This window comes from Schistocerca gregaria, chromosome 8 (assembly GCF_023897955.1).
Source record: "Schistocerca gregaria isolate iqSchGreg1 chromosome 8, iqSchGreg1.2, whole genome shotgun sequence".
Lineage (NCBI taxonomy): Eukaryota > Metazoa > Arthropoda > Insecta > Orthoptera > Acrididae > Schistocerca > Schistocerca gregaria.
In genome coordinates, this window is record NC_064927.1 from 330,842,225 (window position 1) to 330,964,120 (window position 121,896).

At 39.8% G+C, this 121,896-nt stretch overlaps 1 protein-coding gene, 1 non-coding gene and 1 pseudogene across 2 annotated transcripts; 1 reads left to right on the forward strand and 2 right to left on the reverse strand.

Moving 5' to 3' along the window:
- Positions 1-45,776: 45,776 nt before the first annotated feature.
- Positions 45,777-45,851, reverse strand: Trnas-cga (transfer RNA serine (anticodon CGA)). The gene has a single exon. It is a non-coding gene; the product is annotated as a tRNA-Ser (tRNA).
- Positions 45,852-56,543: 10,692 nt separating this feature from the next.
- LOC126284098 (NADH-ubiquinone oxidoreductase 49 kDa subunit-like) lies at positions 56,544-115,240 on the forward strand. The gene is made up of 10 exons (XM_049982748.1): positions 56,544-56,762; positions 57,184-57,409; positions 78,102-78,303; positions 83,568-83,755; positions 84,020-84,183; positions 84,286-84,405; positions 98,892-99,021; positions 99,124-99,220; positions 113,622-113,762; positions 114,927-115,240. Exons 1-10 carry the CDS (start codon positions 56,662-56,664, stop codon positions 114,962-114,964), a joined length of 1,407 nt encoding a protein of 468 aa, XP_049838705.1. The 5' UTR covers positions 56,544-56,661; the 3' UTR covers positions 114,965-115,240.
- On the reverse strand, positions 71,487-71,605 carry LOC126285557 (5S ribosomal RNA; annotated as a pseudogene).
- Positions 115,241-121,896: the final 6,656 nt, after the last annotated feature.

Below are 121,896 nucleotides of genomic sequence, written 5' to 3' on the forward strand. Positions count from 1 at the left end.
GCAAAAACAGCAAGAACTGAGATTTGTCCGGCACCAGAGATTCGGAACGATCTTACTGGATATTTTCATGAGTACCATGATAATACAGAAGCTTCAAGGTGTAAAATTCCTAGTTCTAAGAATAAAACTCATGTATTTTGTGAGAAATGTAATGTATGTTTTGTCAAAGGAAGGAATTGTTTCAAAATGTTCCACAATGCAGGATGTAACAACCGTTGATACTCTATGTCCATTACAATGGACATTCTGTAAAATGTAAATAAAAATGTTTTCAGTGATTTTGTTGGATTTATTATGTTTCTAATAATTTGGGTCTGAAAGGATTAAAAATTTTAAATCTTAACAAAACAAATAACGAAATGAAATGAAACGAAAAAATTTATAACAGATAACAAAAATAACGAACAACAAACTGATATCAGTCATGAATACCGCGACAAAACGAATATGGAGATGTGTGCATAGCCATATGTTGGGTGGAAATGTGCTTGGTGGTCATGTGATCAACAATGGATGGATGATGTCAACTGATAAAATGTTCTTCCTAAAAAACCTTGACAGTGCCATGACATGACGGGACTGTACGGGATGGCCAATGTGGATGCTATTTCAAATCCACTGTAGAATGTCCCATAAGATTTCACACACATTTGACCATTTTTTTGTTAATCGGGAAATTCCAGACTCGCTTTGTGTCTTTATCTTTCTCAAGAGGCCACCCCATGATTGTCTGTGTGCAACAACGTCCCAAAACAAGCAGAAGGAGGTTTGCATCTCTCCTGAGAATACAATGTTCCTATTGACTAATGCTGGAGACAAAGGGAGAGCTGATACAACTCCGATATCAAAAGCAGAGTGAAATAAGCCATTTGCACTAACCTTTCAGATTAATTATTTTATTATTTACAGCAGTCAAATAGATCGCTTAAAATACTCGCCTCCACCTTACGATGTTCCTTCTTTATAATGAAACATATTTTCAACATTTGAGTATGACACAAAAACATTACGTAAATCAAGTAATGAAATTTACCCCACAAATACAACGGGAGCTAAGTATATTGGAGAGCATAATAAACCTCCTACACTACAACGTCCCAGTAAACATATCTCATGAAACACAAAAGAAGTCCTACCGATCACACAAACTAGCGATCTTGAGACGGGCGTTGTCGCTGTCTGCAGCGTAGCCTGCGTCTACACCGGCTGGAAGAGCGATGCACACCTGAATGTATTCATGCATTCAATACAACTGTCGGAAGTTGATCAATCGGGACTTTTATGTCGCTATTGGGTTTTTAAAAGTACTATAGGATTCCTACATTGGTTCTCTCCACAACATTCGCAAGGTGGGGGGAAGGTGCGTGATACAATAGAGACAACAGCAAAATCACTGCAAGGCTGAGCCCAATGCGATGTATTGAGAAGCACTATACACGATACTCTTAAACCACAATCCAGTCCGTAGAAATAAACTGTCATGGCTCGATGTCGGAGACAGCTAAAAACACTCCTGCATTCCGCGCACTCACTCCCCAGGCCACTTGCAACGCGCCCGTCCGTGTGGTACACCACCAGCACCGACGAAAGAAGTCAGCGAAAATTTCCGCCGCGGCCGCAGCCGCAGTCGTGGACGCTCGTGTATACCAGAGTGCACCACTCCCGCCCACGGAGGACATCCGGGGATGATTGGAGCGGATGGAATTCGGATGTTATCAATACATCCAGCGCAAACGTCCATCATTTTGAATCTTCTATCCCGCAACACACACACACACATCTGTTCCTGCCGCACTCACAGTGGTCACTTCGCCAGCTCTCACTGCTGCGGACAAGATCAGACAGGTAGGCGCATTCTTTGTACACGTAAAAGGTAGAGATAATCCGTTACTTCCTGTTGCTGACTTCCAGTGACTGCCCATGCAGGCAGCCATGGTGCACAATAGAACAAGCAGCTGCTTGGGCGCATACAGTAGCTCTGAAATCCAAACAATTCTGCCCCGTCATAGGCCCACCAGTTTAAAAAACAATCTACTTTGCCCAATACGAGGCAATCATGCTGTTGGACCATACACCTCGAACTACTCTCGCGAAATATACATTTCTCCCATATATATGAGATATTTTCGAAGATAGAGGAAATCGGTTCAAATGGCTCTGAGCACTATGGGACTTAACATTTTTGGTCATCAGTCCCCTATAACTTAGAACTACTTAAACCTAACTAACCTAAGGACATCACACACATCCATGCCCGAGGCAGGATTCGAACCTGCGACTGTAGCAATCGAGAGGAAATCGGAAAATACACGCATTTTCAAGTCGCTAAGTGTCGTTACTTTCGTGAATATCCTGTTCAGGAGTATGGCATAGAGTGTATTCCCTCTGAGTATTCTTTCATCAAGTAGAAACATATCTTTCCTTATCTATCAAGTCCTGCATCACAGGAGTAGAATTAAACACATTATTTGCTAAGATCTACCACTGTCACAAGACACCTCCTCACTTTCGAACCCTCTCTTAAGGCCCGTCCACACGCAACGATCTGTCTGCGCAAATGTCTGCGCATATCACATCTGCGCAGACAGATCGTTGCGTGTGGACAGAAGATTTGCACCAACGTGAGGTGTGTGCAAACCTGGAAGTTGGAGTTGGAGGTTTGAGCGAAACCTCTCAAATCTGTGGGTTCAAACCACATCTGCGCAGACAAGTTGGAGCGTGTGGACAGGAGATCGCCGCAAATCTGGCGCGAAGCAGCTGTTTGCTCAGTCTAGTGTTTGTATTTGTGCGCACAGGGCATTAAAATGGCTGATACTCGTCAGTGTTCTCGAGAGTTTGTAAGTGAATTCATTGAAATATATAGAAACCACCCATGTTTGTGGAAGATTAAAAGTAAAGAATATAGTGACCGAGACAAAAAGACAGCAGCATACAATGCTGTAATTGAAAAATTACGGGCAGTTGACGACTCGGCAAACAGAGAAACAGTAATAATGAATAAAAAAAATCCTTGCGAACTGTTTACCGAAAGGAGTTATCCAAAGTTCAGAAATCTAGAAGATCTGGTGTAGGAGTAGATCAAGTATACCAGCCAACGTTATGGTATTTTGATCTGCTTGGCTCAGGTTCATCCTGCAACTCTCGCAGTAAATAACGTGAGAAAACTGCTTTCACTTTAGCAGCCACTGTCTACACCTTTTTGATCGCTTTCTCTGTTTCCTGCGGTTGGTCTGAATTTTTTTTGCAACACAAGTTGCGAATACAGACCACAACAGAACTTCCTCCATTTCTATATTTCAAAATAACTGAATTAAATTTTTGACGTTTACGGGGAGCGTAGTCGCTTGCCACTGATATTTCTTTTCTACACCGACAGATGGCGGGCGAGTAGTAGATTGGGATTTGTGTTGTGTGAACACACCACATTTGCAGCGATCTTTTGCATGTACATACATCTGCGCCGTTGTCTGCGAAGACAGATCGTTGCGTGTGGACCGGGCTTTAAGGTAACCAAATGTCTCACCAAATATGAAATATCTTAGGGTAACAGTACAAAAAAGTTGTAAATAGAAGTATTATACTACGAATCACTTTAAAAATGCGGAAACACATCTGATCTTATTACGATGGTTGTCTCTCACTGTATTGGTGGATGACTGAAATATCGTTGAAAGATATCGCCGCGACGAAAAAAACACCAGTGAAGAATCATATCCATGGTGCCCTAGCCATCATCTGCACCAGCCATGCGGCGTCTCACTGATATCAAATTGATTGGCTAATTAATTAAATTAATCATGGAAGTCAATTTGCATGGCGAGTAAGTTTTCTTTTTCAGTAACCGAGTTACACTCACCAGGTAGTTCAAATGAGAATCCCTGGAGACAAAACGATGTTCTTTCCGAGACAGACTATGGAGAACCGACATTTGAATTGGCCACAGAAGGATTCTACTGCCAGGAACATACATTATGAATAAAGATCACGTTATAGATAACAGGATCACAACAACTATGTTACCGTCACCTTGCATAAAAACGGGGCTTGGTTCTACAGACACACACATGAGTCGCTGATAGTGTAACGCTTTCTGGTAGAAATGCTGTCTGCGATTTGAAATCAAGTCTCTCCATGCAGTCACATACTTGCGTTGGATCCTTTGGAGACGTCTTCTAATTATTACAGCCACTGATGAATAATATTCCTGCCACTCTCATGTCTCAAAATGAGTCACCTTCTTCGAACCTATCTGCTATAGGAAAGCTCCAACGTGGTTTTAGACAATTCCTCTATATCTTGTAACTCTCCCTCAGTCTCTAACTCGGCCTTCCTGCAACATCGTCCATGTGACCGCCTCATTTAACTCGGAACTGAATGGGAATCAGATAGCGCTATATCCACCACCTTCTGCAACTCGTGTAGAATCAGGTTGAGATGGGTTAATGCAACTGGACCATCTTTTGACGACACGGTGTAAATGGGAATATGTTTTCGTAGCTCTGCCAAGGAAGTTAACCACGGAAGCTTTAAAGCGCGGCGGATCCACAACACGTCACAACCGAGGACTTCCATCTCAAGTGTGAGGGTTAAACATATCCACCCTGTTTTGACACATCCCTCTAGACGAACGACGATCTATGCGCTTGCTGCATCTTGGGTGTAAAATTGAGTCTTCAGTATTATAACTACAGTGATTCTAGGCTAGCAAAGGTATTTGTGTGATACTGCGATCCCGTGTATACACTAGCTTGACAGATGTCCTATTAACGGAGTTAGTGGGGGCGTGACTGTAATTTCGCATGTTAAACACTGCTGTTAAGCGTTTGTCTCTTTCTCTGTAAGAGGCATTCTCCATTACTAACGATCATGTTACTTGTAGGACTGATACGAGCATAATATAATTTCTGGCTCGTGATCGGATGTGGACAGGGCGTTATACACCTCTGGAAAGCCGTATTGTGCATGTATCACAAAGCATCGATGTTTTAAGGACATAGTTTTTTCACTTTACAGTTTGTCACCAATGTTTATTGTAGAGAAACCTGCAAAGAGAATGTGTGTCACGCACTGCAGATATATTTCTTACATTAAAATAGTAACAGCAGTGCAGTCCACATGTCTAACAGGTCAGAAATGGCAACGATCTAACATTATAGCGTATTTTAAGTGCAGAGCCATGTAGCATTAGGAGTGCATGTGTTTATTTTCTCTCTTACCAGTACCTTCTTGATACTGACTCCAGGCATTACAACAATGCTTTAGAATTGATAGAGCAGTTGATTACGTAAAATACTTCAAACTCCGTCCATATGGAGCTCTTCATGCATAAAGACCACCCGTTTTCTGTTCTTAACCGTCTATTATATCATCACAACACTTACATATCTACAATCACTGACAAGGGGTGCTAACCCCCTCGACATTCACACATCTGGAGAAATGTTGTGCTCTTGGATAGGTGCAGAACAGTAGTTATGGACTCAGTTTTCTCTGTTCCTTCACGAAGCATAGAATATCGTGGTCTACTTCTGCTCAGCTGAGATTAAATCGGTGACAGTGTTGCAGAGAGGGTTGGTCAAAGACAATGCGAGGAGATCTTTCAGTCTCTAATTTTATCCTAAGAGTGCCAGAATCCTCTGTGTCACCCATCCGCATAGGGAAAGATGGGCAATCGTAATCGTAAATTACGTTCTATGATCGGAGTGCAAGAAATATGTAGATCGGTGTCTGATATACTTTGGAATATATGTTCAAGAACTGACAATGAATAGATGCACTACACAGACAACTATTTACATTCGCAATGGCACTTGCAAAGTAGAGGAGGGCAGTTTGACGATGATACAGGAATGGGGAATCATGCTGCCGTCTCACTGGTCAGCGTTGTAAGAAATTGGTAAAATTACTCAAATTGATTGCACTATTAACCGTGATTCTTATTACTGTACATCAGTGGTGTCTCTTCTGTCCCATCCATCCACTGGTATGCTATTGATTACTACATAATTATTGACTGACATTTCTTGTTTGAGACAGAGAAAGAATATTGGTGAAGGGTAACATATTCCAGGCGTGGCTAGCACAGAATCAGTGATAGCTTACATGGCTGCAATATGAGGAACAGAACACCAGGCCATCAGCTATTCCATCACTGTGTGAGGTGGCCGTATAATTTTGCCTTTTAACATACTGTTTTAAATATAGAAACGTAATCTACTCATCAAGCTGAGGAGTCTGATACTATGTATGCCCTACTTCACGTAAAGTGATACTAATATGCACAGTACGAAGAGTACTTATTCATACATGGCCGACATGTACTCGATACAAACAAGCATTCCCTACTTTTCATGTTAACAGTCACATAGTATCACAATCACTTTGAACTGAAATGGATGTAGGGTGTTCCTAGCCATCGAGAACAGTAGAACAAGGAACACATTTCCAGAGGGACCATAAAACAGCCGACCCTTCACAGCGGAAGACAGATACCATTAGCTCACAATAAGCCATTAAGCGAGCTTTTCTTACTCCACCTGCGTGGAACGAAAGAAACATCTTAGCATAGCAGGGACCCACGTGGCCACTCTTAGATGACCAATACATGGAATTCGCATTTACAGAAAATGTAAAGTCGCACAAAATAAAATAAACAGTGGGGCAGAGACGATGGGACAGAACACACATAAAAAAGACCACACCCAATGCCTGGGAAACCTTCCCAGAAAGGATTGCTTTCAGAATCACAACAGGAGTCTTTGACAAGGCGCTGTGGTTCTTTTTTTTTCTTTTTTTCAAAACAGAAAACCGGCTAAGGTGGAAACCACCGTTATTTTTTTAACAAATACGCGTATATCACATGATGAAGGCGTGGAGAACACGCGGGTGCACGTGGACGACTCATGTATGGTCAGAATTTGAGAGTATAGGAGCGAAACATGAATGCTATAGGCCAGAAGAAAAATAGTTATCGCCCCAATAAGCTTCTCAGCCTTCATAGGGCCAAGAAAAGACACAAGTCGTACCACAATCAGCATTGGCCACTACAAATTGTAGTTGGGGATGAACACAAGCTACAGTGGCGGGAAAAGAAAAAGATATACAGACTGGGTCCATGGTAGAAGGAAGAGATCTCTTCAGGCGAGGATCATGTTTAGACAGAACACTTACTGTTTTGCCTGCCTAGAAGAACTTTTTAGTGAACACTTGCGTTCGCAGTGTTCGAAAATCTCGTAACATCTCTGGAGTGGAGATTACGATTTTGATCCAGTTTAGTGTCTTTCTGCCGAACAGTTACAGAGGGCAGAAGTGTACACATCGCTAAGCCAGAGCGAGTGGACACTGCCAATAGTTTATCTAGGAAAAGACTCAGTTTTTCGCCTCACGAAAACACAGGGCAGTTTCCGACTGCTGATACAGTCAAGGCCAGAATGGTTTTGAGGTTTATTGTTGTTGTTGTTGTGGTCTTCAGTCCTGAGACTGGTTTGCTGCAGATTTCCATGCTACTCTATCCTGTGCAAGTTTCTTCATCTCCCAGGACCTACTGCAACCTACATCCTTCTGAATCTGCTTAGTGTATTCATCTCTTGGTCTCCCTCTATGACTTTTACCCTCCACACTAACCTCCAATACTAAATTGGTGATCCCTTTATGCCTCAGAACATGTCCTACCAACCGATTCCTTCTTCTAGTCAAGTTGTGCCACAAGCTTCTCTTCTCCCCAATCCTATTCAACACCTCCTCATTAGTTATGTTATCTACCCATCTAATCTTCAGCATTCTTCTGTAGCACCACATTTCAAAAGCTTCTATTCGCTTCCTGTCTAAACTATTTATCGTCCATGTTTCACTTCCATACATGGCTACATTCCATATAAATACTTTCAGAAACGACTTCCTGGCGCTTTAATCTATACTCGATGTTAAGAAAAAGTTCTCTTCTTCAAAAACGCTTTCCTTGCCATTGCCAGTCTACATTTTATATCCTCTCTACTTCGACCATCATCAGTTATTTTGCTCCCCAAATAGCAAAACTTCTTTACTACATTAAGTGTCTCATTTCCTCATCTAATACCCTCAACACCACCTGACTTAATTCGACTATATTCCATTATCCTCGGTTTGCTTTTGTTGGTGTTCATCTCATATCCTCCTTTCAAGACACTATCCATTCCGTTCAACTGCTCTTCCAAGTCTTTTGCTGTCTCTGAAATTCACCGATGACATTGTAATTCTATGAAAGTTTTTATTTCTTCTCCATGGATTTTAATACCTACTCCGAATTTTTCTTTTGTTTCCTTCACTGCTTGCTCAATATACAGACTGAATAACATCAGGGAGAGGCTACAACCCTGTCTCACTCCCTTCCCAACTACTGCTTCCCTTTCATGCCCCTCAACTCTTACAACTGCCATTTGGTTTCTATACAAATTGTAAATAGCCTTTCGCTCCCTATATTTTACTCCTGCCACCTTCAGAATTTGAAAGAGAGTATTCCAGTCAACATTTCATTCATTTCCTCCTCATTAGTTATGTGACCTACCTATCTAATCTTCAGCATTCTTCTGTAGCATGACATTTCGAAAGCTTCTATTCTCTTCAAGTCCAAACTATTTATCGTCCATATTTCACTTCCATACATGGCTACACTCCATACAAATACTTTCAGAAACGACTTCTTGACACTTAAATCTATACTCGATGTTAACAAATTTCTCTTCTTCAGAAATACTTTCCTTTAGATTGCCAGTCTGCCTTTTATATCCTCTCTACTTCGACCATCATCAGTTATTTTGCTCTCCAAATAACAAAACTCATTTACTACTTTAAGCATCCCATTTCCTAATCTAATACTCTCAGCATCGCCCGATTTAATTCGACTACATTCCATTATCCTCGTTTTGCTTTTGTTGATGTTCATCTTATACCCTCCTTTCAAGACACTGTCGATTCTGTTCAACTGCTCTTCCAAGTCCTTTGCTGTCTCTTACGCAATTACAATGTCATCGGCGAACCTCAAAGTTTTTATTTCTTCTCCATGGATTTTAATACCTACTCCGAACTTTTCTTTTGTTTCCTTTACTGGTTGCTCAATATACAGATAGAATAGCATCGGCGAGAGGCTACAACGCTGTATCACTCCCTCCCCAACCACTGCTTCCCTTTCATGTCCCTCGACTCTTATAGCTACCATCTGCTTTCTGTACAAATTGCAAATAGCGTTTCGCTCCCTGTATTTTACCCCTGCCACCTTTAGAATTTCAAAGAGAGTATTCCAGTCAACATTGTCAAAAGCTTTCTCTAAGTCTACAAATACTAGAAACGTAGGTTTGTCTTTCCTTAATCGAGCTTCTAAGATAAGTCGTAGGGTCAGTATTGCCTCACGTGTTCCAACATTTCTACGGAATCCAAAGTGATCTTCCCTGAGATCGGCTTCTACCAGTTTCGCGTTAGTACTTTGCACCTGTGACTTATTAAACTGATTGTTCGGTAATTTTCACATCTGTCAGCACCTGCTTTCTTTGGGATTGGAAGTATTATATTCTTCTTGAAGTCGGAGGGAATTTCGCCTGTCTCATAAATCTTGCTCACCAGATGGTAGAGTTTTGTCAGGACTGGCTCTCCGTAGGCTATCAGTAGTTCTAATGGAATGTTGTCTACTCCTGGGGCCTTGTTTCGACTCAGGTCTTTCAGTGCTCTGTCGAACTCTTCACGCAGTATCGTATCTCCCATTTCATGATGAAATTCACATGACGGTGATGCAAGGTATGATGCTGGATGAGAACAAATATGTATGCAAGACTAGACAGTCAATGTGTGGTTTAAAGCAGGCTTTCTGTTGTTGGAATCAAACTTTTGTAAGTTCGATTTCAAAGTCAGCGACACAGATAAATGTACAGTAAAGTGCCACAGAAATTGGTATAGGCATGTGTATTGACATACAGAGGTATGTAAACAGGCAGAATACGGCGCTGCCGTCGGCAAAGCCTACTTAAGCCCACAACTGTATGGTGCAGTTGTTAGATAAGTTCCTGCTGATGCAGTGGCAGGTTATCAAGATTGAAGTGAGATTGAACGTGGTGTTATAGACGGTGCACGGGCGATGGGACACAGCATCTCCGAGGTAGCGATGAAGTGGGATTTTCCCGTACGACCATTCCACGAGCATATTGTGAATGTCAGAAATCCGGTAAAACATCAAATATCCGACATTGCTGTGGCCGGAAAAGGATCCTACAAGAATAGGACCAATGACGACTGAAGAGAATCGTTCAACGTGATCGAAGTGCAGCTCTTCCGCAAATTCATTTTCAAAGCTGGACCATCAACAAGTGTCAGCCTGCGAATCATTCAACGAAACGTCATCGATATGGGGTTTCAGAGCTGAAGGCCCATTCGTGTACCCTTTAAGACTGCACAACACAAAGCTTTACGCCTCACTTGGGCCTGTCAATACCTACAATCGACTGTTGATGACTGGAAACATGTTTCCTGGAGATTAGATTAGATTAGATTAAATTAATACTTGTTCCATAGATCATGAATACGACACTTCGTAATGATGTGGAACGTGTCAGGTTAATGAAAGATGTCTGCACAAGAGATTACATACACAAAATATTGCATGACACTAATGTTTGAGTTGTTTTTTTTCCTTAATTTATATCTAAAAATTCAGCCAATGAGTAGAAGGAGTTGTCATCTAGAAATTCTTTTAATTTGTTTTTAAATGTTAGTTGGCTATCTGTCAGGCTTTTGATGCTGTTTGGTAGGTGACCAAAGACTTCTGTGGCAGCATAATTTACCCCTTTCTGTGCCAAAGCCAGAAATACCACAGGCTACAAGAGTCCAAGATTATGGCAGCCCAGACCACAAGGTCTGTGATAGGGCTAGTGTGTCTTGGACGAAGGCACTCTACAAGACAGTGATCACCAGGTCTATGCCATATATACAATCGATCATCACTTTCATGCAAGCGAATTTACTTTTATCGCTGTAGACTGCAGAGCGCTATTCCATCTTCCAAGAGATCCTCTGACGGCACCAGTCGAAATGTGCATGTCGACGCTTTGGCGTGAGTGGAAGACGGGCTAGAAGTGTGCATGCCCACAGTCCCATTGCTAATAACCGGTTTTGCAACAGTTGGTTTTGACATTCTGCGCTTATTAGCATTCTTACCTGTGCTGTGGTAGTTTACGATCTGCCCATAAAATACGACGACCCTGTCGGGCGCCTGTGCTGCGTGGACGTACAGAACCTTGTCTGTTGGTCTGAGAATGTTCATGGGACCGCTGATACCATCATCGTTGCACAACTGACGCAGTTGTTTCAAAGAACCATTCTGCAAAGTCCGAACGTCACAATTTGACCTCTTTCAAACTCGCTCAGTTGACTGAAGGAAGCCAGAAGTGCATCTCTGTGGCATGCTTTCCTGCCTCCTTCGCACATTTGCACCTCACTGAGTCTTCTGGCAGTGAGCATTCCATATCAAGGTGCACGCAAAGATGGTGCTCTGGTAGCTATAACACTACACTATCTGTGGGCAGACGATGTTGAAACCGTTATCAGTACATCTACTATCCCCCAGGTAGCATGCGTAATAGGGCAAGGGGTGAGGGGGCATCACTCCACACTGCACATTGCCTACATCTTGGGAAAGCATACATTCAGAGGTAAACCTATTGTCCTCTTTTTATTGACAGGTAATTAATCTATTCCAGAATGAGATTTTCACTTTGCAGTGGAGTGTGCACTGATATGAGTCTTCCTGGCAGATTAAAACTGTGTGCCGGACTGAGACTCAAACTCAGGGCCTTTGCATTTCGTGAGCAAGTGCTCTATCAACTGAGCTACCCAAGCATGGCTTGCGATCTGTCCTCAAAGTTTCAGTTCTGCCAGTACCTTGTCTCCTACCTTCCAAACTTCACAGAAGCTCTTCTGCGAAAATCTCATTCTGGAAACATGCTCCAGGCTGTGGCTAAACCATGTCTCCGCAATATCCTTCCTTCCAGGAATGCTAGTTATGCTAGATTCGCAAAAGAGCTTCTATGAAGTTTGGAAGGTAGTAATGCTTGGGTAGCTCAGTCGGTTGAGCAATTTCCTGCGAAAGGAAAGGTCCTGAGTTCGAGCATCTGTCCGGTCCACAGTTTTAATCTGCCAGGAAGTTTCAATTAGCCTATTGTTCTGCCAAGACGTTTAAGTCCCCTGGGGATAATCCGTCCTTTTAATTGACAAGTCCTTAACCTATTGTTCCCTCACCCCTTCCTCCTTCTCCCCCATCCCTCAGGGAGCTCCAATCACCAATATGAGCACACTTCCAATATCAATTTCATTGACTAATTAATTAAATCGATCAATTAATTAAATCCTTCCTCTGAGAAACCCCACAGCCCTCCTCTCCCCTCCCCTTGCAGAAATTGGTAGGAAAAAGACTCTGTTGATTAGTCATTTGGGGGGTGGAACCGATTGCAGTGTTTGTTTAAACAATTTAGACAGTGTGTGGAGTATTGTTTATTTAAACAATTTATGCAATTCAAGGCAGCACTGGAATATAGTTTATTTACTTAGTTAAATAATTTATCAGGAAATAGACTGGGGTGTATGGTATATTGTTTAAACAATATAGAAAATGTGTGGAATATTGTTAATGTAAACAATTGACGCGAAACAATTACATATCTAAAAGTTCATGACATGCTTCGAAACCCACCGTCACTTTCTGTAGATGCACCAATTTCTAGAATATCAGTGGCAAACTATTTTGTACAGGTCGAGAAACATATAGGAGTTAAACCCTCAAAAGTAGTCATCAGATCATGAGTGGAATGAAGTGCCGTATAGTAGCCGCCGTATGGGGTCTCACAGGCGTGTCTCTATCGTTAGGGCACCGCAACGAAGGACAAAACCGACCTATCTCCTAATTACAGATCACGTTACTAAATACCAAAGACCATGGACCACATATAGGCATCCCTTGATCTCGCGGCCCCCAAACAAAGCATCAATTGGCGGCACTCTGTAGAATTCCAGACTCTCTTCTTATCTCTGTCTTTCTCAAGAGGTGACTCCCTGATTGTCTGTGTGAACCAGCATCCCAAAACATGCAGCCAGAGGTTTGCGTCTATTCTGAGAATATAGTGCTCGTATTGGCTGATGTAGGCGACAAAGGGTGAGCTGATATGATTCCGATATCAAAAATAGAGTGAAGTAAGGCACTTGCATTACCCTTTCAAATAGACTGTTTAACAATTTACAGCAGCTAAATAGATCGCTTAAAACACTCACCTCCACCTTACGATAATCCTTCTTCATAATAAAACATATTTTCAACGTTTGAGTATTACAAAAAACCTTCGTGTAAATCAAGTAATGAAATTTACTTCACAAATAGATCGTAGTGCCAAATATATCTGAGAGCACAAACGACCTCCTCCACCACAACATTCGACGAAACATATCTGATGAAGAAAAAAGCCTATCGACCACACAAACTACTGTCTACAGCGTAGCCCATGGCTGGGAGATCCACACCTGAACGTATGCATGCACACAATACAAATATCGGAAATTGATCAATCGGGAATATGATGTCGTTAGTGGGTTTTTAAAAGTACTTTAGGATTCCTAAATTGTTGCTCTGCGCTACATTGGGAAAGAGGGAAGAAGGTACGTGATACATTACAGACAACAGCAAATATCGCTGCAAGACCGAGCCCAATGCGATGTATTGAGAAGCACTATACACGACACACTTAAGCCACGATCAAGTCCAGGGCAGTAAGTTACCATGGTAAGCGTCAGATATCTTCATCACTCGGAAATCTGATGTCGCAACTGGGTTTTTTCAAGCACAATAGAATTCCTAAACTGGCTCTCTCCGCTGCGTTTGGAAGGTGGGAGGAATGTTCTATTGCGTGATACGAGACGTGTTTTTTTAATAAGTACCGTTTTGCGACACCGCGGCCGCAGCGCTGTGGTCGACATTCTGCGCATGCGCACTGGGTACCTACATCTGTTGTCTACCCAGTGACGCCATTACAGTCTGATCGTTCTTCGTTTACGTTCTGAACTGAGTGTTTAAGATGCGTCCGATAATCGTGAGTCCCGTCGACTGTGAAGTACGAGCTGTTATAAGATTTCCTAGTGAGAGAAAACACGATCACAATGACTACGTTATTCAAAATGTTCAAATTTGTGTGAATTCCTAAGGGACCAAACTGTTGAGGTCATCGGTCCCTAGACTTACGCACTACTTAAACTAATTTAAACTAACGTATGCTAAGAACAACACACACACCCATGCCAGAGGGAGGAGTCGAACCTCCAGCGGGAGTGGCTGCGCAATCCGTTATGGGGAGCTTAAAACTGCTCGGCCACTCCGCACGGTGACTACGTTATTCTCATCCTGCATAAAAAAGTGTTATGTTCCAAATTCACTCACAAGAATCGCTGATAGTGTTACGCTTTCTAGTGGAGATGCTGTATGCAATTTGGAATCATGTCTTTCCATTTAACTGCGTTCGTGCATTGGATCCTTTGAAAACGTCCCTTAGTGATTACAACCACTGGTAAATAATATTTGTGCCACTACAGCAAAGCCCCTCTGCATCTTGTAACTGTTCCTCAGTCTCTACCCGGGCCTTTATTCAAGTGATCGTCCCAATTTAAGTCAGGACTGGACAGAAATCGGAGAGCACTATATCTACCACCTTCTGCAACCCATGTAGAACAGGGTAAGCTGAGTTGATTCGATAGGTCTGTGTTTTGCCCACTCAATGGAAATGGGAACATGTTGTCATAGCTCTGCCATCAATGTACTATGCGTAAAAGTTCAGTGCCAAACGAAGCTTTCTTCTGCAACACGAGGTAGTATGAAAGATAACACGAACAGTCATGGTTTTGTTCATGTCGAGAAAATTAGGAAGACTCCAAAGCATACAGGAACTCGAAGAAGGATGAGGATTTTGCTACTGCATTGCGATGTGTTTCCAAACTACATACAGGTACTACAGTCCGAAGAAGATCTGTGTCCTGCAAGGTGCTTTCACGTCTGCCACCCAAACATCTGTCACTGTTATTTTGTGCCATCCAACAGAGAAAAACTACGAACTCTAAAAGTTCCGCTAACTTCATCCGTCAGTGAACTCAGCAAGATTTTTACCACAACACACTCTTCTGATACACCGAAAACAAATACCATCTTCGAGCCGGCATCGAGCATATGTGTTGATCCTATTAGATATACAGGTATTGGCCCATTGAAGCAGTTGACCAGCGATTGAAGTGGCTTGCACGGATCAGTGCAAAGTTTCATCGCCTGTACTTTAGGAGGATCATATCCCGCAGGCTATTTGTCGAGTGAGAGAGTGCCCATTTAATTGTTTGATACATTGTTTTTTCTGCTGTAATACGTTTTGTACACCGCCATATATATTTTTTTGTTTTTAGCCAGGACTTTGAGGTCTCTGTCAGGCTCTAAACCAACATTAACTCCTTTTGACCCACTGGATCTCACAGACAACTGGACATCACATAGTTTAAATCATGTTGCAGCTGCTCCCATTGCACACACACTGGATGATTCAAATAAAAGACAGTCACAACATGAGGAAACTGGAAGAGTGGGAGAAGCTGCAACATGATTTACACTATGCGATGAAATGAAATGAAATGTCGTGTGGCTAGGGCCTCCCGTCGGGTGGACCGTTCGCCTGGTGCAAGTCTTTCGAGTTAACGCCGATTTGGCTACCTGCGCGTCGATGGGGATGAAATGATGATGATTGGGACAACACAACACCCAGTCTCTGAGCAGAGAAAATCTACGACCCAGCCGGGAATCGAACACAGGAACTTAGGATTGACATTCTGTCCGGCCCCGGTAGCTGAATGGTCAGCATGACGGAATTTCAATCCTAAGGTCCCGGGTTCGATTCCCGGCTGGGTCAGAGATTTTCTCCGCTCAGGGACTGGGTGTTGTGTTGTCCTTATCATCATCATTTCATCCTCATCGACACGCAGGTCGCCAAAATGGCGTCACATCGAAAGACCTGCACCAGGTGAACGGTGTACCTGACGGGAAGCCCTAGCCACACGACATTTCATTTCATTTCATCGCATAGTCTAAATCATGTTGCAGCTGCTCCCAATGCACACACACTGGATGATTGAAATAAAAGACAGTCACAACATGAAGAAACTGGAAGAGTTTTGCGGCATTGTGGAGCGTTTACAAACTGCTGTTCGAATGTGATTAAAGACCTCTACATTTAAACTCATCTTTCAAAGTACTAAAGCACTCCCCCAGTTGTTATGACCTGTCCTTACCACTTCCCACACATGGAGGTACCTGACAGCGCTAAAGTGCCTATGAAGCCAGGCCCTGCAAGTTAAGGAGATCCAGGATGAAGTCACGAATACACATCATACATGCCCTAAAACATTTCAATGAGGAAGGGTAGTCTCTACTCTAAAACACAGAAAGAACTGCTACCTGTACTAAATCGTTTTATTACTGAATAACCGTACACATTGGGTTCAAGTGTGTAGTTGCTGACACTGGAAAATCCTCCATAATTAGGAAGAACCTGAGAAGTAATTCACAAATAATATGAAATTAATTGTGATAAACATGAACAAATAGCAACCTCTCAAAAGCATTCGTACATGAGAAAAGAATCCCTAGCGTAACTTACAATACAATAATCACAAAACAATTCACCCTCCAAAATATTACACTCACCACACTTCAATATTCCCTATTGCCTATGCTATTTTAGCTGCACAATTACGTATATTTACCGATAGCTTCCTCGACTTTTGAGCCTTATCAACAAACGCGTGATACGTGGCTAGCATGGACAAAAGGGAATGATAAGAAAATAGAAAACACAACTCCAATCTCTAATAGAACTGAAGTGCACACACAAGTTAATGACTCCCTTGCTGAGTGCTTGAGAAACACGATATATACAGTGCTTTGTTGGCGGCTGCTGTGCTTGCCAGTGGCGTATGAACATGGCGGTGCGTCGAAGGTGTGTGGACTTATAAACCTCGTTATCAGGAGAAAGAAAACTGGCGTTCTACGGATCGGAGCGAGGAATGTCAGATCCATTAATCGGGTAGGTAGGTTAGAAAATTTAAAAAGGGAAATGGATAGGTTAAAGTTAGATACAGTGGGAATTAGTGAAGTTCGGTGTCAGGAGGAACAAGACTTCTGGTCAGGCGAATACAGGGTTATAAATACAAAGTCAAATAGGGATAATGCAGGAGTAGGTTTAATAATGAATAAAAAATAGGAATGTGGGAAAGCTACTACAAACAGCATAGTGAACGCATTATTGTGGCCAAGATAGGCACGAAGCCCACGCCTACTACAGTAGTACAAGTTTATATGCCAACTAGCTCTGCAGATGACAAAGAAATTGAAGAAATGTATGATGAAATAAAAGAAATTAATAAGATAGTGAAGAGAGACGAAAATTTAATAGTCATGGGTGACTGGAATTCGGTAGTAGGAAAAGGGAGAAAAGGAAACATAGTAGGTGAATATGGATTGGGGGGAAGAAATGAAAGAGGAAGCCGCCTGGTAGAATTTTGCACAGAGCACAACTTAATCATTGCTAACACTTGGTTCAAGAATCATAAAAGAAGGTTGTATACATGAAAGAAGCCTGGAGATACCGGCAGATTTCAGACAGATTATATAATGGTAAGACAGAGATTTAGGAACCAAATTTAAAATTGTAAGACATTTCCAGGGGCAGATGTGGAATCTGATCACAATCTATTGGTTATGAACTGTAGATTGAAACTGAAGAAACTGCCAAAAAGGTGGGAATTTAAGGAGATGGGACCTGGATAAACTGCCTAAACCAGAGGTTGTAGAGAGTTTCAGGGAGAGCATAAGGGAACAAATGGCAGGAATGGGGGAAAGAAATACAGTAGAAGAAGAATGGGTAGCTTTGAGGGATGAAGTAGTGAAGGCAGCCGAGGATTAAGTAGGTAAAAAGACGAGGGATAGTAGAAATCCTTGGGTAACAGAAGAAATATTGAATTTAATTGATGAAAGAAGAAAATACAAAAATGCAGTAAATGAAGCAGGCAAAAAGGAATACAAAACGTCTCAAAAATGAGATTGAAAAGAAGTGCAAAATGGCTAAGCAGTGATGGCTAGAGGATAAATGTAAGGATGTAGAGGCTTATCTCACTAGTGGTAAGATAGATACTGCCTACAGGAAAATTAAAGAGACATTTGGAGAAAAGAGAAACACCTGTATAATATCAAGAGCTCAGATGGAATCCCAGTTCTAAGCAAAGAAGGGAAAGCAGAAAGGTGGAAGGAGTATATAGAGGGTCTATACAAGGGCGATGTACCGGAGGACAATATTATGGAAATGGAAGACGATGTAGATGAAGGTGAAATGGGAGATATGATAATGTGTGAAGAGTTTGACAGAGCATCAAAAGACCTGAGTCGAAACAAGGCCCCAGGAGTAGACAACATTCCATTAGAAATACTGACGGCCTTGGGAGAGCCAGTCCTGACAAAACTCTACCATCTGGTGAGCAAGATGTATGAGACAGGCGAAGTACCCTCAGACTTCAAGAAGAATATAATAATTCCAATCCCAAAGAAAGCAGGTGTTGACAAATGTGAAAATTACCGAACTATCAGTTTATTAAGTCACAGCTGCAAAATACTAACACGAAATCATTGCAGAGAAATGGAAAAACCGGTAGAAGCCGACCTCAGGGAAGATCAGTTTGGATTCCGTAGAAATATTGGAACACATGAGGCAATACTGACCCTACGGCTTATCTTATAAGCTAGATTAAAGAAAGGCAAACCTACGTTTCTAGCATTTGTAGACTTAGAGAAAGCTTTTGACAATGTTGACTGGAATACTCTCTTTCAAATTCTGAAGGTGGCAGGGGTAAAATATAGGGAGCGAAAGGCTATTTACAATTTGTATAGAAACCAAATGGCAGTTGTAAGAGTTGAGGGGCATGAAAGGGAAGCAGTAGTTGAGAAGGGAGCGAGACAGGATTGTAGCCTCTCCCCGATGTTATTCAGTCTGTATATTGAGCAAGCAGTGAAGGAAACAAAAGAAAAATTCGGAGTAGGTATTAAAATCCATGGAGAAGAAATAAAAACTTTGAAGTTCACCGATGACATTGTAATTCCATCAGAGGCAGCAAAGGACTTCGAAGAGCAGTTGAGTCGAATGGATAGTGTCTTGAAAGGAGGATATAAGATGAACACCAACAAAAGCAAACCGAGGATAATGGAATATAGTCGAATTAAGTCAGGTGGTGTTGAGGGTATTAGATTAGGAAATGAGACACTTAATGTAGTAAAGAAGTTTTGCTATTTGGGGAGCAAAATAACTGATGATGGTGGAAGTAGAGAGGATATAAAATGTAGACTGGCAATGGCAAGGAAAGCGTTTTTGAAGAAGAGAACTTTGTTAACATCGAGTATAGATTAAAGCGCCAGGAAGTCATTTCTGAAAGTATTTATATGGAATGTAGCCATGTATGGAAGTGAAACATGGACGATAAGTAGTTTAGACAGGAAGCGAATAGAAGCTTTCGAAATGTGGTGCTACAGAAGAATGCTGAAGATTAGATGGGTAGATCACATAACTAATGATGAGGTATTGAATAGAATTGGGGAGTAGAGGAGTTTGTGGCACAACTTGACTATAAGAAGGGATCGGTTGGTAGGACATGTTCTGAGGCATCAAGGGATCACCAGTTTGGTACTGGAGGGCAGCGCAGAGGGTTAAAATCATAGAGGGGGACCAAGAGATGAATACACTAAGCACATTCAGAAGGATGTAGCCTGCAGTAGGTACTGGGAGATGAAGAAGCTTGCACAGGATAGAGTAGCATGGATAGCAGCATCAAAGCAGTCTCAGGACTGAAGAAGAACACAACAACAACATAAAACGCTATTTTTACATTGCTCTGCAACGTTTCAATATCTTCCTCGGCCGAAATGGCAAATTAAGTGCGCAGGTAATCGTGTCTTACTACTGGCGAGAAAGTTTCGTTGTAGTCGAGTCTAAAGCAGTGAGTAAAGCCTCGAGCGACAAGTCGAGCTTTGTATTGGAGGCCATTTTTCGTTTTCGATGTTTTGATTTTAAAAACTCGTTTTGAATCTGTCGTTAGTTGGGCCTCTTTCGGCACTGTGACCTAAGTTTCATTCGCTTGATGCCGTTAGAGTTCTTCTTCAATTGTTCATTTCCATTTTTCTTTATCTGGACCCAAGATGGCCTCTTCAAAAGTGTTTGGTTCAAGACAGTCTACATAATTCTCATCATATCTGGTTTGGGGTCGAATCTAGCTCCTGTCACACAATCTGTAAGACTACTGCCGATCTTCATGTGGCTGTGTAATTTCGATCCACCTCTCATTGTACTTTTCTTTTATCTTCAGTTGGTGGCTCCACGTCGTGTCCTCCATCTTCGCCTTCAAAAAGAGGAAAAAATGGGGTAAATTGTCGCTATCCTACTGCGAAACGGGTGGTCTGGATTGTCTCATTGAAATTCGTGTCGTGATATTCGAATATTTTCTTGTTTTCTGGACCAAACAGACTAACTGCAAGATTCTCTCTGATATTCGAATATAATCATTTTCTTGGCCTTCAGATCCAATATTTTGCTGAAAAATTTAAGAACATGTACAAACACTTCAGGTCCAAAAGTCGTCATGTGTGAGGTTTCGAGTATTCTGCCTGTTCATAATTCACATGTTTGTCCTGTTGCTTCACTTTTTGATTGTAGTCCGCTTCAGTACGCAAACAGCGACGTTAACTGCCTCCACTTACAGAATTTTCGGAACATTCGCCGCAGTGAGCATGGTCTTCGCAGACTCAGCAGTGGACCTGTTGTCGCGTTCTGCCTTCCCATTTTGTTGAGGTGCCGTTGTCTCGAGTGCTATTCCAAAGATAGCGCTTCACGTTCTTGCTGAAACATTCCGTCCTTCGGTCGATCCACAGGGTCTTCATAGTTTTAGACAGCCTGTTCGACATCATCTTTTCGGATTCCTTGAAACGATCAAAAACAACTGATTTATTTCTCGAGGAATAAACATGACGAAAACCAGATGCGTCGTCCTTAAATATTACAAAAAATCTTTGTGCCACCGAGAGATACGACCTGCATTGGTCAGCATAAGTCACTGCAAGTAGTTGATTTTCGAATTTGTCACGTCGGTTTTCTTATTAAGTGGTACACAATGAGACTTTCCATATAAACATGCTTTACAGAAGAATAACATCGCATCAAACATACATATTTCCTTGACAAGATCTGTTTTGATCAAATTGGCTATCAATTTGACATATACATGAACACATTTTTCGTGCCCGATTTTGAGGTAACTCATGGTCAAAAAGTTTGCCTCACATCAAGAATCTGATGCGATAAACAGCGAATTTCAACTCCTTGTTTTATTGCTTCAGCAACAATACGCCCACAATGAAAAGTGTTTAAAAACGTATCTACTGAGCTTATCACAAAAGTCCGCATCTCGCGATCGTGCGGTAGCGTTCTCGCTTCCCACGTTCGGGTTACCGGGTTCGATTCCCGGCGGGGTCAGGGATTTTCTCTGCCTCGTGATGAGTGGGTGTTGTGTGCTGTCCTCAGGTTAGTTAGGTTTAAGTAGTTCTAAGTTCTAGGGGACTGATGACCATAGATGTAAAGTACCTTAGTGGTCAGAGCCATTTGAACCATTTATCTCAAAACCTTTTGTCATAAAAACACTGACAGAAAACTAATTTTTCCTTATTTTCGGGACCTAGAGCACGTCAGCAATACGTCCGTCTTCTAAAAGCCCTTTAGATATTTATTTTAAGTGATCTGACGCCCTTCGCTTCGCATTTAGCGTATCTCCAAGTGAAATTTCAACATTCGTCAATTTCACTGAACCATTCTCGCCAAAAAGTAATGTGCCGCGACGCCCTGCTGTCAGTAGTCCAGACATCGCGTATATCAGCAATCAACATACTCTCGCAATTAACTTCTTCAGGCGACTCTCCATCGGTAACGCTGAACGCATTCACTAAATTACCTTAATTTTGCGCGGTGTTTTTCATCTGCTTAGAATGACAGCTTCTCAACAGGTGGCCTTCCTTCCTGCAGGTCCACCAAGCAGATTTTCCTCTTGAATTTGCCTGGTTAGGATTCTTCTTCTTCGCCCCCGTGTGCTCTATCTTCTTGCCAGGATGTTGGACACCTCCTCCATGCCGCTCAGTTTTCTTCTTCGGTAATGAGGCGCTCTTGGGGTTTCAGAATAGTTTGCTAATCGCTGGAGACCAGTGGCGTAGCTGTGGTTGGAAAGGTTGGGGAGACTCTGCAGCTATTTTAGGGAGACAAAATAGTACAATAAACAATAATTTAAACAAATGAAACAAAACGCATCAAATAAAACAACAACAACTACTACTACTACTACTACTACTACCATTACCACCGCCACAAATAATAATAATAATAATAATAATGATAATAATAATAATAATAATTAACTTGTTCAAGACACATCTACATCTACATCCAAACTCCGCAAGCCACCTGACGGTGTGTGGCGGAGGGTACCCTGAGTACCTCTATCGGTTCTCCCTTCTATTCCAGTCTCGTATTGTTCGTGGAAAAAAGGATTGTCGGTATGCTTCTGTGTGGGCTCTAATCTCTCTGATTTTATCCTCATGGTCTCTTCGCGAGATATACATAGGAGGAAGCAATATACTGATTGACTCTTCGGTGAAGGTATGTTCTCGAAACTTTAACAAAAGCCTGTACCGAGCTACTGAGCGTCTCTCCTGCAGAGTCTTCCACTGGAGTTTATCAATCATATCCGTAACGCTTTCGCGATTACTAAATGATCCTGTAACGAAGCGCGCTGCTCTCTGTTGAATCTTCTCTATCTCTTCTATCAACCATATCTGGTACGGATCCCACACTGTTGAGCAGCATTCAAGCAGTGGGCGAACAAGCGTACTGTAACCTACTTCCTTAGTTTTCGGATTGCATTTCCTTAGGATTCTTCCAATGAATCTGTCTGGCATCTGCTTTACCGACGATCAACTTTATATGGTCATTCCATTTTAAATCACTCCTAATGTGTACTCCCAGACAATTTATGGAATTAACTGCTTCCAGTTGCTGACCTCCTATTTTGTAGCTAAATGATAATGGATCTATCTTTCTATGTATTCACAGCACATTACACTTGTCTACATTGAGACTCATTTGCCATTCCCTGCACCATGCGTCAATTCGCTGCAGATCCTCCTGCATTTCAGTACAATTTTTCATTGTTGCAACCTCTCGATACACCACAGCATCATCTGCAAAAAGCCTCAGTGAACTACAATGACAAATTTGTAGAACTACAGCAGCAAGAGAAGAAGCACTTACATTTTCTTGTACACAAATGCAATGCGCCTGTCTTTTCTTTCCACAAATAAGTCTATAACTCGGTCTACAAAGATCTTATCACTGAATAGCTCTCCAAGTAGTGACTTTTCTGTTGCTAACGTGCTCAAACACGACAGCCGGATGCTGGACATTGAATTCCTTAAAAAAAATTTCACTCGTTTAAGAGTACTCATGCTTCATTCACTGCTTGCTGTAGTTGCGGGTAGAGTGAAAACCAAAATCAGGAACTTCGTTGTTCCTTCATAAACGGAAAATAAATCATTGTTGACAATGTACTTTAAGAGGATTCTCGGAGATAAGTGTTTTTTCTCATCAGCGTATATGTTACACATTTCATTTTCAACTTGTTCTTGTTTGAATAAAGGGTACTGTTCTAATAATTGAAGCAGTTTCAAATTTGGGAATTCTTTTTGATAGTTCGGGAAACACTTTTCGTTTAAAAGTTGGAAAAAATGAATTTGGGGAAAGTCTTGAAACCTTCTTTCCATCTGAACAATTTGCAAATCCAGTATCTCGTATGTTAGTGTCCTGATGAGAGATGTCTTTTGACTGTCACAGGAACATAAGTTGCCATTCAAACGCAAGCTGCATTTAATGCATTCATCAACGAATGTTTCCATTCTTAACTGTCGTAAGTTTCTCAAAACAGTTCTTATTTCGTCGTGGCAAGCAGTTATACTGACAAATTTTGACTGAATAACATTAAAGAGATGATCAACATAAACAAAGCACACTCTGCAGAAACAAAGCAAGTAGATGAACGTGGGATCATCTATCTGTCGTTTCGTTCCCAAAGCACAGCTCAAAAATTCTGGGTCACACTGAAAGTCTGTATCATCAAATACATAATTAAAAAAAAACTAGATAGTTACGAGAAATGACTAGATGTTGAAACTGCCCTGGAACGAAAGTTCCAGCGAGTGTTGCTTGCATGGGGCAGTTTAAATCCTGTCTCAGTTAGCAATACAGTTCGTTTTGATGATTTGCTGAAAAACGAATGGAATGCAGTAAGATCACTTACAAACATGCGTACTTGTCGTATGATTTTGAAGGCATGTAACAGTACCATGTTCAGTTGGTGTGCGTAACAATGAAGAAAGAGCGCATAGTGAAGAACTGCTTCACCAATAGTTATAGTCCTCTTTCTCTGCCCGCCGTTACTGATGCGCCATCATATGGTTGACTAACCACTTTTCCTTCCACATTCCATTCTTTCAATACTGCATGAACAATGTTTGACAAACCTTCAGCAGTTTTATGTACAGAAACATCGTAAAATCCAACGAATCTTTCCTCAATTTTGTCTGCAATACAGTAACTGAATATTATACTCATTTGACTCTTACATGATACGTCTAATATTTCATCCGCTTGAATCGAAATGAAATTGCAGTCCTGAATTTCAGATTTTATTTTCTCATTAACTGCCAGAGTTATCATTTCTATCACATCATTCTGTATATCTGGAGACGTTCCTTTGAAGGTTGAGGATGATGACAGATGGTCTCGGATTAACTGCTCTCCTTGAGCTAGTAAATCCAACAATTCCAAATAGTTACCTTTGTTGCTGGAGGATTAGTCTTCTCGATGGCTGCGAAAGGCTAGTTCTTGTTTACAAAGAAATACAATCTCCTGAATAAGACGAGCCAATACTCTCCTGCTGTATGCAACTTGTTCATTGTATTTTATTGCTGTCAGACCAGCGGATTCAGAAAAGGCGTGCTCAATTCTACGTTTGCCCAATAACTGAACTGATTCTTTGTTCGGCAGGTGAGTTTTTGATGTCTGATTTTTTTTTTGTAATTTGCTGTCAAAGTTCTTTATTGTACAAATGCCTTCATTGCATCACACCTTTTCACCACCAAGCAGAAGACATATTTAACAATATAATCTGTTATTAACTGCATTCGCAGTCAGCCAAGCATACTTTTCGTACTAGGCTGTCTGAAAAGTGCGCTTTTGTTTGGCTTCCCTTAAAACTACACTGAGTATAGGAGTAGGTCGTTTGTCCTTCAATTTGCACTTTTTTTCGTACGTTAATGTAGAAAAAGGCGTTTTTAATAAAAACTCTATAAGATGTACAGGTGCTGGCTCACTCATGTTGGCGACACAACGAAAATATGCACTAAAATCACCCAAGAATGACTATGAACACAAACCGCGCGGCTGTTCACTTCTGTGTTAAAAGCCAGCATAGAAGCAGCAGAGACTAGTCTCGATACGTGCTACTCTGCTAGCAAGTGCAGCGCACCGGCCTTCGTGGAAGAGGGGAAGTGGAGGGCAGCTGAGAACACTCAGGCGCACACAGCCAGGTAAGGGAAGGGAGGCAGAGACTGAGAGCAGTCGAGTCTCAAGCAGGCAGATACGCCAATACTCAGGGTGCGGCGGCGCGGGCTACAATGATGTCTTCGCACATTTAGTGCTCTTAGTAGAAAGTTGTTTATATTTTTGTTATGAATTACTATTGCATCTTTTTTAAGCACGAATACAAGGGAGACTAAGCCTCAAAGTCTCCCCTCACGCTACGCCACTGCTGGAGACAATGTGCCAGGCCGTGATTAGGGTGTGGAACTTCATTAACAGGCCATGATCGCTACGTCCGACACGGTTTCATCCATGTTCTTCAATTGACTCGCAATATTCACGATTTTCGTGACATGCTGCGATACTGGCGTTCATGTGGTACTCGTGGGAGTTTTTCAAGAGAGAGAATTTGTTCACTTCAAATATTAGTTCATGAATCGTGCACAATTTATGGGGAAATTTCACGAGCAGTAGTGCACGTTATCAAAAAAATCATGTTCGAAATACAACACATAGCTCGAGAACCGTCTTTTACTCCGTTTTCCAGCAGTCGTCATTAAATCCTCGGATTTCGCTCCCTGGCCATCCACCATGTGTCGAGATGTATAAATATCGGACAAAGCCAGAATTTATGTAAAGGTTTAAAAATCAAAAATAACATTTCAGTATCAACAGAACTAACAAAACTAAAGTTTATTAGTGTTCTAGATCGTTTTCATGTGGCAGAGTGCTGAAAAAGAAACATCATTTCAAACATTGACATTTTTTTGCTAGAGAAAATTTATACATAGAAACACTTCAAACAATATTTGTAAGGGAATAAAAAGAGAATGTTTATTTTACTCATTGTTTATTTATTTATATCTTATTGTGCCTGATGAGATTTGGGCCTTATTGACCGCTCTCATATCTGACCAGGAGTAACACATGACAAATCTCATGAACAACTGTATTTTTCTGCTTCATTGGAGCTGACTTCTTCACTTAAAATGTTATTTAACGAAAATTGCTTCATGAACTTACGTTTTTATTTATACACAGTGCAGGTGTCAGCTCAGTTCTGTTACTGTAAATACTCAATCATTTTTAGGTTTCAGATATCTTACCTAGTTTATGAAAAAATATCCAAGTCGTCAGGGAACATCCGCAATTTCAAACGAAAAGGACAGTAAATAAATAAGTCAGGTAAGACTAAGGAAACAAAAAGTACAAAAATCACTAATATAACATGATAAGATCAGATTAATACTTGTACATAGATCATTAACACAACGCTACATAACGATGTGGAACGTGTTATTTTAATAAAAGTCTTCTTAAATAACACAATTTTTAAAATTTGGATAACTTCTCATGTTAAAGCCATTTCACATTGACCGTCACATCAGGTCAAGTCAGATGAAGCCACATGATCTCAACTACCATGCCTACTCTTAACTGCTCTTTCGTGGAAACAACAGATCTCACAAGATGATTCTCAACTGTTTTTATGTGCGAACTCCACATAGGGCATGTGGTAGCTACGTCCCACATTTGTCCAAAAATTGCTCTAACAGTCTCAATGGATGGCACCTTGTAGCGATAGCTTGTGTATTAGAGGAGGCAGAAAGAAATGAGAAACAATGGGAAACAAGGGTGTAGGTTCGAAAAATGTCAGTATGTCATGCAGAAGTGGCGGTCACACACTCTACAAGTATATCTAGGAAGAGGGTCTTCATTTTATAAATATTTCATAATGTCAAAGCACCAGTTCTGATCATTTTGCTATGTCAAATTGAATCCATAATTACCAAAAGGAGCACAGTGTTCTGAGCTGTAGCCACCCCCCCCCCCCCTCCTTGAAACATTGATGGTTTGTTTAAGGTAAGTCTAGTTGCCAGTCCAGTGCAATACTCATGTCTCCCTTGATATTGTTCAACAGCCATATCTGTACTGGGGTAAGCCAGTGAAACCAAATATTGACCACTGTTCTTGCAAAACTCTTTCATGCACATTGCATAGAATTATGTAACAATATATAAGCCTGTTTCTGTGTAATGGGCATATTCAGTTCTCTTCAAGCTTTGTGTTTGTCTGCTAAATGTTGAAGTGCCTTACTTGCACTGGGAATAACTAATAAACTCAAATAAATATTGACCAGATGCTTGCAACAAATGTTTCTTATTACTTTCTAAAATTATTTATGGTTGTTATATTATACATACGATGGTGACTTGATTCAAAAAATGAAAAATGGAAACTCTGAATTATTTTTTCTCCAATTCTGATTTCACAACAAACTGAAAAAGCAGTATGTGGCTCTGAGAGCATATAGAATAACAAAGGTATGTCTTACACTGTATTCAGTTCACAGATTAAAGTTCTGAGTATCACCAATCTAAGAGCTGCAAGCAATAAGGAATTTTTATGTATTTGCAATACTTTCGAGAATAGTGGAGTATAGGTGATGCTGTTTAATGTGACTGTCTGGAAGTCCAACATCATTAACCACATTTAATAAAATAACTGTAATACATTTCTTGGTATGTACATCACAAAAAATTGTTTTTTTCACTGTTGCAGTGTCTGAAGGCTTCATTCCCAATCTTTATCTAACATTACAAATCCTTTTCAACACAAGTAAATTCCACATACTAACCAATCTGCTTCTACCCACAGTATTTTTTTACTTCAAGCTGAAATGTTAAGTATGTAAAAAACATCTGATTTATGAATATAGCAGAGGACAGGTACCATTACAAATCCGTAGCAAGTGTATGCACAAATTTGCAAAAGCTTAAGACATTTATCAATAAGAACTTACAAACTATTTGAAGTCGTTTATTGAAAAACAATTACAATGTGAGTATTTATCATGGTTGAAGTCTGAAATCTAACATCTTCACTCCCTAGTTTACTTACAGTTTTGTAACTTTATCCCCAGCAGTTCTCCTTCTCAACAGTAACAGGGTTCACACAGCATCTGCCATGCTCATTAAAAATTATGCAGTAGGGTACTGTGTTTTCTGATGCAGTAATTGTTTAATCAATTCACAAAAGCTTGAGGATGATAAATCTCTCCTCCATTTTCTGACTGAGCCACAAGGAGCTTTTAAATTTTGTAAAGAGATGTTGAAGCTAATTTTTATTCTTCTTCCTGTACAGAGACTGGTTCATCATCTGTAATTGTTGGTAATATGTTTGAGATTGTGTCAGTTCCCTAGCATATGACATTAAAAAACTTATTACATTCTCATATTGCTATTCTTGTTATTGGTTGTTGCCTGACACTGTACAACTTTTTTATTTAAGATTTTTCTGTATTGATCTCAGAGTGTGACCCACCACAATTTGCATTAGTAAGCTGAAATAAAAGCAAGGAATTGCAATTTCATCCACAGGTAAGCACACATCCAGTCAACAGGATGTAAAAGTTGTTTCCTGAAGCCAATTACAAATGGAAGATACTTATTGATCTGTAACTAGTGTAGACTGTTGATAACGTCAGAATTGCAGATAACATCAACTGACAGGCACTGGTACACTAAAAGGGAAAAAGGCAATTCAGCCTCAGATGTTTTTCAAAATTGCAGTATACCATAGAAAACTGTAGTACACGAAAGATTAACCATACTTGAAACCTACTGCATTTAGTAAATATAATTATATAAAGTAACTTCCTCTTGTCTAGAACTCCAACCTCTGCTCCTGTTTCATTCCACAATGCTTCTTTTCCTAACAATGTTTGAGTATTTGCCATCGTTCATGTTGCACAATCCAAGCTGCTGTCTCACTGCTTCAATTATAATTTCGCCATTCTTTATTAAATGTAATAAAAGAGGGAACCATGAATAACAAGAATGAAACACTCTATATTAAACAAGAAAACAATAAAAATGGTGAATAGCTAAGAGAGAAAATATCAAGTGATATCAGTCACAAAAATTATGATCTAACACAAGCTTGACAAAAAAGCATGAAGGATAAGTGTACATCTGTGTATTGGAAGAAAATGACCCTGTAGTGACATGATCAGTAATGGACGAATTATGTTAGCCATCACACCTTTGTTCTCAATTGATTTCATTGGCCAGTGTGAATGCAACCATTTAAAAGCACTGTGGAATGTTTTGACAGTTCATCACATGACAGCAGTATGAACTGGCCTTTAGAAGGCGATGACACCATCAAAACAATTTTCCCATGAAACCTTGATGGTGGTGTGATGCTCTGTTGATGGCTTGTGTGAATGCCACGATTTGTAAGGCATTGTGAAATGTTTTGAAATGACTTGATGGCTAGCGTGAGTTAGAAGAACACTGAATGGGAAACAGTATCAAAGTCGTCATGGAACATTTGCAATTTGTCACAAAAACAAAGCAAAATAATAAACAAATATTAAGAAGACACAAAAGTATACAATCCACTATTAAAACATGACCGAGTGTGGTGACGACACTGTTGACCCCCAACGCGTGCCCCGCCCTCACCCCACCGCCATCAATGTCACCATCAAAACATTCTTCCCAAATACTGAGAATCCTTGATGCTAACTTGATGCAACATTCTGTGCAACTGATGGCACATCTGAATGTTGCCAGTTGAATGCAATGTGGATTGATTTGACATGACCTTACTTTCTGTCAAATAGTTGGCCTTAAAACTTATTTATATATATTACTGGTCGTTAACTCTTATTATTTAATGGTTAATATTCATATAAACGCTATGAAAATAATTTCAATTATTTTTTCTACAGGAGTATTTTATTTTCATGCCAAGGCCAATTCACACTGGCTGTCAGGTAATGTCACTGTCAAGTCATTCTGTATTCATACTGTCTGTCATGTTGTGATGTCAGTCCACTTAAGCTAATGTCTGTCATATAGAACGAGTTAGCTAATGTTGACATGGCACTCTCAAGTATTTTCTGGTGTCACTTCCTGCTGTTTCATTATTAGGAGTCATTTCATCACATGAAATACGAAATCATTTCTGTGATATTTCAGCAATATGCCTTGTAAAGTAGGACCAATAAGAAACAAGAAAGTTTTTTATATCACGCACATCTCTCTTCCCACTTTAGTTCAGATTTCATTTCATAGCAATATGGCTACTTTTTTTGGGTCATCAGTCTTCTGACTGGTTTGATTCAGCCTACCACGAATTCCTCTCCTGTGCTAATCTCTTCATCTCAGAGTAGCACTTGCAACCTACATCCCTATTATTTGCTGTATGTATTCCAATCTCTGTCTTTCTCTTCAGTTTTTTTCCTTCTACAGCTCCCTCTGATACCATGGAAGTCATTCCTTCATGTCTTCCATATATTCCTTTCCTTCCGATTCTGCAGAAAACCTCCTCTTTCCTTAACTTAAATCAGTCCACCTAGTTTTCAACATTCGTCTGTAGCACCTCACCTCAAATGCTTCGATTATCTTCTGTTCTGGTTTTGCCACAGTCATGTTTCACTACCATACAATGCTGTACTCCAGATGCACATTCTCATAAATTTCTTCCTGAAATTAAGGCCGATATTTGATATTAGTAGGCTTCTCTTGGCCAGGAATGCCCTTTTTTCCCATTGCTAGTCTGCTTTTGATGTCCTCCTTGCTCCATCTGTCACTCGTTATTTTACTACCTAGATAGCAGAACTTCTTAACTTCATCTACTTCATGACCATCGATTCTGATATTAAGTTTTTCGATGTTCTCATTTTTACTAATTCACATTACATTCGTGTTTCTTCGATTTACTCTCAATCTATACTCTGTACTCAGTAGACTGTTCATTCCATTCAGAAAACCATGTAATTCTTCATTTTCACTCAGGATAGCAATGTCATCAGCAAATCGTATCATTAATATCCTTTCACCTTGAATTTTAATTTCACTCTTGAATCTATCTTTTATGTCCATCATTGTATCCTCGATGTGCAGATTGAACAGTACCAGCAAAAGACTACATCCTTGTTTTACACTCTTTTTAATATGAGCACTTAGTTCTTGCCGTCTCTAATGACCTCGTTGTCGACGGGACGTGAAACACTAATCTCCTACTCCTCCTTAGTTCTTTGTCATTCACTCTTATTATTCCCTCTTGGCTGTTGTACATATTGTATATGATCTGTCTCTCCCTATAGCTTATCCCTATTTTTCTCAGTATTTCGAACATTTTACTCCGTTTTACACTGTCGAACGCTTTTTCCAGGTCGACAAGCCTTATAAAGGTGTCTTGATTTTTCTTTAGTCTTGCTTCCATTATTAACTCCAACTTCAGAATTGCCTCTCTCGTGCCTGTCCTTTCCTAAAGCCAAAAAAATCGTCATCTAGTGCATCCACAGTTTTTTTCCATTCTTGTGTATATTATTCTTGTCAGCAATTTGGATGCATGAGCTGTTTGTGCGATAATTCTCCCACTTGTCAGCACTTACCATCTACGGAATTTTGTGGATAATGTTTTTTTTCTGAAAGTCGGATGGTATGTCACCAGACTCATACATTCTACACACCAACGTGAATAGTCGTTTTGTTGCCACTCCCCCCAAGGATTTTTGATATTCTGATGGAATGTTATCAATCCCTTTTGCCTTATTTGATCTGAAGTCCTCCATAGCTCTTTTAAATTCTGATTCTAATACCGGATCCCCTATCTCTTCTAAATCGATTCCTGTTTCTTTTTCTATCATATCAGACAAATCTTCCCCCCTCATAGAGGCTTTCAATGTATTCCTTCCACCTATACCCTCTCTCGTCTGCATTTAACAGTGGAATTCCCATTGCACTCTTAATGTTATTACACTTGCTTTTAATGTCACCGAATGTTGTTTTGCCTTTCCTGTATCCTGAGACAGAATCATTTCTTTTTAGATTTCTTCACATTTTTCATGAATCCAATTCGTCTTAGCTTCCTTGCACTTCCTATTTATTTCATTCCTCAGCGACTTGTATTTCTGTATTCCTGAGTCCTCCAGAACAGTATCGTACTTCCTCCTTTCATCCTACAATTGTCCGCCGCCAGTAGTTGAGTGGTCAGCGAGACAGACTGTCAATCCTAAGGGCCAACGTTTGATTCCCGGCTGGGTCGGAGATTTTCTCTACTCAGGGACTGTGTGTTGTGTTGTCCTACGCATAATCTTTTCATCCCCATCAACGTGCAAGTCGCAAAAGTGGCGTCAAATCGAAAGACTTACACCCGGCGAACGGTTCAAATGGCTCTGAGCAATATGCAACTTAACTTCTGAGGTCATCAGTCGCCTAGAACTTAGAACTAGTCAAACCTAACTAACCTAAGGACATCACACACGTCCATGCCCGGGGCAGGATTCGAACCTGCGACCGGAGCGGTCGCTCGGCTCCAGACTCTAGCGCCTAGAACCGCACAGCCACTCTGGCTGGCCCGGTGAACGGTCTACCCATTGGGAGGCTGTAATCTCACGACATTTCATTTTTACATCAACTGAACCATTTCTTCTGTTGCCCATGGTTTTTCTTCGCAGTAACATTCTTTATGCCTATGTTTTCTTTCCCCACTTCTGTTATCGCCCTTTTTAGGGATGTCCAGTCCTCTTCAACTGTACTGCCTACTGAGCTATTCCCTATTGCTATATTTATAGCCTTAGAGAACTTCAAGCGTATCTCGTCATTCCTTAGTACTTCTACAACCCAGTTCTTTGCATATTGATTCTTCCTGACTAATGTCTTAAACTTCAGCCTACTCTTCAACACTAGTATGTTGTGATCTTAGTCTATATCTGCTTTTGGGTATGCATTACAGTCCAGTATCTGATTTCGGAATCTCTGTCTGACCATGATGTAATCTAACTGAAATCTTCTCGTATCACCCAGGATTTTCCAAATATGCCTCCTTCTCTTGTGATTCCTGAACAGAGTATTCGCTATTACTAGCCGAAGTTTATTACAGAACTCAATTAATCTTTCTCCTCTCTCATTCCTTGTCACAAGCCCATGTTCTTTTGTAACCTTTCCTTCTACTCCTTCCCCTACCATTACATTCCAGTCCCCCATTATTATTAGATTTTCATCTCCCTTTGTGTATTGTATTACCCTTTCAATATTCTCATGTACTTCCCCTATATCTTCATCTTCAGTTTGCGATGTCGGTAAGTATACTTGAACTATCGTTGTTGGTGTTGGTTTGCTGTCAATTGTGATAAGAATAACCCTATTACTAAACTGTTCCGAGTAACACGCTCTCTGCCCTACCTTAATATTCATAACTAATACTACTGCCATTACCATTTTCTGCTGCTGTTGATATTACCATATACTCATCTGACCAGAAACCCTTGTCTTCTTTCCACTTCACTTCACTGACTCCTACTATATCTACACTAAACCTTTCCATTCCCCTTTTCAAATTTTTTACGTTCCCTACCTTTTTTTTCAAGCTTGACATTCCATGTCCTGGCTCATAGAATGTTATTATTTTGTTGATTATTCAACCCCTTGGCCGTCCCCTCCTGGAGATCCAAACGGGGGACTATCCCGAAATCTTTGGGATGAAAGAATATATGTGTGTTGTGATCAAAGCAATGAATGTGGAACAGTATCTGTATAATGTAGTAGGGTCATTCCATAACTGAAGAGACGAACTGGTCTGGGGAAGAAACTCTTAATAGCGCAAGTTTGATACTTTTATGGCTTTAAGTTGGTATCAGTGGGATGAGCCCTGATCGACTTTTGTATCAACATTGCTTTGTTTATAGACTCAACAATACATTTCAAGATGGTGAGTCCGCTTCAAACGTCCACATTAGATGAACAACGATCTGTTATTTTTACTTGCTGAAGGCGAGAAACCAGTGAATATATATACTGTAGAATGTCTAAAGTTTGCGGTGAAGGTTGTATGAACCGTCCCAATTTTTATAAGTGGGTAGAGCAGTTGAAAACGATCGTGATTCAGTGACTGACGAACACCGTTCTGGCCGACCAGTTGCAGTTTCAACTCTATTACTTGAAACTCGAATTGATGACATTATTCGTGCCGACCGCCATGTGACTGTGGAAATGATAGTTGATAAAGCTGAAGTTAGTACTGGTACAATTCATAACATTATCCGTTACAAGCTGAAGTACTGCAAAGCATGTGCAAGTTGGGTCCCAAAGGAGATGACGTGGCTACACAAGGAAACAAGGTTGAGGGCGTGCACGGAGCTAAAGGAGCGTTATGAAAGAGAAGGTGAGCAATTCCTCAACAAAATTTTAACTTGTGATGAAACTTGGGTTCACTATTAAGAACCAGCAGTGCTGTTTTTCTGTGGAACGCTGGAAGGTTGCGTACTCCTAAACTTTTTCGTCGTCAAAGTTATTTTTTTACGAATTTGAGAACTTGGAAGAGTGCCGAAGATTTATTTCACGGACGTAAATTTTTATTTCATTTTTTCATGTTGGTAGTTGCAATACAGACGATATCAATGCAGTTTTTGATAGGAAAAACGATGTCATTGACTGTTTCAAGGATTTCGGAGCTGCAGCAACCGTTCTCGACAATGAATTGCTGGCAGCCACTTCGACAAGCACGTAGTGCCCTCATCCGCTAATAGTGGGCGATGGTAGTGCTAAACGAATATTCGTACGCCCAAACGCCCAACTACCGATAGATGTCTCTACGTTCTCACTAACATGATCCTTCGCGATTCATTGCCAACTTTGTTTTGTTATTCTTTATTCGTTTGCGTTTGCTGTTCCGTTCTTTTCGGTTGTGCGAAGTTTTACAGTCTGTCCTGTCTTTTGTTGCAACTTGTAAGTTAAGTTTGAGGTGAGAGATGAGCAGAAAACTAACAAATTATTTTACTTGTTTTCCTGCACCTAAAAAACCAAAAACTGTAAATAATTCACATGCGAGTGAAAAGCCAGAAAGTGGATGACGAAAGTGAAACTGTAAACCTGTACGTGTGAAAATGCAGTGAACGAGCGTGTGCATGATAGAAAATTAAATGATCGTCCAGAATGTTGTACTTTGGAACAAGAAATCGCATTTTGTGAGAAAAATGACTGGTTGATCGTTTCGAACAAAAAACTTGCCTGCAGAATTTGCAAAGAAGTTGGAAGTTTAGGTGTAGAAAGAAATAAACAAGGTATGAACATTGCACACCTTGGGCTACAGTATCTGTATCATCTTCAGATGGTTCCAGAAAAGAAGAAATGATTTCTTTGGGTAAAGTCAACTAAAGAGTCTGATACCATTTCTTCATGTAGTTCGACATGTTGATGCAATCATGGCTAAAAACAAATATACAGCACTGGCACATATGGATATGCAAATATTTATGCTGATTTTGACTAAAGGTAACAAAGAAGAAAATGTTGTCGTCCAAAAAAAATACTGTTTGACTGAACCAAGTATAATATTTTATTTGTTTGTGAAAGGCAGTAATAATTTACTAGATACGCAGTGAATGAGAAATTCATTCCCTGTTCACATATTAGAATAACAGATATAAACGTTACCAGATGTTAATCTGTTTGAAAAAAAATATGGTAACATTCAGATGGAAGTATCAGGACAAGAAATAACGGCGAACATACGAAATAAATCTTAATAATGAGACAGTAATTTTTATTACGAGAATGAAATGCAGTGGAAAAAACTGTCTTGCTGATAGTACCATAAGCTGTCACTAGATCGTGGGATGAGCTAAAGTTCGAGAACTGAACAGAATAATGATTGCACTATTTTATTTATTTATCAGTTGCCACAGTTATGTATGACCGGCACCCCAGAAGATATTTCAGTCCATCTTTCACAGCTATACTTATTATTAAAATCCATAGTGCATTAAAAACGCTAAGACAGATCATTGTGATACTACCAACAAAAGTTGTTAGATTGCTGGCCGATCAAAAAATCGAATTGAACCCGAGGTGCCCCAAAGTTTGACGAAAATTGTTCGAACAGTACGAGTTGTGTTCAAACACAGCCATAGAATGCCAAACGAAGTTCTGTAACATGAGTAACATGTATAATGCTGAAAATAGAAAGAGAAAAGGTGGTATGAGATGTGGAGTAGCCTATGAACAGATGATGTAAGTATTCATCAATTCTATTATTAATAACTTCAGCACCAGTACTTGACAGTACACTGTAATCCAAAAATATATAGCAGCACGTTTTACAATCCATTGCTAATAATTTCTCGGATATATGTACTGGCTTTGTGGCACTTTAAGAAACCAGAAACACTACATACCTCATAATAGCTTGGCTGCTCCATTATTGACGAAATAAATCTCTGGTGAGCAGCCTGTTGTGAGTGTACAAAGGACACAATATTTCGTCAATCGACCTTGTTGCCATCATTAGGTGTGCTGATGTACTGCCAAGGGACGGCAGGCGTGAGGTATATATCAGATTACCCCCCCCCCCCCCCCCCCCTCCTCCCTTGGGCGCTCACTCCGCCGTCCGCGCCGCAGGAGCTCTCTCGGCCTACCACGCTGGGGTTCAACACCTGGCTTGTGGCCCAGCGTCTGAGTGTTCCCTCGTAGGTCCACGCCCATGCAGGTTTGCCAGCTGCGTTTCGGAGGTACCTCCCCTTGTCTTCGAATTCAATATATTCTGGGATATTTCTATATTCTCCTAAATCCGGGTAATGGCTGGTTCCCAATCTTGGTTAAGGGAATAGCCACTGTCACGATTCAGTTCAGGTTTCCTTACTCTGATCTCTATAGCTTCTTTGATGATACAGTCCCAATATTTCGAAGTCTATGTTAGGACCTTGGTCTTGTCATAATCCATACCGGGAAGTTCTGACAGGCAATGCTCAGTGATTGCAGACTTATTAGGCTGTTGTAATCTCGTGTGCCGTTGGTGTTCACAGCATTGGACTTCAATGGTGAGAATTGTCTGACGGATGTATTCCTTACCTCATTGGCACGGTATTTTGTAAACCCCTGATTTACGTAAACCAAGGTCGTCCATAACAGTGTCAAGAAGATCTCTGGTTTTAGTTGGAGGGCAGAAAACGGTTTTTACTTGATATTTGCGTAAAATGCGTCCACCTTTTTCCGATAAGGCCCCACAAAACGGAATAAATGCCATGGCCGTGTTTTCCTCAGATTCTTCATTAGTTTCCACCGATTGTGTTGGGAGCGTCGGACGTAGAGCATCTTGGATTTGCCTTCCTTATAACCATTTCTCAAAAACACGAACTTCAGATGCGCCAATTCTTGTTGGAGACTGTCCTCGTCAGAGAGGGCGCGAGCTCTGTGTACAAGAGTTTTTAGCACGCCATTCTTCTGAGCAAGGTGGCGGCAGTTATCCGCGTGTAGGTATAAGTCGGTGTGAGTTTTCTTCCTATACACGCTCAGCCCCAATCTGCCGTCATCTTGGTTAACGTAAATCAGGGGATTACAAAATACCGTGCCGGTGCGGTAAAGATTACATCGTGAACACCAACGGGACACGAGATTGCAACAGCCATTACCCGGATTAAGGATAAGATAGAAATATCCCAGAATGTACTGACTTCGAGGCCGATGGAGGTACCTCCGAAACGCCACCGGAAAACATCCCTGGGCGTGGACCTACGAGAGAAAATCCAGATGCTGGGCCACAAGCTGGGCGTCGAACCCCGGCGTGGATGGCCGAGAGCGCTCCCGCGGCTCAGACTGCGGAGGGAGCGTCGGAGAGAGGGTGAGGAGTAATCTGATGTATACCTCACTCCTGCCGTCCCTTGACAGTACATCAGCACACCTGATGATGGCAACAAGGTCGATTGCCGAAATATTGTGTCCTTTGTACCCTCACACCAGCCTGTTCACCCGAGATTTATTTCATCATGAAATATGCCTAGAGAAATTGAAGAATTACTCCATTATTGTCTTCATCCTACCCAGCAATTGAACACAGTTACAGTTTTCATGTTTGTACATTTACATTCAAAACCGATTTGTCCCAATGTTCGATATTCTGAAAACCACTTTTAATTTCTGGGAGTATTTTCCGGTTATTTTGTCGTTATATATAAATTTCTGACTATTTGTAGCTTTTGGAAATAACTGTCTCGCGTATAGAGTACTTTTGTATGCAGTCTGTCAGTAACAAGATCATTCAATAATGCATATACCTACACAGTTGCATCATATGTAATATTATCTCATTGAAACTGTTGTCGTTTTAAAACAGGTTGAGAGTACAATAGTGAGGGAGAGACTATTACTTTCTTGATAAATTTCACCTTTCAATGTGAATCTGCATTTGTGTCAAAATGAAACTTAATTTGTCTCTTCCACTGTCTCAACTCTGTAATTCACTGGTGACTTTGCAACTTTGCGTAGGTCCCGCTTTTAACTGTTAAGTGATATCCCATCTTATGATTCATGCAGGTTGAAGCAAGTTTTTGTTGTGCTGGAATTAAAGCCGATACTCGTTGTACGCCAGTTGGACCTCTGTTGTAGAGCCAAGGTGCAAGAAATTATTACTGCATCAATGACGGTTGATTCCTACGAGAAACTCGAGGTGGAACTAATACAGAGAGTTGCTGCTTTGCTGGAGGATCGATTTTGCCAGGCTCTTGCACAATAGGACATCGGTGATCGTAGCTGACATAATATCTCAGGCGTCTGTGCAGTAAAGTGGACACTGTCACCTTGCCACACAACTAAGCATACACTGGGGTGCAGTAGATTACTGGTGGTTACAGCACAAATCAGCAGTACAACAGCCTCAGCTACAGTCACGGACGCCGATTACGACTCGCTCGCAGCAGGTAGACATCTTATGTGTGCAGGTCATTGCATTGTTGTCTCAAGGCGGTGCTGGAAACAACAAATGACTTTATCACAGGTGTTCAAGGAAAGGATCTTCGAGTAACACTGTGTCTTCTCAAAGTCAGCAGACTGTGTGTTGATACCACCGTAGGTTTGGCGAAAATGTACGTCACTGTGCTTCCACTCAAATGCTGGCGACGGTCGATCATTGTAGCAACTGACCGCCTTTCACCATCCAAGCTCGTGTTCATCAGTGACAGAGGTTCTGGCCTGAAATTTCTTGTAGACACTGGTTCAGATAGCAGTATCTTGCCATGATCTTCGTTGCATCGCTGTAATTTGCCAGCTGCCTTCCATCTAACAGATGCAAATGATTCGACTATTGGTCCATCAACAAAGGAGGTGGCTTACAAAACACTCGTTGGACCTATACTTGAGTATTGCTCATCAGTGTGGGATGCGTACCAGATCGGGTTGACAGAGGAGGTATAGAAGATCCAAAGAAGAGCGGCGCATTTCATCACAGGGTTATTTGGTAACCGTGATAGCGTTACGGAGGTTTAGCAAACTCAAGTGGCAGACTCTGCAAGAGAGGCGCTTTGCATCGCAGTGTAGCTTGCTCGCCAGGTTTCGAGAGGATGCATTTTTGAATGAGGTATCGAATATATTGCTTCCCCCTACTTATAACTCTCGAGGAGATCACGAATGGAAAATTAGAGAGATTCGAGCGTGCACAGAGGCTTTCAGACAGTCGTTCTTCCCGCGAACCATACGCGACTGGAACAGAAAAGGGAGGTAATGACAGTGGCACGTAAAGTGCCCTCCGCCACACACCGTTGGGTGGCTTGTGGCGTATAAATGTAGATGTAGATGTAGACCTATCGAACCCCGCGAACAGAACTGAACTTAGGTCTATATCGTCTGTTCTCACGGGATTTCACTGTTGCAGACGTCACGGAAGTGATTTTCGGTGCAGATAGCGTGGCGTACTACAATCTCTTGCCAGACATGGCAGATGCCCGATTGGAGGCCAGTGTTGCTGGTTTAAGTGTTGCCGGTTTTCATAGCAATGCAACCATCCACTGTGCAACACTTGTGGTGGCACTTGAGGGTGAATACGCTTCACTGTTAAAGCAGTTTTTGAATTCGATCAGGCCACCCAATGCACACAATATCATGCATCACATCAAGACAAAAGATGTACCACCAGAGTTGTGCCGACCTAGAAGTTTAGCACGAGACGATCTTGCAATCGCGAAAGCTGATTTTGATACCATAGCAATAGCAGTGCTGCACAGAAGGAACATCGCTGCTGCAAAGAGGACCTGTGTCAAAATGCCCTCTTGCATTATCAGACCATCTAACAGTCAGTGGTCCTCTCCCTTACTTGTGCTACCAAAAAAAGTGGTACCTGGCACCTGTGCAGAGATTAACGTGCTCCAAATGCAAGACTGATGCCGGACCAATACCCTGTGCCATAACTACATGCCACATTGTGTGATGATATTCAAGGTTTTAGACTGTGCTAAAGCCTGTGCTCAGACACCTATGGCCAAAGAGGACACTCCGAAGGTAGCAATTATAATACTGTTTGGCCTGTCTGAGAGCATGTAGGTGACATTCAGATTAAAAGGCAGAACTGATTTTAATACTTTCTAGCAGCAGAAATGTAAAGACTACTTTATTCAGTTAATCTTAATTTGGAATTCTGATCTCCAGATTTTATTTTAATACATAAACCTTCAGGATCAGTACAATCCGAACTATTAATTCTGTTTAATCTAACTCCCAAGACTTGCACTTAGCAGGAAGCTCTTTAGGCTATACGGGTTGGAGGCCAAAGGATTATGCATAGCGAAAACTCTTTTGTCAATGAGCAGGAGGCTAATTGAAGAGTAATCCAGAGTGACAGTCCAGAACATAAAAAACATAAAAATACATGGAACATAAAACCACAGGAATAAACATCGCGCAATGAGAAGGTATAAGCACACATGAAAAATAAAAAAATAAAAAAACCTGCACACCTGGTGGCCAGGCCAGGAACTCTTTGACAACCATGATTGACTTATGGCGCCCAGCCTGGAGCTACCTTGACAGCTGCGATTCAGCTGTTTCAGCACGTGACACTGAATGTACAAACATTACGCAAACACTTCACTACTCTACACTAGCGCGTTGGACGGTACAAACCACACAAATCCATTTTTTGTCTCTACTGCTACTACAGTTATTATTACATTTTACTGGTCCAGTTTTCAGAACATCATCAGTGTGGATTTATTGTGATATGCTTATACAAACCAGTTTTTGTTTATGTTATCCTAAAACACAAATCCAGATACTTTTATATAAATTATTGTTTTATACATTTCAGACAGACAAAAGCTCACCACATGAAGATGATGCTGTGGGGCCTTCTACAAATAATGAAATGGAGATTACAGAAGATATTGATGTAGATGTTCTAGAAGCATTAGAATTGATAGTTGAAGTATCATCACCAGTAACAACTTTCAGCATTGAGAATGCTACACTGAGGTATTCAACGTCGAGGAAAAGAAAGCGAAGTGAAGAAGGCAACTATTCCAGTGCTGTGCCATTAATTGCAGAAACAATGCAATCTAATTCTTATGGTGCAGATACTTTCGTGAAATATGCGACTCCTGAAAGCATTAAAAGCCACAAAACAGTGATTTTTGAAAACAGCAAAATCTAAAACTCGTGTATGATGCAGTAGTAATCAATAAATATTGTGCAAATTTCATGTGTGACTTTTTAATTCCTCCATGGAAATACCTAAACCCTATTACCTCCTGAGAGAACTGAGTATGGTCTTTGCCTGGCTTATTAAACTGACTGTCAGCAGCAATAATTGTGTGCCTATGTGCTAGCAAATCACTTTAACTCTGGTCATTCTGAAGAACTGTGTGGTAAGGGGTGGGTACCGTTATCGTATTTTGATTATCACTTCTGGGCACAGCTGTGTCAGTCATACTTTCCTGCATTTGCCTATCATTAGTGTGGGATGCATTTTAAAACTTAAAGTTACATATGCTAAACTAATATTCAGAAATCTTGTATGATTTGTGCACCATAACTATATGAGACTATAGTTTTAAAATAAGACAGCTGCATAAGACACATAAGAATGAAAATTTTCTCACAGAAAATTTTAGATGACACTTCTATTTAGTAGAAAAAAGCTGTTTTGAAAAAGTCGCTTTAACTCTTAACACTACTGAACTGATATATTTATCTTATACTTCGAACTGAGTGTATGTGAAACGTTAAACCAAAACACTATTGCCTGTCTATATACTGGTAAAATTAAAAGTCTCATCAATATGCACGTTAATGTTAACCAGTATTTACACACCACACTTCAACAGTTTTTGAAGAGTAATTGTGTTCCTGGCAGATAACTAGGCGGTTGTAATTTAACTGAGGTTGTTCTGAGTTCTGCCATGTGAAGCGTATACATCGTAGGATGCTGAAACACCATTGGTATGTTCATTAATTGTTGCACTCATGGAGTGTGTTGAAAACAATAATAGTTCCACTTTCTGGTACCAGGTGAAAGTAAGGCACTATAAGGAGTCACAATTCGAAATGTTTCCCCATCTGTTGTTAGTATGGTGTTTGTCACTTGCCACTGTGTGTTGATTTCTTTTGTGAAGTGACTGTTAATGTTAGGGGATAGAAGGTTGAAGTTTCCCATACAAAATGCAGAGGCTATTGATAAAAAAAGACTGTGCACTGCTGGTGAAGTTGTTCTATCAGTATGGTAGCAATAGCAGTGCTGCACGGAAGGAACATTGCTGCTGCAAAGAGGACCTGTGTCAAAATGGGCTAAAGAATATGACCAAGAAATTTGAAGAAACAGATGAATTAGATGGTGTGTCAGGGAGCAGAAGATAGCCCATTCCCATGGCAGGTGTTGATGGAGTTGCTTTTGCTCTAGCCGATCCTGCAGCACATGACTCATATTCACCAGCCAATGCTCGAGTTGTGTCACAGGACTTGTCTCTCGAATGGTCAAAAGTTCAAAATATTTTGCAGTGCAATTTACGCTGGAATCTCTGCAACATTCAGAATGTGAACCAATTGAAAACCAAGATAGGCTATAACGCCGCGATTTTGCCCTTCGTAGTTTTTTCATGCTTGGAAATGGATGTCATCTGGCTGGGGACTATTCTTTGTACAAACGAGGCACATTTTGAAACTTTCTGGCAGATTAAAACTGTGACCTAGACCGAGACTAGAACTTGGAGGGCTAGTTCTACAAACCTCACAGGAGAACTTCTGTGACGTAAGGAAGGTAGAAAATGAGGCATCGGTGGAAGTAAAGCTGTGACTACAGGTCCAGATTTGTGCTCAATTGGTGGAGTACCTGCCCATGAAGGGCATGGTCCCGAGTTTGAGTCTTGGTCCATCCCACAGTTTTAATCTGTCAGGACGTTAATATCAGTGCAGACTGCTACAGAGTGAAAATCTCATTCTGAGGCACTTTTTATTCTGCACAGTGCAGTGAATGCATGGAACATCCACAACTCTCAGCTTATGTGGCTGTGTGGTGCAGTTTCACAAGTTCTTACATTCTCTATCAGTTTTTCTTTGAAAATACAACACATCATGGGCCTGTTAGGGTACATTGACATCTGTGTGTTATAATTACCTCTTTATGCTATACATGAATCCTTCCTTGCAGTAATGCAACAGTGTCCACACCAATATTTTAATGCAAGATTGGGCAACACCACATGTCATAACCAGGTGAAAGGCTTGCTTCGCGAAATATTGGTAACAACTGCATCAGCTCTAGGCAATTTCAAGATGTGTGGCCTTCCAGGCCCCCTTACCTAAATCCATTGACTTCTGGTTGAAGGGGATATATGAAAGTTCAAGTCTCTCAGGAATGTATCCAGACTCTTTCTGATCTGAAGGAAAGTATATAAAGACATATTGATCTCATTATACTGGATATGCTTTGAGCAACTTTGACTATGAAGTGTTATGGATGAAGCATGTTGCTGAGTTGTGAGACCATACTGAAGACATGAAAACATGCCAGAACCACCATTTTCATGTGTTTCACTGTTCCTCCCCTTTTCCTGCACCTACACCACATTCTGACTGCTTACAGAGAAATATTTCACCTGGGGTGGGAGAAAGTGGAACTACTATTTTGTCAGCATATTCCACGAGCCCACTGACTGATAAACATACCTACAATATTTCAGCGTCATGCGATGCATACAGCTGGCACAATAGGACTTGAAACACTTTCAGTTCAATTATAGCCACCCTGTATTTATGTAGGTCAAGAACAAGACTGGGATGAGTATTACCAAGTCTTGGAGACTCACAGGAAATAGGAACAGAAATGTCATCCTGTTGGTTGTAGCAGATTGGAATTCATAAGATTATAGATTGTTCATATCTATTTCATGAAATACATTACCAATCACTGTTGCACTATTTCATACTCTTGTCAAGAATGTTAGTGTAGGGAACAAACCCATGTTGGGCATCAGTAACTCTACATGCTTCCAATCAGTACTATTAGAGATGGAATAATGTTGAAACTACCACCTACTATGATGTCACAGTTATCTATTTTTACCCTTCTCATAATCATGAGTATTAACCACAAATGCCAGACTGTTTAAGGTCAGTCACTTCTCCTTCCAAATAGTAAGTGCTCTGAATCTTTATTGTTATGGGCAACTACAAAATTTAATTTTTTTCAGTGTTCCCAAAAACAATTTTTGATATGTGTGTACTGTGCATGGGAAAGTATGCAAAGTTTTGGTTTACAGATAATTTACCTAACAGGTGTTCAGTACCAAATGCAGGTTACAAATCTTGGATAAGTCACAAAATAATTACTTCTTGTATAATAGGTATAAAACACTTTAAAAACCTCCCAGCATCAATGGACACTTGTTGTCATTATATGACACTTATTGAGTTGAAATATATTTTGAAGTCATCTCTTGTTTTTAAGGCATCTGCAGCTGTGTGCCTTTCATTTCGCCTTGGAATCCCTTCAGTTACAGCATTCACAGATGTGTTTTGTATGTCTCTTGGAATACATCATCACATCTTCTCCTCTAAGATGAAACTGTGCAGAACACAGCAAGTTCTTATAACAGTGTCGCTCTTATTTGGAGCTAAATGAATGGTATTCAGCGGAACTCCAAATTTGTTTGACATTATGCAAAAATCAATCTCCACAACTCTTCAAGTTCTACTTAGCCTGTAGTCTGCAGTCAAATAACTTCTGTTCTGAAACTTCCTGGCAGATTAAAACTGTATGTCGGACCGAGACTCGAACTCGGGACCTTTGCCTTTCGAGGGCAAGTGCTCTACCGACTGAACTACCCAAGCACGACTCACGCCCCGGCCTCACAGCTTTAATTCCGCCAGTACCTCGACTCCTACCTTCCAAACTTTACAGAAGGTCTCCTGCGAACCATGCAGAACTAGCACTCCTGAAAGAAAGGATATTGCTGAGACACGGCTTAGCCACAGCCTGGGGGATGTTTCTAGAACGAAATTTTCACTCTACAGCGGAGTGTGCGCTGATATGAAAATTCCTGACAGATTAAAACTGTGTGCTGCTCCGAGACTCGAACTCGGGACCTTTGCCTTTCGCAGGCACACACTCTATCAACTGAGCTACCCAAGCACGACTCACGCCCCGTCCTCATAGCTTTAATTCCGCCAGTACCTCGACTCCTACCTTCCAAACTTTACAGAAGCCCTCCTGTTCTGTTCTCTTTCTGGACATAAAGCTTATGATAGTAATGTCTTCCTCCTGAGTTTATCATGTTGTTCATCATACTGGGACGCTAACTCAGTTTTTCAGGTTAACTGAAGAGTGGAGATGAAGAGATACATTGTGCATAGTTGCATGTTAACAGATCTGGATTCACTTTCTGGAACAAACTAGAGGGAGTCTAGGGGCACAGCAGCATGTTTGTGGCTCATGAGTTACTAGCTGGTGTCCATAGTGTATGGAGTTATAAACTACACTTCATAATATTAGTTATCTGGTGCAAACTGTGTATCAACAAAAGAATGCGTTACAATAGGGACCACCAAATAATGCAGTGCAGTTGTTAAGACACCATATTTAGGAGAATGAAGTTTGCTCTGTCCACCCATCTTAATTTAGGTCTTCTTAAATAATTTCATGCATATACTGGGCTGATACCTTCAGCAGGACCACAGTTTACCTGCTGCCCTGTCATCATAAAAACAAACTATAAATATTCTATGTGTACTTACATTTCAGCTATCTATTTTCACTGTTTTATGGTGACAAATACGATTTTATTGAGATATGATCCCTTGACGAATAAATAAATAAATACATTGGTATAATTACCTTCAAACTCAGACAGCACTATATAGTAATAGGTTACTCTTCCTTTGGTACCCAAAACTGGATAATATAATTACTGAAGGTAAATTAATGAGTAAATAGGTGAGGTACACATTACCAATATGCACTTATTGTCCAAATTATTAAGAACTGCGCTGCAATGTTTCTGGGATATCTATTTATAATGTATTTGTGACACATAACCCAGAGACCGAAAAGTCTCTGCACTGACCAAAAATCTTAAAATGACAGCCAATCTACAACAAAATAAGTATAAAATGAAACTTCCTGGCAGGTTAAAACTATGTGATGGACCAATACTCTAACTCAGGATCGTTGCCTTTCACAGGCAAGTTTTCCACTGACTGAGCTGCCCAAGCACAGCTTGTGACCTTTCCTCAAGGCTTTAAATCCACCAGTACCTCACCTGCTTCGAGTATTGGTCCGCCACACAGTTTTAATCCGCCAGGAAGTTTCACATAAGCGCTCACTCCGCTACAGAGTGAAAATTTTATTCTGAAAATAAATGTAAGTGTAACAACATTACAATTATATTGCTACAAATGAACATTTGTGCAGAGGATACTTGCCAATCTCTTCGTTTTATTGATCCTCCCATGTTCATGTCTTGGCGGAAAATGTCATTAGCAGTTATACTCAGTAACTTTGAAAAAAGGTCCTCCTCGATTCTAAAGAAATTCCGAAAAAACTCTAGGTCTTGAAACCTGTGTGAGAAAGTGAGTTACATTAGGACAGTAAGTCTATATATCTTTAAGGAGGAGTAAGTATTTGAGCATAAACTGAAGGCAGACACTATATTTTAAGTATGTTCAATACATAATCTAGAAAGTGCGACAGATTTATTTGTGTTGTTGAGCAACTAATACTACCACATACCTCAGTTCATCGTGCGGTGTATGAATTGCTCCTCTCCCATTATTGTGCTGCTGAATCCACTGACATGTCCATAATCTTCTGCAGGGTTTTCTCTGTTCATCTTCGAGAATAGCTAATAGCATCAACACAGCTATCTCAGTTTTATTCATTTTCACAAGGTACTTTTCACTTCATGTGCCAAATGAAGCTAACAACTGCCACTGAAGACCACTGAGAGTGCAAAATCACATCTACCAGTTCGTCCCATGTGCCAACAGTGCTGTGTCTCATACGTCTCATAGCATGGGCTTACCCATACATGTGCAGATCAATGTTAACTACCTTGTCTTGTGCGACAACTGCTTTAGCTCAGTACTGAGAGTTGAAAGTGATGTTATGAGTTACCATCCATAAAAAAGTCGGTATAAGACTTTAGGAACTACACTTACATTGACGTCTACAGCTATACTTGCGAACCATTGTAAGTGCATGGCAGAAGATATGTCCCACTTTCCCCATTATTAGAACACTCTCCTGTTCTATTCACTTATGAAGTGTGGTAACAATGACTGTTTAAATGTTTCTCTGCAATCTGTAAATAATCTGATTTTCTCCCCACAATTCCATGGGAGAGATATCTACGCAGCTGTAGTATATTCCTAGAGTTATCATTTAAAGCCACTTCTTGAAACTTTTTTAACAGACATTCTTTTTGGAAGTTTCTTTCTGTCTTCAAGGGACTACCAGTTTAATTCTTTTATCATCTCTGTGACACTTTCCTGCAAGAAAAACGAACCTGAGACCATTTACTCTGTCCTTCTATGTATACATTCAATATCCTCTGATAATCCTATTCGGGACAGGTCCCAAAGACTTGTGTATTTGTGGTGTAGGGATGCTCAACGTCGAGGTTATCAGTGGCCACTACAAACTGGAGCAGTATTCTAGAATGGAATGCACAAGTGATTTGTAAGCAATCTCCTTTGTAGACTGATTGGGTTTCCCTACTACCCACATAAAAAAAAGTTTTGCTACACGCCAGTTCCCAGAACTCCTGAAGACAGACATTGACTGTGGATGTTGTATCACAGACACAGTCCCTATGGCTGCTTAGAGATGTCACTAAACCTGCCCAAAGGTGTAAACAACCATGCATGAGCAGCGCCTATTAGACAGAGGGGTCTGACAGCCGATCAGTTACAATCATTCCACTAAGAAGGAGGTACACAGCTCATCTTGTCTGTAGTTCAACCATGCCTAGACCATCAATACCGCTGTTCAATCGCGTCCGCATTGTTACTTTGTGGCAGGAAGGGCTCTCAACAAGGGAAGTGTCTAGGCATCTCGGAGTGAAACAAAGTGATGTTGTTCTGACATAGAGGAGATAGGGAGAGACAGGAACTGTCGATGACATGCCTCGCTCAGGCCGCCCAAAGGCTGCTACTACAGTGGATGACTGCTACCTATGGATTATGGCTCAGAGGAACCCTGACAGCAATGCCACCTAGTTGAATAATGCTTTTTGTGCAGCCACATTACATCGTGTTATGACTCAAACTGGCTGCATGATGCACAACTTCACTCCTGACATCCATGGAAAGGTCCATGTTTGCAACCATGACACCATGCAGCGCAGTATAGATGGGCCCAACAACATGCCGAATAGACCGCTCAGGATTGGCATCACGTTCTATTCACCAATGAGTGTCGCATATGCCTTCAACCAGACAATCGTCGGAGGCATGTTTGGAGGGAACCCAGTCAGGCTGAACGCCTTAGACACACTGCCCAGGGAGTGCAGCAAGGTGGAGGTTCCCTGCTTTTTTGGAAGGCGCCATAACGACTGTATGATACGTGAATGCCATCCACCGACCAATAGTGAAACCATATTGGCAGCATATTGCCGAGGCATTCGTCTTCATGGACGACAATTCGCGCCCCCATCATGCCCATATTGTGAAGGACTTCCTTCAGGATAACGATGTCGCTCGTCTAGAGTGACCAGCATGTTCTCCAGACATGAATCCTATCGAAAATGCCTGGGATAGATTGTAAAGGGCTGTTTATGGACGACGTGGCCCACCAGCCACTCTGAGGGATCTACGCTGTATCGCTGTTGAGGAGTGGGACAATCTGGACCAACAGTACGTTGATGAGCTTGTGGACAGTATGCCACGACGAAAATAGGCATGCATCAGTGCAAGAGGACCTACTGGGTATTAGAGGTACTGGTGTGTACAGCAATATGGACCACCATCTCTGAAGATCTCGCTGTATGGTGGTTCAACATGCAATGTGTGGTTTTCATGAGCAACAAAAAGGGCGGAAATGATGTTTATGTTGATCTCTTTTTGAATTTTCTGTATAGGTACGGAAACTCTCGGAAGCGAGGTGATGCAAAACTTCTTTTGATGTGTGTATTTTACCAATAAATCAAAGTCTGCTACCTGCTTTAACGATGACTGAGCCTATGGGATCGTTCCACTTCAGGTCCTTGCTACGTGTGACACCCAGGTATTTGTATGAGTGTACCAGTTCCAAATGAGCTCACTGAATATTATATCTTTGTGGGGTATTATGTTTTCTTCGTTTTGTGAAGTGCACAATTTTACGTTTCTAAACATTTAAAACAAGTTGGCACTCTTCGAAATCTGATCAGTGTCTGATTCAGTATTTGTACAGCTGCATACAGAATGTACTCTGTTGTAGACAACTGTATCAGCTGCGAAATGCCTCAGGTTACTATTAATATTGACCACAGCGTCATTAATATGCAACATGAACAGAAAGGACCCTATACACTTCCCTGAGGTATACCTGCAGTTACTTCTACATCTGTCTATGACTCTCCATCCAAGATAACATGCTGTGTTCTCCCTATGAACAAATCGTTAACTCAGTCACAAGTTTCGTCTGATATCCCATATGATTGTGATTTTAATAGTAAGCATGGCTGTTCTACTGGGAACACTGATAAAACTTATTAATTATCTACTAAAGTTTATTAATTAAACAAAATTTATAACAAATGTTCTTGATCAGTTTTGTGTGGTAAAGTGATGAGAAGTGCAAAAACTTTTCAGAACATCGACATTTATTTGTTAGCAAAAATAAATACACGCTAAACACATCAAATAATACTTAAAAGGGAATAAGTAGAACATGTTTACTTTATTTACTATGTTTTTTTCTTATGTAGCTAATAACATTATGAACAACTGTAATTTTCTCCTTGATTTGTTTCTGACTTCTTCAATTAAAATGTTATTTTTAATGAAAATTGTTTCATTGACAATTTATATACAGTATGAACAATGGCAATGTTCCGCTATAAAAAGCAAATAAGTTGTTGCCTGCAGAAATCTGATGTGGAAGAGAACATAAAATGGAAAAATAACTGAGTCATCACTGAATAGTAGTAATTTGCCATGAAAACAGAGCACGATAAAAAAAAATAAAAATTAAGAAGCAACATAAGCATTAAATGAGCCTCTAACGTGAATTCATATTCAGAAAATAGGTTACCAGTATCTTCCGATGTTAGCAGACGATGACACCATCAAAACTTTCTTTCTGAGAATATGACGTGATGGTGCTTCGATGGTCAGTGAGAATGCTGCCACTTGAATGCATTGTGGAATGTTTTGATGTGCTGTGACAGTCAGTATGAACTGGCCTTCATAAGACAGTCTAAGTTAAATCTGCTAGTCTTCATATTTTAAGTGAACTTCGCAGAAAGGATTTAGTTATATTTAGGGTACAGACAAATATCTTAGTATTTGATGGCAATTCAGTTACAACCAGTTCACACTGGACATCACAGCACTGTCAAATCACATCACCATAACATGAAGGTATATTGATACTGTCTGTCACGTCATGGGACTTCAAGCCAGTTCCAGTCACATAATGTCAATTCGCAAGGCTGATCTCAACTGTTTTTTCGCGGGAATTACGAACTTCACAAGACGATTTTCATCTTTTTTGTGTGCAAAGTGCAGGTACATAATGCAATATACATGGATGCTGGAGTCCACATTTGTACAAAAATGACATTAGTTAGACTCAAATGGTCTCTACCGTGCAGGGATAGCTTGTATATTTGAGAAGGTACACAAAGGAGAAAAACAATGCAAAAAAAGTGTATGGGGCAGAAAAATGTCATTAAGCGGTTCAGAATTGAAATTTCACACACTACATAAGGAGCACAAGGAATAGAAAACTGCATTTCATATTTTAGCAATTCAAAGCATCAGGTTTTTCATTTTTATGTGAAATTGCACCCAGAATTACTAAAAGGAAGACATGTTACTAGTTGCCATCACGGCCCATGAAAAATTAGTGTAGTTCATGTTAAATTTACTTCCCATTGCAGTGCAAATTTTTGTGTAACTGTCGTGTGTCCCTAAATATCTTTCACTTCAAGATCTGTGGATTTTATTTACAATGTGTCTTTGGCTTTCAATTGTACAAGTGCCTTATTTGTACTGGGGTTAGCTAGTGAAACCACATAAATATATATGAACAACACTTGTAAAACCATTGCTCGCACGATCCAGAGAGCTATTTAAAAATGAATAATACTACCATAAACCATATCTAAACGAAGAGCTGTAATACACTACTTGATGAAGATTTCACAAAAAGAAGCATTTTGATGCTGTTACAGTGTCTGAAGGTTTTCAGTCCATTTCTTTATGAAACATTACAAATACCTAACAACATACAAATAAATTCCACTTACTAATCAATCTGATTCCGCCCGTAGTACTTGTTCACTTCAAGTTGCAGCCCTATCGCAGTATATACCATATTTAATATTAATAGTAAACATGGTACTACTATGTATAAAAATCAACTTCATAACTGCTTCAATTGATCTTTCTTCATTTATTATATACTTTCATTAAAGAAATAACGAAACAAAACAATTTATAATAAATAATGAACAACAAACAACTAATATCAACCAGGAAAACCACGACAAAACGAAATATGGAGATCTGCGCCTGGCCATGCATTGGGAGGAAATGAACTCTTGGGCCATGTGATCAACACGGGTGGATGATGTCAATCATCATAACTTTCTTCCGAAGAAACCTTGACGGTGCCATGAGGTGAAATGATGTCATCGGGTGGCCAATGTGGATGTTGCCAATTGAAATGCATTGCAGTATGTTTTGATGGGACCTGATGTGATATGATGGCCAGTGTGAACTTGCTTTTATTAAGGCTTGTCTACACACAACGACGATCTGTCTGCACACATAAACACACAAAGGTCTGTGTATGCAATAGATCTCCGTAGTTGTGGTATTTTCACATGACACAAGTTCCTATCTACTGCTTGCTACCATACGTCAGTGTACAAAAGCAGTTTCAGTGGCAAATGACTACACCCTCGGAACCTCAAAGTTTATTTTATTTATTCAGAAATGGAGGGCATTCTGTTATAGTCAATGTTCAGAACTTGATTTATAAAAGAAAAAAATTACAAGGAAAAATGCGAGAAGTAGAAATATCGATCAAAATGGTGTATGAAGTAGCTGATTAAACGAAGGCAGTTTTCACACATAAACTTACTTCACGAGTTGCAGAGCAAACCTTATGTTTGACGTAAATATTAGAGGATAGATTCATATAATATGGAAATATACTTAATATGTTGTTTATAAGGCCATCTCCCATAGTAGCTGTCAAATCAGTTATTACTGGTTTTTCCATCTTAAGCTTACTGCAATTTAATTAAAGATAATTTTACATCAGACACTCTTCACTTTTATTTATAAAGCATCTTCCATGCTTATTCCGCATATTGGGAACATATGTTCGTGCATTTTGTGTTGTTTTACATTAAAAACGGCTGTTTGTTTATAAAATTCGACTGCAGATTGCTCACATTGTTTCAGCCTGTTGCTTACATATTCTCCAAACCACTACTTCTTCGCTCCTTGTTGGCAACAGCTAATGTCGAAAGACTTCGTTTCACATATACACTTGACAGTACTTTTTTTAATTAAAAAAAACATAAATGCAGCACAAGAAATACTGCAGAAAGGTAAAGAGTGTCGTGTGTATATATGAAACAAAGTCTTTGGCATCAACCGGTGCTAACAAGAAGCAGTTGTTTGGAGAACATATAAACAAGAGGAAAAGGCGCTGTCAGCAGTTTGCACGTCAGCTTTATAAAGGAAACAAAGATGGTTTATGAATAAAAGCGAAAAATGTCTGGTGTAAAATTATCTGTAAGCTTAAGATGGAAAAACCAGTAATAACGGAAAAATACTTGCATGGGGAGAATATTTTCTCCACATCAACGGCTGACAGTGATGTCAAGATTCTTGGCCCTAGGAACTATAAGGATCTAGAATTTACTACTGCAGTTTCGAAACAAACATTTAGTGAAATCATATCTAACACATGCAATGCTATTTATGCTGTCCAGAAGGGTGATTTCATGAAGATCAGTAAAGTACTGTACCTCATTTCTGCAAGTTATAGAGAATATTTTTACAGTTTTAGACAGTATATTCTTAGAAATTGTGTATGTGGCCAAGAACTATAATACACTTTGTTTCTGAGACAAGATTTCAATTCCGTGCCTGCAGTTCACCAACGCATCAGAATAGAAAGCAACATTCAGAACTCTATACAGGGATTCACAGTATAGCAGTAATTGGAAAGTTTTACTTCTAATATTGCGGTGGTGAATTCTACAGTTCAACTTTAAATCTCTAGTTATGGATGATGCATTATGGTCGGAAGTAAAACACATGTAATAATAACTATATTCCAGAAAGCACTGTTCCAAGATCATGCATTATCAGTTCAACACAGCAGTCTGATTGCACTCTTCTGTATAACAAAAAGGACCTCCTTTTTTCCCTATTTTGTCACATAAGCTTATGAGATAGGTCAGTACTAAGTGACTGTATGCCAGCAATCTCCAGCACAACATCCAATAGATTTTCCTGCTTTGCAGTGAAGCCTGCAACGATTTCTTAAAAAGTGTTGTATCGTTTATCTGTAGGCTGTATCGTGCACCACTTGCAGCTTTTCTGTGAAAGACTGAGAAGCAGCTGTCTTGTTATGCTTATCGCTGTGTTCCCTGCTTTTCATTTAACACCTACAGGTATGACTCATATACATTTTGATTCATTAGTAGCACTCTCTAGAACACTGATATGTATCTGTCTTATTAAAATTCACTATACGGACACAGATGACTGGACAAACAGCTAACTCAAACACGTTTTGTATCCCAGATTTGCGGCGATCTCCTGTCCACCCGCTCTAACTTCTCTGCAAAGATGTGTTGGGAAAACACAGATTTGCGCAGTTTTGCTCAAACCTGGAAGTTCAATTTCCAGGTTTTGCTCACAGCTGATGTTTGCATAAATGTACCATACACACACTACGGTATGTCGACGCAGATGGTATGTACAAAAACATTTGAGCAGACAGATCTGTGTGTGTGCGGGTGCTTACGTTTCAAGTTGCAGCTCGAACAAGAAACATTTAACTACCGAACTGAAACTGCCATGAGCCCTGTCGATGCGTAACGATCTGTCTGAAAATATGTTTTCGCGCATCACATCTGGGCAGGCAGATCGTTGCCTTTGCATATGAGATGTGTGCAGATATTTGATGTCTGCAAACCTGGGAGTTGGAGGTTTGAGCGAAATTTCTCAAATCTGTGGGTCCTAATTACATCTGCGCAAATATGTTGGAGCGCGTGGATAGGAGATCGCTGCAAATCTGGGACAAGAACATGTTTCAGTCACCTGTTTGTTCCGTCAGGTGTTTCTCGTCTGCGTGTGCATCAGATCAGTGGTGTGCACAGTGAATGTAAAAATGGCAGATTTATGTCAGTGTTCTGGAAAATTTATTGCAGAACAATCAAAATGTATAGGAGTCACAGAAGTCTGTGGAAAATTAAAAGCACGGATACAGAGATGGATTTCTTTAACAGAGAAATCACGTCAGATAGAGAAACGGTACACAAGAAAAAAAATCTCTGCAGAATGTTTACAGCTAAAAGCTAGGGAAAGTAGCGAAAGTTATTCGGTCTGGCGCCGTAGTATTTTTAGCATATTTTCACTTAGTACTGTCCTATAAATAAATAAGTAAAATAAAAACAAGAATGTAGACCCTATTTGTTCTAAGGAAGAGTGCAGGTAGAATATTGTGTTAAGCTGATAGTGGAAGATCTTGGAAGAGTGTGTAATGGATGTAGTTATTTTTGCACTTCATTTACTTCCTAATATCATAAGTAGTTCATAACCAGAATGATTTAGAGCAAGAGCTTCTGTACAATGGTTTGCTGAAGGGAAGGGGGACAAAACTGGGGGAGGGCTGACAAGCATTTTTAATATTTTGGAAGACGAGTGGCGACTTGTAAGTACTGGTAACCATAAGAAACGTTCCAGTTCCAAGTCTGTTAAAAACCTGCGCCATACAGTCTTTGAAATCATTTCCTGGAAAGAAATATACCTTATTATGTATATTTTTCTCTTTCCCTGAGAGGTAGGAGAGAGGGAGCGACCCCCCTTGCCCTTAGGCATGGACACTCTTGGTTTAGAGGTAACTGTATAATGCACTACCACAATACTCGAAATAAAACTTTCCACCCATATTATGAGTCCCTGTCTTGAGTTTAGAACAAAATTTTTTATTCAGTTGCAAAAGATCAGACAGAGAATTGAAAATCTTGACCTAGAAACAAACTGAACTACAGCTCATTGACTGTGTATATAATTCCTAAGAATGTACTGAGTCTCAGACACGTCTGAAACGTAGAAAATATGTGTCGTGTGTACGTGCCATATTTGCAGCACGCATATTTGCGCAGGTATCTACGCAGCGAGTCTTCCCTACGGAAGGTTTTTAATAGTCGTGGAAGAAGTTTCTTTTCAGTGCTAGGCTTTGGATAGTCATGGCTGGTGTTGTGGGCACTGTGTTGCGGAAGGGGGTTTTACATTTTAATGGCGGTGGAAAAGTGTTATTTCAAAATGGGGCACCTATTTATTTTGCTGGGTATGATTTGTCAATGAGATCTTACTGACACTGTTGTTCAATATGATACATGTGTTATTCAAAAATGTTTCTGGGCGCACTCTGTCTGCTGCGAATTTTGCAAAAACGGCCGTTTCTGTCAACAAACAGGGTTTTCTCTACATAGTTTGTGCATGCTTACACTGTTTTCATGCTCTTGGTACGTTATTAATTGGAGCATCTGTTCGTCAAGTTGTACGACGACCATCTTAACCTTTCCGATAATGTAACAAATCAGCGTTAAGTTTTTCAATCAGTCTTGTCCGTTTTACATCTGTTGGCAGCAGAAAGATGCCCTTGCTACAGCCGAAGGGGTTGTGTAGATTCTGTGTTAGATACAGTAGTGTTTATTAAGTATAGTAACAGACGGAAAAATTAATTAATGTGCATCGATTTTATACAGCCAAAATAGGGGTGCAAAGAAATGGTTTCCTGACCCAGAATACATGAAGCAATTTGAAGGACCAGTGATGTACCCAAATGAAATCACTGCAAAATGGAAAATGCCTCCATACAACAACAAACTTGCTCCAGTCGAGAAGACTGTGCAAAATATGACCCTCAACTTTGGACCACAGCATCCAGCGGCCCACGGTGTACTACGACTTGTACTTGAGTTGGATGGAGAGGTTAGCAAGCTTTTCCCTTGATAGTATATTTGCTCGCTAGCTGGTTTCAGCGTAGTATTCATACTATTGATAGAAATGGATTTAGTTAATGAATACATGAAATACTGAAAGGATACTCAAATAATTTTTTAAGTTTTAATTTTTCCCAATATGTTTGATTTTCATTGTTACAGCACTCCTCACTCTCTCTCTCCCTAAGAAAGAAAAGTTATGCTGTTACAGCATTACATTTCAGTTTTTCAAAATTCAATGTAGGCTAATAATTTTCTCAACTGTTCCCAGGTTAATACTTAAGTGTCAAGAGTTTCAATGAAAAGCAGATGCAGAAGATAGTGATACAGTCTGCTCACGACACACACACACACACACACACACACACACACACAAGTATTATGTTTCTCAGTTATATTTATGGTATATCCCCAGTGGAAACCACCCAGAACTCGTACAGAGGTTTTGGGTCAAGGGAAGCATCATATTCTGCTTGTCTGCTTTGACCTGTGACCTAATGGTGGTACAGTTTGTGATATCACTATGATGTGATGTGTTGTGAATTTTTTATATTTGATTGTTTGATGGCGCTTATATAAATGTGTGAACATGTGTGTGGGGGCCGGGGGTTGGTTAGGGCGTGTGTGCCTGTGGTGGCCAACCTAGATGGTATTGCCTTAGGTTTTTGTTGGTAAGTAAATATTGTTTTGGGTTTATTTTATAGTAATTGTGATGTTTTGTCTGTTATATATTTATGGTTGTTCGGTTGTGTTCTAATTCATGTATTGAATATAGAGAATTTAGGTTTTTAAGTTATTGGGGTTGTGCTTCCACTTTTTGGAGCTGTAGGTGTTGGTATTTCTTTTTTATTGATAGTTGCGGTTGAGCTATATACACTACCGGTACACAATCAAAAGTATCTGGACACCTAGCTGAAAATGACTTAAATGTTTGTGGCACCCTCACTCAGTAATGCCGGAAATCAATATGGTGTTTGCCCACACTCAGCCTTGATGACAGCTTCCACTCTCGCATATGTTCAATGCTCATATGCTCAATCAGGTGCTGGAAGGTTTCTTGGGGAATGGCAGCCCATTCTTCATGAAGTGCTGCACTCAGGAGAGGTATTGATGTCGGTCAGTAAGGACTGGCACGAAGGTGGCATTCCAAAACATCAATGTAGGCCTGTGCTGTGATAGAGCCTTGCAAAACAACAAACGCTGCAATCCTCCTCCATGAAAAACATCACAACACCACCGTCTCTGAAATTTACTGTTGTCACTACGCACACTGGCAGATAACGTTCACTGGGCATTTGCCATACCCACATCCTGCCATTGGATCGCCACATTGTGTACCGTGACTCGTCACTCCACACAACGTTTTTCCACTGTTAAATTGTCCAATGTGTACACTCCTTACACCAAGCGAGGTGTTGTTTGGCATTTATCAGCATGATTTGTGGCTTATGAGCAGCCGCTGAACCATGAAATCCAAGTTTTCTCACTCTCCTCCTAACTGTCATATTACTTGCAGTGGAGCCAGATGCAGTTGGGAATTCCTGTGTGATGGTCTGGATAGGCGTCTGCCTATTACACATTACGGCCCTTTTCAGCTGTCGCCATCTGTCGGTAAACAGATGAGATCGGCCTGCATCCTTTTGTGCTGTATGTGTCCCTTCACGTTTACACTTCACTTTCACAATAGAGAGAAAGGAAAGATAGAAAGAATACTTTGGCAAACTACGAAATGTGAAAAATAGCAATGAAGATGGAATAACTATTGTGGGCAGACCTGGATCTGGAAGAAGGAAAGATATTATAATGTTCGAAGTGGAACTAGCGGTTAGGAGAATGAAAACAGGAAAGGCATCTGGGATAGATTAAGCAAGTTGTGATAAAGGCTACTGGACTCACTGGGTTACAATGGTTATATAGATTGTTAAGATGCATAAGGATGTAGAAATGTGTGCCTGAAGAGCGGGGAAAGGAAACAGTAATTGTGATTTTAAATGAGGGAAACAGAAAAATATGTAGTAACAATAGAGGGAGCACTCTTGCATCACAAGTAGTAAAAACCGTGGACAGGATACTGAAAAGAAGATTGGCAGAAAGGAAAGCCATTTGAAAGAGGAACATGGCTTTTGACATGGTAGAACAAAAGTGGACCCAACTTCAGTATGAGACAGATGATGGAAAGTCAGGGAGTTTGTGAAAGATTGATGGTGACATCTCTTTACTTAGTGTAGGCATAAAATATTGTGCCCAAGGAAGGGTCTGGGAGACCTAGGAGAGAGAGGGAGGTGGAAAACTAACAATTGAAATTCTTCAAGCAATGTAGGAAAAGTTTCTATGTCCAGATCAAAGTTGGAAGGAGGAGTATTACGAGGCTGAGACAAGGGAGTGTGGTATCACCATTATTGTTTGTTATGGTGATGGATAAAATTTTGAGAGACCAAAGCAGCTCATAAAAGAAGAGAGATCAAGTAAACGCTGTTTGCTGCTGATATTGTGTTGCAGAGACAAAACAGTAAGTATGTACAAGAACAAGTGGACATAGTAAATGAAAAATTGAGAAGCATGACATGAAATGCAATGTGGGGGATAATAGTAAGACAGTGGAGGTAACCAGAGGAGGCAGAGAAGGGAAAGGACAGATTAACAATAAAGGACAAGAAATTGAATTAGCAAAAAACTTAAATATTCAGGAAGTGAAATAATATGGAGTAAAAGGTTGGAGGAAGAAATTAGCAATTGGGTACAAGAGAACATTGCATTTTACCAGAGAGTGAAGAGCTTAGTCTGGGGAAGGGAGTCACAAATGAAGTGTAGGAAAGTGATGTAAAAGACGTATTTTAGACCCCTATTGACATATACATTGGAGACCTGTAGGATTACAATCCAAAACAGTGAAATGAAAATCCTAGGAGTTGTGTTAGGGAAAATGAGGGGAGACAGAGTGAAAAATGAGGATGTTAAGAAGGAAATTGGAATACAACAGTTGAGGGATGGAATTGAGAAGAGTAAGTTAAAATGGTTTAGAAATGTAAAGAGAATGGAAGATGAAAGAATATCGAAACAAATGATGGAGTCCAAATTTGAGGGCAAGTTTGATTGACTCAAGTAACACCAGTTTAAGAAGGCATCTGGGCTGGAACAAAACAGAAAAACATGAAGACCACTTAAAAAGGAATATGGACAGGAACAAAACCGAAGAATGGTGGAAAAGGGTGGGGGGGATTAAGTGCGAAATGTGGCATAATCATGGATAAAAGGGAACAAAGAGGATGGGGCTGTATTGAAGGCTTTTTACTAGACAATAAACATTATTTTAATCCTGATATCTTCATCTATGCTCTTTCAGAGCAAGCTGGTTTCACTTGATTGATACTTCTAGAATTCATGTGAATTCTATTAGTGTAATACACTGCTTGACAAATGCTTAGGAAAAGAGAATACACATTGTTCGACAGGAATAATCACAGGTAATGGTACTCTACATATGGAATAGAGATGGAGTGGTTTATTTATAATGAAACATGGCACAGATTTCACCAGATGAGAAAGCAGGGTAACAGATACAAGAAATTCATGTTTGACTTAGGTCAGACCCCCAACATAAAGGTTGATATAGGATTCATGGTAATGAATACATGCTCCTCGGTCACTGGTGCACATATTGCACCCATTACACAGGCTACTGAAGTGTTAAAGGAGTTCTTGATGGACATTCTCACTCCTCTCTCAAGGCAAGTTTTCAGTTTATGCATTGAGCACAGAGGGAGTGTTTGGTGGGAAACACACATGCCAAGAGCATCCCAGGATACTCTAAACGGCTTAGAGCCAGGGAGTATGTGGCTGTTCCATACATCCAATATCTTCTCTTTCCAGTGTATCCTACACTTCAGTGGCATCTGTGGCAGGGCATTGTCATCTACAAACAGTCGGGACCTTATGCACCCATAACCAGGTGGACATGATCCGGAATAAAATCCCTTCTATACCACTGTGCCATAATGGTACCTTGCGCAAAGATACGCTGTGGTGAAACTTCCTGGCAGATTAAAACTGTGTGCCCGACCGAGACTCGAACTCGGGACCTTTGCCTTTCGCGGGCAAGTGCTCTACCAACTGAGCTACCGAAGCACGACTCACGTCCGGTACTCACAGCCTTACTTCTGCCAGTATCCGTCTCCTACCTTCCAAACTTTACAGAAGCTCTTCTGCGAAACTTGCAGAACTAGCACTCCTGAAAGAAAGGATATTGCGGAGACATGGCTTAGCCACAGCCTGGGGGATGTTTCCAGAATGAGATTTTCACTCTGCAGCGGAGTGTGCGCTGATATGAAACTTCCTGGCAGATTAAAACTGTGTGCCCGACCGAGACTCGAACTCGGGACCTTTGCCTTTCGCGGGCAAGTGCTCTACCAACTGAGCTACCGAAGCACGACTCACGTCCGGTACTCACAGCCTTACTTCTGCCAGTATCCGTCTCCTACCTTCCAAACTTTACAGAAGCTCTTCTGCGAAACTTGCAGAACTAGCACTCCTGAAAGAAAGGATATTGCGGAGACATGGCTTAGCCACAGCCTGGGGGATGTTTCCAGAATGAGATTTTCACTCTGCAGCGGAGTGTGCGCTGATATGAAACTTCCTGGCAGATTAAAACTGTGTGCCCGACCGAGACTCGAACTCGGGACCTTTGCCTTTCGCGGGCAAGTGCTCTACCAACTGAGCTACCGAGTGAGTCGTGCTTCGGTAGCTCAGTTGGTAGAGCACTTGCCCGCGAAAGGCAAAGGTCCCGAGTTCGAGTCTCGGTCGGGCACACAGTTTTAATCTGCCAGGAAGTTTCATATCAGCGCACACTCCGCTGCAGAGTGAAAATCTCATTCTGGATACGCTGTGGTGTTCAGCCATTGTAGACAATGCCAGTCCATACCAAAATGCCTAGACCATACTGTTGATATTCATGAACATTCTGTTGTGTGTAAAATATTCTGCTCCGTGTCCACACCAACTGGTGGCCGGAATCATTGCCACTGTTAACCAGGATTAATTGGAGAACATCATTCTGGACTACGGTTGCTGACCCCACCCAACATGCTTCCTGCACCAATGAACTCTTTCTTGATGATGGCATGGTTATAGTGGGGTACATTTAAGAGGCTCTCGAGTATGCAAACCAGCCTGATACAATCACTGTGAAAAATGTTCTGGCAGAGATATTTATCAGTAGCAGTTGCAAGATCTGCAACGATCAGCCTAGGAGTGCAACGCCTGTTCCTTTTTGCCATTAGGGCTACTTACCGATCCTTTTACAATGTAGTGGTCTGTCTGTCATCAACAATTTGCTTTTACATAAGATTTCCTCCTCCATCATGCCTAATCGCGAGATGACACTTACTGTATATTATTGTTGTCTTCAGTCCTGAGACTGGTTTGATGCAGCTCTCCATGCTACTCTATCCTGTGCAAGCTTCTTCATCTCCCAGTACCTACTGCAACCTACATCCTTCTGAATCTGTTTAGTGTATTTATCTCTTGGTCTCCCTCTAAGATTTTTACCCTCCACGCTGCCCTCCAATACTAAACTGGTAATCCCTCGATGTCTCAGAACATGTCCTACCAACCGATCCCTTTTTCTAGTCAAGTTGTACCACAAGCTCCTCTTCTCCCCTATTCTACTCAATACCTCCTCATTAGTTATGTGATCAACCCATCTAATCTTCAGCATTCTTCTGTAGCACCACATTTTGAAAGCTTCTATTCTCTTCTTGTCTGAGCTATTTATCGTCCACGTTTCACTTCCATACATGGCTACACTCCATACAAATACTTTCAGAAACGACTTCCTGACACTTAAATCAATACTCGATGTTAACAAATTTCTCTTCGTAAGAAACACTTTCCTTGCCGTTGCCAGTCTACATTTTATATCCTTTCTACTTCGACTGTCATCAGTTATTTTGCTCCCCAAATAGCAAAACTCCTTTACTACTTTAAGTGTCTCATTTCCTAATCTAATTCCCTCAGCATCACCCGATTTAATTTGACTACATTCCATTATCCTTGTTTTGCTTTTGTTGATGTTCATCTTATATCCTCCTTTCAAGACACTGTCCATTCCGTTCAACTGCTCTTCCAAGTCCTTTGCTGTCTCTGACAGAATTACAATGTCATCGGCGAACCTCAAAGTTTTTATTTCTTCTCCATGAATTTTAATACCTAATCCGAATTTTTCTTTTGTTTCCTTTACTGCTTGCTCAATATACAGATTGAATAACATTGGGGAGAAGCTACAACCCTGTCTCACTCCCTTACCAACCACTACTTCCCTTTCATGCCCCTCGACTCTTATAACTGACATCTGGTTTCTGTACAAATTGTAAGTAGCCTTTCGCTCTCTGTACTTTACCCCTGCCACCTTTAGAATTTAAAAGAGAGTATTCAAATCTACATTGTCAAAAGCTTTCTCCAAGTCTACAAATGCTAGAAACATAGGTTTGCCTTTCCTTAATCTTTCTTCTAAGATAAGTCGTAGGGTCAGTATTGCCTCAAGTGTTCCAACATTTCTACGGAATCCAAACTGATCTTCCCCGAGGTCGGCTTCTATCAGCTTTTCCATTCGTCTGTAAAGAACGCGCGTTAGTATTTTGCAGCTGTGACTTATTAAACTGATAGTTCGGTAATTTTCACATCTGTCAACACCTGCTTTCTTTGGGATTGGAATTATTATATTCTTCTTGAAGTCTGAGGGTATTTCACCTGTCTCATACATCTTGCTCACCAGATGGTAGAATTTTGTCAGGACTGGCTCTCCCAAGGCCATCAGTAGTTCTAATGGAATGTTGTCTACTCCTGCGGCCTTGTTTCGACTCAGGTCTTTCAGTGCTCTTCAAACTCTTCACCCAGTATCATATCTCCCATTTCATCTTCATCTACATCCTCTTCCATTTCCATAATATTGTCCTCAAATACATCGCCTTTGTATAGACCCTCTATATACTCCTTCCACCTTTCTGCTTTCCTTTCTTTGCTTAGAACTGAGTTTCCATGTGAGCTCTATGTACATACAAGTGGTTCTCTTATCTCCAAAGGTATCTTTAATTTTTCTGTAGGCAGTATCTATCTTACCCCTAGTGAGATAAGCCTCTACATCCTTACATTTGTCCTCTAGGCATCTCTGCTTAGCCATTTTGCATTTCCTGTCAATCTCATTTTTGAGGCGTTTGTATTCCTTTTTGCCTGCTTCATTTACTGCATTTTTATATTTTCTCCTTTCATCAATTAAATTCAGCATTTCTTCTGTTACCCAAGGGTTTCTACTAGGTCACGTCTTTTTACCTATTTGATCCTCTGCTGCCTTCACTATTTCATCCCTCAAAGCTACCCATTCTTCTTCTAGTGTATTTCTTTCCCCCATTCCTGTCAATTGTTCCCTTATGCTCTCCCTGAAACTCTGTACAATCTCTGGTTCTTTCAGTTTATCCTGGTCCCATCTCCTTAAATTCCCACCTTTTTGCAGCTTCTTCAGTTTTAATCTACAGTTCGTAACCAATAGATTGTGGTCAGAATCCACATCTGCCCCTGGAAACGTCTTAAAATTCAAAACCTGGTTCCTAAATCACTGTCTTACCATTATATAATCTATCTGATACCTTTTAGTATTTCCAGGGTTCTTCCATGTATACAACCTTCTTTTAAGATTCTTCAACCAAGTGTTAGCTATGATTAAGTTATGCTCTGCGCAAAATTCTACCAGGCGGCTTCCTCTTTCATTTCTTCCCCCCAATACATATTCACCTACTATGTTTCCTTCTCTCCCTTTTCCTACTGACGAATTCCAGTCACCCATGACTTAAATTTTGGTCTCCCTTCACTACCTGAATAATTTCTTTTATCTCATCATACATTTCATCTATTTCTTCGTCATCTGCAGAGCTAGTTGGCATATAAACTTGTACTACTTTAGTAGGTGTGGGCTTCGTGTCTATCTTGGCCACAATAATGCATTCACTATGCTGTTTGTAGTAGCTTACCCGTACACCTATTTTTTTATTTATTATTAAACCCACTCCTGGATTACCCCTATTTGATTTTGTATTTATAACCCTGTATTCACCTGACCAAAAGTCTTGTTGTTCTTGTCACCAAACTTCACTAATTCCCACTATATCTAACTTGAACCATCCATTTCCCTTTTTAAATTTTCTAACCTACCTGCCCGATTGAGGGATCTGACATCCACGCTCTGATCCGTAGAACGCTAGTTTTCTTTCTCCTGATAACAACGTCCTCTTGAGTAGTCCCCGCCCGGAGATCAGAACGGAGGACTATTTTACCTCCGGAATATTTTACCCTAGAGGACGCCGTCGTCATTTAATCATACAGTAAAGCTGCATGCCCTTGGGAAAAATTACGACTGTAGTTTCCCCTTGCTTTCAGCTGTTCGCAGTACCAGAACAGCAAGGCCATTTTGGTTAATGTTACAAGGCCAGATCAGTCAATCATCCAGACTGTTGCCCCTGCAACTACTGGAAAGGCTGCTGCCCCTCATCAGGAACCACATGTTTGTCTGGCCTCTCAACAGATACCCCTCCGTTGTGGTTGCACCTACGGTACGGCTATCTGTATCGTTGAGGCACGCAAGCCTACCCACCAACGGCAAGTTCCATGGTTCATGGGGGGGAGGGGGTGACACTTATGGAACACCAATTTCTGTGCCACAATAGTGACACACTGACCAGCTTCAAGGTGTCCAACTGCTCAAATTATGTTTTGGAAACATGTTGCCATACCACATGGAATGTCATACTAATGGTTCCACAACCAACTTCATCAGTCTCCATTCTATATGAACTGTCGAATACATACAGTGTTGGTGCACAGGCTTCCCTGCAATTAACATGCCCCGTCCTCTACATTTGTTTCTGCTATGATTGGACAGTTGTTCCAGAGCAGTTGTCTGTGTTTCTGTAGCAGTTGTCAAACAACATAGTTAGTTGGAAAAAGTCGCCATACTCTACCACTACACATTTTCCATGGTTCTATAACAGATTGATGAAAGTAATATACATCTGTTATTTCTTTGAAGCTATCCACTAAGCCACCTTAAAAACTGGGGCGACTGCTTTTAATGACACGAGAAACTTAACGATCAGCGATCTATGACAACCGCCACTAGATGAGGCGCTAGTTCTTCTGAGTATTTATTATAAAATCAAACAAATATCCAGTCTTGTGCTGTGACTTTCCTTGTGTCAACTTTGCTCACTTATAGCATCTAAAGGTACTTTTCCCATCATCTGTTATTTTTGCACTTGTGCGATGATTGAGGGGTGTGACATTAGTGAGCTTCTTTCCAGTAAGTTGTTTGGAAAACAGTGTGTTTTGTCCAGCAATACCAGTGTGTGTACTGGAGCTTGCTCCTTCTTAAGGATAGATATTCTCCACTGACGACATAATATTACTCATAACAAATGTAATGCACAGTGTAGATGGCATAATCCATATCACTTCAGGCAGGGGGGTACCTTCACAATTTCAGATGTTATTGAATTTAGCATATGTCAGAATTCAGGAGTAAGTAAGAAACATGTTTTATTTTCTGTTTTCTTCAAAAAAATTCCTGCTCCGAGATACAGGCCTCAAAAGATGACACTGTGAACACCATTTTGAAGATGCGAATTTGGAAAGTTTTTAAAATGCTGTATCTCTGTAACAGTTCTACATCTACATCCACATCCATACTCCGCAAGCCACCCGACGGTGTGTGGCGGAGGGTACCCTGAGTACCTCTATCGGTTCTCCCTTCTATTCCAGTCTCGTATTGTACGTGGAAAGAAGGATTGTCGGTATGCTTCTGTGTGGGCTCTAATCTCTCTGATTTTATCCTCATGGTCTCTTCGCGAGATATACGTAGGAGGGAGCAATATACTGCTTGACTCTTCGGTGAAGGTATGTTCTCGAAACTTTAACAAACTTTGTTAGTTTTTTATTTGAAAGATAAATTACTTTGATTACAATGGTATCCTTTGTTTGTATATATCTGCCAAAGTTATTTTACTGTTGCCTTTTGAATTTTTTTATAATTTATAGAAATTTTTTTCCTCAAAAATGTCAATCCAGAAAAGTTAATTCTTTTTTGTTGAATAGTACCATTAGTACTATATTCTCTGTAAAGGAGAGCTTCCACTTTTAAGCTGGACAGGTTTTATTTTAAAAATTTTTTTTTTAACTTTCAATGTCTTCACTGAAGATGTTTCTTACTAATTTCTTTTTTACAATGTTTGTTTCTGTTGTCTTTGCAGTTATTTCTTACCCTTTCTTCGTTGCACTTACTTCTTACACTTTCTTGTAGTTTCTTGTCAGTTTCTTTGTCATGGTTGTTCATTGCAGGTTTCTGTATTTTATTTGTTCAGTGCTAATTTGTTTACAGAAGAAGCTTCTAAGAAATCTGAGACCATCCAGTGAGTTCTGTGTTTTCTTGAGGAATTTTCCCAGTTGACACAGTTGCAGTGTGTTGTGTGAAAAGGACTGTCTTCTGACTCGGGCCACTGGAGAGTGAAGTGTGCTGACTATTTACATAAAAAAAAAAAAAAACTTTGTTCAGGTTGAGAATAAGTTTTCTCATTTGTAGACTCTGTTTCAAAGTGAAGATGTTTCCAATCGAGACTTTTTGTGTTCTAAATGTTTTGACAGAATAACAATAATGATAGATCTGAATAAGGTGAAGCCTCCCATGGTGCAGATGATGCAGATTTTGCATCAGTAGAGGAAGAATTAAACACCCTGAATCAGTCAATTACAGAGGTAGGTGTTAGTCCTGTTAAGAAACCAAGGTCAATGAAGTTGAGTCATAAGCTCTGTGCATCAAGAAAGTGCATAGAAATTACTAAAGCTATGGATGAGTACACTGTAGCAAAACTGGCCACATTCTTTTAAGTAGAAATTCCATTTTCAGAAGAAAATAAACCAAAGCACTCTTGCACCTCTTGCCAAGAATTTTTCACAAATATCAATTCAACTGATGAATATTGTGCATCCTACAATGAAAAGGTGCAAGTTTTAACTATTATTCCAGAGACATTTTCAGAGTAAACAATTTTGAACCACATTCCATCAGTATCAAAGTACATATAGACAAATAAAGAAATGCGAGGTTTATAAAAGGAGTCTTTGGCAGATCAGATCCCTATTGTGGTCACCCTGTAGAAGCAGTTCAGATCCCTATTGTGCTTATCCTGTAGAAGCAGTTTAAATAGTGCAGTCATTTTAATGGTAGATAAATGGGACTGTTCTTGCCAGAGTGCCAACAAAAAAGACACTGTAACTGTAACAGTTGAAAGTAAAAAACGTTGTGCAAATGAAGAGCTACATGACTCGCAGTATTAAAGAAACCTTTCCAATTTACAAGAGCAACTATACAACTTCACATACTGGAAGATCAAAATTATGTGCACTATGACCCAAGTGTTTAGTTCCACACCCATCTAGAGATGTCTGTTTATGTGTATACTGCATGAATTTTTAACTTTGTGTGCTAACTATGAAGAACTTAATGGAGCATGTGACATATGGCTCCTTGGTTGAGTGTGTGAAGTCATTAGTAGTCTGTGACATAAAAAAAAGACTTTTTTGTTTCAAGAATGTGGTGACTGCCCTGGGAAGAGAGGACTGTCTTTACAGACACTTGGCCTGGAAGACGTAGCAGATAACTCTCTAGAAATTACATATGTGACATGGGAGGAAAATAAACTAATTAAGAAAACTGTTGCCTTTGACAGTTTCATAGATGAACTTGGTAAATGGTCAGTGGAGGCAGTAGCACACCAGCATCTGAAGAAATTGCAACACCACCACATTGCAGAAGTGAAAGGGTGTGTACAGACTGAAGAACTGTGTTTAGTGTTTCACTGTGATTTTGCTGGGAACTGGTCTGTGATTCTCCCACAAGAAGGACAAGGGTATCATTACTGTAATGACCAGGTTTCAGTTTTTACATGAGTAACATATCTTCAAAACAAGACCATAAGTGTTGCAGTTATAAGTGATGACACAGCACATGCTTTTCTAGCAATGCAGAAAATTCTTCAACTGCAAACAGGGGCAGAGAAGATCATTATTATTTCTGATGGTGCTCCTAGTCATTTTAAAAATCATTACCAGCTGTTTGAATTGAGTAAGTTGCTTGTGCCAAGTGGCTGGGTATATAGTGCTACTGTTCATGGGAAGGGGCCTTATGATGGTGTAGGAGGCCTGCTAAACACCATGCTACAAAATGTAATCTTTCCAGACCAATTACAGCTGTAATCCAAAATGCTCAGGATTTTACGAGAGTAGTGAAACCTTCATCCACAGCCCTCATTCTTTTGTCCAAAGAGGAAGTCAGAGAATTCTATGGGCAGAAAAAAGACAGTGATGGGTGAACTCATATTGCACACACTTTAAAGAACAAGAAAGAAGAAATTTTGTTTGTTCAGCCAACAGTTCAGAAACAGAACGATAATACTCAAATACCCACTCTGAGAAGGGGATGTTTGTGGCGTGTGTGTGTGTATATATGATTGTGACAAGTGGATTTCAGAGATTATAGGCTCCAGTTATAAGTTAAATGAAATTGTAGTGAATTTTATGCTACCACATGGACCAACTGCTGGATACAGGTTTCCAGCTGAAGGACAGCAGCAATGCCATCAGTGGTCACTTCCTGTTCACAATGTTTTGAAGACTGTAAGTGCTCTAATTCTTATTGCTTCAACATGAAGGCATCACTCTATATCAGAGAAAGATACTGAAGCTGCGGAGCACATTTATAGTTCATTGACGCTAATTTTGGTAAAAAACAGAGTGCACAGAAGTTGTATAAATTGAAACCTTTAAGTCTTTGGACCTTTCACATACATTTTGGAACTACTTAAAATGCTTGAAAAATGAGTCTCTTAATTGTTTATAAAACCTGTTCAGTCGAAAACTGGTACTAACAACAGAGAAAAAAAAAAAATTCATGGATTGACATTTTAGGATTTTTTTTTCCATAAATTATAAAAAAAGTTCAGAACACTATAGTCAAAGAACTTTGACAGTTAAGTCCAAATGGATGATTTCTTTGTAATCATAAAGCAGTTATCTTTCAAATAAAAAACCGCAACAAAAAATCTAGAACTGTTTCAGTGATATCACATTTTAAATTTTTTTCCAATATTTGCATCTTCAAAATGGTATGCACAGTGTCATCTTTGGAGGGCTGTATCTAGATCCGAAATTTTTTTGGAGAAAACAAAAAAATACTTAATCCTTCATTTTAACGCGCTAAATTAAATAACATTGAGACTATGAAGATAAGATTTTTTTCCTAGTCTGCCTGGATTGATATGGACTACGCCCGATGACTTTCTGTTTAGTGAAGTATATGTGAAATATTACAGGGTTTAAGTTAGCTTCTTAAGTCTGTGGAGATAATATGGAGAAAGGAGTAGTTGCCACATTTGTTAGACACTGTTTTAATTTCAAGAATGTTGACATTAATTAATTTTGATCAGAGCTGCACTTAAAAGCAGCTTGGGCAACATAAGTAGTATTTCGTAATAAGTTCTTCATAATAGTAAGTATGTACAGAACGCCTTCAAGAAACTTTGTCTTCATAAAAGATTTGGAAGCTCTGTTGTCAGTCTCACAGTAAAAAAGAAATAATGGTTGCTGGTGACTTAATGTGGGTCTGTTAAAAAGCTCTTGTCAGTGAACAATTATTGCACTGTGATTCAATTTAATTCCTACTGTGGACTTTGCATTAGAGTATGTGAATTCTCGGAGCATGTTATTGATAAGAGCATTGTAGACAAATTTAGGGGGGAAAAGGTATATCAAACAAAAAACAACGCCATCCTTGAAGGTCCAACAGTACCGACTGGCTGCCATGTCATCCTCAGCCCTTAGGTGCCACTGGATGCAGATATGGAGGGGCATGTGATCAGTGCACCACTTTCCTGGCCATTGTCAGTTTTTGTTATCATTGCTACTATTGTTTCTCAATCAAGTGGCTCCTCAATTGGCCTCAAAGGGTCTGAAAGGGCAAAGTGCACCCCGCTTGACAACAGCACTTGACAGACCCAGACAGTGACCCATTCAAGTGCTAGCCAAGCCCAACAGTGCTTAACTTCGGTGATCTGATGGGAACCAGTGCTACCACTATGGCAAGGCCGTTGGCTGAAAAGTCATATCACAAAACCAGTGGTAATTGGGCTATGTGATTGAGACATGCAACATTTTATGTTAGATGTTGAAACTTGTCAGGATATAAAATCTATGCAAAATGAGTACAGGATGGTAATAATCAGTCAAAAATTGAGAATATTAGGAGATTGCTCAAAGATATGAATTGGTTAGATATTTATGATTTTTCAGACTCAAATGAAAAATACAAAACATTAATTAATAAAGTTACTTCCTCATTTTCACTTAAAGATAACCCAAATCAAACAGAAGTCATAAAGTAAATTGTGTATTTCAAAAGGGATAAAGGTACGTGGGACAAAAAGGTAATTATCTACTGTCTAGGAACAGCTCTGATGTTAGCATTGTAATGCTTTACAAAGAATACTGCAAAATATGGAAGCAAGTAATCCAGAAATATAAGCAGCTGTATTATGAGAAAAAGATAATTACATCAGCAACAAAATAAAAACTATTAGATATAGTGAAGACAGACAGGTGGGGCCAGAAAGGAAGAGGAACAGACAACTCTAAAAATAAATGAGACATTGGTAGACTGCTTGGGGCTACCAGGTTCAGTTAACATTACAATGGAATATCTGAGACCAGTCTCTACAAATAACTTTAATAAAATGTAAATGACGTTCACTTGTCCCTAAGAAGTTACAACCACAATAAAAGTATTATAGTGGCTGTTGTATCATATAGACAAAGTTAATCAAAGAGTGTTCATATGAGTTGAGTTCTATCTTAAGTTATACAGCAGAACATTTCCATACTGGCTAAAATATATTGAAGTTAAGCCTCTTTACAAAAGGGGGATAAAGAGATAGTGTCAAACTATTGACCAATTCCATTTTTGCCAGATTTTTCAAAAATATTTAAAAATGTTGTTACTGCAAATAATATATTGTCCAAGTCACAGTTAGGGTTCATTTAGGGATTGGATATACAGAAGGTTATGTACACAGTCAGTGAGAATGTACTTAATTCAATAGATAACAAATTAGAGGCTGCTGGCATTTTGTGTGATCTGTTAGAAGTCTGTGACTTAGTGAATCACAGCAATCTCTTAAGTGAATTAGATTACTATGGTGTCACTGGCAGTGCTGTGAAGTGGTTTGAGTCTTACCCAACAGGAAGTAAAGGGTATCATTGTGAAATACCTGTGGAGTAAGCAATCAGTCTTCATCTGCTTGGGAATTACATGTGGTGTTGCTCAAGGTTCTTGACTCTATTGCTTTCTCTTGTGTATATTGCTGGCCGGAGTGGCCGTGCGGTTCTGGATGCTACAGTCAAGAGCCGAGTGACCGCTACGGTCACAGGTTCGAATCCTGCCTCGGGCATGGATGTGTGTGATGTCCTTAGGTTAGTTAGGTTTAATTAGTTCCAAGTTCTAGGCGACTGATGACCTCATAAGTTAAGTCGCATAGTGCTCAGAGCCTTGTGTACATTAATGACCTCTCATCTGTTATATTGCCACAGGCTAAGTGTGTTTTGTTACAAACATTGCAGTAAAGAACAAGTCAAGACAGATTTAGAAATGGTAGCTAATCAAATTTTCATTGACATTAATGAATGGTTTAACACTAACTCACTTTGAAAAAACCAACTATACACTGTTCAGAACCTGCAAGAGATTTCCTTTCAGCATTTGTATAACATATGAAGACATGCAGATAGAAGAGGTTGGCAGTGTTAAATTTCTTGGATTACAACTCAATAATAAATAAAGTTGGGAAGGACATAACACACAATTACGTAAGTCTGTATTTGTAACGTGAATTGTCAGACAAAGGAGAAATAAATATAAAAAATCTTGCATACTTTGCTTGCTTTTGTTTTATTATGTTATAAAGAATCATATCCTGAAATAACATCTCAAACGAAGCAAAAGTTTTTAGAGTGGAGAAACGTTAAATAAGATTAATTTGTGGTGTACATTCAAGAACATCATGTAGCAACCCGTTCAAGCAGCTGGGTATTCTAATCACTGCTTCTCAGAATTTGTCCCAAATAATATGCTTGTTGAAACTTCCTGGCAGATAGCTATTGGTTGGAAACAAACAAATTTCCAGAATTTTCACTCTGCAATAGAGTGTGTGTTGATATGAAACTTCCTGGCAGATTAAAACATGGGACTTCTGCTTTTTGCGGCAAGTGCTCTAGCAACTAAGCTACTGGAGCACGACTCACACTCCATCCTCACAGCTTTAATTCTGCCAGTACCTCTCACGGGGCGTGAGTTGTACTTTGGTAGATCAGTTGGTAGAGCACTTGCCGGCAAAAGACGAGAGTCCTGAGTTTGAGTCTTGGCCCGGCACACAGTTTTAATCTGGCAGGAAGTTTCATATCAGCGTACACTCTGCTGCAGAATGACAATCTCATTCCGGAAACGTCCTCCAGGCTGTGGCAAAGCCATATTCCTGCAATATCCTTTCTTCCAGGAGTGCAAGTTTCGCAGGAGAGCTTCTGTGAAGTTTGGAAGGTAGGAGACGAGGTATTTGGCAGAATTAAAGCTGTGAGGACAGGGCATGAATCTGCTTGGATAGGTCGGTTGGTAAAGCACTTGCCTGTAAAAGGCAAGAGTTCCGAGTTCATCTCGGCCCGGCACACAGTTTTAATCTGCCAGGAAGTTTCATACCAGTGCATGCTCCATTGCAAAGTGAAAATCTCATTCTGGAAATATGTTTGTTTCCAACCAATAGCTAGTACAGGTTTATAATTATTGAATTATATGAAAAATACATAAAATAGTTAAAAAATATGGTGTGCACATGCTTTATTCAACATGTAAACATCACTACAGTTACTCGGATTTTAGTTGACATTTTGGATATGCCGCCCATTATTGGCTATAATGTGGCGCAGATGAATAGTCAAATTCTGCATGACCTGCTGAAGTACTGGAACTTTGATGCTGTCGATGACCTCCTGATTGGCTGTTTCCATTTCAGTAATGGTTTTGGGCCTGTTGCTGCACACCTTGTCTTTATTATTGCCCCCACAAAATGAAGTCGTATGTGTCCAGATCCAGAGAATATGGCAGCCAATCGAGGCCCATGCCAGGGCCCTCTAGGTACCCGCGGTCCTTAAAGTGCTCCTTCAGGGCATCAGACACTCTACTGCTTCAGTGGGGTCGAGCTCTGTCTTCATGAACCACATCTTGTTGAAATCAGGGACACATTGGGTAACGGGGATGAAATCATCTTCCAGAACCTTACCATGCTATCAAGGAATATTGCACCAACTATTCTGTGACTGGACATTACACACCTCACAGTCACCTGTTTAGGGTGAAGAGACTCCTTGATTGTGAAATGCAGGATCTCAGTCCCCCAAATGCACCAGTTTTGCTTATTGATGGACCCATCCAAACGAAAATTGGCTTTGTCACTAAACCAAACCATACTAATTCCCATCTGACCCATGGCCTACCGTTCAGAAATTATGATTTTATTTCATATAGTTCAATAGTTGTCCCCCCTGTACATAGTATAACTATGTAAATGTGGTAAACATCTCATTTATTCATCACAATCCACAAAAACAGTTAACTTAAGTAAGTGAGTAGTACCAGTTCCAGGAATGGTTGTTGGTGAAGGGCCGGATTGTAGCAGATGAACATAAAAACGCAAATGCACAGATCTGCTAGAGCTTGCCGCGCTGGCCCTCTTATGTGGCTCTAGAAATCATGTGACCTTATGGGGCATTGGGAAATGTGTGTGCTGCATGGAGAATAGAACACTGCCAGTGGTGTGATTTGTAAAATATTTTTGGAATTGCTGCTGGAGTAACTGGTAGGCATGATATCCAACCCTGCCCTTCTTCAAACTGGCATGTAGTGGCTCAGCTGGTTCAACTTCTGTGTGTTAGAGGTAGCGTTCCTGGGCTTTTGTGATTGTTGTGGGCACCCACTTTGTATGCTGGCTGAGTGTTCACACACAAACTGTGGTGCCCATGGGGAAATGACTGCTTGATAATCCTCATTCATGATTCTGTGACTGGAGGAGGTGGAGGTAAGTCCACAATTGTCTGTCATGTAAGATTTCACTTGGTTTCATCCCAGAGATCGATATTGCTCCTTTAGTACTTAAAAATGTGAATTTTCCATTGCCGGATTTAATCAAGTTCAAATTTTATGCACCGAATCACTATTTTTATGTCTTGTGGGCCGTGTGAGAAGAATAAGAATTCTGAACACTGCTTATGTGACCACGTTTCTCTAAGTAGAAGCAAATTTTGTTATTGCTTAGGACACCAAAAGCATGGGTACTGTACAAAATATTTGGTACAAGGAGGTAGTGAAACTTTTAGTACGTAACATTAAACGATAACAAGAATCCAAAATAAAGCCTGAGGAAGATTTGGAATCTCAAGAACACTATTGAGAAGTTGTTAGTTTATTTTGCTCCACAAGGGAGCCCTTGCATGAGACTGGTTATTTAAGTATTCTGTTCCTAATTATAACCCTCTTTCTTCTTGGCTGGACCAGTTGTTTGTCCTTTGTAGCTGTGCACTATGTGGAAACTGTGTAGCGTGTTTGCCAGTGCCTTTCAGTATCAAGTACATATTCAAAAGTTGTCACAATTATGAGAATTTTACCTATAAATAGATCCAAAAACCTTAATTTCTGAGTGCTCCCTTCTTTGCCAGGAGTGTGGTGGATAACGAAGTCCCTGATTAGGGAATAAGCAAGTGAATGTTTGAAGTGTTCATTGAGACAAACTGTAAAAGCAGTTCAGTCCTTCAAGATATGATGCACAGTCAGGGTACGACTTAGATTGCATTTTCTGACGATAGTAGTATTCTGATCTGAAAACATGGTGAGCATTTTCTGATTGATGTTCAGAAACCACTTAACCAATCCTGGAGAATGGCAGGCTATCGAGATCATCAAAATGCTTAGTTTCCTAAGAAGAGACTGCTTCCAAGACAACAAAGGAAAAAAGAATAGATTTCTGAAGATCATGATCATGCAACTTGAAAGTGGCAAAATTATGCTGTAGTTGACAAACGTACATTTTCCAGTCATTAATGCTGTCTTGAAATGGCACATGGTGTAACCACAGGTGTTGCTGAGGATATAGCTGACAATACTAATAACTGTTGATGCTGCACGAGATTGTATTGATAGTGTCACTCCTCATGAGATGCGAACTGTTGTTGCAGCAAGGTATTTGTTGTTAATGGTAGACCATCTCTTGATGGTCTCACTACTCTTGAAACTTTAGAAATTTTAGAGTTGTTGCATCCATTTTTTAGCACTGTGGGTTTGTATAGTCTCATCACCACTATAGGAACATGGTAAACGTAGCATTTATTAAACACGACACACAATAACAATTTACACAAGATAAGTCTCATTGGAAGTTCCATAGATGGTGTGATGTGGCATTCCTTATTGTTGGAATCACTAATAACTTGCAGACAACTAGTGCTACAACATTCATTTTTCATGGAGGTAAATATGACCCTTTCAGAGATTATTCCTTTTTCCAGGCCCTAAGTGATGTCATTCGCAGCGAACAGTAGTTGAAGATTTTAATGTTATATTTGTTTCAGTATTTTCCGAAGTTAATGCCCCTTGTACTCAACCATCAACGAAGCTTCTCCTGTGTCCAACATTTAGTTTCCAATTTTGTGTCACCCACATGTAATTTTTTTCCGTACATTTTTGTTGAGCTTTTTACATTTCTAAACAATTTTTCTGTTTGATGTGTATTATTCTGTTAACTTTCAATATTTTTGTCCTTACCTTGTTCTACCTTTTTTCAAATATGGGTAATTTTTCTGCAGTTTTTACTATCGCTCTACAAAGGCCATGCAATTCATTGAAGGGTCATGATGTCTTTTCTTACATCTTCTTTCCTTACATGTATAATACCCAATCCAAAACCTCTCTCATCTGGCCATTGTCTCTCATTGATTCCTAAAATATCGCTCTGCATCCTTTCACTTTTCCTTTGTGTGTTCTAGTTTCTCTCTACTCGGTTTTAGCAGCAAACATTCCAGGTGTCGCACTCTAATTAGCATTCACATTTGTCTGATAGTTCCTTGACAGTACCTCTCAAGTAGTCACTGATTTTAAATTTGAATTGGGAGGGGGGGGGGGGGGGACTACTTCACCCACAATTAAACTATCAGCAGCTGGACAAAGTAGTTTTTTTTTAATTTTATGGGTGTCTTTCAGTTACCTCCACTTTTCCTGGCTTGTGATGGACTAAACCCAAGCCTGGCCTCTGAAGAGAGTTCAGATACCTGATGTCCTTTTGATTCATATGTGGGATCCAGTTATATATCGAAACTACTCTGGGATTCATATACTGTAGAAATATTGGGCATATTTCATTTAATTAAAAAATCATTGTATCTACTGAGAGATGCTGCAATGAGGTGGTAGTTTCATGCTGTATAGTGGTGATATGCCTTAGTGCCCAGGTGTGTTAGAACAACAGAGTGGTAATAGTACTTAATTATTTTTGTTTCAGACTGTGGTTAGAGCAGATCCTCACATTGGCTTGCTGCATCGTGGTACAGAGAAGTTGATTGAGTACAAGACTTACACACAGGCTTTACCATACTTCGATCGTTTGGATTATGTTTCAATGATGTGCAATGAACAGTGTTATTCTCTGGCAGTAGAGAAGTTGTTGAACATTGATGTACCAAAGAGGGCAAAGTACATAAGAGGTTTGTAAGTGCGGCATCAAATTTTATTTGGATGTATTGAATGATAGTTCAGTTTAGAGATTATTGTGGGATCCAAAAATGACACCAAATTAAAAATGATGGGTATTATGAGTTACACAAAATCATACAAATTTTATGGTGTTGTTAATGTATTGGTTTAACATATAACTTATCAGTCTGTGTTAATGTGGACACAGTGTGACTGTGACACCAATGCATGCATTTGCACTCATTTGCTGCTGTCTCCCCATGTTGCAACATGACTGGGGCGATTAGTGATCTTGGTTGACACAGGTAAGGAGAGTAAGAAGCAATAGGATGATACATATGACTTTTTCTGTCCTCCTGCACCCAGTACCCAGACTCATATGTGATATCTCTATGAAAGACTGATGTGCAATACCTCTCCCATCCATCCATCCACCCACGCACCCACTACCAGCTTCTAGTCTGGATCCACTAGCTCTTCCTATCCTACAAAAGGCAGAGCTACCTGTGAGATTCACATCACCGGGGTCGATGAAGTCTGCAAAGTACTCAAGTTTCAACTGCAGGGTAGTCATGAAGATGTTAATCAATAAAATTGTCTCTGCAACCACTTCAGTGTTCTATTTTGACATTACAATGGATAAACTACCAATCCAAATGAATGGCTACCACCAAATAAACCACCCAGTAGTGGAGCTTCGTAGACCTCCAGCTGGGCGGCTTCCACACTGGCATTTCCCCCACCCCTCCATGCCTACCATTCTACATACCAAATGGCAGCTGGAGAAAACAAAAAAAAAAAAATAAAATAGGGAAATGTGCAAGCTTATGGGGCCAGTGGCTCCTCTTCCTAGCGGAAAGGTTCAGGGAGAGGAAGAGAGAGGTATGAAGGAAAAGAATAGGTGAGATTTAGAAAATGGGGAGAGTTACTGAACAGTTTCCCAGAACACTGGGTTGGTGGAGACTCGCCAGATGGGATAAGAAGGAAAGATTGACTGTTGGGGATGGTACCAGATGAGATTTGAAAACCTGCAAGCTTAAATGTGGAGGTTTAAGTGTACACCTTGTGCCTAAATTCATTCATCCTAACTGATAACTAGGCAATAGTCATACCAAAGTAAAAGATCGAACAGTGTTTACATGACAGCTGGTATGTAACGTGTTGTTTCGTAGGTGGCTCTTGCTTTGGTAGCATATGTGTTGCCAGTTACAGGTCTAGTATAGGTGGTGGTGGTGGTCACAACAAAACGGTACTCCATTTGTGGGCAAACCGTCAGGCAGAATGGACCTCATTTCACCCTTGTCAAAGCAGCTGATTAATATAGTTAAGACTAGGATAGTAGTGAGTGACAAGAGGTGTACTCCTAAGTTGTTTATAGGAGGGATCTGCAGCACCAGGTCTGGATGTGATGGCTCAGGAAATCTGATTTTGAACTAGGCTGGTGGGGTAATTACATCCAATCAAGGCTGAGGAGATAATGGGGCTGTAAAGAGCCTGCAGCTGAACAAATTTTTTGCTGCAAATGCCAAAGTTAGTGGGAGGAAAGGTTTGACATGAAAGGGATGGCAACTGTCAATATGCAAGTACTGTTGTTTGTTAATAAGTTTCTTGTGAACAAAAGTGTGTAGCTGGCACTCAGTGGGGGAAGAGGTCAGCATCAAGGAGAGTAGCATGGGATTCGGAATAGGACCATCCGAAATTGATTTTGGAGACGTTCTAGAAATTTTAACAAGTGAGCTCCACCATGAGTCCATATGGAAAAGATGCCACCAATGTATTGAAAGCATACTAGGGGCTGAAGACTTAAGGATCCCAGGAGAGCACCCTCCAAGTGACCCATGAAAACATTAACATAGGAAGGAGCCATCTTGGTTCCCATTGTCATGTCCCTAATCTGTTTGTATGTCTGCCCCACAAAGATAAAGTAGTTGTTAATAAGTGCAAAGTTGATTGAGGTGTGCAGGAAGGACATTGTTGGTTTGGCATCAGGCGGGAAAGGGGTGTCAGTGGTAACAAGCAAGGTGTGTGGTGGGAGTGGAACAGACACAGATTTCAGATGATCTAGGATTTGGTTGGTGTCTTTATAGGAGGGGAGTCTAGGTTTCAGGTGTTGATCAACCAAGGCAGATATACATTCAGTGGGTGCATTGAAGCCAGCAAGTATGGGATGGCCAAGGTGATTGGGTATGTGGATCTTAGGAAAAAGATAAAGGGTGGAGTATGTGATGTGGGTGGGATAGGAAGTTGTCTGGATTGAGGAGTTAGTCATTGGGAGGGGCCTGTGGTTTTAAAAAGGGACTGGAGGTCTATATCACAGGGATGGAATCTTGATGGCAGATGCTGTACATATATCTCTTGGAAAGCTGGTGTAGACTCTGGTTTACATATACCTCTCAGTCAAGTACCACTGTGGTAGATCTCTTGTCCACTGGGAAGATGATGATGGTCATCTGCTTCGAGGAACAAAGAGCCTGGATTCTTGCAAAGGACAGATTAGGGTCATGTTGTAGGGACCTAAGAAAGAGTTTTGAAGCAGTGCTTAATGTTAGGAATTCTTGGATGGCTTGGAAGGGGTCTCTCTTTAAACCTGCTTCTCCCTGCTGAGATTTACTCTCAGAGGCTTAATGTTGAAAGTTCCTGTTTTTACATGTAATCCTACTCTACAACAGTCTGTTGTACATTTTCAAATACAGAAATCCCTTGTAATTACCTGGCTAATCTGCGACCATAGTACTGACAAATGCTGATCAGTTACTACGTTTATTTAATGCAATTTGGAAAGTGAGACCCGCGTGTTGAGCTTGGGGTTTTTCTGTATGTGCATGTTGACTGAATGATCTGGGAGATGGCATTGCTACTGAACGGGACGGCACTCGTATTTGGCCATACTTGGTGCTCTTAATGCTTTGTCCATGCAGTGGATCACTCATAAGTGTTGGCTGCTCTTCGTGGAAGAAGACACCATGACAGTACAGAAGAAAGTCATGGAACAAGAGAGATCTGAGAGTATGGCTGCTGTTTACTGTTAACTTGATTCATTGCAAATGTTGTTGAAATATATTGTCAAGCAGACAGAGAATAGTTTGAATTGTTTCCTGTGTGTAAAAAGCCATCATAATATATGTGTTTTACAATAAAAGAAAATTCTCTAATTTAGTAGTGTGCAGAGTAGTAGTCTGTTGTTAAATTCTCAGTGCTCAGCAGTGTGTCAAAAAGGAAAAGAAGTCAGTGATTCGGGGCATACATAGTATAGCTGGATGTCAATTTGGGGGAGGAGAGGAAGAGAGAATTTTTTCAAATCAAGGCACAGGTAATAAGAACAAGGCATTTTGACATCAGCAACCTACCTTCCAACTAATGTATTGCACTACTCATTGAAAACTGTGACAGAAATATGCAGGAAACATTTCAACCTCTTGTTACTCATTGCTATCCTGGTCTTGAATGTATGGTTCCATTGTTTCGACAAGGCTATTGCTTTCTAAAATCATACCCTGAAATGACATCCATTCTGAATCCCCTGGTCTCCACAATATCCTGGTCAGACCCTGTGCTCCTTCTGCACCCATTTCCCTATCCTTTGTCTACTACCCCTGTGACTATCCCTGTTTTAAGGCTTGGCCTGTGCACCCTCCCACCACTACTTATACCAGCTTTGTAATTGGCAAAACATATACCATTCAAGGTAGGGTAACATGTTAAATGAAATGTCACACATCGTGTACCAGCTGTTGGTAAACACTGATCAGCCTTCTACATTGGTATCAGTACCATCAAATTATCTGGTAGGATGAATGGGCATAGACAGAGGATGTGCAACGGCTGCACACAATATCCTGTTGCAAAGCATACTCTGTAACATCACAGTCATGACTGTAGTGCCTATTTCACCACACATGCCATTTGGATTCTTCATCCTGACACCAGTTTCTCAGAACTCTGCAGGTGGGAACTGGCGTTACAGCATGTCCTTGGTTTTCGCCACCCACTTGGCCTTAATTTACATAATTTATTTGGTCTGATCATACTTTCCAGTAACTTCTTTTCTTCACTTGCTTTTAGTTTTCTAATCTTTCATTTTCTGACCTGCCTGTTTTTCCCCACCCCCACCTCAATGTGCTTAACTTGCCACTATTATTCTTACACAATATTTTGTCTTGCTTATTACCCAATCTTCCACCTTTAAGCTCTTAGGTTGTCAAATCTCATTTGGTGCTGTGCACAATGATGAGTCTTTCCTTTTCAATCCCATTGCAGCAAGTTGCTCCTGAACCAGTGTTCTGGTTGTCTTTTCTGTAACTCTCCACATTTGTTAAACCTGACCAACCATTTCCCTTCATTCCTCTTGAATCCTTCAGCCAGTAAAGGAGCCACTGGCTCCAAAAGTTTGCTCATATCCTAAAATTTTTGTTTGGTTTCCCTACCACCACTTGCTGAGTAGATATTTTACCTATCCAATTATATATTCAAAAATTATTTTCATTGATATATTAACCCTTAATTAAGTGAAATTACACAGTTCACAAGCTCTGATGCTTGTAAGAACTACAATGCAGTGCAGCACCATCACTTCATTTCTTATGGTAAACAAATGTGTTCTGTTAGTGTACCTGATGATATCATACTCAGATTAGTCGCATACTGGACTGGCAAAGACTTCTTGCAGATCAGTGGGTTCAGTAACTGAGAGCTGTTACAGTTTAGTCATGACAGACTCCAGTGTTCACATTCGTCGTCTTCAATAACATTGTGTAGGCACCACAGATTCACCCTCTACCTTAACTTACACATCAAGTGTTCCCAAGCAGAATGATCTCACTCACTCATAACCAGAAATGCCTATGCCTGTTAACTCATGCTGGTAAAATTTTAAATAAAATTACAATTCATATTGACGAAGTAATTTAACAATTGTATGAATTTGTTTTGTATAATAGCAGTGTGAATTAAAATATTTATGTAGATTTCCAAGTAGTTTACCTTTCTTTTGCTAATTCCTGACATTATACTGAGAGAAGTGTCCATTTGTGTTTTTAAATTAATGTAATGGTAGATAATTTCCTGTGGAATACTTAGTTCTGGCTCTCAGACTTTGTTGTTTAATTCCTCATTCTATCCCAGTTGCTTCTTCCTCATTCCTTCAGAGTAATATGTTTCCAGAAGGAACATTTTGTGATAACAAAATATTAAGACTTTCCAGCAAGCAAATATACTAATAAAACATTAATACTGTAATAAGCTTGAATTTTTTGTTGTTCTGCTGTTCTTTTTTTAGTTCTTTTTGCTGAAATAACTCGTTTGTTGAACCATATTATGGCTGTTGGTACACATGCATTGGATGTTGGTGCCCTCACACCTTTTTTCTGGCTGTTTGAGGAGAGAGAAAAGATGATGGAATTCTATGAAAGAGTATCAGGCGCACGAATGCATGCTGCATATGTTCGGCCTGGTGGTGTCAGTCAGGTGAGTTACAGTTTTAATGTACAGTGAAAATAGAGTAACATTCCTCTTCTCATCCTTAAATTTTTACGTCTGCTACATGATTGATACATTGTGAGACAGCTTAGTAGCAGAAAAATGTATAATTTTAACTGTGTTGTAATACAGGATTCACTTTGTGCTCTCTTCACAAGGTAGCTTACTTGATTGATCTCTAGATGTAAAAAATTTCATTGTGTTGCATAATGAACTGGTTACATTGACACAATTTGATATATAATATTCTAGGATCTGCCACTAGGTCTCCTAGATGACATATACGAATTTGCAAGCAAGTTTTCAGAACGTCTGGACGAAGTTGAAGATGTCCTTACAACTAATAGAATATGGGTTCAGAGGACAAGAGACATTGGAATCGTGTCAGCTGAAGATGCTCTTAACTATGGATTTAGGTATTTTCTGATGTGGAACATATTTCAGTACTTTTCAATAATACTTTGAACTTATTAGTGAAAATTTAACAAAAATATATATTTATTTATGTAATTTTTCAGTGGAGTCATGCTGCGTGGTTCTGGCATCAAGTGGGACTTGCGCAAAGCACAACCGTACGATGGTTATGAAGACTTCGAATTTGATGTTCCCATAGGAACTAAGGGCGATTGTTATGACAGGTAATGTAGTTAATATTTATTTATATTGGCATATTTTAACTAATTTTGAATAGTTTCTTATAGTCTGTTCCACATATTTCGAGTGTCATTGGAACTTCTTATTAATCGTTAATCTCTTAAGTAAAGTAACTCAATTTATTGTAGTGATTATGTTTAGTAAAACTTAAACACACAGTACAATATCTGAATAATAATCCCCCCTATATATTCTATGGCCATGTAATTTCATTTGATTGCTTGTTTGGCATAATTTGTGCTGTAGTTCATGTTGTGATATTGTTAAACATGTTTATGACAGGGGAACTGAAATACAGTGAAATCCTGATTTTACACTTTCAAGGGAATTTGAAAAACTTTGTAAAATCTGGCAGAATGTAAAATGTGAGAAATAACTTCTTAACTGGTAAAAGTTACATATGGGATTTCCCCTTGGATTTTCATTGTTTATGTATGATATGTGTACATAATAGGCATAAAAATAGTCATCAGGGACTCGTTTATTAAGAGTAAGGGTATCTGAATCTGAATTATGTAGTATATTTAACTCTAGAGATAACTGGAACTAGCAACTGACTGGGAAGTAGAAACATTTGACTTGATTTCATTCAGCATAATCGATGTTTTTGGAAAGCCTGCAGTTATGTCATTCATTATTTAAATAATGAAATACTGCATCAGTTATCCCCATATTTTTTCAAGCTTGGCATGACGTATTTCGAGAATTTATTCTCATTGTCAAGTGTAAAAGTATTTTGTGCTACATTTGCATATATGATGATCTGAACTGAGTAGACAGTGGCAGGATATAAAGCACAAATTGTTTCAACTTTTACTGATTCAGGTTTGTTGAGTAGAGCACCCTGTGTTGAGAAGAGCATCCTGTCATCAAGAAACATAACCGCATGACATTTGTAAACAGTACTTGAAGGCCAGTACTGTGCTAGCATAATTTTATCTCAGTTGTGTCAGTTTTTTCTCCACGAACATGGTTGCATAATGTGTAAATTGCAGGAAAATTACAGATGTGTTAACATGAAATCAGGTGTGAATTAACATAGGAAACTTGACTGGAGCAATGAAGAAAATGTCATGAACAGTGGGAAAACATTAATTCTGGAAACATAAAAGTGGGTTTACACTGTACCTTTAAGAATTAAACAGCTGATGTTTGTGCTTCTAATTGAGGGGGGGGGGGGGGGGGGGAATCCATCTCGTGTGTATGGCTGTTGTCTGGATAGGCAGGAATATGGGAAGTCCCTGGTGGGAAATAACCGATATAAGGGCAACAAGTGGTGAAAGAACTAAATGTACAGTGGTGATATCAGCCTGCTGAACCTTCAAAACTGTTGAGTCTTTTATCACACATACATACATACAGAGAGAGAGAGAGAGAGAGAGAGAGAGAGAGAGAGAGAGAGAGGGGGGGGAGGAAGGGGAAGGGGAAGTCTTTCGTTATTAAAAGTCAGTCTCTCTCTCTCTCTCTCTCTCTCTCTCTCTCTCTCTCTCTCTCTGTTTACTAGTTAGGATTGGAGAATGCTAAGTCCAACATACAGGAATAGGGGAGATGATAAACACATTGAGAGATAAGGAAAGAAAGGGCTGCAAGTAAGTGATAGAAATGAATACAGAAAAGAAGAAAAATAATATAGAATAAGTAGTGCAGTAAAATAAAAGGTATACCATGCTTATCTGACAGAAATTAAGAGCCCTCTTCTTCCATGTTAGTCATTTAAAATAAGAGTTTTCCTACATTCACATACCATATGGTAAATTGTAGCTATTGATAATGAGTTAAATCATGCATGTGACTTTAAAGTAGATGGAAGTAAGTTTTTTTCAGTTCATACAGCTAACTTAAGGTTAGTGGTCATTATATCTAGAATAAAATAAGTTTGTTATTGACAAACTGAAGTAAGGTGGTTCAGGATTGCCAACTAGTACACAGAATTCCATGTGCTTATGTGAACAATAATTGTGTACGCACTGCAGAGTGAAATTAGACATGTACTTGCAGACAGTTGCCATTGCCGTCGTCATTCGTGGGGGGAGGGGGGGGGGGATTAGTGGTGGTGGCAGTGGGAGCAGCTTTTTTCCATTGTACTGAGTGCATTGTTATTGTAATTATACATTTAAAGGTGTGTAACTCACATCTCATGCAACACCAGTCTTCACTTTCACATGGTGGATGTCACAAAGTAACTGAGTTGCCACTCACCCGTATAGTGGAGATGCTGAGTCACAGATAGGCACAACAAAAATACTGTCACAAATTATGCTTTTGGTCAGCGAGGCCTTCGTTAATATTGTTACATTCCATCCTGGATTATTCATTGTTTGAAAGTAACAAAGTTCCTAGTCAACCAGAGAAGACAACTGAAATTTTCCCTCATAATGAATCACTTTTACTGCTATTTGCATGCTCTCTTGAGCAGCCTTTAGAGTTGAATAAAATAATCATTTACTTAATTTCTTCTTGTACACTGAAAATGACATGCTACTCTAGTGGAGTGAAGTTTAGCTTACAGCATCCCTTGTCATTTGTTTTCCTTTTGCCATTGTAAATTGTAACTTTGGTTAATCAGAATTTGTTAAATTTTAGCGTGTCAAGAAGTTCTTCAAAATAGGGTGTGGTCTTGTGTTCAGGGTTGTAAATAATAAAAAAAATTCACAAAAATGAAAAATAAATATAGTTTAGGAAGAAACAGGAATTATTTTGAAGCCATCAAGAAGAGAAAGGGAATACTAGGACAGTGTGGAAATAATGAACAAAGAATAGTCAAGGTTCAGGCAGTGTGTTTTGGAACCAAAAGACCTATGGCCTCCACCTGTGTAGTTCACAGAAGGTAATATGTATGTCCAGTGATCATAAATCACTTATTTAATATGACCAATGTGTTCATTCCAAATTATGCTCCTATTTCATATACTAGACATATTTCAAAATTTCTCATTATTAGCAGTCTCTTATACAAAACTGAAAAATATTTTCTATTAGAACATAAGAACATCACAATTTTAAAAGCAAGATGATTGTAATGGAGTCACTTACAATGGTAGAAATGAATCAGAAATGACTCAGTACATAAGTCTAGAGATATACTTGGGTGCAAATCTTGCTCTGGAATATAAGGGAAAATGTGGCATACAAAACTTTGGAAGTGCTAGAAAGTGCATAAATCCAACTTGATTACTCCGATATAAAGAGAATTCCACTCTTGTCCTTTTATACTCCCATGCATCAATACAGACACCAACTAGTAAACAATAAATAGATATGCATAAGCAAAGAAATTAACTAAAAAAAAAGAAAAGAAGTTAATGACATAGCAGAAGTAATGGCAGATGGCGAACAAATTAGTTTTGAAGTATGAATTGCTTAACATACAAAGTTTTTCTGCAAATTATCTTCCAAAAAATAATTTTTTATTGATGAAAAAGGCCGTATAGTGAACGACATCACATATACACATACAAAGCTAGCTTTTAAAGCCCCAAGTAATGAGTTCCAAATCTTCAAAGATTACCATCAATAAAATTGTGAGTGTACTTGTGCACTGGACTTAGACTGAATGTTCTGAAACTTGAAATCATTTTCTCATTTCTGTGTAGCTATAAAGTCTAACCATGTATTTCACAATGGTTTCCTGTGAACATAGATCTTGGAGCAAGTAGCTGGAACACAGTGGATGTATTTATCTCGTAGCGTTAGAGAGCATTTATCACTCAGCTGTGAACTGTTGTCACTTTCAGTCTCTAATAAAGTAACATCACATTCTCCTTCCCTTTCTGAGCCACTAAATTCAGTATCAAACTCAGGATCACTATATACAGGTACTCTCTTTCGAAAGCATTGTCTAAAGAATACAGGTCAAAGGCTGAATGTGCACATTTTGTCGTGGAGTATCCGAATCTCCACGCAGTAAGTACAGTATCTAGTGGCAGACACTTCAACCAAATGACAACAGCAAGGCAACAAACATAGGAGGGATGCTCTCTAGCAGCTGAAATCTTTAACTATCATTGCTGAAACAGAAGTAAAAAAAGATTTTGTTTTTTCATATGTCTGTTCTTAAGTTGCCTGAATGTAATTGAGGATTTAAGTTTGTCAGAATAATAAAAACAAGGCTAATTCGTGATTTCATATTATGGGGTCAAAAAAAAAGAAAGTGTGCTTAGGTGTCTTTGTGTTTCAGTGCAGATGATTACATCTGGGGAAGTAGTAAAGCTAGAATGGTGCTATAATTGTCACATTTCATAAGCAAGAAGACAAACAAGGTGCATACAAAGACAAGAGAAAAAAATTCCTGGATTTTTCCCAGGTTTCCCGGTTAAAAATAAACTTTTTCCCGGGTGAAAACACACTTTTTCCATGTTAAGTGACAGTGTATTTTCCCTCAAAACTTATCAATCATTTGAATGGTTATGGTTTTATATGCGGGCATAGAATTTTCTGGAACTTTAGAAAACGAAACTCAGGGAAAAAGACACGCTTTGGAAATATCTTTGATATGCAGCAACATGTACACTGTGTATCTTCGTATTACTAAAGTATACATTGGAATTCCACCAAACACCGCATGTTACTTTCCGAATCATTGAAATCGAGATTGTGATGTGCTTTTGTAAGTTCATGTCATGTGATCTCGCCAGCTGATGACAGCGGATATGCAGAGCATAGGACATGTGATGGTCAGCCAACAGCAACATCACTGATAAGTAGCACTAACACACAAACATGGAAAGTTAATAGTTTAACTTAATATACATAGTGTTGCTACAAGAAAAGCAAAGCTTCCACAATAATTTTGGTCTCTAAGGGTAATAAGCTGCAAGGGAAGCTAAGCTTTCACATACAATGTTGATCTTTTCTGCGCGTGTTACACTTTAAGATATATCACACAAATGTGCCAGTAAAATTTTTAATAATGACATAACTGTCTGATCTTCAGGATTTGAAATTCTTCTAAATGGCTGATGATCATAGAATTGATTTTTAAATGAGAGTCAAACGCTCTGTGATTTAAGAAATTCATGGTACAGTCTCGCAAGTAGTTCAACTTAAGTAAAAGGATATTTACTTTGAAAGTAACGCTTTTCAGACTACCATTTTCCCGCATCTTGTTAGAAACAGGTTCGTTTCAGCAGTTGCCAGAGAGCGCAGATAACAGGCGACATCGACACTGCGCTTGCACATCTACCATGACGTAGGAAGCCCGTATGTACGTACGTGTAAAATATTGAAACATCATACATTATGTCATAAAAGAAACAAGACATCAGAGGATACTCCAAGAGCACCGGAATTTCGTGAACCATACTAAAACGTGCACATTTAAAGTGTGTACTTAAAGTGCACATTCTTATGTCCAGATTCCCAGTGAAGTAGACCTTGACCTGATATTAAGCTTTTCAGTACGGTTTTCGGAATGTAAATTTTCCTGGAGCACCAGTACTGTATTATCTCCATGTTTGGTTATTTATTATGGCATAGCACCATACATGCTAGAAGATGAAAACATGCACATGAAATGCGGCGGACAGTTGAAACTAGCCAGTGCTGTGGAATTAACCATTTGGTTTCAAATACATTGACTGCCTCTGTGGAAAAGGTTAATAAAAGTCAAATTTCTTTAGCAAACAGACAAAAATAACTTCATTGTTCTGCAAGGTGAGTAATGCTTGACTGTCAGAAAGGTGGAAATAAAATAAAATCTGAAACTAATAACATATTTTAGCCCTCCGTAATTATGTGAATGTATTTTAATTCACTCGATAGCTCCTGGCCACAGATATCCATTTTTTCATTTGATGTGAGAGTAAATGAAAGGGAAACATCAAAATCACTAAATGTAAACACAGGTCATGTGGAGACTACCCACTATAACTCCGGCTGCTCTGCACATCAGCCCCGGATCCACAATATTTGCGAACCGGGTCAATACTAAAAAAAAAAAAATTGAATTTTCAAAAATATGTTCATCTTGTAGCACACACATCTTTCTGAAAAGTCTGAAACATAAAATATATGTGTTCGAGGAAATGTAATACATGTTATTTGGTCTTAAGTGTGCCAAAGTGCAGTGCCATGCCTCTTCATACAGTGTTCTTGTATCACACGTCACTGTATTTCGCTCTGTGGAATTGAAACGCGTATGTTTTGTAATAGATGCCATCAAACTATATTCAGGACAGTGGAAATTGAAATGTCTGCGAAAAACTTGCAATTAATAGCAGATAGGATTGTTTGTAATTGGGAGAACAAGAACTCTTCAGAAAATTTGCACTATTTATTGCCTGTTAGCTAATAACTTGTTGTTTTGTGTGACATGAAATTAAATATAGGATACATAAAACCAATGAAGACAAGGGACAAGCAAGAAAGTATACATTTCTTCAGTCGTTAGCTCCTAGCATTTTTTTCTCTCTAATCTTGCTACAGCTTTACATGGCGTGCTTTCCTTTCTGCGAAAGAATCTATTACCTCATCAAAGTTCATCAAACGTTTTGCTACATGAAAAATCAAAATTCGTTATCTAATACTGAAAAAGCTGTTAATACAAATAATACCCAAGACTGGTGTGGTTTCTCGATCTGATTACGTCTATTTTGTCACTTTCTGCTAGTTAAAACAAAATAGGCCTTTCTAATATTGCAGCAATTTTTGCACAGCAAATAAACAAGACTGTTTTGGCACAAATGGTCATTTTTATAACACGATAGAATATAATTCATGAAGTACCAGTATCAAATGCCTACAAGGCCTACTACAAGCAAAAAGCTCTATGTTAGGAAATAGTTTCATATTTCATTCACACGCACCAGTTTCTAAAGCATGAGATCGAATAACAGTATTATGAATTTTTTATATAAATTTGGAATCGTCTTATTCTTCTATAATATGTGTGATGTCCCCGTTTCTTCTCCTTTCTCGTTCAAACAAACGATCTTGTCATCACCAATTCTGTAGCTATCTCTGCCATTGTCAAAACTTGTTCGTCGATTAACTTCACTAACCCTACCAGAATCACCAGTTTAGTTATCCCGCGATTATTCTCCAGTTAGGTGTTGTTGTTACATGTTCTTACAACACGTTTTCCGCATTAATTCCAGAATAGAACTTACGCGGCTGCTAGCCAGATACTGCACAACTGGTCCTTACTAGTGTAGCGATCTGGCCTAAAATTTTCTGTAAAAATTTCATTTCCTTGGATACACCGAGAAGGATAATATGTAATCTTTCTTGCCTGTTATTCCTGTTAGTTGTTTATTTCCATTCTGGTAGTCTGAATTTATGGATTTCGCTAGTAATTATAACAATACCGATCGTTCGCAAACCCAATCAACCACATAATCAGACAGTGATTGGCATTCATCCATTCGGCTTTACTCTGCTCAACTCGTATAGCCCCGTCCCCTTTTGTCTGCAGAAAGTTTATTTCTAGATGCGACAAGGATTCTCCTGACAGAAACATCACATACACTATACACGCATTCAAACATCAGCTTATGATTCATTCAGAAATCAATTAAAATGTGTTCAAAAAATGACAGGGTTGCGTTTCAAAATCATATGAATAATCGATAGAACAACGTGTGCTGGATGCTAGGAGCTTTGTGAAACAAGACTCTCTTTTTTTTTTATTATATATATATATATAAAAAACAAAGATTCCCAGACTTACCAAGCGGGAAAGCGCCAAGTTTACAAACATTTCGTGTAAACTCGTGAATACTATTTCACAGCTTCAGTTCCTTTCACCCTTTACACAACCATCTCCGTTTTTTTCCAACAACTTTCGTTTTATTTCCATTCCCGTTTTTCCCACAAAACCGATCATTTTTTAGCAGCTTCCCACAGGTTTACACGTTATTATTTCTTCATCAAACAATTGTTAACCTCATTATCATAACCTGCCAGTACATAACCAGTCCTTTGAATACATTTACACACATATTCTTCGAGATTTTATTCGAAAATTTTTTTCGAATTTTATTTTTTCGAAACTTTTTTCGATAAAATTTTTTTCGAAATTTTCTTGATTTTTCCCACCCTTTAACATGATCTGGAGACAACATAACTACCCAACCTTTGCACCCGTTGTTGTTCACCAACCTAAGTTCAGCACATGATCAACATAGCTCATCTCAAACCAACACTTTTTCGACTTTTTTCACACCTTTATCTCTCCCTATATAAATCTCTCTTTACTTTCACTTTAACCTCATATTACCCTTTCCACCTACTAATACCATGTCAACCTCACAACATCCCTACAACAACCCCATTAAATTTTATTTACATTCCCTCCGCAAACATGCCTTCACCCTAGCCAGATTACGCTCCCATATTTTATTTACGCAGGCTTGTCTGACATTTGGCATTACTCCCAAAGGCCTCACACTTAAAGTTCCCATCTTTGGCTGCAATCCTTCTTTCCATCAGTCCTTATACCAGTTCCAAACAGCACAATCCATAGCCCTCACCCGCCTAATCCTTCACCTATACATCGACTCGGCCAATGAACACACCCATCAACTCCTATCCCAAATCAAAGTCCTCAATCTTTCCTCTCCCACATCCACACCGGCTGTACATAGCACCCTCCTACAGGCCAACCGCAAATTAGAACCACATGCCACCCTCCACCTCAAAAAACTATCCATCTCCTGGTTTCCCACCTCCGGAAAGGCAACTCACTCACCCTCCACAACCTTTCCAACAAACCTCAACCTCCTCTCATTGCACACAGACCCAGTCTCTCCCATCTACTCAATCTCCCACTTCCAGCTCCACTCCCCCCAACACCTCAAAATTCTAGTCAACACAATCTGGAACCACAACACCCCAATTCAGTAGTTAACCTTTCCTCCAAACCCCTCTCCCAATCCGAAACCTCTGTCCTATCCAAAGGCCTCACCTTCAGCCCCACTCCCAGGTTCAACCAAACTGCCCTTGTCAAGGATTTACTGTCCTACACTCGTAGTCTCTGCTGGAAATATCACTTTGCCACGAAGAAAAACAATCCTGATCCCACTCCTAATGATCCAACTCCCCAAGACACTATCCAAATTGAACCCTGCCTGCAACAGTTCCGTCCTCCATCACAGCGGGACCCACCTCCTCTTCCTCAAAATCACCCTCTCCAAACCTTCCAGGAATTTCTCACTTCCAGCCTTGCCTCTCAATCTTTCTTGAAAAACCTTAATCCTACTCCCAACATCACCACAGCCGAATCCCAGGCTATCCGTGATCTGAAAGCTGACCGATCCATCATCATTCTTCCGGCTGACAAGGGTTCCACGACCGTGGTACTTGATCGTCGGGAGTATGTGGCTGAGGGACTGCGTCAGCTTTCAGACAACTCTACATACAAAGTTTGCCGAGGTAATCCCATTCCTGACGTCCAGGCGGAGCTTCAAGGAATCCTCAGAACCTTAGGCCCCCTACGAAACCTTTCACCTGACTCCATCAAACTCCTCACCCCACCGACACCTCACACTCCTACCTTCTACCTACTTCCTAAAATTCACAAACCCAAACATCCTGGCCGCCCTATTGTAGCTGGTTACCAAGCCCCCACAGAACGTATCTCTGCCTACGTAGATCAACACCTTCAACCCATTACATGCAGTCTCCCATCCTTCATCAAAGACACCAACCACTTTCTCGAACGCCTGGAATCCGTACCCAGTCTGTTACCCCCGGAAACCATCCTTGTAACCATTGATGCCACTTCCCTATACACAAATATCCCGCACGTCCAGGGCCTCGCTGCAATGGAGCACTTCCTTTCACGCCGATCACCTGCCACCCTACCTAAAACCTCTTTCCTCGTCACCTTAGCCAGCTTCATCCTGACCCACAACTTCTTCACTTTTGAAGGCCAGACATACCAACAATTAAAGGGAACAGCCATGGGTACCAGGATGGCCCCCTCGTATGCCAACCTATTTATGGGTCGCTTAGAGGAAGCCTTCTTGGTTACCCAAGCCTGCCAACCCAAAGTTTGGTACAGATTTATTGATGACATCTTCATGATCTGGACTCACAGTGAAGAACAACTCCAGAATTTCCTCTCCAACCTCAACTCCTTTGGTTCCATCAGATTCACCTGGTCCTACTCCAAATCCCATGCCACTTTCCTAGACGTTGACCTCCATCTGTCCAATGGCCAGCTGCACACATCCGTCCACATCAAACCCACCAACAAGCAACAGTACCTCCATTATGACAGCTGCCATCCATTCCATATCAAACGGTCCCTTCCCTACAGCCTAGGCCTTCGTGGCAAACGAATCTGCTCCAGTCCTGAATCCCTCGACCATTACACCAACAACCTGAAAACAGCTTTCGCATCCTGCAACTACTCTCCCAACCTGGTACAGAAGCAGATAACCAGAGCCACTTCCTCATCCCCTCAAACCCGGAACCTCTCACAGAAGAACCCCAAAAGTGCCCCACTTGTGACAGAATACTTCCCGGGACTGGATCAGACCTTGAATGTGGCTCTCCAGCAGGGATACGACTTCCTAAAATCCTGCCCCGAAATGAGATCCATCCTTCATGAAATCCTCCCCACTCCACCAAGAGTGTCTTTCCGCCGTCCACCTAAGCTTCGTAACCTCTTGGTTCATCCCTATGAAATCCCCAAACCACCTTCCCTACCCTCTGGCTCCTACCCTTGCAACCACCCCCGGTGTAAAACCTGTCCTATGCACCCTCCCACCACCACCTACTCCAGTCCTGTAACCCGGAAGGTGTACACGATCAAAGGTAGAGCCACATGTGAAAGCACCCACGTGATTTACCAACTGACCTGCCTGCACTGTGATGCTTTCTATGTGGGAATGACCAGCAACAAACTGTCCATTCGCATGAATGGACACAGGCAGACAGTGTTTGTTGGTAATGAGGATCACCCTGTGGCTAAACATGTCTTGATGCACGGCCAGCACATCTTGGCACAGTGTTCACCGTCAGAGTTATCTGGATACTTCCCACCAACACCAACCTATCCGAACTCCAGAGATGGGAACTCGCCCTTCAGTATATCCTCTCTTCTCGATATCCGCCAGGCCTCAACCTCCGCTAATTTCAAGTTGCCGCCGCTCATACCTCACCTGTCTTTCAACAACTTCTTTGCCTCTGTACTTCCGCCTCGACTGACATCTCTGCCCTTACTCTTTGCCTTTAAATATGTCTGCTTGTGTCTGTGTATGTGCGGATGGATATGTGTGTGTGTGTGTGTGCGAGTGTACACCTGTCCTTTTTTTCCCCTAATGGAAGTCTTTCCACTCCCGGGATTGGGATGACTCCTTACCCTCTCCCTTAAAACCCACATCCTTCCCTCTTTCCTGACGAAGCAACTGCCAGTTGCGAAAGCTCGTAATTCTGTGTGTGTGTTTGTGTGTTTTGTTCATGTGCCTGTCTGCCGGCGCTTTCCCGCTTGGTAAGTCTTGGAATCTTTGTTTTTAATATATTTTTCCCATGGGGAAGTTTCTTTCTATTTTATTTATATATTTATATTTATATATTTTCCCCCTCTCAAGAATATGAATTTGGCGCCCCCTTTTCCCAGTAGCATCTAGATGTTTGCAGTGACTGCTTGCACAGCCAACAGCCACATTCCTGTAGCCAGAAGTGGGAGAATCTACTACTAAACTGTGCATGTGCATGAGCCCACTCATAACTGCTAAAATGAATCTGATGTAAACAGTTGTGACTTCACGCTCATCAGAGGCAATTTGTTGTTATGAAGCATTGCATTGTCTTCCTAAAACCTCTGACACATTTTGCTGTTGGCAGATGCTTGCATGAGCACTGTTTGTTGTTGTTGTTGTATATAGCCCATTTTCTTTGCAATTTAAGTTATTTTCGTTTTTTTCTCTCGTTTATGTTTTATTGTTGAAGTACTATTCTGCAGTAGTGGCACACAGTAATCTCCTTCGAATATTGATTAATACCAGTCAAAATTACAGAAATATAACTGAAAACTAAAACAATGAAAAATTCCTGGATTTCTAAAAAAAATCCGGGTTTTTCCCAGTTTTCTCCTAGATGAAAAAATTCCCAGGTTTTTCCCGGATCTCCCGGTTGTCCTGGGTCGTATACACCCTGACAAACAAGTTATTAGTAATAGGTTTATAATTACTTTCACTAAGTGTAATGTGCAATCTATCCTCTAAAATCATTACCAAACACATGGAAAAAACATAGTTTTAGTCAGATAAAGGAACAAGCTGGTTTTAGGTGTGGATGTCGCACAATGGACCATTTGCAAATCTTGAATGAAATCATAGAATAGAGTAAAGAGTATGACTGACCAGTTAGTTTGTCTAAGATTCATACTTTTGAGAACTTTGACTCAATTTCAACAAAATGCCGTAGTAACCTTCCTGGATGTTTCTCTTGCTTTCTTGGCCATATTAGATGCAGACCGGTCTGCATTGGCTATCCTAATTTTATCGCAATGTTGCAGCCCAGTGATCATATTTTTACTAGGATCAATTCCCAGCTTTTTCAGTACCTAACACTTTTAATTGATATCACATTTGACACATTTGAATGTAATAACAGCATCATGAACCCCTAGTTTCATTGTATGCATGTCTACAAATACAGTTTTAGGAAGGCGGTTCCAAATTATGCTGTTGAAACATTCATTTGGGTTCTGTATCTGCCCATGCAGACACTTCCTTAGAAGGTCAGGATGAGCCAAGTCTCTGAAAATGTTTAATTGCTGTAGTAACAGCAGCAGGAAGAGAATGCTGGTGAAAATAAGATTCTTCAGTTGTTGAGCCCTATTGTATTTGCACCACGAATTTTCTCCTGATGGACACACTCCATGACGTGCCTTGTAATCAGTAGAGGACTTACGGAAGAATATGGCCCAAACATCTCTCTTCATTGCCTCCAGATGTTCTTTATTTCTCCTAATTGCCTGTCCATAGTATACCTACAAGTTTTCCATAACAACTACTCACAATCACACTTGAACAAAACTAACCGCGTGTTTGAAAGTGTGTTATTAACAAACAGCAGAAACAAAAGATTACTGACCGTTGCATTCCAAGGATAGCCACCACACACTCTGGTGGGGGGAAACACACAGCTTCATTTTGTGGATGAAATTGCACTGTTTATCTCTAGTGCAAACAGAGCACGACAATGAACAGAGGAATTTGATAGAGAAAATTGGAAGTAGACCTGAAAATCCATTTAATAAAGCTAAAATAATGTGCAATGAATACATTGAAAATAATAAGGCAGAGGATTTGTCTGTAGGGCTGTTCAGTAGCTGACTGAATTGACAGGACAAGAAATGAAGATATGAGTAAAAGTGGCCAGGAGTATTTTTGGTAAACTAAATAGGGCATTTATTGTTTGGTTTGTCTGAAAGAGAAAGTTTACAATCGGTCTATTTACCAATTTTACTTATTGACAGTGGATTACGGACTTCTGATGATGTGAAAATCAGGTTTAGTCTTGTATAAGAGACAGGTGCATGTTTGGAATTACTGAGAGAGGCAGAAAACAAACAAATGGATCAGAGAAAAGACTGGAGCAGGAAACACAATGGTAACTTTAATAAAACCATATGGATGACAGACGGATGAAGTTCATGTATATTCAACTTGACACCTGTACATTGTGGAAAATCAGATGTTGATTTTCATACAGGACACAAATAGTAATTAATGTGTACGGTAAAAGCCTCTGTTGAAATTATTTCTTCAGCTGTGTGTTCAAAACTACCCAACACAGTATTTAATATCTAGTTCTCATGCATGTCCATCTGTCCTCAGTACATTGTTGTGTTGGCAAACAACAAAAGTTTTATACTGCATTTATCTCTACATTGAGAGGCTTACAAGTCTCACTGAGATTTCTCATTTGTCTCCATTCAGGACCGGAATCACCAAGGACTTCTTGAGATACTCGAAGTAGAGCAATCATTGCAGCGCTTAATTTTTAAGCTGAGCGTTGTGATGATGAACATTTGAGTGATAGGGAAAAAGACGTACTAAACTAGTGTGTGCATTAATGTTCAGAGTTGTAGTGGGCCACACAATCAGAAAAAATAAATAGTTGCATGTCAAAGAATTTGACTAGAAATGCAGTTAATATTTAGAAATGCAGTTAATATTATGTTTTACAAATGTGGTTCCAACATGTCAGATTGACTCCTAATAATCACATGTATTGGTTTTGTGGACAAAAACCAATAAGTAGAATAATAATTTTTTGAAAAGTACTGAAGAATAATATTTTAGTGTGTTATTCCCTTGTAGCTTGAAAAATTTCTTAATCTTGTGTGTTGAGAAATTGTTTCAGGTGATGTACTCGTATATTTCTTTCACGTATGCTAATGAAGATACTGTTACTACTGTTGCAGTCACAACAGCAATTTGTGCCATACTCACTTTAGTAGTTTTTCAAGATACGTTATTTATTCCTCTTCATATGGTGTGATTATCTGTCACAGATACTTGTGCCGAGTGGAGGAAATGAGGCAGTCTCTCAGGATTATCGACCAGTGTCTTAATAGGATGCCACCAGGAGAAATTAAAACTGATGACATGAAGGTAACACCACCTTCAAGAGCAGAAATGAAGGTGGGTAATTTTAAGATATTTTTGTCCTCCTTTTTATGAGACAATTGTAGGAGGCATTTGGGATAAAGTCTAATAACGTACTCTTGTCATCCTATGTTGCAGACGTCAATGGAAGCTTTGATTCATCACTTTAAATTATTCACACAGGGATATCAGGTGCCTCCAGGCGCCACTTACACAGCAATCGAAGCTCCTAAAGGTAAATTAAATAAAAAGAAAAAAAAAACCTTATTTTGCTTCATAGTGAGGGTGTAGCACAGAGAAGCTTAAGTTAAAAAACAAATGAGGCACATATTTAGCAGTACTGTGTGATGCAGTAAGTAAATTTATTTGGAACCCAAGTGATGAACACCAGTGCTTTACAAGGTTTGGTTCTCCTTCCTCAGTTTGTGAGTATAACTAGACTTTTGTGTGCTGAACAAAGCATTGCCAAAATGTGAAAGTATCATGAATGAAAGTAACATGAAGTAAAAATACAAGCATCTCCTGTAAATTGAAGATAAACCATTTTCATTTGTGCTCTTGACACACACTGATTCAACAGGACTGAAACTTGCACCAATTTAAAAACTTTGATGTAAAAGTTAGGGAATTTTCAGAAATTATGAAATGTGAAGAAGACAGGTTGTGGTATACAAATATTAAATGGAATGATATTTCTCTTCACAAATCATATTGAGAGGTGTAAGCTATATGTCCCAATAAGGGATATCAGTAACTACTTCAAATTTAATTTTTAACCTAAACAGCTGTTATTTTATTAAGGGAAGATCACACACATTACCAAGAACTTAACGTTGATCGGTTAAATGTATAATACTTTATTAATAACTTTAAATGTAAATCCTACTGAGGTTGAAACTCCTTGGCAGATTATAACTCGGTGCCGGACCAAGACTTGAACTGGGGACATTTGCTTTCAAGGGCAAGCGCTCTGACTGACTGACCCACCCTTACAATTTTATTTCCACAAGCAAATCATCACCTACTTTCCAGACTTTGCAGAAATACTCCCACAAAACTTGCAGGGCTAACATTCTCGGAAGAAAGAATATTGCCGAAACATGGCTTAGCCACAGTCGCAGGCAAATGCCCTGATTTTGAGTTTCGGTCTGGCACACAGTTTTAATCTGGCAAGTAGTTTCAGATCAGTGTGCACTCTGGTGCAGAGTGAAAAATTGATTCTAAACAAGAGAGCTTGTTTAAACCCTTATAAAAACATACAAAATCTTTTAACCTTGAATATAAAGTTACTGTGATAAAAATGTATTTACTTATTTCTTTTGGTTTAGTCAAAGTTACAACTTACACATTTTGCTTTGAACAAATTGTTGTGGATGTGTGCTAGCCACAGGTCTTTCTTTTCCCATCGTTCTGAATAAACACATACTGTTTAAATCCCTTAGGTGGTGAATTAGAAGTATTTCAATGTTAACTGCGTTAGTACAACAAATAACTAATACTGAGTGTTAACTATTGAAATTTGTTGTTTGTGTGCAATTACCCATTGTGGTGCTAGTGTTTGGTGGGTTATTGATGGAGTGGGCTATGGAAGGCATGGAGGAGGGACTGGGGGTGGGTGGTTAGCGGCTCAGTGGGAGGTGGTTGGTTTGCTGGCTAGGTATGCGGGAGGGAGATGCCGTAGGAATATGGGCTGGCGTGATTGTAACGATTGGTGGTAAGTATCACACGCTGAAGGTGACATTGGGATGTGAATTGAGAGGGGGTGATGAGATGGAGGAAGGGGAAACTGTTGGGTGGAGGGTGCTGGAACAATGGGTTAACTGAGATTTAGGTCCGGATGGTTATTGGAGTGGAAGATGTATATTAAGGATAAGTCCCATTGCGTAGTTCAGAGAAGTTGGTGGTGGAAGGAAGGATACAGATGACTTGAGTTGTGAAGCAGACTTGGTGGTCTAATTTTTTGTTCTTGACACCAAATTGGCAGTGCACTGTCAGTCTAGTTGGCACCATATAGGGACTAAAGTGTGTGTGTGTGTGTGTGTGTGTGTGTGTGTGTGTGTGTGTGTGTGTGTGTGTGTGTGTGGTCTTCTATAATCATGAAGAACTTTCCTATAACAATTATATGAGAATTTGAGTTGGATAGAAGTGTGCTTGGATAGCTGAAGTGGTTAAAGCAACTGCTGGCTATAAGCAGCAAATCTGGGTTCTAATCCCAGTCTGGCACAAATTTTCACTTAACGGCATGGATTTACTTCAGTGCCTTATTGCAGTCGATATCAGAATGTCTTGTGTTGCGTATATATGGCTGCAGATCATGAATGGTGTCTGTTCTTTTGGTCATGTCGGAAAGAACAGACAACACAAATATAAATTCAGATATTTTATTAAATAGACAAATTGAGTTTAGAGCGTTCTCTGACCATCTTTTCTCTGTTTCTTTGTAAGATTTTTTTCACGTTCAAAGTTCCTAAGTTATTTTAAATCTTTATAAACTTATACTTCACTTGCACTTCATTTGCTAATGAATAATAAATGCTTTTAAAAGTAATCCACATTAATTTTATTATTTTTATCCAAATATTTGAGATGAAGTAACCAAGGTGACTCACTACCTTAATCACAACAACATTGTTCAAAGCAACATATGGCTTTGCATTCTGCTGCATCAGCTACTAACAAATTGCTGTCATCACTGTAACAATCACTCTCAGAAAAAAAGCTGACTCATTGAGTCCCTCCAGAGCAATGTATATCTTTGTTACAGCTGTCAAAACATCATTAAATGTCACCATGGCAGTTAAGTAAAAATTGTTGTTGTTGTTGTTGTTGTTGTGGTCTTCAGTCCTGAGGCTGGTTTGATGCAGCTCTCCATGCTACTCCATCCTGTGCAAGCTTCTTCATCTCCCAGTACTTACTACAACCTACATCCTTCTGAATCTGCTTAGTGTATTCATCTCTTGGTCTCCCTCTACGATTTTTTACCCTCCACGCTGCCCTCCAATGCTAAATTTGTGATCCCTTCATGCCTCAGAACATGTCCTACCAATCGGTCCCTTCTTTTTGTCAAGTTGTTCCACAAACTCCTCCCCAATTCCATTCAATACCTCATCATTAGTTATGTGATCTACCCATCTAAAGCACCACATTTCGAAAGCTTCTATTCTCTTCTTGTCCTAACTATTTTTCGTCCAGGTTTCACTTCCATACATGGCTACACTCCATACAAATACTTTCAGAAACGACTTCCTGACACTTAAATCTATACTCGATGTTAACAAATTTCTCTTCTTCAGAAACGCTTTCCTTGCCATTGCCAGTCTACATTTTATATCCTGTCTACTTAGACCATCATCAGTTATTTTGCTCCCCAAATAGCAAAACTTCTTTACTACTTTAAGTGTCTCATTTCTTAATCTAATTCCCTCAGCATCACCCGATTTAATTTGACTACATTCCATTATCCTTGTTTTGCTTTTGTTGATATTCATCTTATATCCTCCTTTCAAGACACTGTCTATTCCGTTCAACTGCTCTTCCAAGCCCTTTGCTGTCTCTGACAGAATTACCATGTCATCGGCGAACCTCAAAGTTTTTATTTCTTCTCCATGAATTTTAATACCTACTCCGAATTTTTCTTTTGTTTCCTTTACTGCTTGCTCAATATACAGATTGAATAACATTGGGGAGAAGCTACAACCCTGTCTCACTCCCTTCCCAACCACTGCTTCGCTTTCATGCCCCTCGACTCTTATAACTGACATCTGGTTTCTGTACAAATTGTAAATAGCCTTTCGCTCCCTGTATTTTACCCCTGCCACCTTTAGAATTTGAAAGAGAGTATTCCAATCAACATTGTCAAAAGCTTTCTCTAAGTCTACAAATGCTAGAAACATAGGTTTGCCTTTTCTTAATCTTTCTTCTAAGATAAGTCGTAAGGTTAGTATTGCCTCACGTGTTCCAACATTTCTACGGAATCCAAATTGATCTTCCCTGAGGTCCGCTTCTACCAGTTTTTCCATCCGTCTGTAAAGAATTCGCGTTAGTATTTTGCAGCTGTGACTTAATAGACTGATAGTTCGGTAATTTTCTCATGTGTCAACACCTGCTTTCTTTGGGATTGGAATTATTATATTCTTCTTGAAGTCTGAGGGTATTTTGCCTGTCTCATACATCTTGCTCACCAGATGGTAGAGTTTTGTCATTACTGGCTCTCCCAAGGCTGTCAGTAGTTCTAAATGAATGTTGTCTACTCCCGGGGCCTTGTTTCGACTCAGGTCTTTCAGTGCTCAATCAAACTCTTCACCCAGTATCTTATCTCCCATTTCGTATTCATCTACATCCTCTTCCATTTCCATAATATTCTCCTCAAGTACATCGCCCTTGTATAAACCCTCTATATTACTCCTTCCACCTTTCTGCCTTCCCTTCTTTGCTTAGAACTGGGTTTCCATCTGAGCTCTTGATATTCATACAAGTGGTTGTCTTTTCTCCAAAGGTCTCCTTAATTTTCCTGTAGGCAGTATCTATCCTACCCCTAGTGAGATAAGCCTCTACACCCTTACATTTGTCCTCTAACCATCCCTGCTTAGCCATTTTGCACTTCCTGTCGATCTCATTTTTGAGACATCTGTATTCCTTTTTGCCTGCTTCATTTAATGCATTTTTATATTTACTCCTTTCGTCAATTAAGTTCAATATTTCTTCTGTTACCCAAGAAGTTCTACTAGCCCTCGTCTTTTTACCTACTTGATCCTCTGCTGCCTTCATTACTTCATCCCTCAGAGCTACCCATTGTTCTTCTACTGTACTTCTTTCCCCCATTCCTGTCAATTGTTCCCTTACGCTCTCCCTGAAACTCTGTACAACCTCTGGTTCTTACAGTTTATCCAGGTCCCATCTTCTTAAATTCCCACCTTTTTGCAGTTTCTTCAGTTTTAATCTACAGTTCATAACCAATAGATTGTGGCCAGAGTCCACATCTGCCCCTGGAAATGTCTTACAATTTAAAACCTGGTTCCTAAATCACTGTCTTACCATTATATAATCTATCTGATACCTTCCAGTATCTCCAGGATTCTTCTATGTATACAACCTTCTTTCATGATTCTTGAACCAAGTGTTAGCTATGATTAAGTTATGCTCTATGCAGAACTGTACCAGGCGGCTTCCTCTTTCATTTCTTCCCCCCAATCCATATTCACCTACTATGTTTCCTTCTCTCCCTTTTCCTACTGTCGAATTCCAGTCACCCATGACTATTAAATTTTGGTCTCCCTTCACTACCTGAATAATTTCTTTTATCTCATCATACATTTCATCTATTTCATCATCATCTGCAAAGCTAGTTGGTATATAAACTTGTACTACTTTAGTAGGTGTGGGCTTCGTATCTATCTTGGCCACAACAATGCGTTCACTATGCTGGTTGTAGTAGCTTACCCGCACTCCTATTTTGTAATTCATTATTAAACCTACTCCTATGTTACCCTTATTTGATTTTGTATTTATAACCCTGTATTCACCTGACCAAAAGTCATGTTCCTCCTGCCACCGAACTTCACTAATTCCCACTATATCTAACTTTAACCTATCCATTTCCCTTTTTAAATTTTCTAACCTACCTGCCCGATTAAGGGATCTGACATTCCACGCTCCGATCCGTAGAACGCCAGTTTTCTTTCTCCTGATAACGACGTTCTCTTGAGTAATCCCTGCCCGGAGATCCGAATGGGGGACTATTTTACCTCTGCCAAAATTTTCATACCCATTACACTTGTCATATTGGTGTCAGCCATGAGAATTCCGTGGCTGCTGAATTCCGTGGCTGCTGCTATAGTAACAATATTTTTGCTACAGCCATGACTGTAATTAAAACTGTGAATAATAGTGCACACTCGTTTAACTTTGTTACTGGTACTGTTGTTTTCATGTGACTTTAAGATTTTCCTCTTTAGCTCTGAAAAACTAACAATGATTTTGTTGCAAAAATTTAGTGAACAAAATATTGTTCATATACTTCCATTCAGTTTCAAACACAGTGCTGTCTGTGATACACAGAGGTGACAGTCTTGGGATACTGATAGGCACATATAAAAATGCTGGTACTATTGCACACGAGTATAGGAGGATAATGCATTGGCATAGCTGTCGTTCATACTCAGGTGATTCATGTGATTATGGCTGCCCAACAGGAATGGTAGTTGTAGCTAGACACAGGGGACATTCCATTTTAGAAATTAAGGAATTCAATACACAGAGATCGACAGTGCCGAGAGCGTGTAGAGAACACCAGTCCTTTTTTTTTCTGAGAACAGCGGTGTTTGTGTAGAGTTGTGTGTGCTATCAGACAAGCAACGCTACATGAAATAACCACAGAAATCACTGTGAGATGTAAGACAAATGTATTCGTTTGGACATGTGGTGAATTTGGTGTCAATGGGCTAGAGCAGCAGCAGACGGGCAACATATGCCTTAGCTAACAGCATGACAATGCCTGCCACGCATCTCCTGGGCTCGTGGCCACATTGGTTGGTCCCCAGACAACTGGAAAACCATGGCCTGGTCAGATGGGTCCTTTCAGTTGATAAGAGCTGATGGTAGGGTGCAGACCCCACGAAGCCATGGACCCAAGTTGTCAATAAGGCACTGTGCAAGCTGGTGGTGGCTCCATAAAGGTGTGGACTGGGTTCTCTGGTTCAGCTGAACTGATCATTGCCTGGAAATGGTAATGTTCGGCTACATGGAGACCATTTGCAGCCATTTGTGGATTCCATTTTCCCAAACAGTGATGGAATTTTTATGGATGACTCTGTGTTAGATGCCACCGGGCCACAATTGCTCGTGATTGGTTTGAAGAACATTCTGGACAGATCACGCAAATGATTTGGCCAGCCACATTGCCCTACATAAATCCCATTGAACATTTATCGGACACAATCGAGAAGTCAGTTTGTGCACAAAATCCTCTGCCAGTAACACTTTCACAATTATGGACAGCTATAGAAGCAGCATTGCTTGTATTTCTGCAGGGGACTTCCAACAACTTGTTGGGTCCATGCCACATCGAGTTGCTGTGGTATGCCGGGCAAAAGGATGACCAACACGATATTAGGACGTATCACATGACTTTTGTCAGATCAGTATATAAGCTTTGACTTTCTGCCAAGGCTTCAGTTGTTTGATGCACTTCTGATGTTAAGAGATTTCTGTGTTACTTGCAAATAGAACGCTGTTGATGCAATGGTAAATGCATGCATAAAGTGTATATTTATTTTACACTTCTGTTTTTATATAATTTTTAGATTATGATGCTGATTTTTCCTGTGGCTCATTGGACTGATGCAAGTATTTCTCTTCATCACCACTTTGGAGACTTGGGTGCTCCTAGCCTAACCCAGTTCTCCAACCAGGGAAGGAGGCCCTACAATTTAATGTGTTGATGATGGTGATAAATTCCATTCAACTATAGCTGACAGTTGCTTTGTGTGCAGAAACCTGTTATAGCACTGAGTTAATACTAGCTGCCAAGCTCCCTTCCCCCCCCCCCCCCCCCCCCCCCCCCACACACACACACACACTCTCTCTCTCTCTCTCTCTCTCTCTCTCTGTACCACCACCACCAATCACATTCAACATCCAAATACTACCCACCGTATCTGTGATAGCGTGAAAGCCAGTAAATTCTCTCATGTTGTGTTTTCCTATAACACACGTTATTGAATAGTGCATTTCCTCATTTTTGTTTATTTTTTTTCCATTCTAACAACTAAATTAGCTGGTGGCGTGTAGCCAAATCGCCCATAAAGTAATAAGTTCAATATTGGCTGTGTAAAATTATCGATAAATAAGCACTAACACATTTTATCCAGCGAAATCCTGGGAACATGAAATACACAACATATACAAGACTTGAATCACAATGACACCAGCAGAAAAATAGTACTATTGGAGCACAAAGAAGTTGAAGATGCTCCAGTTTAAAAGACTCAGACTGTTAAAGTGGGGTTCCAGCTGCCTCGTTCTACCTTTCTCAGCACCTTTAAAACTTTTGGCATTGACACTCTTTATAATGTGAAACTCACCTGTCATTACTATAAGCTCCCCTAACTGTAACTCGCTCACACCCAGTAGTCCCTGGCTGTAACTCGCTCACAGTCATGCGCTCCCACGTGCCCATTCCCATTCAGCCCAATTTGTTATCATTATCTCTTTTTGTCTCACTGTCACTGTATCCTGTCTAGCTGGCAGATTCTCCTTTGTTCTGCCCTACTACTGTTGTCTCCACTCACTGTCATGGCCTCCCTCTTGCTTTCTGTTACTACTACTATTTCATTCATTCCTTCCCACTGCTGCTGTCTGTTCTCACTGTCACTGTCTCTCTCTCCCTCATTGTCATAGACTCTGTTTGTCATTATCACTGGCTCTAACTTACTTCCACTTTATCCCCCCACCACCCTTTTTTTTTTTTTCTCCTCTCCTACTGGCAATGTGTCCTTCATTCTTTTGCTAGTACTATTGTTACTGTCAGGTATGGCCCACTACCACTGTGTCCCTCTCACACTTCCATTGTCATTATCTCTTTCACTTTTCTTTCTATACGACACATGCTGTCTGTTATCTGCCAGTATATGTTAATTAATTTTTTGTCCACTGCCAGTCTCCTTCTCTCTCAGCATAAAAAAAGGTGCAAATATGTTCACATGCCAAAATTTTAGGAAAATTTTTGAAGTTGCTGAGTAAGGTAGACTGGAGGAACTGGTACCCCCACTTTTCAGTCAATCTTTTAAACAGGAGTACATTTGCGTGTTTTGTGCTCCGTTAGGAGTGTTTTTCCACTGGTTCCCTTCTTGTCCCTGCTACAGCTACTTTATTGGCCAGTAAAATTTGGATAGATTACCCATGTGAAATTGAAATAATGCAAAAGTGATTTTCCACCTCAGACTGCATTTTACATACACAAAAATTTGGCATGTACTTCTGTACCAATACATGGGGCTCACAAAAACTCTTCTGATGGTCACACACACACACACACACACACCACACACACACACACACACACACACACACGGTACACCATATTCCTCTGTGCTACGTTACTTTATAAACTAAGTTTTTGCCTCACTGGATTTTACATGCATATTGTGTGTGTACAAGTAGGCTAGCTTTGGACCTCTGTATCTCAGAAATGGGTAAAGATTTCTAGAAAATTTTCAAGCTTGTTAGAAATCAGGATCTTAGGAAATCTCGTTAAAATTACAGCCATTTGTTGTGTGTAGCTGTTTCGGAATCCATGGCTAGGTTTTGATACCCAAAAACCATGTTGTTGGGGTATTTCAATAATGAATACAGTGTTTTGAAAACAGAAAAATGGCACTTCTAGATAAATGTGTAGAGAGAGTGCCATTAAAATTAGAGCAAGTGCCATTAACATTGGAGAAAGTGCCATTAAGGGGACACAGTCACGAGGGAACTCCCATAATGAATCAATGCAAAAATGAGCAAACGCCGGGTACACTTTCTGAAGTAACTAATGGAAATAAGGACCTGAAACTTTTACAGTGTACAGCTGAAACATCATTCTCAAATCACATAAAAATGGTTAATTTATTTTATATATTTCATGAGTAATCTTTTTTTTGTTCTATAAGATAAAAAATTGAAACTGTTCTAAATACCTTGGAGCTTGCAAATCGCTTGTAAATCTGTTCTTTTTATCACTACTGGTCTATTTTTTATCTAATTTATCACAATTGTATTAACAAGAGATACTGTAAGTCTGATGAGAAAAGTGTACTGGAAGGTTAAATAATGTTGTTTTGAGAAAAATGGTATTAAAGTTTTACATGCAAGAAAGTAATGTACAATGTCATACACACTCTTTTTAAACATTCCAGGGCTATACTGTGGCTCAGCTTCTTGATCTTTATCTTCTTTTCTTTGATCTTCTGGCTATCCTGGCCTCTTTAGTAGCATTTCCTGCAGAAATATCAGCGTAATGGATACGGTCCATGTCAATCTTTTTCAGTCCCCTTTCAGTATTGATACCATTCTTTGTTCCCAAGAGTCTTAATACATCAGTCTTCTTTGACACACCAGCATTGAAGCACATCACTGCATCATGAACACCAAATTTTAGTGTTTCTTTTCTAATGAAAACAGTTTTTGGTAGCCTTGTCCAAATGACAGAATTCAAACTTTCATTTGGGTTTTGAGTTTTTCATGGAGACACTTTTTCAAGAGCTCTTGTTGGATAAGGTCTCTGAAAAGGGGTTTCACAGCTAGCAGGATTTTTTCTGGAATTGAATGTTTGTGCTTATAGCTGGAAGATGTAGCTGGGTTGTTGAATTTTCACCAGCTGTCAGGTCCCTGTGGGCAAAGGTTATGTTGTGGTTCCTCATCTGTTGAAATTTTATGAAAGAATATAGCCCAGATGGCTCTCCTCATTGCTTCTACATTGTTGCAGTTATTTCTAATGGCCATACCATAATAAGTCTCGATCCTGTCTATTTCAGCCTTTGTCAGGCCCCCTTTACCACCTAACGTTTTTTCCTTGCATATCTTTAGAAGTCATGATCCCATTTTTTTCTGTACTTGTCCTATACATTCCAGTTTATTAATTTTGACTCTAGGCACATAAGGTTTATCGTCTACCACTTTCTGATAAGCCTTTTTGTCCTCATCCCCAAGATAGTCTGTACAGAGGATACCTCTTGACTGCACAGACCTTTTGAAAATCTTAGCAACACCAGCCACTTCCATGCCTCCACTAGAACCATCATAGTCCTTTTTGCACACACGTTATATAGTGGGATTTTTGCTACAGATGTCGCAGAACTTAGGAATAATTTCGATATACAGAACCTTTCCAGTATCAAAAGAAGTTGCTGACACAATGCCATTTAGGGATGTATGCCCACATTTCTGCCAACTGCCATCAAAACCAGCAGAAATTTGCCTTGGGTCAGATTTCGTATCTTTCATCTGAACTGCTTCTTTGGCTGCTTTCAACATTGTAGATTCACTTACCTCCGCTGCAACTGCACCAATAGTCTAGTTGTAAACATCAAACTTTCTTGGTGGTGGAGGAATGTTCATCACTGCACAAAGAACAGCACCTGCATGTTGCCCTTTTCCAATAGATCTAAGTGCATACACTAATCTTGTATTGTTTTCATATAATCGGCTTCTTGTTACGTGGCATGACATTGTATTGGCAGTACAGCTACATTCCAAATGTCAAAACTAGATTACAAACAATTCCCTTGGTTTTCACCACATCTTTTGTGCAAAGTAACGTTTCCACCACAGATTTTACAATTTGTGTGTTTTTCGATAAGTTCACGTCATAACCTCATGGAGATCAGAATGTTTGTGTCAGTAACAACAGAAACACTGTTCACACCACAAATTACATTGTCACACATTTGAGAGGCACTTGGAAAACTGGCAGCACCTAGAAACTTCTTGCTTGAAGCACTGACACTCCCACTGACTTCACTTTCTACATCATTTTCTGCCCTCTGTTCAAAACTAGCAGTTTCGCAGTTTATTTTTACATATTTATTTCCACGAAACTTAGGCTTATATCCAAACTTCCTTATTCTACCCATTGTGTTATAATGTTTCACAAAATCATTACATTTGTATCACCAAATCGTAAACAAGTAGGATGAAGAAACTGAGAAACGATAGTCAACAATGCAAACAGGCTGGCAAACATCAGAATAACAGTTCTCTCTTGCAACCCAAATAAAGAGTATTTATATCCGTGGAACATAAACGATTGTTGTACTATAGTCAGTGCTGACTACTGCGCAAGACACAGCAAAAATGGACGTGGCGCTAGTTACCATGCTTAACGAACAAATTAATAACTCCGAATCTAATTATCAGATTTGTATGAAACAAACGGCATTTTGTAGCCAAATAATTGGAGCATAGATTAAGACTATAAAAAAAAAATTGATTTTTTTGAGTCGTTACTGTGTCCCCTTAAAATTGGAGAAAGTGGCATTAAAATTTAAGAAATTTGCCGCTATTAGTTATTTAGATATTTCGTGCCAACAACACAAAAAGGGGTTCTGGAAAGGTTTTTTTCATGTTTTCTGAGGAAATGCCCATGAACTAAATGGTGTTTATGTAAGCCCCTTACGGCGCACCTTAGACCATATCTAATGGGGGGGGGGGGGGGGGGGGACAATTTGTTCTGTTTGCATAAGCTGGGTGAAGTGTGTTATATTCAACAATTGACCCTATGCTGTAGGATAGTTACAGTAAGACAATCCTCCTCCTGGGTATATGAATGTTCTGTAGCTCAAGGGCTATGCAGAACACTTGACCCTACCTTCCTGTCACCAATAGGATATAAGGTTTGAGTCCCAGTAAAATCCTGTTTTTATGTGCAGCATTTTGGGGCAAGTGGTAGTGCGTGCTGCCACATTATACCATTTGCATGCATATGTTGCTTTTTGGATTAATAACATTGTAACCACTTTCACTGTTTTCCCTTTCTGCTACATTTCATATAAATTCATCCTACTTTCTTCTTAAAAGGGTCAAAGTGCTATGATCATCTTTGTGTCATGTTAAAATTAATACAGTTAGTATAGTTAACCTCAGCTTGGGTGGGAGATTACCTCCATAGTCTCAGATGTTGTGGAATGTGACATATATTAATATTCAGGATAAAATTCAAAGTTATAAAAAATTCCTGGCTCAAAATACAGGCTGCCAGAGATTGCAACTTGAGGAAATGCGATTTTTGGCAAAAAAATTAAAATGCTCTGTCTGTAGCATGGTTACGTGTGTTTGTTTTATTTAACAGATAATAATTTTCTGATGGAAATTGTACCCACAGCTTGGAAATGAGCATTTTGCATCGAGTCAGTCATTCACAGCTGCAGAAAATTGGTTAAAAAACAGCAGCATATTTTTGCATCACTCAAGAGAATACACTTTTCTGTGAAAACTAAATAAAAACATACTAGGTGACATTCATTTATAGCAATCTATAATTTATTATTACCTTTAATTCAGAAATTATAATCTGATAAAACTTAACCAATGTCAATAACAGCGTGAATGGTTTAAAATGCTTCACATAGCCCTGGCTACAATATTTCTAGTTAAGAGAACTTTACCACAGTTTGTTTCTGCTTGCCTTAAATCATCGAGCGTTTGTCAAATACATGGCTATTCAAAGAGAAGGAACAGATTTCAAACATTTATTGCACCAAACTACAAAATATAGAAACACAATTCCAACATTTCTGGAAAGAGAAAAGTTCCAATTTTAAAGCATTTGATGTGAGCACCATGTGTTTCGCAACAGGTATCAATGGTGGCTCATTTCCTGCCACACAGCTTCAACACTGTGATGTTGCAAACTTTCAAGAATGTCTGGCATAGGGGGGATAAGAACACGGTCTTTCACGTAACCCCACAGATCAATCACAAAGTTTGAGATCTGGAGACTGGGAGACCACAGACAATGAAGTTCATCTTCTGTTCCTCTTCCAATCCAACGTCTGGGGATGGTATCATTCATCTAACATCGGATGTGCTTAGAGAATTTCTCCAAGCATATCTGCCATTACCTGAATGACACCATTCCAGGACACTGGATTAAAAGAGGAGGAGCAGAAGATGAACTTCATTGCAGTGGCTTCCCGGGTCTTCAGACCTCACACCTTGTGACTTTTATCTGTGGGATTATGTAAAAGACTGAGATATATATAATCTCCCTCCTATGCCTGATACACTTGAAAGACTGCAATATAGCATTCTTGAAGCCGTGAATGTGACAATGAGAGATCAGCTGCTTCATGTGTGGCAGGAAATGAGCCACCATTTTGATATCTATCATGTAACACATGGTGCTCACATTGAATGCATAAAAATTTGAACTTTCTTTCCAAGTATGTTGGTAGCCCACTAATCAAGTAAAAGACGGTACTGTTAGTAGTAGTGGAGACATGAGGCCAGTGAGAGGAGATTTTAAAACAAATATTTATTATACTTATTACATTTTCCCCAACATTTTCATATACTTTTTATCTAATATGAGAGAAGGAGACAGCATACATAATTAAATTTTTGTTCATTACCTTGAATGGTTTACCCCCTCAGATTGTTTGATTCTGCTCAGAAGTATAATCTGGTTGTGTTAGTGTATTAAAAGTTTAATTGTGTGTTGAAAGTTTCTCTGCATTACTTCAAAATAAATAAGCTGTATTTCATGGTTACCTGATTTGAAGGTAATGAGTGGTTTTCACAGAAAACAGCATGTGCAAAAAAAGAAATGAAGATTAGGATTTAACATCCCGTCCATGTGAGACCATTAGCAATGGAGCATATCTTGAGATTGGGTAAGAAATTGGGTATTTCCTTTCATGAGGAACCAACCATTCATTTGCGCAAGTGATTTAATAAAAAAAAGGAAAACCCAAATCATAATGGCTGCTTGAGAATTTGTATCCCACCTCTTCTTGCTTGCCGTTCTGAAATTTGGACTACTGTGCTAACTCACTTGATCAACACACAACTTCTCATATTCTCAGGAACGAAGCTGACACCTTTTTGTACCCATTAATAGTTCCACAACATAATCTCATTATACATATTGTAATTTTCAGGTGAGTTTGGTATCTACCTTGTTTCTGATGGCAGTTCTAAGCCATATCGTTGCAAGATTAAAGCCCCAGGATTTGCCCATCTTGCAGCTATTGATAAAATTGGGAAGAGACATATGTTAGCCGACATCGTAGCCATTATAGGTGAGTAAACTGTCCATTGTTGTGTTTTTAAAGGATATGATATTTATCAGCTTTGTAACTTACCACAGTTTAACAACATCATTTTAATGATGCAATAAAACATACATCACTTTCCTCAAGGTAGGAATGATTTCCTGGTTGTTGACATTGCCTATTGGCTTTTGTCTCACCTTCTTCAGCCAACTTTGTTTGAGATGATTTTTCTGATGTTTTGCCAGCATAGGTGGCTGGCTGGCATTGTCAAAGATATACCAAACATTTTTGACTGCACTGGAATCGAGCAGACTAGCGGACAGTAGTTGAGCCTGCAGCACAGATTATTTGTACCTTATTCTTGTTGAAGGTGTTGCCATGTTTGTAGATTTCTATGGCTTCCCCGAACAAGCAGGTGTGGTAGCTCTTCTCCCTAGCAATAACTTCCATGTTGGCGAATTTTATTGTGTGACCAGTCTTACCCTGAAATGCCATGGTAGATTTTGCCACCTGTCCCAGGCAGCAGTGCTGTTTATGATGTTGGTGTTGGGTTGTCCAGCCATTCCCATATAGGGTGACAGACAGAATTGGCCATATATTGCACAAACATTCTGTGAAGACTATTTACAAACCAATCAAGAGTATTAATGGATTCTCGTGGTGCAGCAAAAAACTGTTGGAGGTAGCAAGGAGAGAACCACAGCATTAATCACCAGGGTAAAGTTCTCAGATTTTGATATGACCAGTACATAAAATTTCTGGTTGTGGGCTCAAATCGAGTCCTCCACCAGCAATGGAGGGTAAAGCTTTGAAATTGCTGTTCTCTTGTGCTTCCAAAAGGTCAAAAAAATCATCAGACGAATGTTGGCTGAAGAACCCAGTACAGGAGCCAACAGCCAATGTTGACAAATGGCCACAAAAGCCTCAACAATTCTGTTAGTTGTTGTTGTCGTTTTAATTCTTATGACATTTTATGGTAAAACAAATATACTGTTTGTTTGCAATGGTTTGATTTCTGTTCATATCTGCAAAACAGACCTATAATGGTGGTCCCCTTTGTAATGTGTTTCAGAAACAAAGACCAAATTTGTGTCATGATGTAGTTCCTTTGAGATGAAAATTGAAACACATACACACTTTTTTCATAATTTTTAGTATTTTGTAAGTAATTTCTGTCTTGGTCATTTGCAGGTACCCTTGATGTAGTATTTGGTGAAATTGACCGCTAAACAAAATCTGATTGAATGAACAAATTAGAAAACATCATGTGAGCTGCAAGTGACTGACAAGGACCTGTACATACTGTTGGATAAGTTTGTCATAGATCTGGTGTTAACTCTTCTGTAAGCTCAGTATAATTTTGCCACATGCTAGTGGTTTGTGATCTTTCACTTGCCTTTCACGTAAGAAGATATACACTAAATTAAATAAAGATTACTATCTTGACTTGACCATGCATTGTGTAAATAGTTCTCAGGAGTAAAAATAAAATTTATTTATTATGACCTCTAAGAGAACATTATTAAATAATTCCGTGTTTTGATGCTTTGTGGGGATTACCAGTTGATATTTGTGCCAGAAGCTAAATCCTATTAAATCATTTGTAATAACATGGCTTGCTTGACACATTTGTTGCACAGGTAGAGTATGAGATTGATATACAACATCTTTTCTTATAAAACTGAAAAATCTAGGCAAGTACAGACATAAGAGACAATTTTGGATGTGGGTGTGCTTACTACATTTTCACTGTTATGCAGTAAATCAATCAGGTATGACATTTTAGTACATTACTTCTTTACTACTAATTGTATTCACAATTCATTTTGTAAACAGTATTCACATATACCACTGAATCCCTCTCACTTCTTCTTCTCCTCCTCCTCCCTTTCTTCTTAGTCTAAAGCGTGTTCCCTTCAGTACCCCTCAGTCCATCCTGAGGTTGTCACACCATCTTTTCCTTGGTTGCCTAATATTTCTTTTCCCAACTGATAATTTATTTTTTACAACTTTGACAGCCTTCGGTTTGTCCATCCTGTTTACGTTCGTTCCATTGCTGCTTACTTTCTCTTATGCACCCACTCATTAATGGCTTCCACTTTATGGCCTTTTCTAATGCTCTCACTTCCCACTCCACCACCCTGCCCCCCTTTCTGACATTTCCAGTGTGGGACAGTTCAGTACCAAGACATTTAACTGTCATTACCTGCTGAATACTTTTTCTATCCACCTCCAGTTTGCATGTAATAGGTTCCACAGATATTGTCAAACATTTGGGTTTTTGAGTGAATATCACCACATTTAGGTTTTTGGCTGCCATGTTGAATGTATTTCAACATTTCTACAGGATATCTCACTGTTTGCTTGCAGAATTGCACCAGCAGCATAACGAATTATTTTTATTTCTTCATCCCCTATTCTATAACCAATACCTGCCAATGCCTTCTTTTATCACCTCGACCATTAAAAAGCAGTGGGCTCAGAGTCAAATTGGTTAATACTTCTATTAACTGCTAAACTGGAACCAATTTTCACCTGGATGTAGTATAAGGATAAACATCTTCAGCTGTTTTTATTTAAGCTGAAAGGAATTCCCCAACTGTAGAGCAAGTTTACCACATCTGTTAATTGAATCTTATTGACAGCCTTCTGTAAATCAATAAAACAAATATAAGCTGAACTGTTGTACTGGTCTGTTGTACTTCGACCTTCTTAACCCTTTACAGTAGCAGTCGCTCCACAAAAGAAAATAAACATGCATTTCCGGGTGACAAAAAGCATATTGATGTCAAAACAGGAAGCATTTCCCATTCTCACTGTTTACAGGCCACCTGGTCTGTCACTACACATAAATTCCTGAACATACCTACAATGTTTCAGCATCATGCAATTTGTGCAGCCCACTGTAGCACTAGAACACCACCAGTTTAATTAGAATGATCCAGTATACTTGAATATATTTAGACTTAACAGTGATGAGTTTCATGGGCATGTTTAATGATCCTACAGGCAAATTTATGTGTACTTCAGTGTTCATGACTGGTCCAACACTTGATATAGTAAGCTCTCACTTTGATTAGTCTGTTTGTCTATATTGTCTTCACCAACGTCTTGAGTATTGAAGAGCACCATGCAGTTCCTGAATTGCATACTCCTATTCTTTCTTTCACCGGTGCCATGTCCTGCGCTGATGCAGGGTCGGCATTGTTAGGAATGGATTTGGCAAGGTTAGTGCAAAGGGGTGGTTGGATGCCCTTCCTGCCGCCACCCCGTACGCCCCGGGACGGGAATTAGTGTACCCCTACTGTCTGCGTCGAGTGTAATTAATGTAATAGTGCGAGCATGTCCAGATATCTGCAAGTCGTGTAACTAAGGCGGAATGTGGGGACCAGCCTGGTATTCACCTAGCGGGATGTGGAAAACTGACTAAAAACCACACCCAGGCTGGCCAGCACACCGGTCCTCATCGTTAATCCACCGGGTGGATTCGATCCAGGGCCGGCGCACCAACCTGAGTCCAGGAAGCAGCACGTGAGCACTCTCGGCTACCCTGGCGGATAATTGCATACTCCTATTGTGGGTCACTCCTTGATCCATTGGCTCAATCAGTGAAGTAGTGATTGGAGGGAGAATCATTCACTTAATCAGTAAATGAACAGTAGACAGATCTGAGTGGTCAGCAGGAACATTTTCTATAAAGTCAACATCGCTTTCATATCTTTAGTTTTCAGTTTTAACTTTTCAGTTTGCAATTTTTGAACTTTTGGATACAGTTGTTCTTGAATCAGTCAGAGAATAATAGTTTGGTAACCCAAGCCATTTGTTGGCTTTATACCAGAATGCAACATGCTGTGTAATATTTTTGACTGCCCAATGCTTTAAAGTTGTCCCAGTTATGACTGATTTTAAACAGTGTGATTTTAAACAGTGTAAATCATCAGCATTGCGGCATAAAATATAGGTGATTACTTAAATATTATGTGAATTGCTTTTTCTGTTGGCCTCTGTATTGTTGAGGATGGACTTTCAGGGCAAACCAGTTTCATTGTTTTGTCACTTGTGCCTAAGACAAATTGAGGAGTATTTTTTCAAGTCGATAAATACTTAGTTGTTCATAATTTAGATGTTTTTATTTACAAATCAAGCTTGTTGTCGTACATGACATGTTGAAACGGTTATGTCAAAAGCTGATATTTGCTGCTGTAGCGTGTTGAAAACCACGAGTTTCTGCAAAACTCTATATTTGCTCACAGCAAGAAGTCGATAAATCCAAACTGTGAAGGGAGAGTAACAATGTAGATGTCATTGTCAATGAGGAGAGTTTCCTTCTGAAGACAAGCACTTGCTGCCAGAACCAACAATAAAAATAAATTAGAGGTTTACACAATGACATTAATTCCTGATTATTGTGAAGTTTGAGCCAGTTAAAAAAGAAAGAACACTGTTTCAATGGAGTACAGCATCAGGAAAAATTGACCAAACAGTAACTGTGTGGTGCAGAATACACTAATATCAGAGCTCTCCGTAGGTGACATTGTAGACAGGTTAGGCCTTACAGTTAATGCATTATGATCGATTCCTGAGTACGGATAAAGGAAAGGATTACTGTTTATACTTGGCTTCAAAAGGCCCTAAAGGATTCAACCAAGTAGCCTTGCTCTGTTGGGTTTTCTCAGAAACCTTGAGGCGTCCCAGCCAGAAATTGGCCCAAATGAAAGTCATTTCTTTTCTGATTACTGTAACAGTCAAAATAAAAAAAAAGATGTGCATACTAATGGCCTTCATGCCAGAAAGTAGAAAATGTAACAAGCTGCTACATTGTTTTCCTATTCATGGCCACAACTATAAATCCAGACAACATATCGTGCAACAGCAATGTTGTTTTGAGACACAAAAGGATTTGATTTGATTTGACAGAGTGTTTTGTTAGAGTGGAAAAGACTACCAGGAAAAGGAACATAATCTTTCATGGACTGAATACTGTAAAGCACTGGAACAAAGTGGCGTTGTTAAGATAACAAATAAAAATTGGGAAACAGGATCTCAACTCCATTGCTCTAAAATGCTACACTAATAAGATGCCTTTTAGAATAATTGTTCAGTGAATGATGGCCTACGAAATGACTTGGAAGAAAGGAATTTTGCCAGTATTGGACACACAATAGATAAAGAAAGGAAGTAAAATGAGCCACAAGACAACTGTTAATTGGCAATTTCTTTATTGTCACAACTGGTTTCACTGCATAGAAACATGTCAGATGAAAACAGTGTCACATTAGCGCACCAAGATGCTCTCGACATTCGTAGTTAAAAATCAAACCCCTGAAGAGATGAAGTCATCAATATACATAAAACAGGACATTGGGGCAGATTGCGTGGTGGCGTACATGTGGCGGTTGCGAGGGTACAGCACAGAATGTGATCAGGTGTGACCGCTACAACGTCCTGTTTTTTTTTTTTCGCTTTGATGACTTCACCTCTTCAGGGGTTTGATTTTTTACTTCCAAAGTTTGGGGCATCTTGGTGCACTAATGTGATATTTTTTTCACTTGAGGATGCTTTTTTAATGTACCAAAACAAGTTGTGACAATAAAGGACTCATCAATTGCAGCTGTCTTACAGTTCATTGTACTTTCCTTCATTATGAAGTTTAAAGGCTCTGGTTGCCTACATTACAAAGTTCTGTGTGACTTAAAATGGAAGTCCTATTAAGGTTGAGGTACAGAAATTCAGAAACTTTGGCAAAGGAGTGAAGAAAGCAGCCACCTTGGAAAAGAACAAATGGTCAGCAAGAAAAAGTATGAGGCATTTTAACATACCAGAAGGAGCAGAACAGTTTTATGAGGACATTGTTGAAAGTAATCAATAAATTTCCAGTTTAGTATTGTTGTAGTCAGTATTTCGTGTTGTATTTCAGTAGTGTTTGTTGGTTTGCACTTCTGCTTATCAAACAGCATCATGAAGTAATACACTGTAGTACATTATTGTATTTCTATGCAAAATGAACAATAATGTAGCTTCCTTTGTATTTAATGGAAAATAGTCAATTTGAGTTTGTATATTAACAAAAGTTTTAACTTCTATCCTTGCATTTATCAACTTCTTTAAAAAAAAAAAAAAAAAAAAAAAAAACTGGGAACTTTGTCCTTCTATCCTGAAATAACAATGAAAATTTTAGAAAAGTCAAACACACAATTGGAACTGTAGCCACAGGAGCTGTGTAAATATTAAATTAGACTGTATCATTTATATAATTAGTATTTCAGTATAATGTAACTGGATAGATAAAAAATCTACTCACCAAATGGTGGTGGGGAAACATACATATAAAATGTATTGTGTGTGCAACCTTTTGGATACATTGGCTTTCCTTCTCATCCTTTCTGGTAAGTATCCCCTGACACGAGGTTCTGGGTGAGTTCTTGTAACTTTAACCCGTTTCCTAAACATCACCAGTCCTTTCCTTTCACCCTTCTTGCTTCCCCTTCAACCCTTCTGCCACGAGGAGGAGCCAGTGGCTCCGAAAGCTTGCTTATATAATATCTTTTATGTGTATTCGCCTGCCGCTGCTTGGTGAGTTGATTTTTTTATAGCCAATTACATTGTATTTTCATTGATACAGTATTTCAGTGTGATATTTAAAAATGCATTTCCTCAAGAATTTACTGCTTTGTATTATTAAGTTTTAAAAAATGTTCCTTAATTTCCCTCTTCTAAAACACTTTTAATTTTTTTACAAAATGATTTTAACACTTGCAACATCTGCACTTGAAACATTCACCGCACTCTTCTCTGTCATACTGATACTGTGTTGATCATGGAAACTGAACAACCATCCAGAACTAGACTTGAAACTTGTTTGGCCTCATTTATCTGCAAATCTTTCCTCTGCAGCTCAACTCCTCTTACAGGGAACCCGAGAAAGTGCTGTTGTTTGTACCAGATGCATACAGCATTGTCAATAGTGGTCAGTTCTGGTTCATTCATGTGTTTTCTTTTTCTGGCTAGTTTGTCTTGTTTTAGCACAAAGCCTGAAGTTTAGTTACATTTCTATATATATCACAAAATTCGACTTACGATGTCAAACTCTGCCATTACACCCTGGACAGAAGCATTGGCTTGGATTTATGAAGCACTCTCATTTTATCTTCTAAACTTAATGCTTATCTTCTAAACTTAATGCTCTTAACACTCTTCTTGTTTACTGTATGACATTTTAATACAATTTTAAGTTGTCGTAGAGATGTAATTTACCACAACTTATTATAATGGTCTTCAGGAGGTAACGATGACCAGAAAGGTGGTCATAGGTCGGGAGTCAGTCGGGCATTGGGAAAGATATTGTTCAATAGTGGCAAATACATGAATGTTGGAGATGTCATGCATTCCTTACCAAGAAAGTACTTCCATGCGGACTAGCCACCCAAGGTTATTACATCAGCAGTGACGAGAAGACCCCCCTCCAAACGTGCCAAAGCTCTCACTGAGGTCTTCAAAGACCGAAAATATCCTCTTAATGTTGTTGAGAAACAGATCTCTGCTGCCTTGCTTCTCTCGCGACCTACCACCTACCACACACCCACTGTCCAGCCACAAAGGGCCTTCTCATGACTTTACCAAGTAGGGACAGAGAAACTGAATCACACTCTCCGCCAGGGTTTTGACTACTGCTCTCTTTGTCCTGATAAGAGGAGTATCCCTCCACTATCGTCCCTGACCCTCCCACAGGCACATTCAGGGAAGTTGATATTGCTCCACAGCTAAAGGTACTAAGCTTTTTTAATTTTTTAAAATAGTGTAGTTTATGCGGTAAACCAGGAGCACAGTTTAAGGGGGCTATGAAAGAAACATACATGCATCGGAAAATAGTTGTATGAAAATGAGATGTTCATTGCATGATATTTCAGTCCTTTGAAGAAATGCTCTTATGCAATCATTTTTCAATGAAGCATGATGTGCTGATCACATCAAGAAGAGACTTAATTGCTCTGATTTATGGTAAGTAGCACTCTGCCTTTTCCAGATAGTAAATATTACTACGTGATAAATAGCCAACCACCAGAACTGTGTATAACCTATATATCCAGAGTCCAAAAATGTAAACTAAATAATAAAAATATGTACATATTCCAGGCCACTGAAGACACCTTCCAAAGAATAA

What these genes read in the sequence shown, in the direction of transcription:
- LOC126284098 (XM_049982748.1), top strand. Translation starts at nt 56,662, where the DNA reads ATGGCTGGTGTTGTGGGCACTGTGTTGCGGAAGGGGGTTTTACATTTT. An exon ending in TACTTGAGTTGGATGGAGAG is followed by an intron (nt 57,410 to 78,101) that starts GTTAGCAAGCTT and finishes TTTTTGTTTCAG; the next exon opens with ACTGTGGTTAGAGCAGATCC. An exon ending in AAGGGCGATTGTTATGACAG is followed by an intron (nt 84,406 to 98,891) that starts GTAATGTAGTTA and finishes TATCTGTCACAG; the next exon opens with ATACTTGTGCCGAGTGGAGG.